This window comes from Gopherus flavomarginatus, chromosome 1 (assembly GCF_025201925.1).
Source record: "Gopherus flavomarginatus isolate rGopFla2 chromosome 1, rGopFla2.mat.asm, whole genome shotgun sequence".
NCBI lineage: Eukaryota > Metazoa > Chordata > Testudines > Testudinidae > Gopherus > Gopherus flavomarginatus.
The window spans coordinates 231,474,382-231,575,586 of NC_066617.1; the positions used below are offsets into that span (position 1 = coordinate 231,474,382).

The window sequence follows — 101,205 nt, forward strand, 5'->3', positions numbered from 1 at the left end:
GCCTAAGAAGGATTGGACCTGCTTTTTGGACCGTGGGACAGGCCACTTTTGGATAGCATTCACCTTGGCCTGTAGGGGGTTTATGGTTTCTCGACCCACCTGGTGCCCCAGGTAAGTTACTTTGTTTTGGCCTATTTGACACTTTTTGGCCTTAACAGTTAGTCCTGCCTGCCTGATGCGCTCAAAGACCTTTTCCAGGTGTAGTAGGTGTTCGGGCCAGGAGTCTGAAAAAATGGCCACATCATCGAGGTAGGCAACTGCAAATTCTCCCAGTCCAGCTAGTAGACCATCTACCAGCCTCTGGAAGGTGGCGGGTGCATTTCGAAGGCCGAAAGGAAGGACATTGAATTTATACACCCCCGCATGGGTGACGAATGCTGACCTCTCCTTGGCAGGTTCATCTAGCGGTACTTGCCAGTACCCCTTGGTTAAGTCTATTGTAGAGATGAACTGGGCACGTCCCAACTTTTTCAATAGCTCATCGGTACGTGGCATTGGATAGTTGTCCGGACGAGTTACAGCATTTAGCTTACGGTAGTTCACGCAAAAGCGTATTTTCCCATCTGGTTTGGGTACCAGAACCACTGGAGATGCCCATGCACTGGTAGATGAGCGGATTATACCCATCTGTAGCATGTTTTGGATCTTCCGTTTTATAGCGGCTTGGGCATGAGGAGACACTCGGTAGGGTGGGGTTCTGATTGGGTGAGCATTACCTGTATTAATGGAGTGGTATGCCCGTTCAGTCCGTCCTGGGGTGGCTGAGAACAATGGGGCGAAGCTAGTGCACAGCTCCTTGATTTGTTGCCGCTGCAGACGTTCCAGGGTGGTTGAGAGGTTCACCTCTTCCACGCCACCGTCTTTTTTTCCGTCGTAGTAGACACCGTCAGGCCACTCAGCATCATCTCCCTGGACTGTAAACTGACAAACCTGTAAATCTCTGGAATAGAAAGGCTTGAGAGAATTAACATGGTACACTTTAGGCTTTAGTGAGGAATTGGGAAATGCTATGAGGTAGTTTACAGCTCCCAGGCGCTTTTGGACCGTGAATGGCCCTTCCCATGATGCTTCCATCTTATGGGCCTGTTGCGCCTTTAAGACCATAACCTGGTCTCCTACCTTGAAGGACCGATTTCTGGCATGTCTGTCATACCAGGCCTTTTGCTCTTTTTGAGCATCCTTTAGGTTCTCTTTAGCAAGGGCTAAAGAGAGTCGGAGGGTGCTTTGTAGGTTGCTTACAAAGTCCAGAATGTTAGTTCCTGGAGAAGGCGTAAACCCCTCCCATTGCTGCTTCACCAACTGTAATGGCCCCTTAACCTCGTGACCATACACAAGTTCAAATGGTGAAAACCCTAAACTGGGATGTGGTACAGCCCTGTAGGCAAACAGCAACTGCTGCAACACTAGGTCCCAATTATTGGAGAATTCGTTGATGAATTTTCGTATCATGGCCCCCAAAGTTCCATTGAACCTTTCCACCAGGCCATTGGTTTGATGGTGGTACGGGGTGGCAACCAAGTGATTCACCCCATGAGTTTCCCACAGTTTTTCCATGGTCCCTGCCAGGAAATTAGACCCTGAATTTGTAAGGATGTCGCAGGGCCAACCTACTCTGGCAAAGATGTCTGTTAGGGCCAGGCACACAGTGTTAGCCCTGGTGTTGCCTAGAGCGACTGCTTCTGGCCATCGGGTAGCAAAGTCCACTAAAGTCAGTACGTACTGCTTTCCTCTGGGCGTCTTTTTTGGGAAAGGGCCCAGAATATCCACAGCTACTCGCTGAAATGGGACCTCAATTATGGGGAGTGGCTGGAGAGGGGCCTTGACCTGGTCTTGAGGCTTACCCACTCTTTGGCATACCTCACAAGACCGGACATACTTGGCAACGTCCTTGCCCATCCCCTCCCAGTGGAAGGACTTCCCCAACCGGTCCTTGGTTCGGTTCACCCCAGCATGGCCACTGGGATGATCATGGGCTAAGCTTAAGAGCTTCCCCCGGTACTTAGTTGGAACCACCAACTGTTTTTTGCGGCTGCCATTCTTCCCGGTGTCCACCAGAAAGAATTTTCTTGTATAAAAGTCCTTGGTCTATAACAAACCGGGAATCGATTAGAAGAGCTGAGAGGCGGTGGGGTGCTCCGTGCCGCCGCCCAAGCTTTCTGAAGGCTGTCATCCGCTTCCTGCTCAGTCTGGAACTGTTCCCTTGAGTCTGGGGTCACCAGTTCTTCCTCAGACTGTGGACTTGGGCTTGGTCCCTCTGGAAGCGATGTAGGTGATGGGGTTGTTTCCGTTGCTGGTGAACCGCTCTCCGCTGGTGCACCTGAGGGTATTTCAGGCTCTGGCTGAGCCTTTTGGGTATGGCTGTCTGTTGCTTTCTGCCAGTTTTGGCTCGCTGGCGCCCTCTGGCGTTGAGTTTGAAGATGTAGTTGCACTTGCTGGTGCTGGTTGCTGTTCCAGTTCCGGGCCTGGGACTGGAGATGCTGTGGCTGTTTCAGTGGTAGGCATGGAATCCGGGTCCACTACCTCTGTCTGGGTCTCTGGTAACACAGACGGGGCCTCTGTGGACGGCTCAGGAACAGGAATGGGTCTGGAAGCTTGCCTGGTTTGGCTACGTGTAACCATTCCCACTCTCTTGGCCCGCCTCACCTGGTTGGCCAAGTCTTCCCCCAGTAGCATGGGGATAGGATAATTGTCATAGACTGCAAAAGTCCACATTCCTGACCAGCCTTTGTACTGGACAGGCAGTTGAGCTGTAGGCAAGTCTACAGCTTGTGACATGAAGGGGTAAATTGTAACTTTGGCCTTTGGGTTGATGAATTTGGGGTCAACGAAGGATTGGTGGATAGCTGACACTTGTGCCCCCGTGTCTCTCCACGCAGTAACCTTGTTTCCGCCCACTCTCAAATTTTCCCTTCGCTCCAAGGGTATTTGAGAGGCATCCGGGCCTGGGGATCTTTGGTGTGATGGTGGTGTAATGAATTGCACTCGCATGGTGTTCTTGGGATACTTGGCCTTGATATGTCCCAGTTCATTACACTTAAAGCATCTTCCATCTGATGGGTCACTGGGCCGAGGTGAGTTACTGGAGACTGGTGAGGTTGAAGGGTAGGGTATCTGTGGCTTTACTTGGGTGGTATGTGGGGTCTTTGGCTGTCCTCGGTTGTAGGGTTTATGGTCTGTGTGCCCCCTGGGGTAATCGTTCCCCTTGACAGTAGCTTTCTTGCTTTCTGCCAGTTCCATCCATTTGGCTCCAATCTCCCCCGCCTCAGCGATATTCTTGGGGTTTCCATCTTGTATGTACCGCGTGATGTCTTCAGGAACACCATCCAAGAACTGCTCCATTTGTATGAGGAGGTTCAGTTCTTCCAAGGTTTGAATGTTGTTTCCTGTTAGCCAGGCCTCATAGTTTTTTGCAATGTAGTAGGCGTGTTTGGGAAATGACACCTCTGGTTTCCACTTTTGGGTTCTGAAGCGCCGACGGGCATGATCTGGGGTTATCCCCATCCTGTATCTGGCCTTGGTTAGAAAAAGTTTATAGTCATTCATTTGGTGCTTAGGCATTTCAGCTGCCACCTCTGCTAAAGGTCCACTGAGCTGTGACCTCAATTCTACCATGTACTGGTCTTCGGGAATGCTGTACCCAAGACAGGCTCTTTCAAAGTTTTCCAAGAAGGCCTCGGTGTCATCACCTGCCTTGTAGGTGGGAAATTTCCTGTGCTGTGGAGCAATATTTGGCGCCGGGTTGTTAGGGTTGGCTGGCACAGGCAGCCCAGCTTTTGCCATCTCCAGTTCATGTTTTCTCTGTTTTTCCTTCTCTTCATTTTCTTTTTGTTGTTTTTCCATTTCTTTTTGTTGTTTTTCCATTTCTTTTTGGTGTTTTTCCATGTCTCGGCGGTGGGCCGCCTCCTCTTCTTCTTGCTTCCTTCTGTGGGCCAACTCATCTTCTGCTTGTTTCCTTCGGTAGGCCACCTCTTCTTCTTCTAGTTTTCTTTTGTGTGCTGCCTCTTTGGCTGCCTCTTTGGCTGCCTGTTCTCTTTGGTAGGCTGCCTCTTTGATCTGTTCTTCTCTTTCTTTCATCTCCATCTGTCGCCTGTGTTCAGCTTCTTTGATTTGTTCTTCGGCGTCAATTTTTGCCTTAGAAGTCATGGTTCCTGTTTTCTTGTGTTGGGGTGCCCTCCGGTGTTTATCTTCTGAACTGCAGGTTCTCTGTTGCCTCCTGAAGTCTGCCTAGCAACAGTGCTTTTTTCCCTTTCTCTCTCTAGCTAATGTTCAATGAAGGGAAACCAGAAAAACCACTTTATTTGCATGCCTATAAGTGCTGGTACTTGCCTCCTAATGGGAGGGCTATTGCATGACAAAAGACCCTTAACATGCAAGCCACAAACTGCGAGAGAGAGCAGAAAAAAAAAATTCTCTCTGGTTCCCTTTTAAAACCATCTGTTTCTCTCTGCTAAAAAGCCCTTAGCAGAGAAGAGAAAAATAAAATATTTCCACTGGCTTCTGGATTCTGTCTATATCCCACCTCTGCCACCATGACATAACCTTAGTCCCAGATTTGGACCTTAGCGTCCAAAATATGGGGGTTAGTATGAAAACCTCCAAGCTTAGTTACCAGCTTGGACCTGGTACCTGCTGCCACCACCCAAAAAATTAGAGTGTTTTGGGGCACTCTGGTCCCCCTGAAAAACCTTCCCTGGGGACCCCAAGACCCAAATCCCTTGAGTCTCACAACAAAGGGAAATAATCCTTTTCCCCTTCCCCCCCTCCAGGTGCTCCTGGAGAGATACACAGACACAAGCTCTGTGAAACTACACAGAGACTCCCCCCTCTCTGTTCCCAATCCTGGAAACAAAAAGTACTTTCCTATTCCCCCAGAGGGAATGCAAAATTAGGCTAGCAATCCAACACACAGATCTCCCCGATTTCTTCCTCCCACCAATTCCCTGGTGAGTACAGACTCAATTTCCCTGAAGTAAAGAAAAACTCCAACAGGTCTTAAAAGAAAGCTTTATATAAAAAGAAAGAAAAATAAGTACAAATGTTCTCTCTGTATTAAGATGATACAACACAGGGTCAATTGCTTAAAAGAATATTGAATAAACAGCCTTATTCAAAAAGAATACAAATCAAAGCACTCCAGCACTTATATTCATGCAAATACCAAAGAAAAGAAACCATATAACTTACTATCTGATCTCTTTGTCCTTACACTTGGAAACAGAAGACTAGAAAAATAGAACTACTTCTCCAAAGCTCAGAGAAAGCAGGCAGCCAGAAAACAAAGACACAGACACTCAATTCCCTCCACCCAAAGTTGAAAAAATCCGGTTTCCTGATTGGTCCTCTGGTCAGGTGCTTCAGGTGGAAGAGACATTAACCCTTAGCTATCTGTTTATGACACCTTTCAATCCCTCTGTCTGGCTGGCTTTCCTCTGGGAAAGAATTTGCCCTCTGTGTTGAGTCAGGAAGACACTGTGTGCATTTTAGTGCATATGGCCAGGACAGAGTTTGTGCCTATATCCTTAGGCAAGAGAACCGATTGGGAAGTTGCATAAGCCTTATAGAGCCATCTGTGAGGACAATTTTTTTCCCCCTTGGAATATGTACAGACCTCAGGGTTTCAGATCCTGGCCCGGTGGCACAGTTCCAGTACTCTGCTTTCCATGGATGCACCAGGGTTGGCGATTAGGACCATACATAACAAGGAACTAGGGTCCTGCTGTTCTTCAACAATGTCACTAGCAGTACTGAAGTTGCAAAAGAGATAAGAGCAATTTTGGTTGGAGCTGCCCATCACATCAGTAGGGGAAAGAAACTTCCTTGTTACCTGTTAGACTTCATGAAGAAGCACTTTCATGGATATTTCTTATTAAGCATCATTGTTTGCTCTATAATTTGAGGGAAAACAATCTTGCATTTATGTGTTCTCTCTCCCATATTGTTATCTGCAAAGGAAGAAGGAGAGATCTGCATCTAGGGCTCTAGGAAACTGTTCGTGGGAATGGATCAGTTTCAACAAATGTCTTGTTTTGAAAAAAATTTTGGGAAAAATTTTTTTTGAAATGATTGAAATTGGACATTGTGACATTTTCAAAATGGAAAAGTCTGGATTTTTTTTGTTCAGAATGACTTTTCATTTAGAAATGTAAGTTAATTATAGTAAACAATGTTGAATAAAAAGGTCAAAATCAAACAACATGTTTCAATTGGCCTGTGCCAAAACATTTTTCAGTTTGCTGATTCACAACCATTTTTCCGATATTTGACTTTTTGTCCCAATTCAGAATGGGATATATTTTGAAATCTTGACATTTTTCTTCTGATGGTAAAACCATTTGCCAGCCATCTTAGTGTCATGTTCATATCTTGAGTGGTAAAAACTCCCACCCATAATATCAGAAAGAATATAAACTTAGAACCTTGGGACAGGAGCACTATGAAGAATAAAAACAAAAAAGCTAGGATTTTTTGGTCAGTTCTTCACTGCAATAATCCTGTTGCTTATGAAGTAAACTGTTTTAAATGCACCAAGTTTACTTAGGGCATGTATCAACCAGTTGTCCCCAGCCCATTAGCTGGGAACAGTCGTTGCTCAGCTTTCTATGAACTGCTCTAATTTGTTTCTAGTATTTTTGTTTAAGAGAAACAGGGGATAAGGGATTTGTGCAGTTTAATTGTTCCAACTTCCAAAACTAACAGTTATGCTAATGAACTAATAACTAATGAACATCATTAGTTAATTAATGATTAAGCGGTTACATACACCTGTTTATTTTAAATGATTGAACTTGGTAGCTTTCAAATAACATGGAACGGTTACAGTGACTGAGTGATTATTAGTGTTACACATGCCTATACATGGTGCAGATATGTTCACTTGTATAAATACATGAAATGCTTTTACACCTTGTGGATGCACATATAAAAATGATAATATTTTTAGTTTCATAATTGAATATTCTGTAGCCATATAAATATATATGCATTTTAGATTAAGGTTCAGTGGCAAGTGAAAATTCACCCTTTTCAATGAGGGCAAAACCTTCCCATAAAGTCAATGACAAACTTCTTGTTGACTTCAGTAGGAACTGGATTTGTCTCAAGAATGAATGAGAGGAAAGTTCAGTTTTTCTGCTCTTTCTCTCTCCTCTCCCTCACAATTGCCTTTTCCTGTTACCTGTTTTATGTGCCATGATAGGTGGGTTTTGTTACCTTGTGCATGACTCCTTGGGGCTGACACTGAAGGTTTACTGTCTCATTTTCTTTACTCTGATTTAATAATAATTAAAAAGAAAAAAAATCCTTTGGAAAGTGAAGATGAAAAATGTTTACCCCTCGCTATTATTTTATGAATTTGTACTAGTACTGTCTGTGCGTTTGGTTTCTGATTGCCACATAGTGCAGTATGTAGGCTCTTATCAGCTATGGACCCACAGGAATTTGGAACGTTGAATTAACATTCTCTATGATATTGTATCTAAATGATATTGCAAACTATGATGTGATGCCCATTAGAAACTGTCCTGAGACCTCTCTCTCCCTCATTATTCCATATTCCCTACCCTAGCCTGTGGTAGCAGTAGAGCAGTTCAGTAGCTAATAATGCGTATGCCTATGTTTCGTGCGTTAAGCAGAAAGACGGAATGAAGAGTGATTGCAGAAATATCGAGCAGATAGCTGGACTGATGCTCTGGTTTGGAGTATGGCCTGGCAGCTACAATGTAAAACCTGGGCCATCATGTCCAATAGATAGCTGCCTGAAATCAGAATCTTATATTTTGTTTGTATGTATCAAACAGCACCTAAATATAAAGTAAAATTCTCTGCCTGATGGCCAGCACAAGTCAAGATACATGGTACAGCTCAGCCAGTGGTGTAAGCACCAAGCCGGCAGGGCTGGCTCCAGGCCACAGCACGCCGGGGGCAGGAGGGGGGGCTCTGCCGGTTGCTAGGAGGCCGGCAGGCGGCTCCGGTGGAGCTGCCACAGGCGTGGCTGCGGAGGGTCCGCTGGTCCCATGGCTCTGGTGGACCTCCCACAGATACACCTGCCGCAGCTCCACCGGAGCCGCGGGACCATCAGACCCTGTGCAGAAAAGTCTGCGGGAGGTCCACCGGAGCCACGGGACTGGAGAGCGGCAGAGCGCCCCCTGCGGCAAGCCGCCATGCTTGGGACGGCGAAATTGCCACAGCCAGCCCTGCAAGCCGGACACTTCCCTAAGAATGGCAACAGCAGCCATACAGCTGATCACAACACGCAGCTACTGAAGGGGCAGTGAGACAAGTCAGACTCTGAGAGAACTAAATAAGGTTTGCAAGGGAGGAGCCAGGAACTGCCATTGATACTGTAGCAGCCCAGGCAGGGAAAGTGAGGGGGGAACTGGCAGATCTGGAAGGGCAAGAGATTTCTGCTGTCATGTGAGGCTTCATCTGTGCATTTCACAACAATTATGATATGTTCACTATGTTCCCCCCTTACCCAGGGCCAGCAAAATCAGCTCTGATTTCTCCATATAATAATACATGTTGTATAGAGAAACTCTTCTCACCCAATGGCTTCTCCTCTTCCTCCCAAATTGCTTGGATGCTGTCTCCTTTGCCATCTCCAGAGCTTGGAACTCTCTAAAGAGGGTGTGGGATCTCAGCAGGGTCTCAGGTATCACACACTCCATGTCCTTATCTCTGTTGTGGCCTCCAAGTTAGTATTCTCTCTCTCCTCTTGCTGTTCTTCACTGGAGCAGGTCAAGCTGTGTTTTTACTCTTGAGCAGCATCCCAAATTAAGTTGAAGAGCAATCACCAAGAAATTTGTCCGATTCACCATAGACATGCTATTATTGTCTCAGGCCATATTATAATAGAATAGTAGAGTTCAAGGCCAGAAAGGACCACCAGATCATTTAGTCTGACCTCCTGTGTATCGCAGGCCATCAACCGCACCTAGCACCCGCACACTAAATTCAACAATGGAAATTAGACTGAAGTATTACAGCCCACTGTAGAATAGACTATTATGTTCCACAAGCAGGAAATGATTACACGAGATACACCCAGATAATGCTGGCAAGTCACTCGCACCCACATGCTGCAGAGGAAGGCAATCTGACTTGAGGGAAAATTCCTTCCTGACCCCACCTATGGTGATCAGTTAGACCATGGGTGGGCAAACTATGGCCCGCAGACCGGATCCGGCCTGTGAGCTGCTTTAAATCGGCCCACAAGCCGCACCACACAGCTCGGCCCTGCTCCGGCACTCCAGCCAGGGCAGGGGCAGCACCAGCGGCTTGACCCCATTCCGACGCTCTGGCCGGGTGGGCACTGGTTTTGGGCTGCACCACGCAGCTCAGTCCCACTCCAGTCGGGGCCGCACCATGCAGCTCCTGGAAGCCACGGCATGACCCCACTCTGGCTCCTATGTGCTCCAATGGAAACTGCAGGGGCGGTGCCTGTGGATGGGGCAGCGAGCAGATGCCTCTGTGTAGGAGCCGGAGAAGAGACATGCCACTGCTTCCAGGAACTGCTTGACGTAAGTGCCGCTCAGAGCCTGCACCCTCTGAGCCTCTCCCCATGCCCCAACCCCCTGCCCCAGCCCTGATCCCCCTCCCGCTCTCCAAACCCCTCGATCCTAACCCAGAGCATCCTCTTGCACCCCAAGCCTCTCATCCCCAGCCCCACCCCAGAGCCCACACCCCCAGCCAAAACCTGCATCCCTTCCTCAGCCCTGATCCCCCTCCCACCCTCCGAACCCCTCGGTCCCAGCCCCAAGCACCCTCCTATACCCCAAACTCCTCATCCCCAGCGCCAGCCCGGAGCCCATACCCCAACCCCAATTTTGTGAGCATTCATGGCCCTCCATACAATTTCTATTCCTCTATGTGGTCCTCAGGCTAAAAAGTTTGCCCACTTCTGAGTTAGATCCTGAGCATGTCAGCAAGAACCACGCAGCCAAACACCTGAGAGAGAGAATGCTTGGTGCCACCTCAGAGCCCTGGCCCACCCTGTCCAGTGTCCCATCTCCAGCCATGACCATCCCTCATGTTTCAGAGCTGGAGAGAAAAAAACTTCTCAGAATACACTGAGGGATCCCTTCCTGACCCCCGCCTTTAACATTTTCCTGCATTACTCACTCAACTGAGTGATGCCTTGGTCAGCAAGGGATTTGGAACCAGGTGACAGATTGGGTGTTCTGAATTACAGATTTCAACTATGACTGGATCTCCTTGTTGTCCCAGATGGTCACCAGTTCCCCCACAACTGCCTCTGGACAGCTGGCAGCACAGCCATAGGAATCCTTCTCCTGAGAATTGCTGGTAAATAACAATGCCGCAGAAGAAGCTGATGCTGAGACAGGCATCTTGGGTGGTCACAATATGGTGGTTGTCAGGCCAAATTTCTCTAATGTAGGCAAAGCTTAACTTTAAACCTCTACTAATTCATATCACAGCAAAGGTTTACCCTCTGTGAAAATACTGTAGAATGTGCAAAGTGGAATTCCTGTCTACATTGCAAATAATAGTCTACGTTATGAAATATTTTCACTGACTGGTGCACTTTTTAGTATCCTATAAAAGGTCAGAAAGTTTGAAAGATTCCATAATGAAGTCATTTTGTGATATAATTCAGAAAAACTCTACCTGATAGATAAGGAGCAAGGTGCAAAATGTATATATAATGTTTTGCATGTGGCATATTACATTGACCCTCAGCTAAAAGAGACTTGATCTGCCTCTTGGTAAGCTACCTTGAAAACCTTAAGATATTATCACTTAGAACATCCCAGGATTATCCATCCTAATTCCGTCACAAATGGCCTTTCTCTAGGCACTGCCCTAACAAATAATAAATAATAAAATAACAACAATGAAATCTTATTCTTTTTCTTCTTTGTTTCTGGTAGTGCCCACACTGTGCTAAGCCCTTCCCAAATAGACAAGAAGGCATTGCAATGCCTACGAGACTTAGGAGCCTAAGTATCATTTTCAAAAGTGACTCAGGCACTTAGAAGCCTAAGTTCCATTGACTTTCTAGGTCCTAAAGGCCAAGTTTTCAAAGATATTTAGGTGCCTAAAGATGCAGATAGGTACTTAGTGGGATTTTCAAAAGCACATGAGCAAGTTAGGTGCTTAACTCCCATTAATTTCAGCAGGAGTTAGGCACCTAAATACCATTGAGGATCTGGGCCTACAGGTATGTCTACACAGCAAAGAAAAACCCATGGCTGGACTGTACCAGCCAACTCAGGCTCATAGGGCTCAGGCTACAGGGCTGTTTCACTGCTGTGTAAATGTCTAGGCTTGGGCTGTAGCCTGAGCTCTGGGACCTTCCCACCCAGCAGGGTCTTCAGCCCAAGCCCGGAATTCTACACAGCAATGAAACAATCCTACAGCCTGAGCCCCGTGAGCCTTCATCAGCTGACATGGGCCAGCTGGGGGGGTTTCTTTGCTCTGTAGACATACCCTAAGATAGGGGTGAGCAAACTTTTTGGCCCGAGGGCCACATTGGGATTGCCAAACCTTATGAAGGGCCGGGTAGGGAAGGCTGTGCCTCCCCAAACAGACTGGCCTCCACTCCCATCCACCGCCTCCCACTACCTGCCCCCTGACTGCCCCCCTCAGAACTCCTGACCCATCCAACTGCCCCTGATCCTTGTCCCCTAATCACCACCCCGCCCGGGACCCCTCACCCCTAACCACCCCCAGGACCTCACCCCCATCCAACTCCTCCTACTCTCAGTCCCCTGACTTCTCTGACCCCTGTCCACACCTCCACTCTTGACAGGCCCCCCTGGACCTCATGCCTATCCACTCCCCCGCATTCCCCATCCCCTGACCTCTATCCACACCCCTGCCCCCTGACAGGCCCCCCCAGGACTCCCACACTTATCCAACCCCTCCGTCCCCGGTCTCCCCTCCAGAACCTCCACCTCATCCAACTGCCCCCTGCTCCCTGTCCCCTGACTGCCCCCTTGGATCCCCCACCCCTTATTCAACCCCCTAGCTCCCTTACCATGCCACTCAGAGCAGCATGTCTGGCAGCTGTGCAGCCCGGCCAGATCCAGATATGCTGCCGCACTCCCTGGTAGGAGCTCGCAGCCCTCCGCCCAAAGCGCTGCCTGCGCAGTGGCATGACTGCGGCAGAGGGGGATTAACGGGGAAGGGATTGGGGGCCAGCCTCCCCAGCCGGGAGCTCAGGGACTGGGCAGGCTGGTCCCGCGGGCCAGATGTGGCCCACAGGCTGTAGTTTGCCCACCTCTGCCCTAAGAGGCCAAGCAGCAACATTACACCAGTCCTTCCCAAGAGATAAGGTCAGGTAGTGTTTCACTGAATTTGCTAACTATTTTTGTAGATTATCATCAATCTGTTAAAAGATTTGCAGATCTTGGACTTCCTCTGACACTGTGAGATTATAGATGATAATCACCTGTGTCATTGACAGCATAGTGGGGAAATATTAACTAAAACTAAAAGCCTTTTATAAGAAGACCATAAAATGCTACTAGTAATTATGTTTCTCCAAAGTTAATCATTAACTTTTGTTTATTTGCCTTTTTAAAGCTATTTTCATTTCTGTCTTTCACTGGATAAAAACGATAAAAGATCCAGCAAATTGAATTCTCCCTTTTCCCCTAGCACACACCTATGTGCAAAGGCTAATGAGACAGCAGCTGATCAGAAAGCTTATTTGAGGGAACCTACCTCAATTAGTGGATCTTGGCTCAGAAGGAAGTATGTTAGTCCATCTATGGCTTCTTTGCTATCTCACGGCTGTTGCTACATCACAAGATACAACACAAGAGGCCAGCAACTTTTTGTCTCAATTCAATGTACGAGCAGAAGATCTGTCTTATGCAAGTTCACTTGCCTCCTGGGACTATAACACCAACATCACAGATGAGAATTCCAGAAAGATGGTGAGTACTCAACACTGTCTAGGAATGTTTGCTATTATATTAGAAATTATATTCTAACGACATGATATTTTACTGTATTGCTGTAGATTGATATATAGGAATTGCTAATGGATAAGGAACTAGGGATGGGTTCAATTTTGGATTTTAGTTCAGAAGTTACTGAAAAATTTCTGATGGTCATTTGGTGGGTTATGTGAAATGAGTTGGTGACCTAAATCTATTTCACAGTGGATGATCGTCTGCCTCAAAACACTGTCACTGTTCTCATAGATTAGCATCCTTAGCAATCACCAGTGGGATAGGTAGAATTGTACTGTGAGGATAATTTAATGAAGACATAGATTTCCAGATTTCCAAGGTCTGATGTTTGGACTAGCAGAAGCTAGTATGTAGCCACAGGAAGGACAGTGACAGTTGTGCTTGCCCTACCTCACAATAAGATTCACTGTCTCTCAGTCTCTAACTATCCAGCCTCTAGCTATCCAGTACAATCACCTGCCCCTCTGGACAGATATCATATGCTGTGACAGCATTCAACCATAATCTGATTGGTCACTGAGGATTCAGTGCTGCAGCCATATTAGAAAGCATCTACTATCCTTGGAATCTTGAAAATCAATGGAAAATATTGTGGTGACTTTTGTAGCTATATTTTAAAGCAAACTCATTTCTAAATAAACATTTCAGCATGTGATGATGCAGTGTAATCTCAACAGACCTGATTTTGAAGAAAGGTATAACCCAGAATCACCACATCCAGTGGAATCTTACTAGTTAATGAAAACATGGTCTAAGTGTAACATTTCTTAATCAAAGTATAGTCTCTGATTGCAGGATGAAATCCTCCTGGTTAATCATAGTTCTGTGACATTCTGAATCACATATAATTGAAAACTCCATTTAGCAGCTTTAAGCAATAGGATAATAAGGTGGCTCAGTGTGATAGCAGTAATGAACACAAGTATGATGGTGCTCAGGGATGGTGCCTCTGGTTGTCCCTCGTGCATGCATTATTGTGATACCAGCAGTGACACTGATATGGCACCTGTCTGCTAAAGGGACAAAGTTAATGAAAGGTGCCCCCAGTGGCTTCCTCAAACCCACTTTTTTCATAGAATGTGGTCACCCCTCCATAATCACACAACCATTTTGCCCACTCCTCAATCAGTTCTCCAAATGGGTGGGGACATCCCATGCACTCAACCAACCTGTCTTGTGGAGAGGTACTGCCTGGCAACCCAACTTGCCCCAGCTGGCTCTTCTCATCGGATAGAAAATGCCCCCTCTCTGCCTAAGCCCCAACCTGCTTAGTCATCCCCACCGGGATCAAATAATGTAAAAAATACATTTGTATACTAATAAATTTGACTCTGGTTGGGTATCAAACATCACGACTGAAGTGTTAGAAAGAAAATGATGCCCATTTTTGCTCATTCCCAAAGAATAAAGAAAAAAAAGACATTGCCAACATATTCATACATAGCTCTGAATGTATGCATGCTGAGTGGTAATTCTTAGCTTCTGATGAGTCATTAGCAAGGAGCTGTGATAACCATAGGTGCAATGTCCCTTAAATGTACTGGAACATATGGAAGGGAGATTAGAAATATCCTAAGATTCCAAACCAAACCTGCATGCCAGGGTCTCATTGTCCATAACAAACAGTGGAAATGAAAGCTGGCTCTTCTAGTGACTGCCGAAATCCAAATAATGTTAGGTGCTAAGGGTTGCACTGCATCTGTGAGCCAGCTTGTCTTGCAGAGTATAGACACACAGAGTAGGTGCAAGCAATTGCTTGCTATGGGTTTATATTCTGCATGTACAGTTTAGGATCCTAAACTGCATTTGAGAGAGTGTGGTTTTCCATGTCCAATCAGTAAGCACTAATTATTGTAACTTTGGGAAGATTAAATATTTGTGTAATCACATGAATTACTAGCAGTGACAAGGCAGTTATGATTTATTACTTCTATTGTGGCAGCACCCAAAGGACTCAGTCAGAATCATGATTCTTGAGCTATGGACTGTTCAAATGTTCATATTTGAGTTCTTCTGAAAGAACTCAAATATGAAGTTGCAGAACTATTAACTAAGGTTTGTAACCTGTCCTTTAAATCGGCTTCGGTACCCAATGACTGGAAGTTAGCTAATGTAACGCCAATATTTAAAAAGGGCTCTAGAGGTGATCCCGGGAATTACAGACCGGTAAGTCTAACATCGATACCGGGCAAATTAGTCGAAACAATAGTTAAGAATAAAATTGTCAGACACATAGAAAAACATAAACTGTTGAGCAATAGTCAACATGGTTTCTGTAAAGGGAAATTGTGTCTTACTAATCTATTAGAGTTCTTTGAAGGGGTCAACAAACATGTGGACAAGGGGGATCCAGTGGACATAGTGTACTTAGATTTCCAGAAAGCCCTTGACAAGGTCCTTCACCAAGGGCTCTTACATAAATTAAACTGTCATGGGATAAAAGGAAAGGTCCTTTCATGGATTGAGAACTGGCTAAAAGACAGGGAACAAAGGGTAGGAATTAATGGTAAATTCTCAGAATGGAGAGGGGTAACTAGTGGTGTTCCCCAGGGGTCAGTCCTAGGACCAATCCTATTCAATTTATTCATAAATGATCTGGAGAAAGAGGTAAACAGTGAGGTGGCAAAGTTTGCAGATGATACTAAACTACTCAAGATAGTTAAGACCAAAGCAGATTGTGAAGAACTTCAAAAAGATTTCACAAAACAAGTGATTGGGCAACAAAATGGCAAATGAAATTTAATAAGGATAAATGTAAAGTAATGCACATTGGAAAAAAATAACCCCAACTATACATACAATATGATGGGGGCTAATTTAGCTACAACGAGTCAGGAAAAAGATCTTGGCATCATCGTGGATAGTTCTCTGAAGATGTCCAGACAGTGTGCAGAGGCAGTCAAAAAAGCAAACAAGATGTTAGGAATCATTAAAAAGGGGATAGAGAATAAGACTGAGAATATATTATTGCCCTTATATAAATACATGGTACGCCCACATCTCGAATACTGTGTACAGATGTGGTCTCCTCACCTCAAAAAAGATATTCTAGTACTAGAAAAGGTTCAGAAAAGGGCAACTAAAATGATTAGAGGTTTGGAGAGAGTCCAATACGAGGAAAGATTAAAGAGGCTAGGCCTCTTCAGCTTGGTAAAGAGGAGACCAAGGGGGGATATGATAGAGGTATATAAAATCATGAGTGATGTTGAGAAAGTGGATAAGGAAAAGTTATTTACTTATTCCCATAATACAAGAACTAGGGGTCACCAAATGAAATTAATAGGTAGCAGGTTTAAAACAAATAAAAGGAAGTTCTTCACACAGTGCACAGTCCACTTGTGGAACTCCTTACCTGAGGAGGTTGTGAAGGCTGGGACTATAACAATGTTTAAAAGGGAACTGGATAAATTCATCGTGGCTAAGTCCGTTCATCAGAGGATGGAGATGGATGGCAGGAGAGAGATCACTTGATCATTGCCTGTTAGGTTCACTCCCTCTGGGGCACCTGGCATTGGCCACTGTTGGTAGACAAATACTGGGCAAGATGGACCTTTGGTCTGACTCGGTATGGCCGTTCTTATGTTCTTATAGGTAGGCGTGCCCTGTACCCCAAAAAGCTTACAGTCTAACTCAGGAGTCGGCAAACTATGGCCCGCAGGCCATATCTGCCCATCGGATCTTTTAATCCGGCCCTCGAGCTCCCACTGGGGAGTGGGGTGGGGAGCGATGCTTTCCCTGCTCTGGTGCTCCAGCCGGGGAGCGGGGTCAAGGGCCTACCTTGCTCCACTCCATGCGTGCAGCAGCTCCGCACGGCTCCTGGAAGCAGGGGCAGGCAGGGGGTTCTGGGAACCACAGCCAATGGGAGCTGCAGGGGAGGTGCCTGTGGACGAGGCAACGCAGTGTGACCCCGTCTCCGCATGGGAGCCGGAGGCAGGCTGGGCCACTGTTTTCATGAGCCACTTCAGGTAAGGGCTGTCTGGATCCTGCACCCCTGAGTCCCCACCCCCTCTGCAGCCCAACCACCTGCCCCAACTCTGATCGCCCTCCAAACTCTTTGATCCCAGCCTGAAGCCCCCTCCTGCACCCTAAACCACTCATCCTCAGCCCCACCCCAGAGTCTGCACCCCCAGCTGGAGCCCTCATCCCTCCAGTGCACCCCAATCCCCTGCCCCAGCCAGCCCTCCATACAATTTCCATACCGAGATGTGGCCCTCAGGCCAAAAAGTTTGCCACCCCTAGGCTAAGTTAAGACAGCATGCAACAAATACAGGAGGGAAGGAGGACAAGGAGAGCAGTAATAAGTATGTATGATTACATAGACCAGCTATATGCACAGCTTGATGGTTCTGAATCCTTTAAAAACTGGTTTGTTTGTTTTGGGAGAGGCTCTTGGCTACTTGGTTACTATTTTTCCAAATACAAATAATTTGAAAAGCTCTACATCTGTGAAGAAACTGAATCCAAAATGTTCCCTAGTTGTTTTCATTGTATAGTAGAATTATTTCCAAAGCTAAGGAGAGAACTAGCAAAATCTACAAAACGAATTCTTCATGCAAGGAATGTTTTCTCCCCTAAAAATTCTTATCTCGCTGGATTTCTTATAAATGAGTAATTCAGACTTTAATGAATCTGTTTTAGAATGAAGCTGGAGCCAAATGGTCTTCATTCTATGATGAAGCATCCAACAATGCCAGCAAGTTTGCAACAGATAAAATTACGGATCCTATTGTCAAACTCCAACTTCAGTTTCTTCAGGACAAAGGAATATCAATCTTATCTGGGGAAAAGTACAGTGAAGTAAGTTGCTAAATGTATGTAGACTGTCCCAAGAGTTGAAATACATTTCAAAATGTCTCTGGCAGTGCTTCCAATATTATTCCTAGTCTTTGTTTATCCCAGCAACATATTAAATCCCAACAGTGTTGTCTTGTTGTGAATCATATATCTTTTATTAGCTAATATTACATATGCGCACATTTAATTTATTGCTAGTTTATATCATGCATTAAATATCTACACGTTTAGAACATTACATAAACTCATTGAATACTCAGATTCTTCAGCATATGTTACATACAATTAAGCAACACTCATGTGTCTGTATAGCATAGTCAATGGCACTGCTCACATAAGAAAAAATATATACACACTTATGTGCTTTGTAGGGTCAGGGTCTAGGGGAATAAGTAGAAACACAAACAAAAAGGCAGTCAATGAAATTCAAAGGTGGCAAATTTACAACTAAGACAAGGAAATAATTGTTCAGCTGTGTAATTACCACAGAAAGTGGTTAAGGCCAAAAATCTAGCAAGGTTCAAAATGGGACTGGGCATTTATATGGATATCAAGAGTATCCAGAGTTATGACTAATGCCTATACACATATCAGAAGGGATATTGAACCTTGTGCTTCTGGGCTTAAGCCAGTCTCTAACTATTGGAGATTAAGAGGAGACCTAATGTGGAGGCAGATTATCCTACATCTGTCTACCACGGAGTTCTTACATCTTCCTCTGAGGCATCCTCTGAGGTCCTTGTCAGAGACAGGATGGAACTTGGGTCTGATTCAGTCTGGCAATTCCTGTGTTCAGACAAGGGGAGATTGTGAGCAATTTGAAATGGTTCAAGCATATATTTTGCATAATTGTACTGTTGTGGTGGCATTGTGGTTGTGAGTGATAAGGCATTTCCATCTTTATCTTCTATTTTTAGGCACCTATAGCTTTCCAGAAGAAAGACTTACTGGGTTGAAATTGTTCATGCTGGTTCTCAGCTCAAAGGCAACTTTCTGTACAGTTTGACAGAACTCCATTTGTGTTTTTTCAGTTTTCTGATTGTGACATCCCTTTCCCCTCCCCACATACACAATTGTTGTTCATGCTTACAGAAATTGCTCAAACATATTCTTTTTCTCTCTTGGATAGCTCAGAATAGCTTTGGTACGAAATATCAAAGTGAGCAGGTTGTGAATTGGGGCTATGTCTGTACAGCTTATGAATTCTGGTTGATATTATGAAGTTGTATTATGGAAAACTGTGATACCATTTGTGCCTGTATGTATGTGGATCCACTATTGCTGACAGGGCCTGTAGCAGACAGAATTAATAGAAGGTGCTTACCAAGGGAGAGCTGCTAGATATGCTCAGTACAGGGAGCAATGAGGAAAATAGATTTCAAAAATATGTTGGAGATTTCAAAGGGGGGAAGTCCTCCAGTTTCTGTGACCTTTAGGCAGTGAAGTTTACAATTGTGTCCAGAGCCATCACTGTTACAAAGAATTGGGCATTATGAAACAGCTAGTGGAGGACTGTTAAGGTTGACACTGGTCATACAGTGTTTACACTCAACCTGTGCTGACCTCAGCAGGTGAACTATGATTTCATGCCATTCGGTAAGGTAGTTTTACTGTGTTGCTGTAGTGGGACACTTACGTTGGCTGGAGACAAATCTGAGACACATACATGTGTTTAGCTGACTCCTCTGATGGGGGTTGTGTTAAAGTAGAAGCAGTGGAAAGTTACCAGGAGCAGAACAAAGGAAATCAGGTGACTGGGGAAAGTTTTTAATAAGAAATCCATGGACTGTTCAAGAGACAGGAAAAGGAAGCATGGGGCATGAAAGAGGAAGGTCACAGAAGCTAGGTAAGGGGCTCCAGGAGAGAGAGGCTACCAGTCATGTGACAGCGCTCAGGAGACAGAAATCACCCTGCCTGCCTTCCTGGAACCAGATGGTCCCTAAGGACTCCCAAGGGAAATATGTTCTAGGAAGGGGTATGCCTTTAGGCTTAACTGTTTTGTGTGATCTGTATTCTCCTCTGCTTTACATAGTTAAGTATAAAAGAGCATTAAGGTGTTAGACTCTGTGCAAAGTTTGTGTGTGGTGTTGACTGCTTCACAACTGCTGTGTTCCCCTGAAAGAGTTAAACTGTAACCAGAAGCTTCACACTTTGGGGTGGAGTTGCGAGAGAGGGTGTGCTTGAGTAACTGGGGTATCTTGAGGGTCAGTGCTGATTCTGGAGGACAAGGGCAGGTGGGATGAGGAGCTGGGGTTCTGAGAAGGGGTAACAGACTGAGCGTTGGTGACCAGGCATTGTGACAAACAGGACAAGGGAGGAAACAGTGCTACAATCTGCTAAGGCTCCAGAAGCTTAACACGCCCTAGGGGATGGAGAGCAGACGAAGCTGTGGAATCCTCATGAGTGAGTGTAAGGGGCATTTGCTAGAACATGTGACAGTTGGTATATAGTCCTCAATGAGAGAATATGCTTTTACTCAACACTGGAAAAGTTGAGGATAGCTGAGAGAGAAAGAAATAAGTTAATGATAGGTAAGTGAAAAGAGAATGCTCTGTAGCACCACTGTTAAGGCTGAGATAGAGCTGAATATTTTGAGATGCATTTGGCCTTCAGCTGAACCAAGACATAAAACTTAACTTCTGTGTAAATCCACCGCAAACAGATTAACGCAATCTACCTTATGTACAGTTAAAAAATACAACCAACAATCAACCTGTCTGATCTGGAAAAAGGACCTTTTCCCCTCCATTAAAACGCATGTACTGTATACTTACCTAGAAACCCTTGGCATGGATGCCATATACATAAAATGTATTGTTCATCTTTATGAGGATGATAATGTATTTGAAGGGTTTTGTGGAATCATTTAATATCCACTCAAAAGATGTTACATTATCTGTCTTGTCCAAGTAGGCTCCAATTTAGCAAAGCATTTAAGTGCATGCTTAAATTCATTTTTACTCAGGTACAGGGCTTAAGCACATGTTAAACTGCCTTGCTGGTAGGGATAGGCTGCTGTACTGAGATTTTAAGGACTAACAGTTATGCAATAGTTATTTTGTATTTATTGTGTTTTCTTTTTTAATGGGCTATTTTGTATTTAAATTGCAGCTGACAACTATTTTAAGTACAATGAGCACCATCTACAGCACTGAGATCGTGTGTAAACCTGATTATCCATTTAACTGCTTGCCGCTGGAGCCAGGTACAATATAAACAATGTCTGTCCTGTGCCTTTTACGTTAACAGGTTTCATGAAGAGTGGAACAAAGCAGAGAGGAGGTTTTTAATTGTGAAAGATCAATTTTTAGGTTTAATAGATCTGCGTTCTCCAAATGCTTTTGTTTTATAAAGTTGGTGGCGGTGTGGTTTTTATCCCCCAGTACAATTTTGCTGTGACTTTTCACACATCGAAATAATTTAGTGAAATAGCATGAGTTGCAGAGTTCATGGTCCTCCATCTGGCTTGCTCAAAATTACCTGCCTCATTTCAAATGATGTAGGTTTGTGTGGCCAAAACTTGGCTGCGGCTTCTAATGTTGCAGAGTAGTCTATGCTAGCTTTACATCACTTGGGGGTTCTGCCATACTGGGGGAGTTTTGTCAAATTCTGTCAAAAGAAATAGAAATTCTATTGGCAGACTTCAAGCCAGATTCTGATTCCATTACGTTGGTGTAAGTCCAGAAAACTGCATTAACTTCAGTGAAATTAATCTAGAGTTACACTTGTTTTAACTGAATCACAAACTGGCCACATATCTCAGGGCAGAAAAGATGAAATAGAAACAAATAAAACATTTCCTTCAATAAACCAAAACTTTCAGCTACAGCATCACTGGTTTTACCCAAAAAGTGCATTTCATTGTTCCTTGTTTTCCTGTTTGTTTTTTTTTTAATGTAGAATGACAAGTACTTAAGTTCATCTGTTATTTATGGCTCTGGTTCTTTTTTTAAAATGATGACAGGTCTAGATGCTATTATGACTAGCAGCACTGATTACTCTGAGAGACTATGGGCATGGCAAGGCTGGAGAGCTGAAGTTGGCAAGAAGATGAGACCCTTATATGAACGTTATGTTGAATTGGAAAATGAGGCTGCAAGACTTAATAGTAAGTTACAATTGCAATTATTTTGTCCTTCAGAAGTACAGAGGGCCTGATTCTCCACAGCCTTTCATACCTTGTGCAGTCATTTGTGTCCAAGCAAAGCCAAGATCTTCCACGCACTGGGGGGTAGCCTTGTGCACACACTTAGCACTCACTTTATACATGTGTAATCTGCAAAGGCCTGGTCTAAACTTAAAAGTTGATTAACATAGATATGTCCTGTCACGGTGTGAAAAATTCACACCTCTGACCAACGTAGCTATGCCAACCCAACTCCCCAGTATAGACACAGCTGTGTCAATGGAAGAACGCTTTGGTTGACATAGTTCCCGTCATTCAGGGTTGTTCTGCCTACCACCAACAGAAAAAACCCTTGTGTCAGTGTAGGCTGTGTCTACACCAGGGAGCCATGCTGGTATAGCTCCAGTGATATACCTATGCTGGTATAGTCTCTGTAGTATACACAGACCTTAAGGTTTGTTATTTCAAACGGGCGCACTTTGAGAAATTACGGGAGCTAGTTAGTGAAGTCAACTGGACAGAAGAGCTCAGGGCAGGCATGGGCAAACTTTTTGACTCAAGGGCCACATCGGAGTTGCAAAACTATATGGAGGGCCAGGTAGGGAAGGCTGTGCCTCCCCAAACAGCTTGGCCACCACCCCCTTCCCTTCCCTTCAACTTCCCGCCCCCTGACTGCCCCCTCAGAACCTCCAACCCGACCTCTATCCACACCCCTGCCCCCGACAGCCCCCCACCCCCCGGACTCCCACGCTTATCCAACCCCTCATTCCCCATCCCCTGACCGCACCCCCCTGAACCTTCACCCCATCCAACCGCCCCCTGCTCCCTGTCCTCTGACTGCCTCCCAGGACCCCCACCCCTAACTGCCCCCCAGGACCCCACCCCCTATCCAACTGCCCGCACTCCCTGTCCCCTGACTGCCCCTGTCCCCCTTGCCTCTTATCCAACCCCAACGCTCCCCGCCTCCTTACCATGCCTCTCAGGAAAGCCTGTGAGGTGGACGGGCACAAGCCATCCGGTCCGGCAGGAGCAGCAAGCCAGAGTGCTCCCCGTGTGGTTGCAGGGGAGGGGGGACAGCAGGGGAGGGGCTAGGGGTGAGCCTCCCTGGCCGGGAGCTCAGGTGCCGGGCAGGATGGTCCCACGGGCTGGATGTGGCCCGTGGGCCACAATTTGCCCACCTCTGGCTCAGGGACTTAAAAGTGGAGGCAGCTTGGAATTTCTTTAAGTCAGAGGTGAAAAAACTGTGTGAAATTTGCATCCCAAGCAAAGAGAAATAACTAGTGACAAAGGGCTGCAGACCTAACGAGTTGAATAGCCACCTCAGAAAGGATATTTGTGGTAATTAGAGAGCCTACAAAGAACGGAAGATGGGATTGATCAGCAAAGAAAGCTGTCTCAGAGGTCAGAAAGTGTAAGGATAAAGAGAGAACTGCCAAAAAGTCATGCTGAGTTAGATCATGCAAAGGAAATTAAAACAATTAATAAAAAATTCTTTAACTGTATAAATAAAAGAACAGGAAAAGAAGTGAGTCCACTATGCTTTGAGGATGGGGTAAAGGCTAAGGATAATCTGCGTGTGGCCCAGCAACTCACAGCTCAGTTTTCCATAAGGATGATAAAATAGAACAACGGTAGGATGGCTAATGAGAATGAGTGTACAAAAATGGAAATTACTACCTCTGAAGCGGTAGCAAAACCCAGAGCTTAATGCTCTCAAATCAGGGAGACTAGAAAATGGAAGTAAACAGAAAAAGGGATAAAATGCAATGTGGGTTTACCAAAGGTAGATCATGTCAGACTAGTTTGGTATTTTTGATAAAATAGCTAGGAACTGGCTAAAGGGAAGACAACAGGTTGTACAGAAAGGAGAGCTACCAGCCTGAAGGACAGTTACTAGTGAGGTTACTTCAGGATCTGTCTTGGGGCTGAGAGCCTATCTCTTGAGGGTTGACTAAAAAAGCTTCATTTGTTTAGGCTGGAAAAACAAAGGCTGAGGGCAGGATTGGATTTCTGTCTGAAAATGCAGCAGGGCAGTAAACACCTGGGAGGGTTGAAAAGCTGTTTAAGTTAAAGGACAAGGTTGGCACAAGAACAAGTAGGTATAAACTGGTTATGAATGAATTTAGGCTGGAAATTAGAAAAAGGTTTCTCACCATCGGAGGAGTGAGGTTCTGGAACAGCCTCCCAGAAGGAGTAGTGGGGGCAAACAACCTAACTAGATTTTAAGATGGATCTTGATAATGTTATGAATGGGATTACATGATAGCATTGCCTGCAGTAGCAGGGACTGGACTCTATGACCCAGAAGGTCCTTTGCAGTCTGACAGCCCATGTTCCTATGTGATTAACTGTACACGGTGCAAGGAAGTGGAGAATCAGGCCAGTGATCAGACCAGGTACATTTCACCACTCTTACACCATAATGACGAGGTCTGTCTTTGTTGGCGTTTTATCTCACTCTCATAACACCACATTATCTTTCACTACCTGAAATTAAAACATTGCCCATCACTGGGCTGCACTGTATTTCACGGCCTCTCAGTCACAGCTGAGTGGATAACTGTGGATGTGGTTATGTCTTTTTGTATCCATTGAGTTGTATCTTGTTGTATCAGATGGGAGAACACGTGTGGTGTTAGATTTTTATATATTATGTTCCATGAATGATCAGATTTTCTAGGGTTATGTTGACAGAGAAGGCAATAGGTGGAGGAGGCAGGCCAATACTTCGCCTAGGTGAGGTGCAAATGCAGCTATTATTTGAGCATTTGAAGGAATTTTTAATTTAAGGCACAAAAGATTATGCAGTGTAATGCTTTTCAGAGATCTTCTTCCCACCAATAAGAAAGGGTCATCCTCTCAAGAAACAGCAGCCTGGATTAGTTGTTTTTATCCTGAGAGCTTCTATGATAGATCATACCATAGCATATAAATAACACCTATCAAGGTGTAGCTACATCATAAGAACATAAGAATAGCCATACTGGGTCAGACCAAAGGACCATCTAGCCCAGTATCCTGTCTTCCAACACTGACCAATGCCAACTGTCCCAGAGGGAATGAACAGAACAGGTAATCATCAAGTGATCCATCCCCTGTCGCTCATTCCCACATTCTGGCAAACAGAGGCAAGGGACACCATCTCTGTCCATTCTGGCTAATAGCCATTGATGGACCTATCTTCCATGAATTTATCTAGTTCTTTTTTGAACCCTGTTATAGTCTTGTCCTTCACAACATCCTCTGGCAAAGAGTTCCAAAGGTTGACTGTGTGTTGTGTGAAGAAACACTTCCTTTTGTTTGTTTTAAACCTGCTGCCAATTAATTTCATTTGGTGCCCCCTAGTTCTTGTGTTATGAGAAGGAGTAAATAACATTTCCTTATTTACTTTCTCCACACTAGTCACAATTTTAGAGACCTCTATCATATCCCATCTTACTCATCTCTTTTCCAAGCTGAAAATCCCAGTCTTATTAATTTCTCTTCATATGGAATCTGTTCCATATCCCTAATCATTTTTGTTGCCCTTTTCTGAAACTTTTCCAATTCCAATCATCTCTCTCCCCACGCAACCATACCTCTGCCTATCTACTTTCCTGTATTTATACTTCCTCAAAAAAATCTAACCAGAGGCAGTGCCAAAGCATGGAAAATGTAAGTCCAAATGATAAAAGTTTGTCAAAGTTACAAGCAATTGAAGAGGGAAGGTTGTAATGAAAAGTGTCAAGGCAACTTTAATTAGAGGCCTTGCTGTCAGCTCCCACAATATTAGAGAGGGCCCAGACAGTGAGCTATAAATATAGACCATCCCCTCCCCATCAAATTTAATGAATTTGAATCCCAGGATCTGAGCTTGCCCCTATAGTTGTACTCTTGAGGTAGATTCAAAACTAGAAAGGGCTTTTTTCCTACATCTAGTCTGGAGGCAGCCTGCCCTGCATATGTTTTATGAGAACGATTTGTGAGATTTCATTGTCGCTGAACCCGAACCCAAGTCTTCATTCTCCATTGACCCCTAATCCAATGAAGAACTCCAGTTTAATCTGTCTCTTCATTCTGCCTCTCTGATTAGTATGAATCACAGACAGACCTACAAACAGTTGTTGCAATTTCTGTTTCTGCTGTCCCTGGAGACCAGGACAATCTAAACTGCAGTGGACCAGAGCTTTTCCATGGAGTGGCTTCCTCCTTCCCATCATCTCAGAGGACACATGCTTTCAGTTCCAATACTAGTAACTTCATCTCTCACCTTATAGGGAGAGAGTGATTAAATTTCAGGCTGGACTCTGGTCTCAGGATGAGCATGCCTTTGTTTTACAGAGTATTCTGACTATGGAGATTATTGGAGAGGAAATTATGAAGTAGATGATTCCACAGAATATGCCTACAGCCGTAATCAGCTGATTGAAGATGTGGAAACAACATTTGAGCAGGTAGTGATTCAGTGTCAAGTTATGGGAGTTCTCTTAACCACTGTTCTATAGTTTCATTTTGTCATTTCTACACTGGTTAGTAATTTGTGAAAGTTTTGTGACTTAAACTGCCGTACTATGGGGAAATAGTACAACTCTGCCTAGCCCACTGGCCTTGGGTAACGTAGGCTCCACAAACCATAATCAGGTGGTTTTGTTCATAACATTTATTGCTGTCACAGTCCTGTCAGTTTCACGTGGAGTTTCACATTCTCGTGAACTTAAAGACTTCAAAGCAAACCTGGGGCAAGCGCAAACAGAACTTGCAGGTTTCATATGAACCTGGACACTTTTCTGGAATTTGCTTCTCCCCATGCTCCAACAGGGCCTGAGTTTGTTACAAAGCCTATATATTTATCTAGTCTTTTAGGGGCAAATTTAGCTTCCTCTGTCACAACCATAGAAGGTCCCCTTTGCAGTGGAACTTCTGCAAAATGTACAGCAGTGTGCAGGAGGGGGGAGAATGAGGGGTGTGACTACATGTTATGCAGCTTCTTCCATCCTTCTCCTATGTGGGGGTTATGTGAATCCCCATAGAGAGCGTTCTGCCATGGAACTGTAGTGACATCCATTGAGTGGCTCCATGGCTTAGGGATAAATATGCCTCCCTCCCTTGCATCTGTGCAGTGCTATTAGGGCTTTACTAAAGGAAAGGTGGATTACAGAAGCATTGTGTCTCCAAGCTCTCATATGCAACTTAATGATGGGAATATGGTTGCCAGAGTCCTGTTAGCCAGCTATTTCCTTTGGGAACACCCCAGTGCCATAATGAGGTCAGGATGGTCTTTGCAAAGGACCCCATAAAGTCACCAAATTCATTCTCGAACTTCATGGCCTGATATCAATATTATGGGACAAGATGACAACTGGATTGCAAATTTCAGAATGTATTCACATGACATTGTGTGCGTACACCTAGGACATTGGACAGGTGCATGATAATACAATAAGCAATATCCAGTTGGTTGAATCTTAGAGGCTCTGCATTTCCAGATGGTGGCTTAGACAAATTAATGGCTCTGTGATCTAGCCCCATTTTTTTTCTTCAGATAAAACCTTTATATCGGGAGCTACATGCTTATGTGAGGTACAGGCTGGAGAATGTTTATGGCTCAGACCGCATCAGTTCAACAGGATGTCTTCCTGCTCATTTACTCGGTATGAAAAAACAACTGTATTATACAAGCTTGATTTCATAGATACTTACTGCTGTGGGAGTAGGACAGCGCCATTTAAGACATAAATATTAAGACATTAAACTGCATGTGAATCCAAATTCTTGATATAATTTTTGGGCCCCATTGCACTAGGTGGTGTACAAACACACAGTGAGAGAGACAGTCTCTGCCCTGCAGAGGTTGCAATCTAGACAGACAAGACAGAGAAAGGGTGGGAGGGGAAATGGAGGCATAGAGAATTGAAACAATCTGCCAAAGCTCATACAGCTGATGAGAGGCAGAGGTAGGGCTAGAACCCAGGTTCCCTATTTTCCAGTCCAGTGCCCTTTCCATTAGACCATATTGCCTCCCAAAAATGGCACTCTATAATGTAGCCAACTTAACATCATTAAAGGAAATTAGGTCAAGATTCTCAGAATTGTGAACCTTAAGCTAAACCACTAAACTCTTACTTAGGAACATAATTTTAGGCACATATTTTTTTTAAAATCTTGACCTTAACTGTGACATTCTTATTTTAACTGTGCCACCTTTATGTTGCATTAATGTAATATATACATTTAGCCATATATGAATAGCAGTTAATGAAAATAATAAATTGTAGCATTATACATAGAAAGGCAGGGAATGGTCAGTTGTTTCAGTTTTGAATGGTCCTGAAGCTATATGGTAAGAGGTAATTTATCTCAGGGAATGATGATTTTTGCTTTTCATTGAAGAAATTAGCACCTTTGAGGTTGAAATAATTTTAGTGTGGCAAATAAAACTATTTTTTAACATATTTTCTAAAATATTCTACTTGTGATGTCATTATATTAAGTATATCCTGTCTATGTCTGCCATCTGTTGTCTCATACTTAGATTTTAAGCTCTTGGAACAGGGACAATTTTGTTCTGTCTTTGTACATCCATGACTGGGCTCCTAGGAGCTAACATAACAATAATAATAATAATAATAATGTGCCTGATGCAAAGCCCATTAATGTTAATGTAAGGACTTCCATTAATTCCAATGGGCTTTGCGTCAGGCCATAGCTTACATGTGTGAAAATCCTTACGCCTATTATGATACAAACCCAACACTCTGATGATGACTTTCAGCATGGCAGATAGTATGCTATTTAATTAATTTGTAACTTTCCCTTCTCTGTTGAAGGTGACATGTGGGGTAGATTTTGGACTAATTTGTATGCCTTGACAGTCCCCTATCCAGACAAACCAAACATTGATGTAACTTCTGAAATGGTTAAAAAGGTAAGACTTCTAATGAGATGTCAAGCAGCAATTGGCTGCCTTGCAAATATGGTTTTGCTGTGATACTCATGGTTCTTTAAATGATGGTTTTTGGTAGTATAGTAAATGGAATACTTGAGCCATCCCCCTGGAAACCAGGGCTGGCCTTAGGTATAGTCATGCTTCAGGCATAGAATTATTTACTACACTCCCTTTATTGTTTCCTTTACTCTTTCCCTGTGTTTATCCATTCCCTTCCCATCTGTTCCCCTCTCCCTCACTATTCCCTTCGCTGTCTCTCTCTCTCTCCATCCTCTTCCACTGTCTAGTCTCAGCTCCAACTCCCTTTCCCTCTTCTGCATCTGTTCCACAAGATATAGTTTGTGTCTAAAAATCCCAGGAAATAAAATCCAACCTAAGAAATCATTGCACTAACAAGACGTTTGCCCTGGTCAATCTACTTGTATGTTGTATCCTTTTCCCCGACTCTGCCAGCCTTGTGTCTTTCGACTGTAAGCTGGAAGGACAGTGTCTGTCTTTTCTGTGTTGTACAGTGCCTAGCACAATAGAGCCCTGAACCTGGCTGGGGCCTCGAGGCGTAATAACAACACCAATAATAATGTTCTGTGATGTTTAGTCAAATGTTTGTAGATTTGCCTGAATTTCATTCATTTTACAAAAACAATCAGGAGAGCTTCATGTTTAACATTTAACTATTTTTCCTAAGCATACCCACTTCCTGGATAGGAAGCTCCACTAATATGGCCCCATTGCCAGAGTACCTGAACCCAATCTTTAATGGATTGATCCTCACAACACCCTGGTGAGGTAGGGAAGTTCTGTTATCCCCATTTTACAGGTGGGGAATTTAGGCACGGGGACACTAGGAGTTTCTCTACACAGTGAAGCCCAGTGTGCAGTAAGTTAGGTGTGGATTTACAACTGCTCACTGACTCTCCAGGTGGACTCTTACTGCACACTGCTAGTGAGGACGCACTCCACTGACACAATGAGCACGGTGTGGACATGCAAGATCGCTTTGCTTAATTTGAAGGCTCGATATCGACTTACATAAATATGTCGACTTAACTTTGTAGTGTAGACATGGCCTGAGAGTGCTCTCAGGTTGCTTAGCTTAGTACACTTGCAAAGTGAGTTAAGCTAATGTACACAAAGGCAGTCTCAGTACGCAGTAAGAGTATCCGCACTGGGAATTAGTGCAGAAGAGCTAGTGCACGCCAGCTCCTGTGAGCTTTCCAACCCCCACTCCCATGTAGACAAGCCCTAAGTGACTTGCCCAATGTCACCCGGATGTCTATAGCAGAGAAAGGAATTCAATCCAGATCATCTGTGTCTCAGGCTAACACCCTCACTGGACTTTCCTACCCCCCTAATTTTAAAGCCTGTGACTTTATGGCTTTACTCAAAGTTAGGCTAATAAAGAGCTCCCCCTACTTAGAATAAATAAAATTGCAGAATGAAATTCAAATGAAGGTTTTTAAACTAATTTTCAAGTACAGTTATGATCAGATAAGGGACTCTAAACTCAAACCCTTTTTTACTCAGCTCTGTTGTCTATTTGTATTGTGAGTTACAGATCCAATTTCCCTTTCACCTGGTTTTACAATACTGCCACTCCACTGCCTTCAACAAGTTACTCCTGACTTACACCACTGAGAGGGGAGAATTGGATCCTATATCTGTGTACATTTCTGACAAAACTAAGTTTTTACTACTTTTCACTCCTATTAATGCTTTTCTGTTCTGGCTCATGCATTGTCAATGGACTAGCTTTGACTGCGGAAACCTGATTATTGATGGTGATCCATGCGCCAGCTTGCCTCAGCTCCCGTAGTGAGTTTTCAGGACTGGCAGTAAGCTACTCACTTACTTGCAAACTGTAAGACTTTGATTTGAAGTCATTGAGATATAATAAGTGTGGGGACTGTGATACTGTTTTTCAAAGTCACTTTTCAGAATAGAATCTGTTCTACTGGACTGTGAGAAATATCTAGCCATATGATTGGCTAATATTATAAGTGAATTCTCATTGTCTGTTTCAGAATTGGGATGCAACAAAAATATTTAAGGCTGCTGAGGATTTTTTCATCTCTGTTGGCCTCTATGCAATGACTGAAGGCTTCTGGAACAATTCTATGATTACAGAGCCTAACGATGGCAGAAAGGTTGTTTGCCATCCTACAGCTTGGGATATGGGAAAAAAGGATTATAGGTACTGTAAAGTTTGTAACTCTTTCCTTTGAGTGCTTATAGAATCTTCACATTTCTCTTCAAAGATGTAAAAGGCTGTTATGAAAAAGGCAGTGATCTCTTGTTCTCCAGGTCTAATAAGGTTAGGACAAACAGTAATTGGCTTAGTTTGTAGCAAGAGAGATCTGGGTTAGATAAGTGGAAAAAACTTCCAACTAGAAGTGTGGTTAAGTACTAGCACATGTTATCAAGGGAGGTTGTGGAATCCTGGTCACTGGAGGTTTTTAAAACGAGATTAGACAAATGCTTGTCAGGGATGATCTACATATACTTGGTCCTGCCTCAGCACAGCAGGCTAGACCAGATGACCTCTTGAGGTCCCTTCCAGCTTTACATTTCTATGATTCTTTGCTATCTAGTCAAGTGCACCAGGGCAAACTGCTATTTTAATTTTATCTTCTCCTTACTTCTCTAATATTTTTGGTAGGGGGCAGATTTAGGATGGTTAGGGGAATCTAAACTGGATTTTGTAATCTTTTTCTGTAAAATCAATGGGCTACTCTCTTCTATTAAACAGAGGATTGTGTTTATATTCATATAAGTTAGTGATAGAACAACTGTGTTGGGTGACATCAACAAAATTATCAAAAAAGTACAGTGCTTAGCCTGGGGCTATGTGGAATTTTTAGTGAAAATTTTAGTGAAAATTTATCCCCATGTGTCTGCTTCATATTCAGTGAGAGTGTGAATTTATATACAATGAGACCCATTGGAGCAGGTTCTATCTTCCCTTGAAATTAATGGTACTGTAGTTACCAATATCCTGCAAGGAGAGAATTGGATCAGTGGTGGGTCACCAGTTATCAGTCATTGATCTAGGGGTGAAAATTTCTAGTCCTGGACCATCTACCAATGTAATTTGGTGGCAGTGAAGGGAAACCATATTTGAGGGAAAAAAGAAAAATTTGTCTGGTGGGGTTTTATGAAATAGCAGTTGTATGAAGGTGCTCAGAGGTGTGAAACATCAAGAGTAGCTTTGGGTGAGATGGATTAATGAGCAGAGTCCAGGGGAGGTGGTCCAAGATGCATGATATATTCAGCTCATCACACGCTTTCATAATTTAGCACACAGATGTCACTATATGTTGTATGTACTTTGCCCTTAAATGCCACTTTATAAACATTACATAGTGAGGCCTCAGTACCCACATGAGGTGAGCAGAAATTATCATCGTCATCTCCATTTCACACATGGGGTAACAAACAGGAGTTAAATGACAGAGTGTGTGGCAGAGAGGAGATTAGAAAGCAGGTCTCTTGCCTGCTACGCCTTATGTCTTATTCACAGATCATAATGGTCCCCAGGCAAATCGTGTCTTAGCTACCCCAACTGTAAAATGTGGCAAATGGTGCTTATCCATCCCTATAAAGTGTTCTGAGATCAAGAGATAGAAAACTGTTGCCATAGGTGAGTACAAAGTACCATCTACAGCAGGAAATAGACACACAGAAAAGGTATTTCATTTGCTTGGAAGGCGCTGTGTTCAAGTGGATTATACAGAGGCTTAGCAGAGAAAGGAAACCTGGGTGTAGAGATTTTGGTTCCAAAACGAACTCTCTGTGACTTGGCCATGTCCTGTAACTTCAGAGATAAGCTACCTTTCTCTAAGGCGCAAAGCCTCCTGGAGCTCCCCCAGTGTTGATGTAACTCTGTGCCACACCTTACTCAGGGCTGTATGCAGTTTGCACAGTCCAGCTAGTCATAAGGGTGCAATAAAGCCTTAAATCTCCATGTAGCAGCAGAAGTGTTAATAATATGTATCCACAAAAAAATGGATGTGTTCAATGTGCATCTCTACATGTCTAAACACTCAGGCTAAAAACAGTTCTATATGTGTAGCCGATTTTTGTTAATTTCTTACTGTATTATCCAGCCAACTATGTAAACTTGGCAACAGAGATTTTCCTTAATAAGCATGGTTAATGTGTCAGCTTTCAGAGTTTAGCCATTTTTTACTTCTCTGCATAGAAAATGCATGGCAATATTCTTTTTACCTCTGCAGAATTTAATAATAGCCAAAAGAATTTTACTTAAAACTTTCCCCAAAAATCGCCTTTAGGAAGGGATCAAACATAGAACAGACCCAAAGGTGAATGTTTTAGAAAACGATGAATGTGAAATACACCAGGGGGTTAGTAAGTGAGTTATTTAAGCTGTTTTGCAGCCACAACCATGGCATCCAGTACCAAACAAATGGTATAACTCTGCCAGTGTCTTTATTTAATTTTAAATGCTTTGCATTGGAATGCAGGATCAAGATGTGCACTAAAGTGAATATGGATGACTTCTTGACGGCACATCATGAGATGGGGCATATAGAGTATGATATGGCATATTCCAACCTCTCTTATCTGCTAAGAAGTGGAGCTAACGAAGGATTTCATGAAGCAGTAGGAGAAATCATGTCACTGTCGGCAGCTACTCCAAAGCATTTGAAATCACTTGACCTTCTAGAATCTACTTTTCAGGAAGACAATGGTAACTAATAAAAATGTATTCATGCCATATTTTGCAGCAGAGTATGAGTAAGTTTGTAAGACGAGTGAGTTACTTAAATGCTTTTGAGAATTCCATCTCAGTTACATATCACAGTATGCTCATTTCCAAAATGACTTCCTGATCCAGGAAGCAGTTATTTATAAGGTGCCACTCATTTAATGCTACTGCAAGAATTTAAATTAGTAGTTCTTCACTACCTTCAGAATTGAATAATTATTGAGGAAATCTTCACAGCACAGTAAGGTTAGTGGTGGTCCTTGTACTTTGTTTACATAAAGCTATGCAAATCTATATCAAAATGTAAACGGCTGCTTTGTCCAACTTCTTCTTCACAGCTGGATTTGTCTGACTTGTCCAGTTGAATATTAGATGATGAAGATGAGCCTAAATCAAATCCCTCAATCCAAAATCCTCCAAAATTTAGATTAGGATTTGGATCCGAACTCTTGAGCCCAGGCCCATCTCAACTAAATAAATACAACCAAATAATGTTGCAACAAAAGCCACAGGGATTATGAATGTTTAGAAAGTAGAACTGGAGCAAAAAGAGAAAAAAATGTACAAATTTCCATAACAATATCTTCCTGGGTTTCTTTGGTTTTTTTTTGTGTTTCACTAAAATTTTCTAAGCAGATGTACTCATTAGCTACGTATGGTGAAGGAAGCAACATTAGTAGCCTGGTCATGTATTCATCATCACCTTAACAGTTACATTGTGCTCTTTTTTCAGAAACGGATGTCAACTTCCTACTCAAACAAGCCCTCACTATTGTTGGAACAATGCCTTTTACTTATATGCTAGAGAAGTGGCGATGGATGGTATTTAGAGGTGACATTCCAAAAGATGAGTGGATGAAGAAGTGGTGGGAGATGAAGTAAGTGTGGGGAAACAGGAAGAAGAACTTTTGGGAAAGAGGGTTTAAGGGTTTGTTCAGTTTTCATTTTCAGGAGTACAAGAGATATCAGGGAAGTAGAGGGGAGTGCCAAATTATTTAGCAAAGTAAACAGATCTGTCACAGTGGCACTGAAATGCTATCCACTGGTAGATGATGATCTTGGTCTTCATACACCTGTGTGGACTAAATGTCTGCAGTTTCAGAGATTAGGTATGCTGAAATAGGTCTGTCTCCATGGTACAGTTTGGGAAATTAGCTCTTCAGGAGTCAAAAAAGGAGCTATATTTCATCTCCACTCCAAAGGCACAGCAGAAAAGAGACCTACTTTCTAATCCCATCTCTGTCACAGACCTTTTAACTTCTCAGTGTTTCACAGTTACCCCATGTGTGAAATGGAGATAATAATAGTATTCACCTATCTAATAGGATCTTGCTCAACATCACTAATGCACTTTCTGGGACCTGCTCCCAAGTCCATTCAATGTAATGGGTTTCTGTCACAGGGTTCACAACTCACCGCTGTGGAACATGTAGCTCATGACCAGTCTGATGCTCTCTTGTTTGGTGTCTCATCCCGTGGTATCACTCACACTCTCTTTCTGGAGTCAGGTTACCTCCTTTTCACCAGTCCAGGTGCTCCCTCTTCATAGCTTGGCCCTTTGGCCAGGTCACTATAGTCCTCCTCTTCTGGGGTATCAAAGTCCCATTGAATGGCTGTCCTAGGCCGTCTTCTGGTCCACTGCCCTGTCTGTGCCACTTCCTCAGTGACTAGGAGGGAACCTAGGCCTGCCCATTAGCCCGGGTACCAGGCAGGGATCCTATAACCAGTGGCCAAGGTCGGCACTGTCCAAAACCTTGCTGTTCTTTCCTTGGACTGCTTCCCACTTTGCTTCTGTCAGGCTCCTTTTCCACCCTTCTTTGGGTATGCCCACCTCCTTCTGTTTTGCACCGCATGGTCTCTCTCTCTCTCTCTCTCTCTCTCTCTCTCTCTCTCTCTCTTTCATCAGATTACTCCCTCTTTATCACCCAGGGTATTCCTTTTTCATGGCTTGGCCCTGTGGTCAGGTCACTATAATCCTCTCCTTCTGGGAGATCAATGTCTCATTGGATGACTATCCTAGGCAGTCTTCTGCTCCATTGCTCACCCTGTGCTACTTCCCCAGTGGCTGGTAGGGGAACCCAGGCCTGCCCATTATGCCGGGTTCCAGCTCAGGGACCCTACAACCAGCAGCCAAATTCTGCACTATCCAAAACCTTGCTGCTTTTTCCCTGGGCTGCTTCCTGCTTCATCCCTATCAGGCTCCTTTTCAGCCCTCCTCTGGATATGCCCTTCCTTCAGGGCCTGAATCCCAGGGCTTCAGTTCATCCCCAGTTTCTTCCTTTTCCCCCTCTAAGCCCAGAAAGTGACTAACAGCCTTCCTTCCCTACTGCAGCCCACCTCTTACTTTCTCCTTCCTGGTTTTATAGCAGTTTAGCCTGGGCTTCATCATCAATTAGAGCTTTTCAACCTTGACTGGTGCATCTTGTCACAAGGCTAATTGGCCCTTCTCTCTATTCAGGTCTTGCATGGGGTAGACACCTCATCATGGTGTCTTTGGTTCAATGGGCTATGCATCAGACCCATGATGAGTGGTGTGTGAAGCCAATTGATTGTGGAATATTTTACAACAATGATTTTACCTTTCCTACCCCATCCTAGCATAAATCCTTTGGTTTTTAATCCTTTGGTTTTTAATCTTTTATGTCAAAGGGCCATATCCTGCTATTCATTTTGAAGCAGTGCCACCACTGACATCACTGTGAGTTCTGTGGTATTGATCTCAAAGGTGAAAAAAGTTAGCCATGTTATAAACTCTTTCACAGTCCAACATTAAAACATAGATACTTAGGTTTGGAGTTTGGAGTTTTTTTCTACAGAAGCCTTGGTTTTACTCAGTTCCTTAGCAAACACCCAAAAGCATTCATTCTAAAGTTGAAACACATGGAAGAAGAATAAATTAAAACAAGTACTTATACTGAAAATAACATTGAGTGATATGCAAATTTAACTTAACCCTTTAAAGTTTCACTCCATTTGGAGGCAAACTATCAGAGTCTTCTATTTGTAGAACAAACTTTCTTTGATGAAAAGAAAAGGGTTAATTTCACTTTCAGTCATGTTGGGTAAAATGCATCCTGTTTCTAACAAACACACAGACACAAGGTAGAGGAGAGATGGGACAGAGAATGTGAGGGAAATATGGCTTTTGTTGATGGCTTTGGAACACTGGAAGGCTGGTGAGTCACGAATGGATGCTTTGGCTGGCAGGCCAATCAGAGTACCTGTTGCTTGGACCGTGGTTCACATTCCGGTCCGGGACATAATCTGGTTGAGTCTTTTCTCCTTAAACAGGACAGGATTGTGGTCATCTCATCCCACTATGCTGATGCAATGCAGTTGATTTCAGGATTTGATGAAAAAATGAAGACTAAGAGATAGGATAGGAGGAAGGAGGAGAGGGTGAAAACAACACAAGAGGAATGGAACAGAACAGGATCTTATGTGCCTTTGCAATTCTGGCAATTAAGTATCCCCACTGATGGGCTGAGGCCTGGATGTCATGATATGATTTCCAGGATTCACAAGTGAAAAACAAAGTTCTTTGAATGCTAGCAAGGCTAGTGGCCTTCCTCTCAGAAAGAAAATCTGGTCAGCTCCTTCTATCATGACGTCAGAGAAGATGAGAGCAGACGAGACCAACTGAGATACAAGGTGGAAAACGAAATGAATTTTTTTCAAAGCCTTTTTTTAAGAAACCCCCCAAGGAAAAAAGTGAGCAGCATAGTTCATCCCCTTTTATTTTGTCCACCAATTAGGCCAAATATCCGCCACACCAATTTTAGCTCATTAATTTCAGACTACACCTCTTCTGTTTTTACAAAGCATCATTTCAATAGTTCTTGAGTGATATCAGTCGCCTCTTTTTGTTTGGACTAGTCTAGTTGCTCTGCCTGGTTTTCTTGCATTTATTCATAACATTTATCATAAAAAACCTGTTTACCATTGTTAATTTTCAAACTGGCAAAAAGTTACAGATTACTGTGACATTTTCACTCACTTCTTACATTTGAGTTTCCAGTCAGGGTTAAATGTTTAGGTCCAATAATCCCATGCACAGTAGTTCCATGCACAGATCAATAGTAGTTTACGAGCCTAGTTTATTTAGCTTTGTTATGTCTGTATTTGGAAGGTAAGGGAGATGCCAACAGTGATGACTGCTACAAACAGCAGCTGTTATGTGGAAAGGTCAGTATATTTCTTCTCAAGAACTAGTAATGGAAATGCCTCTATTTTTTTCTCCCCCTGTCCACAGGCGAGCAATAGTGGGTGTGGTTGAACCACTGCCTCATGATGAAACGTACTGTGACCCTGCTGCTCTATTCCACGTGGCCAATGATTACTCTTTCATAAGGTATCCTTATCATCATCACTTAACTCCTAGATGACAAGCAGCAGTGTGCTAAATGCTTCATTTAGAGTGTTAAGGCCAAATCTTCTTTTGGTTAGGCCCTGGCCTAAAGCCTCCTGAAGTCAATGGGAATCTTTCCACTGACTTCAATGGGCTTTGGATCAGGCCCGCAGACTAGTTACATTTGTGGGGCCGGATTCTCACACGATGCAATGTGACTGGAGATGCCCAGTAGCAATTCCTTGCTGTGCAGAGGAACTTTCTACACAGCAGTGTAATGTTGGTGGAGATGGCTCTGTTGTTTCCTATGCCAGCTGCCTCTCTGACCCTCCCCATAAGGGGAAGGAGGGAGCACCTTGGAAGTCCTTCACTGGAGTCAGGTTCCTAAAGAACCAGTGGAACAGGCCCTTGAAGGATCAGTAGCTAGTGCCAGTGACATACATTAGGGATGCCCCTGTACAGCCCTGACTCAGAGAGCTGCAGCTGGCTCCCTGGGGGTCCTCCATCCAATCAGTACCAGCTGTGCTCAGCTGGAGTGGAGAATCAGAGTCTCTGCAACCCCACTTACTCCAGCTAGGGCCCATTGTAACGGAGAACAAATCTTGGATCTTATGCTGTGTTTGTTTTTGGCGTTTGAACATTATCAGGGTGCTAGGCCCAGCCCGTCATTAGTGTTTTGTCTTTCTCTCCAAAGTGCCCAGTGTCACTAGCAGAAGGGGTGATCTAAATTGCTGCTCATTCCAAAGGGCAGGGCTATTTGCTGCTCCAGTGTGAGCTGGGTAACAAAGTATGGTTTTTTTTCTTTTCTTTTAGATATTACACAAGGACCATTTATCAGTTCCAGTTTCAGGAGGCACTTTGCAAGGCTGCTAACCATACAGGTCCTCTTTACACATGTGACATTACTAATTCCACGGCAGCTGGTCACAAACTGCGGTAACAAAGCACACAATTTGTTATATAAAAGGAGATTGAATATAACAGAGCCAAATTCATCCTGGCTGTAAAGCCACTTAAGTTACTGAAACCAATGGGGTTACACCAGGGATAAACTTGGCTCTACATTAAAGTCTGTTTCCTCATCTAATTCCACTGGAGTTATGCAGATATATACCAGCTGAGGATCTGACTCATAGGGGTTTAGTCTCCTATCAATGAGAAGGGAATTTATTTGCATTAATATGCATGCGTACATATAATCTGTGCACAGATGGAACCTAGCAATAATTTTTGATCCTTCCACATCTAGGGACATGCTTGTCTTAGGGAGATCACAGCCCTGGACCCAGGCACTAGAAAGTATAACAGGAGAAAAGAAGATGAATGCAACACCCTTGCTCCACTACTTTGAACCCTTGCACCAGTGGCTGATAAAGAACAATAGTGGCAGATCTGTTGGTTGGAACACATTCTGGACTCCATGTGTGTAATGGTTTTATATGCAATTCAGAATGCCTGACAATACAACTTCTCCTCAACCTATGCCCCCTTTCTCTTTCTGCAGTTGTTGAATCTGGCAGTTGGGAGAGGCAACAGGCAAATTCTACTTCCCCAGGACCCAGCAGTAAGAGTTGCTCATGCAAAAGTGCATTGACTTCATCACTCCCAAAGCTGGAGAGTCAGCATACTCAGAGACCACGGTGGCCATCAACCACCTGTCACAGCTTTACCTGATTCCCAGAAACTGAGCGCTTGACCCTGATAATGAATTATTGACAAAGGGCACTTTAAAAAGCTTTTTTACACCAGCAGTGCTAAAAACTCAGGATGGATAAACAGAATGAAGGGAGAATAGTGGTTTGGGTTTGTAGGTATGATCAGTATCAGTTCTTCAGTTATAACCCTTGCTTGAGACTACTGAGCATGCTTCACATCTGCCAGGCTGGTGAGAACTCATCTAGGCTTTCGGTTATCAGAGCTGGAACAGCAATCAGGCTAGGGTGACCAGATATCCCTATTTTATAGGGACAGTCCCAATATTTGGGACATTGTCTTATACAGGCACCTATTACCCCATGTCCCAATTTTTCACACTTGCTGTCTGATCACCCTGGATCAGGCTCAAGGTGGGCAAATCAGTTTGGAATGTTAAATGTCATCTCTCCCTGGCTCTCCATTGCTGGCCATATCAAAAAGGGTGCCCAAGAAGTGGGAGGAGGAATAAAATGCCTTATTCAACCCAGCATCACTACATCAAATGCTGAAGCACACGTGCCACACACCTGTAGCCACAATCAGGGTGGGAGAATGCAGCATATCCTAGTGGCTGAGAAAAGTATTGTGTCTGATACCCTTATTAGCCCAGGGAAGGTAAAAACTATCAGTAAAACAAAATCAGTAAAACAAAATCACCTCATCATCTCCAGGGTGGGTGCAAGGATGTTTCGCACCCTAGGCAAAACTTCTACCTTATGCCTCCGCCCTGAGCCCTGTGGCAGCTCTCTGCACCCCCTGCCACCCTGAGGTGCCCCCCCTCAGTGGCAGCTCCCACACTCCGCCCTGAGGCGCCCCCCTATGGCAGCTCCCCCCAGCCCGGGGAGCCGTGCTGCAGCTCCCTCCCAGCTCACCTCTGCTCCACCTCCTCCCCGAGCACGCTGTCACCTCTCCACTTCTCCCACCTCCCAGCCTTGCAGCGCCAATCAGCTGTTTGGTGCCGCAAGCCTGGGAGGGAGAGAAGCAGAGTGGGGCGACGTGCTCAGGGAAGGAGGCAGATCAGAGGTGAGCTGGGGTGGGGAGTGGTTCCGCTGTGTGCCGTGCCCCCCCTTACTTGCTGCAGGCGGCCCTCCCTGAGCCCCCCTGTCCCAGGTCCCTCCACCTAAATGCCGACGATGACTGGGGCAGCCGAAGATCCGGACACCGCAGTCACCGCCGAAGGACCCAAAATGTCACCCCCCCAAATGCTAGTGCCCTAGGCGACCGCCTAGGTCGCCTAATAGGTTGCACCGGCCCTGATCGTCTCACTTGCTACACAGTAGTTTTATGGAAAAGACTTTGCAGTTCTGACACAATGCTTCTTTTCTTTTTAAATCAGATTCTAGCAATGCAATCAAAGTGAGGATCAGTCTGAAATCAGCACTTGGGAACAATGCAGTGAGTAAATCCAGATCAGTGTATTCGTTCTGTTACTATTTTGTGTTTTGTTTAACAAATCATAAATCACCGTGGAAATATCTAGCTGAATTCTATACGAGAGGTATTGGATGCTCTCCGTTACAAACAATATGATTGCTCTTTCTAGCAATTTATTTGCATATTTGATGTCATTTTTCCAGGCCTTGATAAACCTTGCAAACCTCCTCACACCCTCCTCCCTGTCTATGCTCCAGCTCAGATGCCCAAATGTCCTTCCTATTATGTTTCTGGAGTGCAGTAGCTAGTAGGCAAAGATGGTACTTCCCTCAACATCATGCTGGAGGACTGGCTCACTGCTAACTCAGCCAATCTGCCAAAGTTGGACATTTGGCTGTGGATTTGCTCTTTATTCTAGATTTCCTTCTTCGTATTACTCACAGTGGAACAATGCACGGATGCCTCCTTCCTGTGAAAGGTTGTCATTGCCGTGAAAGCATGAGCATTTTTCCAAGTAAAATTGGGTCATCAGGCAGGTGCTTATTGCTTATGTATCCAAACACTCAAATTTGAAATTCAGATGAAATTCAGGAACCTATTGGTCTAGGAAGATTACACAAATGTGTTTTTATTTCTCACACAAACCCACACTCTTTCAGTTCTGTAACTCTCTTGCATGCAAGCCCAGTAAACTTTTTTTTGCTTCCTGTCCCCCTGAGTTGAATTAGATGTCATTCAGTGGTGATAGAAACACCACTGAAAAGCATCCATATTGCAACACTTTTATTAGCCATTATAGTTAATGTTTAACTTAACGCCATTTTATGCCTGGTTTTTGTCATCATGTTCTTGTGTTGTGCAACTGAGTGGCTGTAAAACAATCTCATTTACAGTGCTTAATTTGAATGACTGTAAGATATGTTCCCCATCTGCAAAACAAACACATAAACATTGTCCACTAAATACATTTCTGTGCTGACACTCCTTCTGCACAAGTAAATGATTCTGCAACCTTGTAGTTCAGCAAGGGATCTTGGTAACATGTGCTAACTAGTGTGTAGGCATGTTGGGAAGATTCCTACATAGGACTTGCTGCAGCTCACAATGGGACACATTCAACAATACAATTCAGCTGCTTTGTACTGCCCAAACATTGCAAAGCAGCCCAAATTCCAGTTTAACTGGTTGGCTATGCTGGGTTTACCACTGTTTTGCATCACCAGAGCAGCACAAAATAGCTAGAGAGTGTGCAAGTGAATCTGGCCTAATAAGTGCTAATTTGCAGCAGTCAAGAACATTAGGCTAATATGGAGATACACTGCTACCTTGATATAATGCTGTCCTTGGGTGCCAAAAAATCTTACTGTGTTATATTGAACTTGCTTTGATCCACTGGAGCGTGCAGCCCCCAGAGCACTCCTTTACCATGTTATATCCAAATTTGTGTTATATCAGGTCATGTATATGTATCTTATAGAACTGGAAGGGACCTTGCAAGGTTATTGAGTTCAGTCCCCTGCCTTCACAGCAGGGCCAAGTACTGTCCCTGACAGATTTTTGCCCCAGATCCCTAAGTAGCCCTCTCAAGAATTGAACTCACAACCCTGGGTTTAGCAGGCCAATGCTCAAACCACTGAGCTGTCCCTCTCCCTGTTAGGGGAGGGGGCCCCTCTGATTCAAACATGAAGTAATGTACATTTTTCCTGAATGAAGGAACAACTTCACAGTATCTTACTGGTGCTTAGAAGTGGGGCTAAGCACACATCAAACTGCCTGTATTAGAGCATCTCATGGTCACAGCTGTCAGAGAAGGAGTTCTGTATCAAGTCTGGGACTGACTGTGCAATGGAGATAGTGTAATGTGAGCCTGGGAGTGACTATGGGCCTAATCCTGTGCCCATCAAAGTCAGTGACATCGCTGCTTTATGTCACTGAGCACAGCTTCAGGCATCATGCTAATGCCTGGGTTAAGCCTCTAGCCATCTCCCTTGTGTGCTACATGGTCCAATCCCGCAGCCAGTGTAATTTAGTGTAGCTCGGCTGAAGTCAGTGGAGCTACTCTGACTTACACTAGCCGAGGGTCTGGCTCAATAGTTCTAGGAGCCTGAACAGCCTTAGCCAGCTGTTGTACAGTGTAAAAGCTCTGCTTCTTCTCACCTGCCAAGCCTGACTTCTGAATCCTTTCTAAATATGGCAGCAGCTATATTGTATTATACTTGACACACTGGTGCTGTTACAAGTCCAGGAAAGATTGAGGCATTCCCATTCAGTTACGGAAATACTACAAAGTTAACTGAGGCACAGTGGATTTTGTGAAAAAAGTAAATAGAGAACCAAGTATCAGAGGGGTAGCCATGTTAGTTTGGATCTGTAAAAGCAGCAAAGAGTCCTGTGGCATCTTATAGACTAACAGACATATTGGCGCATGAGCTTTTGTGAGTGAATACTCACTTCGTTGGATGCACCCACAAAAGCTCATGCTCCAATACGTCTGTTAGTCTACAAGGTGCCACAGGACTCTTTGCTGCTTTTATAAATTGAGAATGAACTTCATTATCTGTTTACTACAGCTTATGTCAAAGAAGCAGCTTGTTTGGAACAGCACATATAACTTAAATCTATTGCACCTAAGCATCTGTTTAGAATGTACTGATGTCTTAGGCGACATTGATCAGGTAGAGACACTTGCAGCTTTGCTCTAGCTGTGACCTTACTAGAGTGTCTGAGAGAGAAAAAAATATATTTAAAAGACTGCCAGGACCAGTCCTTTTGAACTCAATTAATTTCTGCCAACTTCAGACAGAATATTTCATAACCCATTTAATATGAGGATCTGTCTCTTTTTTAAAAATCGACTCCTTTTTAAATGTTAACCTGAACCACTCTGTCAGCATCTTCTGTGCGATCACACCATAAAAAGCTGAAACACAAACTGCAAGGTCAGCAGCCTGTAGACAACTAAATGTATTTTAAAATGGAAATTTCTTCTAAAATTAGAGACCAAACTTACATTTTCTCTTACATAGCACATGAGATCTTTGTTTGAATACTTTTCTGAATGAAAACATCATAAAATAGATTTTATAGAAACAAGCCAGATAATTAAAAAGCTAAAGAAACTACTAAATAGAACTGGTCAGGAAACAGATTTTTCCACGCTGTGAAAATTTTTCAGATTTCCTAAACATTCATCCTGAAAACCAAAATTTTGAAATTTTTTGCAAAACAAAATTTGAAAAATAATTTATTTTCAGTCAATCAAAATGTTTTGTTTGGATAAATCTGAAATGTGGTGGTTTTGATTCTGACCCTTTTAAAAATTTTTATATAAATAAAGTACATTTCAAAACAAGGTCATTTTGAATTACAAATTAAACCTTTTTGTTCTGAAAATGTCAAAACAGGACATTTTGCCATTTTCATTTTTTTTTAATTTCTAAATGAAATGTTGAAATTGATACAATTTCATGAAAATAAATCAGTTTAGTTGAAACAGCATTTTGCAATGGAAAACCATTTCAACAAAAATTTTCCAACCAGCTCTACTGCCAAATATGAAAAGTGGTGGTTGTGGAATCAAACTCTATTAATACACTGGGTTCTTTTAGGGGGTGGAAAATAGATATTGTAGAGTATAAAGGGGCAAAGGATGAAAGGAAAATTAGAAAAAAGCAAACTCAATGACATGATGGATCGGGGCGGCTTTAGCTTTTTTGTATCAGAGGGGTAGCTGTGTTAGTCTGGATCTGTAAAAGCAGCAAAGAATCCTGTGTCACCTTATAGACTAACAGACGTTTAGCTTTTTTGCCACCCCAAGCGTGGCAGGCAGGCTGCCTTCAGCGGCACACCTGCAGGGGGTCCCCAGTCCTGCGGATTCAGTGGTTTGCCTGCAGGAGGTCCGCCTGTCCTGCGGCTTCGGTGTACCCGCCACTGAATTGCTGCCGAATTCACAAGACCTGCAGGGCACCGCACGCCCCCAGCTTGCTGCCCCAGGCATGCGCTTGGAATGCTGGTGCCTGGAGCCGCCGCTGTGCTGGATTGTGGTGGTAGCTACAGGAGAAAACAATGCTAACTCCTATGAATGCTTAAGTGAAGGCACTGATGTGTGTAGTATCAGCAAAATAATGAATGTACAATATACCAGAGCAGAGATAGCCCATACAGCTGTATCTTTCATTAATACTAAGAGCCAGATCCTGGAGTACTACCTTTGCATGCTCAATACACCTCAGAAAGAGGTGTTTGTGGGCAATAGTGGCTTTAAGCCACCTTTATTGTCCCGTAAGGCCTGATCTGTAACTCACTGAAGTCAGTGCAAAGACTTCATTGGCTTCAACGGACTTTGAATCAGAACATTGTCCCTCTGAACTGAGCACTAAGCTTGTTCCTGGAAGTAATGTAGATTCAAGTCAATGGAGCTGTGCTACACTATACTTGCTGAGGAATTGGTCTACTGACTGTGTCTGAGTTTAGAAGCAGCATTTCCTTCTGTTCTAGCTGAATCCACCATTCACTTCCATGGAGCTAGGTTGATATATACCAGCTGAAGATATGGCCCAATGTGTCCTCCTTTTATGAAATTCACTGCAGCGGGAGATCAGAGAGTTAAAAAATGTAGCTGTATTTTTTAAATTGCTATTATATAAGGGGTATCTAGAGTTTTATACCATGCCCATGAGCCTCATATCAGGGCTGAATAATATTACCAATAATAACATTTATGGGCATGCATGCTAAGATATGTGTAATCAAAGCTCTAGCTTCAGGTTATAAACTGATTGCTAAAGGTCAAAAATGAACTTTCCTTCCACGTACACCATTGCACAATTGCATAGGATACATTCTCAGTTTTGCTGGGTTTTTCCACCTGCACAGGCAGAGGCACCTGCCAGAGGTGAGCTATTTAACGTGATGCACCACTCTCTGTTTCTGTGTTCCACTGGAGTTAATATCTAACTTATTGTGTAGTTTGCTATGAAATACCACGTACGCCGTGCCGTTTTTGAATCACTTGTCTGGTTTGGGGCACAAAAATCAATACATACCTTATGCAGAAACATCAGTACAAAGAATTCTTAACAAGAAAAATACAAAGACAAAAACAACTCAGTTTCCTACTAAATGACTTGTTTATGTAGGAAACTATAGAATAGAAACCAGTGTCTAAATCAGAAAGTCCTTTCCCAGACAAAAGTCCCAATAACTCCAGTGGAAATACTCCTGGGTAAAGAATCCACAAGAGCTAGGATTTGGCCTCTCATTATTTTAAGCAAAAAAAACTTTTCAGCTATTATGAACCCTTGTGTTGAAATGGGACAGACGTTCCTCGTGCTATTTGTGGCATTCAGTCAGGACACAAAATAGCCTTAGGTGATAAATAACCTAAAATGACAGAACTTCAGATAGATGACAACACATTAAAAGATGGTCAGGTTCAAAGGAACAGCATCAGCTGTGGACTAGATATGGGACTGGAATCCAGAAACCTCTGCATTCTGGGCTTGGCTCAGCAATTGACTCACTCAGAGTATGTGTATACTGAGATAAAAAACCCGTGGCACTCCCTTTCAGACCTGGGTCAGCTGACTCAGACTTGCGGGGCTCAGGTTGCCGGGCTAAAAGTTGCAATGTAAACATTCAGGCTTGGGCTGGAGTCTCGAGTCTGATACACTCCCCTGTCCCAGGGTCCCTGGGCCCTGAATCCAACCCAAATCTGAACGTCTTCATTGCAGTTTTATAGCCCCACAGTTTGAACCCTGCGAGCTCGAGTCAGCTAACCTGGCTCAGCTGCGGCCATGCCACATGGCTTTTGTTGCAGTGTAGATGTACCCTCTGTGAGCTTCTTCATGACACTCCATAGGTATCATTTTCCCCATTTGTAAAATGGGGAAATCAATCACTTATCTATCTCGAAGGGAGTTATTAAGATTAATCAGATATTTGTAAGTCACTTTGGGCATGTAAAGTACTTTTGTACATAAGTAAGTGGTGAGCCAAGACTTCCATTGTTCTGCTCGTTTTGTTACCTCATTCTCCCGCAATGTTTGTCCACCTCTCATGTTCTGCCTGTCTAGGAGATCTATGGGGTAAGGAATGTCTTCTTTGTTTCCTTCTGTACTGCTCCTAGCTCAATGGAGCCCTGAGCCATGACTGGGGCGTGATCCAAGTCAACACATTTTGAAAAGAAAAGTTGTTTTGAAATATTAAAATAAAAGATTTTTTTTGTTTGTTTGTTTTTTTTGGCAGGGGTATGTTTGGTTTCCAACTAAAACAATTCGGCAGATTCAGCACCAAGTTACAAAATGTTTTGGTCAATCTGAAGCTGCATTTTCTGGCACAAAAAAAAAAAGTGGCTAGCTGTAATTATAATTACTACTACTGAAGCAGTATTTTCAAAGTAATTGCTTAATGCGCAGTAATTTTCAGCATAATTATAATCTCTATTGAAGGTCTGTTTTTTATATCGTAGTACAAATGGGATGGAAATGAATTATATTTGTTCCAGTCATCGATTGCCTATGCCATGAGGAAGTATTTCTCAGAGGTCAAGAACCAGACTGTCCCATTCCAGTGAGTCATTTTGTTTGGCTATGCATGCTGTGAGCATACAGTACTGCTTTTGGTTCCGCAGGGATATGTATTGATGGAATTGATTGTGATTTCTGTGTAATGTAGCTGGAGGAGGTCTGGTGGTTTCATACTAAAGGACATGAGGGCATTGGCTGGTCATAAAAAGGGAGCCACTTGCTTTGCCTCATGCTGTTTAATCTTCAGAGAAAGTAAAATATCACCTGTGCAATAGTTAGATTATATTTTATTTTTGGATGCGGTAGATCACTGTAGTTTACCACTTACTAATGGTGAGATTTTATCATGAGAACAGCTACCCAAATGCTAACATGGGAATATGGCTATGATAGCCGAAGAACAGAGCAATAGAGATACCTTCTCTAGAGGAGAGAGATTCCATTAAAAATAAAAACTGAAATTATATAAAATACGAGGCAACAATACATGATGCTGAATAGCCAAGGGATTTTGGACCCACAAAATGTGAGTCAATTGATCTGAATGAATTGAAAAGTCCCCCACAATAAATAAATGCTACCCTCATCTAATTTCATTTAAAAATATACAGTCCTTTACTAACATAGGCTGTGAAATAGAAATAGAAACTTTTACAAAAAAAACATTGTTCTTGCTAAGTCTCTTTGAATGATTTTTAGATAGCCTCAGAAAATCATCCAAAGAGGCCTATCTGCCTAATATATTTGATCACATTTATAGCACCTCAATCACCATTATGTCTAAGCTAAATTCTCAGCAGGGTCTAGGTGCAATCAAATGCTAGTTTTTATTCTCTAGTTCAAAGTGCAAGAAGCTGAGCTGAATTTTGCCCCAAACATGTGAGGGTAACCCTTCTGTTCTGTGCTTGGCCAGGTGCTTTAAGGCAGGGGTTCTCAACCATTTTCTTTCTGAGGCCCCCCCAACATGCTATAAAAACTCAACGGCCCACCTGTGCCACAACAGGCTGTTTTTCTGCATATAAAAGCCAAGGCTGACATTAGAGGATAGCAAACAGGGCAGTTGCCTGGGGCCACAAACCACAGGGCGTCCCGCATAGCTAAGCTGCTCAGGCTTCACCTTCAGGCAGGGCTGGTGCAAGGATATTTTGTGCCCTCCGCAAAACTTCCACCTTGCGCCGCCCCAACCCCCTGTGACATCGGTTCATTGACGGGCAAATCGCAATGAGCCTTTATACCCCAGGGGCCAGCCTACCCAGGGGTTGCTCCCTAGACCAGGTTCCCCCCTCCCCACCACCTGAACTCCCCTGGAGGGTGCACAGCCCCCCTGTGAGCCCTCCCCACCCCACCCAGGTGGCCCCCACCCCGAGTCCACTCACTGGCTTTGCCAGGCTTGGGCCGCTGCAGCAGCTCGGCAGGGAGGAGCCGCCTTCTGGAGGCACCGGAGAGCCAGAGCGACCCAGTTGTGGTGGCAGAGAGCCCCAGCCATGGAGGAGCTGGCACGGCACAGGGGAGCAGCAGTCCTGCAAAGGCTGTGGTGCCACTAGCAGGGAGCAGCCGCGCCCCTGCCCCTCCAGCCCAGGCTGCAGCCCGGCAACACCCCTTCTGGGGGCTCCAGCAGCAGATGCAAGCGGGCAGAGGCCCCTGTGCACCCCACTGGCTCCCCTCTCACCATGCTTGGACTCTGCAGCTCTCGGCAGTGTGAGCTGCCGCCACTGCTGCCCCTCCCAGAGCAAGCTCAGGGCCCTGGAACCCGGCAGCGGCTCACATGCCTGGGAGCCGCAGAGCCCAAGAGTGGCGAGTGGGGAACTGGAGAGTGCTTGGGGGCTGGTGCCCGCATGCATCGGCTGCAGGAGCCCCCAGGAGGAGGGGCGCCAGACTGCAGCCTGAGCTGGAGGGGCAGGGACGCAGATACTCCCTGATAGTGGCACTGCTGCCTACTGCCTCCCTGCACCGCGCCTGCTCCTCCATGGCTGGGGCTCGCCGCCACCGCAAGTGGATCGCTCTGGCTCTTTGGTGCCTCTGGAAGGCGGCTTCTTCCTGACAAGCCAGGGTACCGCTTTTTGGCACCCCCAGGGCTGTCCTTAGGATTTATGGGGTCCTATGCAGTATTTTTAAACTGGTTCCCCAATGCCCCACAGCAGCCTGAGCTTGCAGCCCGGAGGGGGTGGGGGCAGAGGGACAAGGCAGAAAGAATAACAAGACGCCCGGCCCGCCTCGCGGTGGCAGAGAATCACAGTTCCCTGCAGAGACCCCTGTACCCTATCTCTCACGCAGAATGGGCGTGCAGAAGGTACCTAATTAAAAGCACTCAACTTGAGAATAAAAAATGTCGGCCACAGGTCTTTGATATGCCTTGAAGTCTGTCAGACATTTATTTGCAAAAACTTTGTAGGAAGGGCGAGTCTGCTGTCTTGCTAAATACAAATATTAAATATTATGGAATGCATGATGCAGCTCTTCTCTGTTTTACATTTTCTTAATCAGATTACTACATATTTAACTCACTAAACAGACATTTAAAATAATCAGTCACTGTGGTTTAGTGTGATCATAACAATGTTCATTGCTTTTAGAAAAAGGGAACACTAATTTATTGTGTGTGATCTCCGTAACAATACACATTTATGAAATTCTACCAACTTTAAAAAATATGTTTCCAAAGATTTTAGGCATAACAAATGATTGTATATCTTACTAAGGTACTGATTTTGCTAGAGGATTCTCTTAAAACTAGTTCATCAGATAGTCAGAAGTAAAGAAGGGGAAAGTCTTTGTCCAGCTTTCTGGAAGCAAAGGGCTGTTGTCCCTTTAAGGGCTCTCTTCAAGGGGGTGGAGGGGCATGAAGGGAGAAATGGATGGACAGAAAGGACAGGAAGACTTTGGAAGTAAGTTTTTTTACTGTGGTAATTAAAATATGTATTTTAGGTAAGGGTGGTCTTTTGAAGAATTTATTTCAAAAACCATATGTCTGAATATCCAAGCATTTAAGGCTAAAGATGATTGTGCATCTAAAAATCTATGCAAGGATTTTTTTAGAGATGTGATTTTATAATCTTCACCAACTCACTAATGAAATATTTTTAAAGCAAATTTTAAACTAAGGTCCTGTAGAGTAACATGTTCTGAGTAAATATTACAGTCATGCACAACTGTGTGTCAGTACATTCAGAAACTGACTGTACACTTGGGGGTTGGCAAATGCCTGTTAAATGGCTTCATTACCCTTTGAATGGCTCTTTAACAGTTTCATTGTTGTGCTAATAGGTCTGGCAGGCTGCCCCAAATTTTCAGGTGTCCTACCCAGCTGCCTATGCCTAAGGACAGCCCTGGGTGCCCCCAACCACTTGGCGACCTAGGCAACGGCCTAGTTTACCTAGTGGTTGCACCGCTAGGCCTTCAGGCTTGGGTGGCAGGGCTGGACTTTGGCTTTTTGCCCTGATCCTCAGTGAGTCTAATGCCAGCCCTGTTAGTGGATCCCCTGAAAGCTACTCGTGGCCCCCTCAGGGGGCCTTGGACCCTTGGTCGAGAACTGCTGCTTTAAGGGATTACGCCAGTGGGTGCCTCAATCCTGGGGCAATGCATCTGTATCTAGAATTACTTAATAACACAAAACTGAAAGCTCAAGTGTTGACAAAAATCTCTCTTTCAAGCAATGGATCCTTAAATTATGCTGCTAGGTGTTGTTTGTAGGTATAGTAGATGCAAGATTTTCATTCATGTGATTTTTATTTGGGGGTCGCTCTTTAATTATGAAACATTTTTAAAAAATATATATTTCCCATCAGGAGCACAGATATCCATGTAGAGGCTGAAACAAAAAGAATCTCCTTCTATTTTACTGTCAAAATGCCTGGTAATACCTCTGACATCGTTCCCAAAACTGAGGTGGAAACAGCCATCAGGTGAAATTTTGCTCTTAGAGGAAATAACATGAAAGAGGGTTGGAGCCATATAAATACTCAAATGACTGAGGGAGGTGTTATAAGAAAGTGTGACTCAAAACTAAAATAAGGAAAAATTAGGATGAGAGAAATTGTCATATGAAAAAAGATAAATAGCCTGTCTAATCTGATGTTGTTTTCAAAGCAGCCAATATAAGGCGACACAGAAAAGTTGTGAAATTCCTAGAATACATTGAGTTGCACTGTACTGTGCCGTGGAGAAGGTACATTTCTCCAACCGAAGCTGGTGACTAGCTTATGCCCTGAACTTGAAGATAGATGACCAATGTAATTTTAACCTAACTAGTGTAAGTTCAGGTGCTATTTTTTAGCAGGACCTTCAGGATGATATGTTAGAAAGAAAGCCAGGTATGGGAGACTGTACAGAAAAGATCAAGGATGGAGAAGTAAATTTGTGATACTACCACAGAGACAATAAATTAAGCTGTGTGAACAATAAGGTTGTGGATGATAGATAGAGAAAAGAAGAGCAGACAAAGGACAAATCCCCGAGGGACTGGCTGGGGAGAATTAAAAACCAAAGGGGAGGTGCTGATGAGTGGTCAGAGAGGTTGCAAAACTAGGAGAGAATATGGCCAAAGAAGTTATGGTTTCTTGCAAACTTTGTCAAAAGCAACTGAAAGATCAAGGAAGATCAAGATGCAGAAAAGTACCTTAGACATGGCAGGAAAAGGCCCCTGGAGACTTTGGTGAGAGCATTTTTGATGGGGTGAAGAAGGCAAATTGCAAGGGATCCAAGAGGGAAACAGAGAAGGGGAAGTCAAGGCTGTGGTTGCATGCTGGGCATCTGTAGATGGGCAGACTCACCCCTGCGGCACCTCCTGCTGGTCACTTCTGGGAATTAGCTCATTTCCAGCCAGGAGCGCCCTCTGCAGGCCGGTGATCCACCTGTCCTTTTGGCCCCCATGTCCCTTCCTGGACCCCGATGCCCTTTTAATTGGGGTGCTGACCCTGGCAGTACCCCACCACTCTGGGTCTCCCCTCCCTGGGGAACCTCCAACCCAGTACCCCCACTTTGCCTCTGTTTAGCTACTGCCCAGTCTCCATCTAGCCCCACTCATTGGGACAGACTGCAGTATCAGCCACTCATCATAGGTAAAGGGTTTTGGACCTGCTGCCTTTGCCTACCCGTGGGCTGCCCCCTGCAACCCCATGTACCTCTTGGCCTTATGCTAGGCCGCAGCCTGGGGCTTTCCAGGCAGGAGCTCCCAAGCTCCTCTGCCTTTCCCCACCCTGCTGCACTCTAGGTACCTTGTTTCTAGCTTCTAAGCAGCCAGGCCCTTCTCCCTCTACAGGCAGAGGGAGAGTGTCTGGGCTTCTGGCTCACAGCCTTTTATATGGGCCAGCTGTGGCCCGATTGAGGTGTGGCCCAGCTGCGGCCACTTCCCCAATCAGACCAGCTTTTAGAGCTACAGCTCTCAAGCCCTGCCAGGCTGCTTTTTAAACCCTTCAGGGCTGGAGCGGGTAACCAACCCGCTACAGCATCCAAGGCGGGCGTGTACTTGGCGCGGTTTACCCCTGTCCCGGACACCTGCCCCTTCTGCGGCGTGAGGGAGACCCTGGCGCACGTTTACTTAGAGTGCGCCCGGTTGCAGCCCCTACACCGGCTCCTCATTAACATCCTTTTACGTTTCTGGCTGCACTTTTCCCCTCACCTCCTTCTCTACGCACTCCCTATCCGTGGCCCCACGAAGTCCCGGGACCTCCTGGTCAACTTCCTCCTTGCCCTGGCAAAAAAGGCCATCCACGCGACCAGAGAGAGGAGGTTGGCCGATGGAGACCCCGGCGACTGTGGGGCCTGTTTCCGATCCATGGTCCGTTCACGCATCCGGGCGGAGTTCCTCTGGGCGGCGTCCACTGGCTCCCTTGACGCCTTCGAGGAGCAGTGGGCGCTGTCCGGGGTTCTCTGCTCGGTGTCCCCGTCAGGCTCCCTTCTTCTGACCCTTTGACCTCACTCCTGTCCCTGTTCTTTTATTAGTTGTCCCCCGAACTCAGTGGGTTCTGTGGTCCTGTGGGTCCTCCCTTTAGGCTGAGGGGGGATCTTTAGCAGTGGGCGGGCTTTGCCCGCCCACTTCCCAGACACCCAATAGGTACAGCATCCAAGGCGGGCGTGTACTTGGCGCGGTTTACCCCTGTCCCGGACACCTGCCCCTTCTGCGGCGTGAGGGAGACCCTGGCGCATGTTTACTTAGAGTGCGCCAGGTTGCAGCCCCTACACCGGCTCCTCATTGCCATCCTCTTATGTTTCTGGTTGCACTTTTCCCCTCACCTCCTTCTCTACGCACTCCCTATCCGTGGCCCCACGAAGTCCCGGGACCTCCTGGTCAACCTCCTCCTCGCCCTGGCAAAAAAGGCCATCCACGCGACCAGGGAGGGGAGGTTGGCCGATGGAGACTCCGGTGACTGTGGGGCTTGCTTCCGCTCCATGGTCCGATCACGCATCCGGGCGGAGTTCCTCTGGGCGGCGTCCACTGGCTCCCTTGACGCCTTTGAGGAGCAGTGGGCGCTGTCCGGGGTTCTCTGCTCGGTGTCCCCGTTGGGTTCCCTCCTTCTGACCCTTTGACCTCACTCCTGTCCCTGTTCTTTTATTAGTTGTCCCCGGCACTCAGTGGGTTCTGTGGTCCTGTGGGTCCTCCCTTTAGGCTGAGGGGGGATCCTTTAGCAGTGGGCGGGCTTCGCCCGCCCACTTCCCAGACACCCAATAGGTACAGCATCCAAGGCGGGCGTGTACTTGGCGCGGTTTACCCCTGTCCCGGACACCTGCCCCTTCTGCGGCGTGAGGGAGACCCTGGCGCATGTTTACTTAGAGTGCGCCAGGTTGCAGCCCCTACACCGGCTCCTCATTGCCATCCTCTTATGTTTCTGGTTGCACTTTTCCCCTCACCTCCTTCTCTACGCACTCCCTATCCGTGGCCCCACGAAGTCCCGGGACCTCCTGGTCAACCTCCTCCTCACCCTGGCAAAAAAGGCCATCCACGCGACCAGGGAGGGGAGGTTGGCCGATGGAGACTCCGGTGACTGTGGGGCTTGCTTCCGCTCCATGGTCCGATCACGCATCCGGGCGGAGTTCCTCTGGGCGGCGTCCACTGGCTCCCTTGACGCCTTTGAGGAGCAGTGGGCGCTGTCCGGGGTTCTCTGCTCGGTGTCCCCGTTGGGTTCCCTCCTTCTGACCCTTTGACCTCACTCCTGTCCCTGTTCTTTTATTAGTTGTCCCCGGCACTCAGTGGGTTCTGTGGTCCTGTGGGTCCTCCCTTTAGGCTGAGGGGGGATCCTTTAGCAGTGGGCGGGCTTCGCCCGCCCACTTCCCAGACACCCAATAGGTACAGCATCCAAGGCGGGCGTGTACTGGGCGCGGTTTACCCCATCCCAGACACCTGCCCTTTCTGTGGCATGAGAGAGACCCTGGCGCACATTTACTTAGAGTGCGCCAGGTTGCAGCCCCTACACCGGATCCTCATTAACATCCTATTACGTTTCTGGCTGCACTTTTCCCCTCACCTCCTTCTGTACGCACTCCCTATCCGTGGCCCCACAAAGTCCCGGGACCTCCTGGTCAACCTCCTCCTCTCCCTGGCTAAAAAGGCCATCCACGCAACCAGGGAGAGGAGGTTGGCTGATGGAGACTCCGGTGACTGTGGGGCTTGTTTCCGGTCCTTGGTCCTTTCACGTATCCGGGCGGAGTTCCTCTGGGCGGCTTCCACTGGCTCCCTTGACGCCTTCAAGGAGCAGTGGGCGCTGTCTGGGGTTCTCTGCTCGGTGTCCCTGTCAGGCTCCCTTCTTATGACCCTTTGACCTCACTCCTGTCCCTGTTCTTTTATTAGTTGTCCCCTAGAATCAGTGGGGTTCTGAAGTCCTGTGGATCCTCCCCTTAGGCTGTGGGGGGAATCCTTTAGCAGTGGGCCTGCCCACTTCCCGGAAACCCAATAGGTGCAGCATCCAAGGAACTTAGGGGTAAAGGGAAGGAGAGAGAGAGAGAGAAAGGATGCAAGTAGACAGTGCGGTCAAAGGGTTTCTTGTTTTGGTTTGGCTATTAGGATTGGGGATACTATTGTGTACGGTAACAAATCTGAATATGTCAGTTCTGGTTACTACAGAAATTCAGGTGTTCAGTTACTGTCTTTGGAGCAGGAGCAAATCTGGCATGTCTTGCTGCTGTATGCCTGCAGTATCATGCCAGAAAGTATCACTCTAGTACTGAAGCAGCATCTTCAAGCAGAGTTCAACAGAAGTTTAGAATACCTAGATGATTATATGGAATCCAAAAATCTTTGATATGTTTGTGTTTAATTTATTCATCTATTTAATTGTGCTCTGGATGGCAGAATGTCTCGGGGACGAATTAATGAGGCTTTCAAACTGGATGACAATACTCTGGAGTTTGAGGGTATTCTTCCAACACTGGCACCACCTTATGAACCACCTGTCACTGTCTGGCTAATACTGTTTGGGGTCGTCATGGGTGTGGCTGTGATTGGAGTCATTGTCTTGATCATCACTGGGCAGAGAGACCGAAGAAAGTAAGTAATATTTTTAATAATATATACCAGCAGCGGAAGGCCTGGCAACTCAACATTATTGAAGCTAGTCCTGAAGATGGGTTTTCAGCAAGCCTAAATTGTTTATTTGGGTTCCAAGTCACCCTAATGCACTGGAGGAGATGACCTACAATATGCTTTGCATGTCTTTTTTTTCCATAAGAATTATTTGAACCATAATTTTGATCTGAAACCAATACAACAAAGATTGGTTCATTGATTTACAACTTATTTGTTCAATGGTACTTCTACCATATGATGCCATATGACGTACCGCCTCGTGTTCCCATTAAAGTCAATAGACCCAGTGTAATTCGTTTTTGCAAAACGAGTCACATGAAATACAGTATTTTTTTACAATAGTCTCTTATTAGAATCCAGAAGTACTTGATCAAAGCAGAGGCTCAGCTTCCTGTATATTAACAGTTTCTTTTTGCTTATAGGAGAAGGAAAGCAGGCACAGATGAGTTAGTACAAACCAACCCCATCAACCCTGAACCTGAGGATGGAGAAGTCAATCCAGCTTTTATACAAGATGAAGATCACCAAACATCATTTTAGAAAATAATGCAAATTCTCCATTTAAGTTTTTGTTTTCATTTTAGCTTTAACAACAGTGCATTGGAAAGACCAAAATAATTCAGATGTCATTAAACATTATGTAAAAGCAGCAAAGAATCCTGTGGCACCTTATAGACTAACAGACGTTTTGGAGCATGAGCTTTCATGGGTGAATACCCACTTCGTCAGATGCATGTTCGACTACGTGCATCTGACGAAGTGAGTATTCACCCACAAAAGCTCATGCTCCAAAACGTCTGTTAGTCTATAAGGTGCCACAGGATTCTTTGCTGCTTTTACAGATCCAAACTAACACAGCTACCCCTCTGATATTAAACATTATGGATTCTGATATATTCAAGCAGTTGCCCATGTGCAGCCTAAGGCAAGTAAATGACTTGTTTGCCATCTCTGTGTTCAATCAGTGATGTACAAATACACAAGAGGTACATTGTGTGTAGCCCTTTCTTGAAATATATTTATCATATCACACTGCCACTTATGCTGCTATCCGTCAACCAACTATTTGCAATTTCTCTGTGTTTGTTCTATACCCTATTGCCAAAGGTTTTTAAATTAGCTATTTCTAGACTATGAGCAGATATATAAGAAGAACTGAAAAAGAAAGTGCTTCCTCCAGATGACGATGAAGCTGTCCAATAAGAAGAAAAATCAGAATTTATTAGGAGAGTCAGCTGAAAAAAGACCTCTTAGTCAATGGACACACACTGGGAAGCTGAGGAACCTCAGCTTTGGGGGATGCAGTTTGAAATTACATGAGTTTTTGCACCTTCAAAGTACCTGACTTCATACTAAATCCAAAACAAAAACTGAAAGAAGACAAACAGAAACTTGAACTTTGTTTAAATGTTGTGGCGTATGTAATTTGCCAAGTTGGTTGGCCTGGTAAGTATGGTGTTGAGGCCAAACAGCAAATGTTCCCCGAATGGGTTATGCTTCCAGCTGAAAAGGAAACCTATTGTATAACTTGCGACAAAGAGTCCTGTGGCACCTTATAGACTAACAGAAGTATTGGAGCATGAGCTGTCGTGGGTGAATACCCACTTCGTCAGAGGCATGCATCTGACGAAGTGGGTATTCACCCATGAAAGCTTATGCTCCAATACTTCTGTTAGTCTGAAAGGTGCCACAGGAGTTGTTGTCACTTTTTATAGATCCAGACTAACACGGCTACCCCTCTGATATTGTATAACTATGTTTTGGAATAAACTCCTCTAATATCAAATGATTAGAACTTGAATTATAATTTAAAATATTTCAGCATTTGGTTCCATTATTGAACACCTCACTAGTGGTAGCAGTTAGGTCATCATAATCTCATAAGCAGCTTTTATTTGCATGTATGGAAGTTGCTGTACATAGTCTGGTTTCTGACTTACCTTATTTGTTTTATTTAATAGTTCATAGACATTAAGATCAAATGATCCATCCTGCCCATTGTGTCCATCCTGATCATCTAGTCTGACCTCCTGCCCATTGCATGGCACAGAACCTCACCAACCCACTCCTGTAATAGACCCTTAGCCTCTGGTTGAGTTACTAAAATCTTTGAATCATGGTAAAAGACTTAGTTGTTGGATTTGTCAAATAATATTTCTGACGTTAGTATAGAACAGGATAAAATTGAGATCCCAGGAACTCTCTGACTTATGGTTGTGAGGAAGGTGAACTGGGAACATCGTGGTGATTTAATTTTTGTATGAGGCAAGAGAATCAGACTGTTCTTCAGATTATTAATGTTTCCCATTGAACCATTCCAGATCTCCAGATTGTACAGAAAATAGAACATGCTTTCTCCACTGCCACTAGTGGTTTAATTCTCACCTAAAATGGGCTATTCATCTATTTCTGTGGTTTTCAATCTTTTTTTCATTTGTGGACCCCTAAAATGTTTTGAATGGAGGTGCAGACCTCTTTGGAAATCTTAGGGCAGTGGTTTTTAACCTATTTCATATACAAATAAATCTGTAATAATCATTAACTCACTGAAAAACCCATATAAAACTTAGGGCTATCAAGCAATTAAAAAAATTAATCACCATTAATCGTGTGATTAAAAAAATTAATCATGATTAATCACACTGTTAAACAATAATAGAAAACCATTTATTTAAATATATTTGGATGTTTTCTACATTTTCCAATATTTTTATTTCAATTATAACACAGAATAGAAAGTGTACAGTGCTCACTTTATATTTATTTTTACTATAAATATTTGCATTGTAAAAAACAAAACAAATAGTATTTTTCAATTAATCTAACACAAGTACTGTAGTGCAATGTCTTTGCCATGAAAGTTGAACTTTAAAATGTAGAATTAGGTACAAAAAATAACTGATTTCAAATATAAAACAATGTAAAACTTTAGAGCCTAGAAAGTCCACTCAGTCCTACTTCTTGTACAGCCAATCACTCAGACAAACAAGTTTGTTTACATCTGCAGGAGATAATGCTGCCTGCTTCTTGTCATCTGAAAGTGAGAATAGGCCTTTGTATGGTACTATTATAGCCGGAGTCACAAGATATTTATGTGCCAGATATGCTAAAAATTCATATGTTCCTTCATGCTTCAACCATCATTCCAGAGGACATTCATTCATGCTGATGATGGGTTCTGCTAGATAATGATCCAAAGCAGTGCAGACCAATGCATATTCATTTTCATTATCTAAGTCAGATGCCACCAGCAGAAGGTTGATTTTCCTTTTTGGTGGTTCGGGTTCTGTAGTTTCTGCATCAGAGTGCTGTGCTTTTATGACTTCTGAAAGTATGCTCCACACTTTGTCCCTCTCAATTTTTGGAAGGCACTTCAGATTCTTAAACCTTGGGTCGAGTGCTGTAGCTATCTTTACAAATCTCGCATTGGCACCTTCTTTGCATTTTGTCAAATATGCAATGAGAGTGTTCTTAAAACAAACAACATGTGCTGAGTCATCATCCAAGACTGCTATAACATGAAATATATGGCAGAATGCATGTAAAACAGCAGGAAACATACAATTCTCCCCCAAGGAATTCAGTCATATATTTAATTAATGCATTATTTTTTTTAAGGAGCATCATCAGCATATCCTCTGGAATGGTGGCTGGAACATGAGGAGGAATACGAATGTTTAGCATATCTGGCATGTAAATACCTTGCAATGTCAGATACAAAAATGCCATGTAAATGCCTGTTCTCACTTTCTGGTAACATTGTAAATAAGAAGCGAGCAACATTATCTCCCATGAATGTAAATAAATGTATTTCTCTTAGCAATTGGTTGAACAAAAAGTAGAACTGAGTGGACCTAAAGGCTTTAAATTTTTACATTGTTTTGTTTTTTAATGCAGTTATGTAACAAAAAAATCTACATTTGTAAGTTGAACTTTCACGATAAAGAGATTTCACTTCAGTGCTTGTATGATGTGAATTGAAAAATACTATTTCTTTTGTTTATCATTTTTACAGTGCAAATATTTGTAATAAAAAGTAAATATAAAGTGAGTATTCTGTGGTGTAACTGAAATCAATATATTTGAAAATATAGAAAAACATCCAAAACTATTTAATAAATTTCAATTGCTATTCTATTTTTTAATAGTGGAATTAAAACTGTGATTAATCGCACTTAATTTTTTTGAGTTAATTGCATGAGTTAATGGCGATTAATTGTCAGCCCTAATACAAATACATTAATTTTTTTCCTAATACACTTCTACCCTGATATAACTCAGTCCTTGAGAGACAAAAAAAATCTCACTGTGTTACAGGTGAGACCGCATTATATCAAACTTGCTTTGTGCCTCCTTGTTCCCTGACCGCCCCCCCCCAGAGACCCCCGTCCCTAATCACCCCCAGGACCCCACCCCTTACCCAACCTCCCTGTCCCCTGACTACTCCGACCCTGTCATAAACAGATAGTTAAGGGTTAATGCCTCATTTAGCTGTAAAGGGTTAAGAGGATCAGTGAACCTGGCTGACACCTGACTAGAGGACCAATAAGGGGACAAGATACTTTCAAATCTTGGTGGAGGGAAGTCTTTGTTTGTGCTCTTTGTTTTGGGTGTTGTTCGCTCTTGGGACTAAGAGGGACCAGATGTCAGTCCAGACTCTCCAAATCTTTCTGAATCAGTCTCTCATGTTTCAAAAATTGTAAGTAACAGCCAGGCAAGGTGGAGTGGTTTTATTTTTGTTTTCTCAACGTGTAAATGTCCCTTTTTTGCTGAGAGGATTTTACCTTTGTTTGCTGTAACTTTGAACCTTAGGCTAGAGGGGGTTCCTCTGGGCTATACAAATTTGATTACCCTGTAAAGTATTTTCCATCCTGATTTACAGAGATGATTTTTACCTTTCTTCTTTAATTAAAAGCTTTCTTTTTAAGAACCTGATTGATTTTTCCTTGTTTTAAGATCCAAGGGGATTGGATCTGGACTCACCAGGGATTGGTAGGGGAAAAGAGGGGGGATGGTTAATTTCTCCTTGTTTTAAGATCCAAGGGGTTTGGATCTGTGTTCACCAGGGAATTGGTGAAGCCTCTCAAGGCTACCCAGGGAGGGGAAGGTTTTGTGGGGGACAAGAAGTTCTCCTGACACTGAAATTTCTGGATGGTGGCAGAGTTACCAGATCTAAGCTAATAATTAAGCTTAGAAGTGTCCATGCAGGTCCCCCCATTTGTACCCTAAAGTTCAGAGTGGGGAAGGAACTTTGACAGACCCCATCCACCCCACCCCCACCCCTTGACAGGCACTCACTGGCAGTGGCAGGAAGCTGAGCAGCTTGGCCCCAGTCCTCCAGCTCCCAGCCATGGCGCTCCGCTTCCCACCGTCAGTGAATGGGGGGAGGTTGGGGAAAGGATGCCCTCCCTCCACACTCAGCTGTGGTGGGAAGCTGAGCGACACAGCCCCAGCCCGCTCCGCTTTCCTTGCCCCAGCCCCAACCGTGTTGCTGGGGGGCAGCTGTGGAAAGGTTCTGCACTCACCTGTGGCAGGAGGCGGAGCCTGAGGCTGGGAGCTGGCGGAGTGGAGTGGGCTGGGGCTGGGCTGCTCTGCTTCCGCCACTGCTGGGGAGATCCCTTCTCCCAACCCCCCTCCCCTGAGTGACATGGCTGGGGCTGGGGCAAGGGGATCAGACCAGGCTGCTCCCAGTCCCCCACTAATCCCTCAGGGCACTCTGGGAGTGCAGGGCCCCCAAAAATGCCATCCCAGAGCTCCTGTCCCCCAGACCCTGGGGGGGAGCCCCTGACTGCCCCCGAGTCCCTCTGCCCCTTGTCGAACCTCTCGGCCCCAGCCTGGCCCAGCACCCTTAACACGCTGCTCAGAGCAGCCTGTCAGAGCTTTACCGCATTGTATGTGAGCCCGCTTTATATCGGGTCGCCTTATATCGGGGTAGAGGTGTACCTTTATTTTTCTATGTAAGCCATGGCTGTAGTTTCCATAGTGATGATGTGACCATAAATAGGAGGGGCGTTGGGCCATGTGACTATGAATGAGAGGAAAGATGTTTCATGAGACACCGTTTCTATTATGCTTATCAATGAGACGATTCATGTCCTTAAATTTAAGGATTTGCTCAAATTAGCAGGACTGAGACCTTACAGTTTATCTAGAAACTTCAGCTTAACCATATCTTCTTAACCAGCCTGCCTTAGCACCCCTGTTGCAATGCTGAGTGGGAGCCACCCGAGGTAAGCCTGTGCCCGAGCCCAGAGAAAGTGAGTGAGGGCGGAGGGGGACTGGAGTGGGGGGGTGGAGCCTCAGGGAAGGGGCGGGGTAGGGGCAGGGCAAGAGTGTTCGGTTTTGTGCAATTAGAAAGTTGGCAACCCTATGTCCTACCAGAATATTAAATGGCTGATGGTGTGATATTTTTTTTACAGCTCTGTGAGAATATCAAGCCAAATTTAGGAGAGTGCAGAGATGTGCTTGAAGTAGCTGTTTCCTGCCTCAGTTCCATATAAATTAATGGGAATTTTCCATTGATGTGGGACCAGGATTTGGTCTGTAATCTAGTACAGGGGTTCGTAACCTTTTTCTTTCTGAGCACATCCCCCCCGCCCTCCCAACATGCTATTAAAAACGTCATGGCTCACCTGTGCCACAAAACTGTTTGTCTGCATATGAAAGCCAGGGCTGGCATTAGGAGGTAGCACGTCGGGTAATTGCCTGGGGCCCCACACCACAGGAGGCACCGCAAAGCTAAGTTGCTCAGGCTTCAGCTTCACTCCAGGGTTGCCGGGTGCAGGTCCCTGGTTAAGTTCCCTCTAAGTTGCGTGGCCGCATAGCTGCTTATTAAGCCCCATGCAGGGGCTTGGGGCTTAGGGCTGTGGCAGGGGGAGACACCTCTCCCCGCCTACCTCAGCGTGGACCTGCCGCCATGGGGAGAGATGACCCTCCCCTGGCACCCGCCCCAGTGTGGAGCTGCCGTGGCTGGGAGAGAGGCGCCCCACTCCTCACACTGGCCCCAGTGCGGAGGTGCTTGCCCCTGACTTGCTGCAGCCGGGGAAGAAGAACCCCTCCCTTGGCCCAGCCCCACTGGAGCTGTGTAGCCAGGGAGATGCGTCTCTCCTCCAGCCCTGAGCTGCTAAGGTGACGGAGCCTGGGCTGAGGGGAGTCCTCTCTCCCCACTGTAGGCCCTGGGCAGCCCGCACCCCAGACACCTCATCCCTGGCCCAACCCCAGAACCTGCACCCCAACACTCTGCCCCAGCTCTGAACCCCAAACTCCTCATCCCCACCCCAGAGCCTTCACCTCTAGCCAGAGCCCTCCTCCCACACCCAACTGCCTGCCCAGCCTTGAGCCCCCTCCTGCACCCTGAACTCATCCCCAGACCCACCCCAGAGCCCGTCCCCAGAATCTCATTCCCTCCCCCATCAGTGATCCTCTTCCCCAGCCCTGAGCCCCTCCCCACTTCAAACCCCTTGGCCCCACCTCCACCACATGAATTTTGTTATGTGCACCAATATGAAGGTAATGTGTCACATATCACTTTCATATTGGTATATATAAGAAAATTCATTCTGCACATGGATGTAAAAAACTAGAGGGAACACTGGTCCCCGGGCTTCAGCCCTGCGTGAGAGGGCTTCGGCTTTCTGCCTTAGGCCCCAGTGAGTCTAATGCCAGTCCTGCTTGGTGACCCTCCTGAAACCTGCTTGTGGCCCCCCAGGGCTCCCCAGACACCTAGTTGACAACTGCTGTTCTAGCAGACTTTGACTTGTTCTAATAATGAAATCATAGAACACCAAGTATTTTTTCTATTTTATGAATGTTTCAGTGCAACAGCGTACACAACTCCGTTAAAATGTTGCCTCAAGTTAGATGTCATTAATGCAGCTGACAGTATCTTGCTACTAGAACAAAACTGTGCACGCATATGCTCGCATATACCCACTAGTAATTAATTTCATATAACTTGTGCATCTTTCACAATATTTAATAGTAGACTCCATCATCTACTTTTGTTAGGATCTGAATTCTTTTGACAACTGTGTGTCCTGTGTAACTTGTTTTATTTTTCACTTGGACCAACAAACAACTTTTATGCAAACAGGAAAACAACTAAGCTTGCCGTGTTCCCTTCATGCTGTAATGTCACAAAATGCCATGTAATAATCCAATCGACAATGCTAAATAAGAGATGTGGGCTAAAAATAACACAGTCTCAGCATCCGTTCATAACTTGCAGCTAAGACAAATGTATTCACTTTAGAGTTAAAGTTCCAAATGTCTCATCTAGATGCAGGAAGAAGTCTCATAAATTCTGGTAACCTTGTGCATTGAGATGAGTGATGTTTGCATTTAGCTGTGAATTTACAACATACAGGATTCTGATACAGACATGAGCCAAATCAGCTTTGCAGCACTCCACTTTGGTTTGTCAGACTCAAACAAACAATGCTGCCTCACACAGGTTTGGAGCTTCAGCCAAAGCACTAATTAAAGCCTCGTCTGAAAATGATCAAGTTCAGAGAGAAGCGGCTACCCTGTTTATATCCATAAAACTTGACGCTAACGAGAGAAAACGAAAGAAAGACCAACATCAAACATAGGCCAAGGCCAAGGACATATGGAAAACAGTTCACAACTGGCTCTTACATGTACTAGGCTTCAACACTAATCAAGCAATTTTATAAAGGAATCTAAATGTAACTGAAAACAAGGGAAAGGCCTATAACGAAGGATCAGTTAAAAGCATCTATTTTCATCCGTCTTAAGCAACATTTCCCTTACACTTCCCGTTCTGTATTGGGCATTATGGAGAAAAGGGGGAAAAACCTGTTAGAAATGCTATGCAGACATTACTGGCCAGTTCCTAATAGTCAGACAGGAATTTTTGTAAATGAACATAATTCCCTCTAATGTGCCTGTTTACCACTGTACTCCAGGTGCCAAAGCATCCTCTGCATTAATATTTCAGCCTGACTTTTAAAAATAAACAGTTCTGCTATACATGTTCTTTCTACTCCTTTAAAAATACCAGAAACATGGCAAGACAAACACTGGAGCAGTCAAATACATAAAGTTCAATGTACTCTTCCCCCCTGTAGAGCCAAAACAATTACTGTTACCATTACTATGAATCAAACACTATTCACAATTTTTCAACATGTACTTAGAAGAAAATAAGCCAAAATTTGCAAACCTGGGTGCCTAAGGTTAGGCTCCTAAATCTATATTTAAGCGCTTACATAGAAGTAAGTTCAGAGGTGCTAAGCAGTGCCAGCTGCCATTGCAGTCAGAGGGAGCTACAGTTGATGAGCACCTTTGAAAATTAAAGGCCTTCTAGTTAAGTGTCCAAATATGGATTTAGGAGTCAATTTTCAAGCACTAAAGTGTGAAATTTTTGGTCATGCTGTTATATTAATAACATTTCAAATGCTGATGTCTTCTTCCGGTATCTGGTCTTGCTGCTCCCATACTGATGTTTCAATAGACCAGCCTGTTTAAGGCTCATGGAATTCTAGACAAGGATAGTTGTGCATTATCAGGGATTAAATAGGGAATAAGAAGGTATCACTGCCACCAGTAGCCCCATAATTGTATTTCAAATGCCACACAGATCTAGTTTCGAATGAACAATGAATTAAATCTATGTCATTAGGGCCCAATCCAATATGCACTAGTCAATGGAAAGACTCCCCTTGACCTCAGGGAAACTGGATCAGGCCCTAGTGACCAAATTGATATGTTGTTTACTGGCAATAACATCCACATCCTGTTGTGATCTGAAATAAACCCACCATAACAAACCTTGAAAGAGTTTACATTATTACTGCATATTTCTCTGCTTGTGAAGTACTGGGGGTGGGGATCATACTAACAGCATCAGTAATATACTTCTACACTCTTCTTTCAGACAACACCAAGTCACCACAACTTCACAAGACTTTTCTTCTTTACTCTGTGTTGTTAAAGCACTGCAAATTAAAAGACAATGAAAAACCAGTGTAATACTGCTGGAGTCAGCCAAATCCGGAGTCAGCCAGATTTCAGAATTCACACAAGATTATTAGCTCCCGAAAACAGACTGGTGATATGTCAACCAATATTCAAAGCCACATGATAAGGACTTGTCTTCAAGACTTGTCATCTTCTCTGAGTGGTTCAATAATTGATAGGAGTTGCTGAAATGTGGGGCGCTTTTCTGGCAGCTATATGAAAACAAAGAACAACTTATGTAGTTACTTAACAGTGAAAATATAACATAGTTACTGTAACACATTCATTTTTCTTAGCTCAAACATGCAGAATTATGTAGCGGTAACTGCATTTATGTGGCAAAGCAATTTATGATTCCAAGCACTGTATGCTTTAAATCTTTCTTCTATTGCTATTGCTTTCTTTTTTCTTTCTCTTTAAAATTTTTGTTCTAGTAGAACTTATTTTTGTCATGTTTGGTGTGAGTCATATAAAAACTAACAATCACCATTTTATAGTAGCACCAATAATGTGCCAGACAGTTTCTAGACACTCAAGAAGGGACATATCACAGGTTAAAGACAGGTAAACGGAGGTGGGAAGAAGAACAATAAATTGGGAATTTTTTTGTACTGGAGAGTCACTGTAGCCAGCATGGCAGCATTGATCTTTAAGAGAAACTTAAATATGGATACAGAATGATCAATGTTTGACCTACAAACCTTGACAGTGCTCTTATGTTTAGAAATTCAGGCACAGAGACATTATGATGAATCACAAACTCTAAATCTGTCATCTACTTTGCGGCTTATTTTAAAGCTATCTTCATAAATGAATGGTACACCTTCCTCAAAAGGAAAAATCTTGCTTAATTTTCCACACTTGTCCTCTTGTTAATTATGGGCCCTTTCTCTAGATTACTGTTGTAGAGGGCTTTAGGGAAGCTAGTTTTTCTCTACAATTGATGTTATTTAACAGAAATAGTTTCCTGTATTGCTTTTTTTCAACTGCCCATCATGAAGCTCATCAATTGTTTAAGATAACATCTCCAGTGCATATGGACCAAGGTACATACCTCATGCCAGCAGCTGTACATTAACTGGTAGACGGTCTCTGAGGCCAGTTGTGGTCGGTAAAGCCGATATCCCTCAGAAACCTTCTCAATCACTTGTATGTTATCATACAGCTCATAGGGTTGCTTTCCCAAAGTGAACACCTCCCACATTAAGATCCCTGCAGAAATTTCCAGGGTTGAAAGACAAGAAATTTAATGAAAAAACCATTCCAGATCAAGACACTTAAGCAATACTCATCTAACAGAATGGTAATAACAGATGAGACTTCTAGCACAAAATGTTTTTCTAGCAAATGTATGGGGCTGATTTGTAACCAGGGTATGATGAACGGTATTAGTGTTAGTGACGCTGTACTCAATTGCAAACAACATACTGTTGCAGTGGAAGGTGATGCTGAATGATACAAATGTTTGATGGTGTTATTCAGTGATAATGCCCAAGACATGGCAATTTAAGATTTGTCCTATGTCAACTTTACAAAATATAGAATAAGTACTAAGGGCATTTTGTAGATGATTTTCTCATGTGATTTTACAGATGTTTTTAAGGGACTGGGACATTTAGTCCTTTAGTGTTAGAAGACTTAAATAAGATTCCCAAAGGACTTACAGTGCTTATATATAAGGTTGCGAGTCTGTCACAGAGATTACAGACGTCATGGATTCCGTAACTTTCTGTGACTTCTGCAGCTGCTGGGCTGGCAGACCCCTGGGCTGCCCGAGTAGCTGACCCCAGAGCCAGCTGCTGGGGCAGCCCTGGGGCCAGCCGTACTGGCTACTGCTGGAGGAGCCCCGGGGCCTTGGAGCAGCTGTGGTCACGGAGGAGCAGCAGTCCCAGAGGCTGCCCCAGGGACTGTCAGAGCAGCAGTCCCCAGTGGCCTTGGAGCAGTGCGGGGCAGTCAGTGCCACCAGAGCAGGGGCCAGCCATTGACCCCCACACACCCTCCCAGAGCATCAGTGTCCCGGGGTCCCCCAGAGCAGTGGCACCCTGGTCCCCAGGAGCTGTTAAGTTTTAGTCACTCAGGAGTATTTATAGTAAAAAAGTCATGGACAGGTCACAGGCGGTGATTTTTTGTTTATTGCCCATGACCTGTCCATGACTTTTACTAAAAATATCTGTACTAAATCTTAGCCTTAATTATATACCTTTCATACCTGTCAATAAAAACTGCAAGCTCTAGACATCAGTTAATGTAACTGTCATTAGTACCTGATGTTTTGTGACAATTTTGCAGTAAACACTCTTTCAGGCTAATTAAACCTACATGAAACTCATGTCAATTCCAAATTGAAAAAAAAGTATTTCATTGTTTCTTAATTACGTATAGAACTGTACACAAAGAGTTTTTTCAAAAGTATTTTTTTATGATTAGTTTTTACATCAGAATTAGCAGGCCTTGACTACTTTGTAGCTGCTTGAGGACTCTTCTGAAGACTGGCAAAATGCAGTGGGACAGAAAGAGCATAACAGAATGAAATCTGTATTCCAGCTTTCCCTGGAGTTCTCCTAGAATACCTAAAAATCAACAAACTTCTGTTCAGGATTCAGCTATTGGAATATGACTATTGCTCCTGTTCTTTAGCCCTCCAAAGAGTCATCAGGCAAATACAGGGCAATCAAGAAATGATGGGCCTGATTCTTCTCTTGCTTACACTTGGGCAATGGATCACTGTAAAACTGCTATGAAAGACAAGACAATCAGGCCCTGTATTTCTAGGGTGAAATACTGTCCCCCCCGAAGTCAAAATTGTCACAAGGCTTCAGTGGAGCCAGGATTTTGCCCACAATGTAAAAGCAAACAGGAAAAGCTATCATTTATAAAAAGAAATTATGATGCCCTCTGTATACTGTATATCATAGTAGTATAGGGCACAAGCAAAACATTTTCAGCATTGCAGACTTTCTTTTAATGGGATAGGGTGACTAGCTGGAGACAAAGCTGAGAGGAAGAAGAATTTGGAAAACCTTTCTTCTGCCTTGTTCCCCACAGCTCAGTGCCAGGCTGCCATGAGAAGATCAGCTGTTTGAGCTCTCCTGGCTGGAAACAGGTTTGCATCATGTTCTAAGTTCTGGCAAGAAGCTAGCGTGGCACATGCATCCCATGATTACACAGTATCGCGTGCTCGCCCATGCTAGAGATTAGGCTTGAGATTTATGAATCTGCTACAACCTTTGAACTAACTGAACAGGTCTTTTAGCTCAGGCACTAGAGGTTGGTGCTTTTAGAGCTAGAGGGCTCCGGTTCGGTCTCTGCTCCAGCGACCCACCCTGGGCATTGCACTACACACATATTGCACAACTTATGGGTAGTGGGCCAAATTCTAGTCTGTGCACCCACAAAGATGCCATTAAGATTACAGCAGCTTGGTCTATTGTTATTGCATGGCAATATTAAGCAGAATATACCTGCTATAAGTAGTAAATACCTCTCTTCGACTTTTGCACAGTAGTTGTTAAAGTCTGTCAGTCATTCTTTTGGCTTTTCAAACATGCAGTCAAGTTTGCATTTTTTTTGAGCTTATTAAGCACCTCCAACATGAAAGGTCAAATCCCATACGTACCAAAGGCCCATACATCCGACTTGCTGCTAAACTTGGTATAATGAAAAACTTCTGGTGCCGACCACTTCACTGGAAACTTAGTTCCTAATGAACTTATATACAGGTCATCCAAAACATACCTGCAAGGGAAGAGCCAGTCTTCAGGCTATGACAAATAGCTAGTGAAACATTGCTTACTGCTTCTGCCTGGAATGCCCCGCAAGAACTCTCCAACAAGCCTGTGAGCAAAGCCTGGCCAGAAACCCAGGTCTCCAGAGGTGACCTGATAGAAACTCTAACCTCAAGCTACGAGGTATGTTGCTGCAATCAAGTTATCAAGTGACTCTTTATCATGTCATTGCTAGAGGGATCAGAAACCCAAAATCATGTGAATCTCTCACAAAGGGAATATTGCACACAGAGAATATTGTTGAGATTTCTTTCACAAGCATGAAACGGTGATGTGCATACATTTGCCCTCTAACCTTTAACGATGACAGGAGTCTGCACCTTCTATTTTTGATTTCATTGAAAGCCCCAGAATGGGTTACAATCATTAACTCAGTTGGACTAAAGAGAACTAGATAGTCCCTGTGGTTTAACTTTACTAATAACCAGTTCATTCACTGTTGGTTTCATGGCAGCGCTGGCTGGCTAACACCAATAAAGCATTCAGGATTGATATTATTGCACTACAGTGGTTGAAGAGTCAGTCTGTAGCTTACCTAGCCATCCCGAAGTCAGACACCTTCACAGTAAGATCACTATCAACCAAGCAGTTTCTAGCAGCCTTTAGTGGGAAAACAAGAAAACAGAGTGAGTTACCAAAATCCAAGTGAAATAAGAGTTTGGTTATTTTTAAGTAATATTTCTATCCTTCAGAATTCCTTCATAAGGGTCCTTGGGCTAGAACCTGGGTCTGTAGAGCCTGAGACAGCTACAGTCGGGGGGACTGTGGAGAGTAAGCACTGCAGGAAGTACCACCCAAGTACTTGCTTCCCTCTGATTTGCCAAGTGCCCCTACTTAGCCTCAGGGGTTTCCCCAGGAAGTTGTCTGGACAACCACATGGACTTTGCCTTGTCTCCTGATCTCTTATCCCAGCCTGACTCTGACCCTGATTCCTGCTTCCTGATTCCAGCCTGGTGCTATCTCTGACTTCCGCTCTCTGACCCTGGTCTGACTCTGATCCCAACGCTTGCTTCCTGAACCAGGCTCTTGTGATTCATGCAACTCCGGCTCAGCGACCACTGTTCCTCACATGCAGACCATGGTCTAAATGTGACTACTAGGTCACACTGCCTATGCCCTGATCACTTATATTCATGAAGTTTTTTGATTAAAAAATGATGCAATATATTTTTAATTTGTAACAATAATAATACCGAGCTCTTCAATAGCACTTGCCATCCATAGATATCAAAGTGCTTTACAAAGGAAATCAGTATCATTATCCTCATTCTACTGATGGGGAAACTGAGGCACAGGGCAGCACAGTCACCCAGCAAACCAATGGCAGAGCCAAGAATTGAACGTAAGTCTTCTGGGTCCCAGACCAGTGTTCTAGCCACTAGGTAACACCACATCAAAAGTTGCTAGTACATTAAAAACAAGAACATATGTATGATAGGAGAATGCTGACTTAGTTATTTACTATGCATTATAAGGAGAATGGATTATTGAGAGATAATTTAAGCAGTATGGTCAATGAATAGGCCAGTGAGTCCCGATCTGCACAGACTTATTTATTTGAGCATTTACCTAAGGCTATCATCTCTGCCCTGAGGGCTGTTAACAGGGCCGGCTCCAGGCACCAGCTTAGCAAGCAGGTGCTTGGGGCGGCCACTCCGGAGAGGGGTGGCTCATCCAGCTATTCGGCGGCAGTTCGGCAGAGGGTCCCTCACTCCCACTCCGAGCAAAGGACCTCTCACTGAATTGCAGCAGATCGTGGCTGGTTTTTTTTGGGCTGCTTGGGGCAGCAAAACCCCTGGAGCCGACCCTGGCTGTCAATCCCAGGGATATGGTTCACCTCCTAAAGCCAAGTTCAGTTTTTATTCTTGGCTCTGTATGGTTTGTAACAGTCAGTAGCAAATTTTCAGACATTGCCTTTATATTTATAACTTGAATTTTGTACAGATAAACTGCTCGGCATCCTGGATTTCTGATTTGAATGTGCAAACCGGTTAGTTACATGTCCAGTTACTCAATTCGTGTACACAAATAAATAACTGCAAACACTACAATGAATATTTAAAATGATGGTTGAAGCTGCAGATGTTGGGCTGAAGCCCCTTTGAAAATGTAGCTCTCCATAGTGTAGAGTCTCCTGCATTTTCCAATGGCTACAGTTAGAACACAGAGTGTCAAGACTGAGCCTGGAACATGAGTCTCCAGGAGCTAGGGATAGTTCTCTTTCAGTGATATCACACAATAACAAATCTGCTCCAACCCAAACCTGTCTGCCAGTGTTCTTGAACACACGTTCCTGCCTGGATACCAAGGTCCTGATTCTGCTCTCAGTTATACTGGTGTAAAGTAGAGCTAGATCACTATAAAACCGGGGTGCGTAATAGAAGGAACAAGACCCAACTAGGTAAAATACTGGCTGATTACAACAAAACCTGAAAGGTTCAAGTTCTTGACACAGCAGCTCTTCTTATAATGGTAACAAAACACCACTAAACAAAATGTTCTATTCCAGTGGCCTACATGTCCACATCGTTACCCTTGTTTTATGCCAGTGTGAGTTACACTGGTATAAAATAGGAGTAACAGAACATAGAATCAGTCCTAACTCTCCTCTTCCTACCTATCCTATGTGGCTAGAGCTTACCAAGTCTCGATGAATGAACTGCTGACTCTCTAAGAAAGTCATAGCTTCACAAATGTCATAACATATTTCCAGCAGCTGAGAGGGTTGCAGTTCCTTTCCGTGACTCCTCAAGTAGTTAAGCAAGCAGCCATTAGCCATATATTCTGCCACTATATAGATGGGATATGTCTCTGTGCAAACTCCATAGAGCTTAACAAGTTTGGGATGATTAAGTTTCCTGAAACAAAATATTAAGACATAAATATGTTGCTCTATTTTGTGAGCTTTTATTCCTTATCATCACCTTGACATTTGTAAAGGAACTTTTGGAACCATGCAAACAAATAATAATAAGAGTTCTAGCCTAGTTTGTAAATCCTATCACAAGTTTGGGTTTGATCAATGAAATCTCAGACTTAAAAATCTCCCTTTCAAGCAAAGGTTAATTTCTTTCTCCATGCTAGCATGAAACAATTGCACAAATAATCACAAATGGTGAAACTGACTTTTTTAGGTTTCAGTAGTGCAGACTTCTGAGACCCACCAGCACACATGAAGAAAGCTGCATTAGTGTATTGGCACCTGAGATTTAAGGATTTTAGGTCACAGAATGGACTGGGCCCAACCCACCTGCGCCTTAATAGCCTCTCAAAATGGGCCAGATAAAGGGCAGCTGATCTCTGTAAAGAGCTGGAGGAAGGCAGGAAACAAGAAGGGAAAGCTGTGGCAGAGAGTGAGAAAGGTTCCTGCAGCGAAGATCATGCAATCAGGGAAGTTGATCCAGCATGGAAGGGCTGGGAGCGGCCTGCTGAAGCAGGGAAAATCTTGAGACACTAGGGGATTTTTGAGACAGTACCTCAGGGAGGATGGGTTGTCCCTAGCTTAAGTCTAGGGAAGCCTCATTTTGAACTTTTTGCTATTAAAACCAGACTTTAAGGAAGGGTAACATTGAACAAAGAGAAGCCTTTTTTGAATTCTTGAGGAGTCCAAGAGGGGAAACAGAGGCAGGGCAAGACAGAGCCACCTTAGGCCATGAGAAAGCATTCAAGATAAGAGGTGGCTACATTCCTACTAAGAGAATGTAGCAAAGTAGAATCAGCTATTATAACCATTTCAGCTAGTCCACTGACAGGAACACAGCTCATTTCCTTATGTCGTGACATACCTAAAATGGCCCTGAATAAAACTACTTGCAAACTGGTATCTCACTGTGGGTGGTTACCTCCCCTTTGCCAAGGTGAAATATACTGCAGATGCATTCATTGGTCTAATACGTTCCATCTACTCATGAGTATGTCACTCCTACCTGCTTCTGATGACAGAAATAGATAATTCCATTAATGCCTGTTGAAGGAGGCCTTTCAATAATAAAGTGCATGTTTAAATCACACATGCAGAAGCTCAGCAGTCAGTGAAGCTGAAGAGCTGTATAATACTAGTTACTGGTAACCCCAGCAATCTCTCTACTATTCTGCTGATGCCTCTTTAAATGTGATGCCGTAGGTGGCCACATACTCAGCCCATGCCTAAAGCTGCCTGTGGTACTCATTTTGAAGAGGAACTTCTTTTTTCAGTGACTATTCTATATTAGTGAGATGACTTGTGGAAGAGCCTTATTTACAATGTTACTTCATTAAGCAAAGTGCAGCTTACATCATGGTGTGAGCTTCCTCTATGAATTCATCTTCTGACATTGATCCTTCTTTAATCATCTTAATGGCCACATCGTACTTTCCCTTCCATTTTCCCAGCTGTACCACTCCAAATTGGCCACTTCCTAATTCCTTTTGCAGGATGATTTCCTCTCTTTTCAGCTCCCAGATCCCTAGACAGACAGAAGCAATCCCTTTTAGCTACCAGCCTGACATATTCAGTCCCAGGGTCCTAAAGATGTCCATCCATTTTCTTTTGCAGTGCATGAAAGTGTGCCACATGAAGCCTATGGATTTTGTATGCGAATGACATCAGAAATGTAGCACAACCCCAGAGTGTCATTTGATACCACAGCTGAGGTATGTTAGTTCGCAAAACCAGACAAAGTTTGTGTGACTTATGAAGGACTTTTGGGTCAAACAATCGAAATATCACCAGGCTGTTTTTCAGTTGGCTTTGCAAACAAATGCAATCCCACCACATAATGTTCCAGAACAGAATAAGAAAGGGCCAGACTGAGATGGCTGTGGCATGGGCGTGCAGATGGAGGGAGTGCACAAGGAGCCAATCACTTGACCCCAGAGGGAGTTGGGGAATGTGGTTCCCGTGGCCTTCCAACATCCACACACACACAGCAGCCTTGGGAATAGGCTGCGTGCACTGGTGGGTGGTGACTAAACAAGCTTTAAGAATAATGCTCCTGTGCACTCCCCATATAAGGGAGCTAGGGGAGGGACTGATCACCAAAGAACAATCCCTCTCTAAACTCTATGTGTGGCAGAGTGGTTCTGCATTACCTCTGACACAGAAATAAATGTAGGTGGCTGCCAACCAGAGAGTGTAAAGCTTCTGCAGCCTTCTATAAGGTCAAGATTGGAAGTAAGGAAAATCCTAATGGTTTATTTTTACTGATAAATTATACCTTGTCGGTGTGACGATGCGTGGGATCCATCTATACAACCTAAGGAATTCTGAGTGAGATTATGAACTCCCTTCATGCGTCTTTATCAAACTCTATTTGGAACGTGCAGCCTTTTGTCTTCTCTGTTGTCCTTTTACCTCATCTTGGACAGAAGTTCCATGGGGAGTGACACAGGACTGGCAATAGAGGGTTGTGAAATCTAGGTGGTCCTCTATTCAAATACAAGTGCCTTAGGCAATAGGCAGGTTCCCACCCAGAAAATCTAGTCTGTCAGGGGAGAAATAACCTGGCCACAAAGTCATCTGGTACGGGTCTGGGATCATCTGTGGAGCCTGATCCAGGAGTCACAGGACAGCAGGAATGGAAGGTTACAAAAGGGCAGGAGCAGTTCTCCTGGGGGTCTTCTGCCATTTTCACCAGCTCACACAGAGGGATGCTGCTGCAGGAGCCTGATGGGGAATTGGGGACCCCTGGCCATCTGAATTCTGATGGACCCCAAAGGAGAAGTGAGTTAGTGGGGCATTGCATTCAGGATGTTCAGTGTTTTCTAAATGATCTATACCCTCTTGTCCTTTCTCTCAGAAGTAAAGAGAAGTAGTGGTTTAGAATCTTGTGTAAAATCTGTCTGTGTGAGTTATGCACGACACCTACCACGTGTCCCTGAGGGGTTAACCTGTTTACCTAGGGTGCTCACAAGGCTGGAGTTCTGAGAAGCGCAGTGCATAGGCTTTGGTGGGGAATTGTTAGAGTCACTCCTGGTTGCAGAGGCTAGGCAGTTGGACCACAAGGTCTCAGCTCTCAGAAGCGAGTGCTAAACAGAGGATCTTCATCTCAAGAGTGTTCCTAGAGCCCCCAAGCCATATATATATATATATATAAATAGGCCCTGAGCATGTCACATGGGCCACAGCTGTATGCTGTTTGGGCTGCAAGCAGCCTGTGGGTTTAGTACGACCACTCTACAGAAGTGGTCTCCAAGTGGGCTGCACACACCCCAGGGGGTGCACAAGAGGATCCTTGGGGGTGCTTTTTTTTCCACTTTGGCAAAAATGGTAGAGCTGGCGTGGCAGGGGGTGCATTCACAAATGTTTTTACTGAGAGAAGTGAGTGATCAAAAATTTTTGGAGACCACTGCTGTAGAGGCTTAGAGGATTTGAGGATTCAGCATTGGGATCCCCTCAAAGCTGTCTGGTGAGTGTCCAGCACGGGGAGCTCAACCAGTGCTGTGACAGGTGGCAAACAGTGACAATAGTTTTAAAAGGGAAAATCATCTCCATACCATTTCCTAAGGATGCTGTCGATGGGACCTTATTTGCTTTCGTAGTCACAGCATGCCGAAGCCTTGTAATCATACCTACAAAGAAAGCCAGTTAATGATCACAGTACATGCAGCTCTCTTAAATAATAATAAAAATCCTAGGCAACTAACCCCACCACCATGAACAAATTCTCAAGATCGACACCTAAAAGAGGGATAAATCTATTCTTAGTATTTAGACTATTCAGTATGGCAAGAGATTCACCATAAATACTAGAAACCCAACAACCTGAATCTCTCTAAATCTATCTATGATAGGAGAAAAGCACATTCAGGGTCAGCAGAAGGGGAAGAAGAGACAGAAGTGGTTTACCTGCTGAGTTATGCTGATGATAGTGAATAAGCTGGGGAACTGAATCAAAACAGTAATTTTCAGCCAGATAATATTTGTTTTCGTAGTTTGTGTGCACGTGGTAATGTTTGACAGTTCCTTTTTTATCTCTGAAAAATAGCACAAGGTATTCTTTATGTAAGATCCTTGGCAAATAGACTCAATAAAGTCCAAGCCTTATTTAGTTAATTAGATATGTAGTCACCAAACTCATAATGCATCAATTACAACTTTAATTATATTTTTTCTTTGCTGCTATCAGCTGTCATTTAGTTAAGGGGACTCTTTGCTTAATAAGTGGTATCTAAATACTTACTGTAGTAAAGTGGTCATGATAAAGTTAATTGGGCCACCCAGAATATTATGGGCCTGAGTGATGCTCCAGCCCTCCTTTACTTTCTGTTCTGTGTGTTCCCACTCTACTGTGGTGCAGATGAATAAAGCAGCAAGTTCCCCAGCTTGCAGTCCTGTGAGTGAAGTGTTACGTCTGTTGCATGGAGCAGTCCCTTTACAAAATTACTTGTTACAAATTTTCCATATTTCCGTAGTTTCCAATATGTAGCATTCAAAATGCTGGTCATATTTATAAGGGATATCGGCTGTCCCACTGCAGGACACTTAACTGCCTGGGGATATGAAAAAACTTCCCCCATGAAAATCATAGAATTATAGGGCTTAGGGTCATCTCATAGACTCATAGACTTTAAGGTCAGAAGGGACAATTATGATCATCTAGTTTGACCTCCTGCACAATGCAGGCCACAGAATCTCACCCACCCACTCCTGAAACAAACCTCTAGCCACCCCCCACCCCCCGCCAAGATGCAGGATTTATTGTGTCTAAATGTTATTTAATGCAAACAATGGTGGTGGGGAATCAGGGTATTATATCTTCCTCTGATGCATCTGGTATTGGACACCTCTGATTAAAGGACATTTGACTAGAAGGACCAGTGGTTTGATTCACTAAGGCAATTTTTCTGAATGTTTGCAGTTCCATTTCTAACCACTCCTTGCTTTTTCCTGCCTCTCCCAAGCTTGGTTTCTTCTCCCCTCCCCATTTCTCTCTCTCTTCAGTTTCCCTCTCCTTCCAGACATTACATTAATCTCCCATACAGCCTGTCCTTGGAGATGCTCCCTGTTCAGCTGGCAATGAAACAATATATCTATGAGCTCTCCCCTACTCTCTCTCTCCCCTGCAATGAGCACACCTCTTTGTGGTGCCTTCTGTCACGATAGCACTGGACTCAGCAAAAGGGATCAGAAAAAGGGACCAAAGAGAAGGTTAAGGCACGGATGGATTTAGAGGGATAATACTGTTTAGAAGCCTGTTTTCAAACTTGCCCAAAGTTCAGTCCAGATCTGGTGAGGTAACCTTGGTATTGAATGACTCCCCCAGGAACAAACCCATGGAGTGGATAATGGAAACACAGGCAATCCTTTGAATACTCACTCAAGAGCCTTGCTGAATACGGACACGGTGTACTTGCCCATTCGGCTTGAATTTCGAACCATAAAAGCACCTTCTTTCTCCTAATAATAATAAACAAAAAAGGAAGGAAAACATCACAAGAAACTCCCACTATTTGAGAAATATTTTGTAACTTTGCCTCGATGCATTTCCAGAATGTCTTAAACTCACAGCAGTCTTCCACTGCCTCAGTATATCTGGGTGACTAAACAGCTAGAGAGATTTTCAGTACATATTCATTTTCAGGCTATTTCTGAGTGAGAGTGGCAGCTAAATCCTACTTTTTCCCTCTTCCCCATCCCCCAACTTTGCACTACAGGTTTCTGCTTTTGAGGGTGGTTTCCCAGGTAGGTGCTGAGATTCTGGTTTCCATTAGGACTTTCCTAGCAGTACATGTAGGAGCAACATTAGTCTTGTGCTGGAATTTGGTTGCTGTGTGGCTGGAACAAGACACTTACAAGTCCAGCTGTGGTCTAAGATTCAATGTTGCAAGATGCTGCGCAATCTCATGTCCCATTCAGATCAATAGGATTTGGGACTGTTCAGCCCCTGATAGAGCCATAGGTGACTAATCCTTCAACTGCCCCACCACCCCCTGGTCTTCCTAGAAATACACAGTGATTTGCCAGGATTATACTTCCTTTCTGAACCTCGGGTGCAGGCAGCTGGGAAGGAAAATTGGGCCATGGATCCGTGGAGCATGGTATGAACTGCAAGTGGCTGAGCACCAATGGGACAGGCAATACTCAAGGAGTGAGTGTCACAGGAGCTAGGAGGTGTAATAGGTAAGAGTACTAGCTGCTGACATGTCATGTCTCCGATGGAAAGGAATATGACAATGCCATTGTCCAGTCGTCTCCATTTGTGCATGTCATAGAATCCCCCCACAGTATTCTCTGACTGGCAGTCTGTGCTCCAAAAAGACCAACATTTGAAATAGCAATTTAGAGTATTATATGTCAGGAGTGAGAGCCATTGGCAAAGCTTTGGGGGGAGGGCTCTGCCTGCCCTTTGTCTAGTTTAGATTAGTGCCATTACTTAGTCACCTCTAGGGCCCTCACATTCACCCACAACCTAATTACTCCTATATCTTCATACTAAATTAATACCTACTGGTATTTCAGTTTCTACCGCTCTCACCGTAATACTAAAGTTATTTGAAAGGCATCAGCACCCTCTACAGGTGAGGAGCAGCAACAATAACAATAGATTTAAGAGAGAGGTTTAAAAGTACTTAATAAAGATATTCCCAGTACCTTCTGTCGTAGCAGTTGCTCTGCCTGGGCCCTGGAGATATCACCAGCATACCAACTGCAGCAAGAAATATTGTTTACAGCACGATTTCTGAATAACGGTTTGGCAAAGTAGACCAATGAAAAACTCTTACAAGATGCCTCATTTTCAAATTTGCTTTTAAAAAGGAAAAGTATCTATCTTACATAGCCCCTGCTAGTAGTAGTAGTACCTGAGCACCTCGCAGTCTTTAATGCGTTTATCCTCGCAACACCCCTGTGAGGCAGAGCAGTGCTATTATCCCCATTCTTCAGATGGGAAACTGAGGCACAGAGAGACTAAATGACTTGCCCAAAGTCACACGAGTGTCCTAGGCTAGTTCCCTAATCACTGAACCATCCTTCCTCCCTGATATACATTTGCGAGTTATATGTGATATCTAAGGTAATAAGTGTGATCTTAAGATAGCTGGAAGTAGACAAAGATAACCTAAAAATAAATAAATATCTTCTGAATTAGCCTCCTAGACACTGAGATTCCCAGATGTTTATTCCTCATAGACAATACCTATAAAATTACATTATTAACAACAGATCACAGGACTCTGAGGGCCACATTTCAAGAGAATGAAGTAACTGCCCACCCCTAAGTGTTTAGATGTCTAAATACCCATTTAGATGCATTATTGTGGGTAAAGTGTGAGCAAACTGTGCCTGCCAGGGGGCCTCCTTCTATCCATGAAGATTTGTCTCTTGAGACGCCACTAGCATGTTAAGAATTGTCCATTTTCAAACACAAAGTTCCTGACCACTGTTTTTAATAAAATCTTGTATCATTAAAATTAAGCATCTGGAGTGGCCGCTGCCTCTCCATGTTCCCTGTGCAGGGGCTTCAGGTCACTGAATCCATGTAAATACCCTACTCCTCTGGCCCTCTTCACCCTGGCCTATTTGGGGTCAGCAGGGCACCCTGCCATGCAGCCTTCAGAGAGTGAGGATACTTTCTTTTTTGACAACTGTGCCATGGAGAGCCCTGCATGTACCCCCACCCTGGGGGGATTTTCAGTTGAAAAGCATCAACTGTGTGTAACTCCTTCAACATTCAAACCTCTTTGTGCTAGTCAGGCTTTACCTCACATAATATGCTAATGAGCTGCATGCTCCCAAAAGAAGGAGACAGCTACTTCATACACGTTTTCAAGAGAGACTTCCCTCAGCCTTATCACAGGTGTCAGTCTTTTGTGAGCACACCCTTTTATCGGAGTATCAGACAGGCTTTTCTACAAGCGTCCCCATCTGTGGCTTTGTTGGGTGAAACCAGACTCATTCCACTGGAAGCCTATGGAAGAGTATTAATAATAAGGATGATTTGTATCACAGGAAGGTTGAGAGGAGGATAAGGGCTCTACTGTGCTAGGCACTCTGCAGACAGCTAATGGAAAGACGGTTCTTGTCCCAAAGAGCTTAAGATTTACAGATGAAACCACTCCACATACTCACTCATGCTTAGTGATGCTCTCCTCGTCTTCTGATGAATGGTCACTTCCACTGGAGTTTCCCCTACAAAGACGAAACTCCCCATTGAAATCATGTGAATATGCAGATCTTCCTCAAGTAAAAAGCCATATTAAATATAGTCACACTGAACTAATGCTAGGCTTGGCCCAAAGTGGATTTTCCCCCCCTTTAGACAAATCTGAGGATATATTTCATTTTCTTTCCATTTCTATTTTGGTTTGGTGAGGGTGAAAAAAAATACACACTTTCCCATGGTACAATAGTCTAACCTCAGTTTTAGAGCTGCACCTGAATGTTGCAAATGAACATTTGCGGGTAGAAAGTCCTTTACAAGTAGTGATGCTTTGGCTAGCTGTGCAAGGACATTTTAACTTGAGTTTTAAAAATTATCAATTGAAAAATCAGGAGCCTGCTCAGAGGGCATTCACTAGGACTTCTGAGGACAGCCTAACGTGGCTCCTCTCCCTTTGTGATAATACCTAGTGAGCTTGAAGAGTTAAACACTCTCTCTGCCTGTCCTGCTAAGCAGAGGGGCTGAACCTCTCTGCTGCAGTTATTATGAGGAGATTGTAATTGCCTCATTAAAACTTACACAGAAATCCTCCAAAACCACAAAAGCTCAAAATCCTCCAATAAATGTTCTTAACATCAGGGACAGAATTAAAAGAGCACATGCCAAAACAAGTTACAACAAAACAAATACCTACCCCCCTCCACTTCCTAACCTCAACAACAAACCAACAATTTAGGATTCTGATTTTTACTGCATTCTACAGCATTCAGGAAATTATAGGAAATTATACGATTACATTTAAAAAAAAAAGTTGTAGGCCTGATCCAGCACTGCTTACTCAAGACAAATCTCTTTACAGTCTATGGGATTACTTAAATGCTTCCTGCAAATACTCAGGCAAGTGCTTAATTTTATGCACAACATAAGTGTTTGCAAGATTAGGGCCAAAGATACTTAAAAGAAAAGGGGTCTGATCTGGCAGGCTTCACTTAAAATCATGTTACTTTCTATGGGACTACTCACATGCACAATGTTACTCACATATGTAAATGTTTGCAAGGTTGGGGCCTTAATAGTGAAGTAAGGATACTTAGGGTGAAATCCTGGCCCTGTTGAAGTCAATGGCAAAACTTCCACTGATGTCAGTGGGGCTGGTATTTCACTCATAACTTTTTTTGCATAAAATACATGTACAACAAGGAGATGAAGATCTAGTCTATCCGATATCTTTCATGACATTTTATGCCAGGTACTCAGAAAGCCATAGAATAGATCATAAACCAGTGAAACATTCTGGACATGTGGCCTGGTCTTTTCTAAAATGGTGGGGTGAAAATTTAAGCACTGAGTGGCCGGATGTTGATTTACCCAGGTTCATCATCATCTGGGGAGATCTCTTTCAGATAGGGACTTGGTGCGAAGCCTTCATTCCTGCAAATTAAACATTTCACAATTCAGTTATCTTGTATAAGTCTATCTTAAATTTGATCTTTTCAAATAGGAAATGGGATTAAACAAACTCACTCACTAACTTTTTATAGTGACAGAGAGATTTTCATGTTTAAAATATTTTAAAATAGTCCTAGTGTTTATATGCCACATAGAGGAGTGGATGGAGAATTTTGTTGTTGTAGGAAATTACTTTTTAATACATTAAAACCTGTCACAGCCATTGAAATAACTTCCATTGTAGAGATCGGCTTTCTCAGTAGCAGGAGTGGAGCAGGTAGTTTGTAGGTAGGGCTGCTCAGTAATGTCTTGATGTACTAATGGCTGCCAGCAGAGGGTTCTCTGATCCAAAACCAATTCCAGACCTCAAAAAGTCAATGGCTGTACCAAGCACTCTCTTTCAGGGTCAACTCAGTCAAGCACTTTTATGGAGTAAAGCAGCTAGGGCTGTGAGGAGGCCACCTGAGGCACTAGACAGCATGGCAGGGCATAGCTAAACTGACTGAGGGGCTTTTCTGATTGGAAACACAGGGCAACCGTATCAGTTGCAAGCTGTGACTGTTGGAGGGACAGGAAGACAGGACAGTAGCAGTGAATGTGACCGTAACTAAAGCAGAGAGACTGGGCTTCTTGAGCAGAGAACTCAATGGAGTGGTAGATTGCTGAGTAAGGGAACTGCCTGCTTTCTGTTTCTGCTGTGTTAACAGAAAGAGGACAATGTGGGTCCTTTGTTTGTTTGTTTCTGTAAATAAAAGATTACACCAAAAATATACCTGACTCATACTTTCAATTTCTCATCCTAATAGCTACGGCCCTCCAACGCCCTGACTCCGATTAGCCACAAAGGTCAAAGGGAAACACTATAAATAATTCTCTTTCTTGCTCTCTGCTCCTTCCCTTCAGCTCAGGATGCTGTGTTTGAGCTGTGAGAGCCGGAGCTGGTTGCATCAGGTGTATACATACACCACTTAGGGCTTGGCTACACTGGCGCTTTACAGCGCTGCAACTTTCGCGCTCAGGGGTGTGAAAAAATACCCCCCTGAGCCAGGACCGGCGCTAGGGGTTTGAGCGCCCTAGGCGCACGGCAATTTCTCCACCCCGCGCGCTGGTCCCGCGGCTCCGGTGGAGCTGCCGCAGTCATGCCTGCGGGCGGTCCACCGAAGCCGCGCGAGCAGCCGACCGTCCGCAGGCACGACTGCGGCAGCTCCACCGGAGCCGCCTGCCACCCACTCCGGCAAAACGGCACCCACTAATTATTCTGGCGCCCTAGGCGATTGCCTAGGCTGCCTAAATAGTAGCGCTGGCCCTGCCCTGAGTGCTGCAAGATACAGCGCTGTAAAGCCTCAGTGTAATCAGTGCTGCAGTGCTGGGAGCGTGGCTCCCAGCGCTGCAAGCTACATCTGTAGAGGATGTGGTTTATGTGCAGTGCTGGGAGAGCTCTCTCCCAGCGCTGGCGCTGCGACCGCACTCACACTTCAAAGCGCTGCCCCTGCAGCGCTTTGAAGTTTCAAGTGTAGCCATACCCTTAGCCATCAACCAGGCAGTCAAGCACTCTGCACTCTCTCCATTAAACTGAGTAGTCCCTCACACATACTACTGGCCTTCTACTTTCTCTGATTCCATGGGAATCATGTTGCTGGCCTTCTACTTTCTCTGATTCCATGGGACTTTGTACAGTGTGACTGAATATCAAGCTGGCGACTGCGTGTTAGAAGCTGTTTCTTTCTTTGTTTCTTTCTTGATTTACAAATTGTACTGAATCAATGAGTTATTAGTGGACCAGCCAACTCCACTCAGTCCAAACTCTCTTCAGTCTGTCTGGGACCTCTCTCTCAGAGGAACACAGGTACTGCTCCCAGCTGGAGATTAATGAGAAAATATCTTCCTTTAATTTGCTGAAGGAGATTCCTCCCTTTGTGGACCACAAGGGAAATAACCAAGAAAATCTATAGATGGAGGTGCCCAGTCATTGCAGTAAAACACTAAGGGCTTGTCTACATGGGGATTTTAATCCAGATCAAATCAAGTTAATCTGGTTTGAAAACACTTGTGTACGCATGGTGCAATCAATCACTGTGTATTAATTCCTCATCTATCTGGAGTTCTGGAGTTATCCTGCCCAGTGGACTAGGTTCACTTCAAATTGTATTAGTTTGGTCTTTTGTTTGTGTGCATGCAATTGCTGCACACCACTTTTTGCATGCTTCCATTGGCAATCCCATAGTGCTTTGCAGGTTGACCATTACTGACCTGTCTGTTTACTTGTGTGCACTCCCTGCAAGTTTACAGGATGTTCCTTCTTCCTTTGAAAAGCTGGTACAGAGCCAGATTTTGCTGCTTGCTCCTGGATCCCAGTGTACCATTCTGGTGATACCACTGTGATAGTGCTCCAGAAACCCACACCATGCCTCATGCAGCCCCTTGGATCTCAGCTAAGACCCTAGATTTCATCACCATCTGGGGGAGAAGTGTTGGTTCAGGAAGCTCTTTGTGGCCAGCTAGAGGAATAAGGAGTTTTTTGTAGACACTGCAAAGCAGATGTCTGTGAGGAGGTGTGAGTGGGTTGCCAACCAGTGCTGGATAGAGCAAGCAGCTCAGGAGAAAATACATTGAAATAAGGGATAAAAAGAGACAATCTGGCAGTGGACATGTGACCTGTCCATTTTTTTTAATCAACTGGGCAGATTCTACATGATTATAATATGACCTTTCCCAGGCACTATTTGGAGCCTGCTGCCTGTGCGCTGCATTCCATCGAGGATGACCGGCTCAATCAGTTGGAGAATGAGCAGGAGGATGCCAGAGGGGAGCTGCCCTGGAAAGCCAGGATCTTTTAGGGACTCAGGATGCTGACGATGGCCAGCTGGAAAGCCAGCCCCAATCCTGACGTGCTACAATGGACCCTGACTCCTGCCTTGTATTGCCGGAGCCAGAGTCCCGGCCAGAAACCCAGGCTGGGACCGAAGAATCAGATGGATCCCTTGAAGGGAACTTCAGCATGTTAGTACCTGTCCTTACAATTTATTAGTATTGTTGGTAGACGTGAGTTAGGACCCTCCCCTCAACCTCCTTTTGCTGTTTCAAAATGGCGCATATTCCGACCCCCTGTGCCCCTTCCCATGGCGGAGTTGAATACCGAAAGCATTCATTTGTGCAAAATACCACCATTTGTTGAGACAATGGTTACAGGAAAATAACTGGAATTAGTTTTCCTGGTTCATGTTAGGTAGGAGTGCAAATTGCATGGGTGGACCAGGCTGAGGTACAAATATCCTGTAACAAGCAGCTTAGTGAACAATCATAGCAGGGCCTTTCTGGTTTTGTCTGCGCTGTCTCCATGTCTGCAGGGGAGGTATAGCAGAATATAAGACTGAGAAATTGCTGAATTTTGTTGAGCATGTTATACAGAATAGTCACATGCCCAGCCCCCTCCCGCCAGCATAGCTTGCAAGCCCCTTCCACTCCTGCAGCACTTCTGGGGGGTCCATCCTGATGAATAACTTCACAGTGTATCTCGTTGGTCTGCCTTTTGCCTTTTTGAATACTGATCTTCTGTGCCTCCTGGTCACGCTCTTCAGCATAAATCACTGAAAGTCAGGGCAGTCTAACAGGGATGTAGAGAGGATTACAATCTAGCTTGCCCCCTGATGCTCCCCATAGCCTTCCCTTTGCATGTCAGACACCATAGAAACCCCTTCAGCACACAAACAAAGCTGCTAAAGCAAACCTGGAACATAGCTCCGATCACTCCTCCCCTATCAACAGCCTGAAAGCAGATACAGGACACTGAAATCCAAATGCAGCCAGCACCTTCTCTCCATGCAAACCACTGCCTATCTCTCCAGTTCCCCCAAGGATGGGAAGAGTCTCAAGGAGGAAAAGTCACATATACAAAGAAGCTATCATGACTTGTCTGGGATATAAACAGTACACAGCTGATTTTTTCCCCCTACTCCCACGACACCTGCAACAGCCAGACCATCAAGGCCTCTATATATTGCTGAGAGGCTGGTCAATCTGAAGGAGAGAAAAAGGAAGACCCGCAATGAGACATTAGCAGAACTCATGGCTGAGTCACAAAGGAAAACCAGACTGGCTGAGAGGTGGAGGCAGTACATGAGGGCTGAGTGGAAGAAAGAAATGCAGCTCTCCCAGGAGGTAGTGACAGTGGCCAAGAACAGAGACCAGAGAAAGCATGTCTGTGGCTAAGATCAACATCGCCATGGCCAAGGAGCACATGGAAAAACACAGAGAGATGCAGAGGCAGCTCATGGATGCTATCCTGAACCAGAATGCCATCTGCAAAACATGCTCCTGCTAGGCCAGGCCCATAATTTGGGACCCTGGAAAAGGCTGGATACTGGGACCAACAGCAATGCCTAACCTCCAGATCCCCACAGCAGGGCTGATAGCAGCTCCCATTCACTTCTCAGATCCAACCTCTGGGCACAGAGAAACTGACTTCTGGGAGCTCTGCGACACCTCTGACAACTTTGAGCCATGGCACTGAACCCCAGAAGCCAGAGGCAAGGTGTATTCTCGCACTGTTGCATTAATTAAAGGTTTGTGTACAGTTGGTTAGCTAGTAGATTGGTTAGTTAAATACAAATACATTATTTTTCCATTGGTTTCATTAAAACCTTATTATTTGTTTTTGTTGTTGTTTCGTAATAAAAACAGTTCACAATGCATCCGTTATGAGCCATCATTGCATTTAACACAGAAAATCCTTTAAATAAAGCTGAAATAATTCATAGGATTTTACATAAGTATACAGGGAACGCTACACTTCAACCACCTACACACAATCCCCCAATGCTTGCAATGTCTGTGTCCCAGCACAACCCCCACAGGCTGCCATGTTCAGGCACAAGACTCAAAATATGAAAACAGGCATCCCTGGCAGCATTCTCCCGGCTGTTAGTGTTTTCTACAGGATGCCCTACTGGTTGCTCGAACCTTCAAGCAAGTCTCTCTTAACATCAGCCTCCCACCCATCAGCAAGGTTCCCCCACCCTTGCTTTCACAAATATTGCACAGAAGCATGATGTGTAGTTAGAATGCTTGGAAAAAAAGTTTCTGCAGCTTCCAACCTATTCCATAAATGGCACCATCTGCCTTTCAAATGACCAAATGTACACTCGACTCCCATTCTGCAATTACTGAGGCAATAGTTACCTCCTTCTGTCGCAGCAACCAGTGTATGGCTTCATTAGCCAGGGCATCGGGGGTAAATCAGGTCTCCCAGAATAACCAGCCCAGCGTCCATGCTATTAATGTCCACATTGCTTCTGAGGGGGAACAGGCTTTTCTCCATTAATCTAAATAGAACTGAGTTCCAGAAGATGCTAGCATTGTGGATGCTTCCAGAGCACCCCACATTTATTTCTGTCATCCTGCCATGGGAGTCAACTTGTCCTTGGTGCAGCATGGAGAAATACCCTCTTCTGTTTATAAATTCTGCAGCCTGGCAGGGGAGGGGGCAAAAGATAGGCACATGGGTCCCATCACTTGCCCCTATACAGTTTGGGAACCGCATGCATGCAAAGCCATCAATAATCTCCTGAGCATTATCCAGCTTCATGAGCTGGTTAGACAGCACCTTATCAATGGCCTAGCACAGAATGTTCCCAATGGTTGACCTCCTTGCACTGAATTGGCTGGCTACAGACCAGTAACAGTCTGGGGTGGCCAATTTCCAGATGGCAACGATGACCTGCTTCTCCACCAGTGGGGCATAGCATGCTGGCACACTGTTGCTGTAGCTTTAGGGTCAGGTCCACGCAGATCTCAAAAAAGGTTCCCTATCCAGAAGTTCTATGGCCACTGCTGGTCACCTTGGCTCTGCAGAACGATCCTCTCCCACCAATACACACAGGTTTCCTGAGCCCAGAAGTGGCACTGAATGCTGTGTAGGTGATCCAGGAACTCACTTTCTTGTTCTAATGACATCCTCCTGTTCTTCTACCTTGTCCTGCTGCCACAGCTGTAGAGTATCCCCTTGTTGCTCAAGGAGTTGTTGCTGATGCCATAGGATATTCTCCAGCTCCCACGTCATTCGCTTGGGTGGTGCAACGGGTGTTTGTCCTGCTCTGAGTGCTGTAATGTAGCCCAAGCAGCCTGTGCATACTCATGCTTATCACCATGGCAGTGTGGAGCATTGTGGGGTCCGTGCTGGACAACAGTATTTGAGAGATGTTGCGAGCCCATCCAGAAAGGAAGTGTGGGGCAGAGACAGTGAAAACGTCATTCTTTTAAATAAAATTGAACTTGCCTGGCTTTCCACAAATCATAGCAAAAACAATCCCAGGATTCATGCTGCTCAGCAGTGAAGCACAGACATACCCCTTGGAAATATATTCCATGGGACACCTCTGGAGAATGATATGCCCTCATTTCACTGCAAACTGCTGCCACGTGTTCACATGATGTGAACTGAAAATGGAACAGTCGTTCCATATGCACACTGTTGGTGCAACTCACATCCTGCAAGTTACCTGATGTGCAACAAAAAGCTTTGGGTTACCCCTTCCCAACTCCCCAGCCCCATGTGGATACCCCAAAGGCAAAAAGTGCTTCTTTCCTAATAGTCTCCATTGACTCTAAAGCTGCCATTGCTATTGCAGGTACATACCAAAATAAAAACCACTAGAGACTGTTCAGATAATAGGCTGCTCAGTGATTATTGTCACTCTTGCCTGATCTGGTAACTAAAATTCTAGTTATTTCACAGAGAGGAGTGGAAGTAGGTGAGATGAAAGGAAAGATGGGGCAGGACAGATTTTTGAACAGCCTTAAGGAAAGCAACCCTCCTTCTTTGTACATATTGTTATACGGTTTGCAAGTAGTGGACTTTTTGTGAGTCTTTGAAATGAAAATGATAAATCTCGAGGTAGCTTTACGTTCCTCTAAATTCCATACCAACATGTTAAATACACATGCATCAGACAGACACTCTAAATGTCAACTATATAAGACTGTGCCAAGAGTCAGAGAGGAGCTAGGACTGGAGCAAGGTAAGAGGAGAAAAGTATGGAGAAGTGTAGAGAAAATTAAGGCTCACGAGATCAGCTGGAGCAAATTTAAAAAGCCACCAGGGTAGTTCTTAATTGGATCCTGGAATGCACCAGTGCCAGCAGGGTTGTTTAAGGATGGGGTGTGATGTGGAATGAGGGTCATAACTGAACAAATATTCTCTATTGAGTGTGCAAAGTAAACTTACCCTTCCATGTCTCTTACTTGCCACCAGTCAGGATCCTCTTCTTTCAGAACATAGTACTTGCTGTTCCTGACAAGCTGGATATCAGCATTTCCTTTGGCTTCATAGTCATACTCTGCCACAGTGATCTTCAGCGAGGATTTACCAGATGCTAGAACTGGAGGCAGACTGTCATGCTTCAGCTTTTGAAGGCAGAGGAAATAAAACTACAATGAAGTGCATCTCAGTAGAAAATCATTTTTAGCATTTATATTGCAGTTTGCATCTTCAATGAGCTCTGTGACTGCAAAGGAATTAATGCAAGCTAACTAGAAATGCATGGTGTGCTGAAGTATTTTTCTCCTTCATCCATTTTGTAATACATTCCAACAGCTGTAGTCCAATATAAATAATGAAATACAAACCAAACTCTGTTACAATAATATTCAAGGCTTGGTCCTGCTCTAATATATGTGGAGTTGCGTGTTTTGTGAAATTAGCAACAGCACAGACCGTATGTTACAAGAGCCAGAGAGTATGGTTTTGTACTATAGCTGAGAACAGGAGTCAGCCCAGTGGGTTAAAATTACACCAGAAGAGGTAAGGGCATTCTCAACAGAAGCTAACAATTTGTGAGCTCACAATGAGCTCAGACTGAAAAGGTTACATGTTGCAGGTGGCTCAACAAGAGGATGAATTTACATAAAAGGGAAAGGTAATAGGATTAACTGATATTTATACCAGGGGTACATCTGCACTGCAAAAATAGGTGTGTTCCTAACTCAGGTTAGCTGACTTGGGTTAAAATAGCAATGAAGACATAGGAATTTGGCATTTAACTTGGGTTAGCAGCTCAAGTTCAAGCCTATAGATTACCCTGGGGCTGAACTCAAGGTACTAAAGCAAGTTAAAAACACACCTTTTTTTGCAATGTAGACATACTTGTAGTGTGATTGTGAGTAATGAAGTGTAAGTACCTTCCACCGTATGTAAATGTGCTGATAGCAGACCGTACCAAAAGACTCTGCTGTAATATTATACAATAGCACGTTGCATTTTTTAAAAATGTGCCCTAGATCAATAAGAAGTATAATAGTCATCATTAAAAATGAAATCAGTATTAGCCAACTATTACTGCAAGGCGGTGTCTGTTATTTCCTTTTCTGAACACAGTATAGAAGATGTAGATATTTCAGATAACCAAGGCTGATTATTTTTCATGGAATAAAATGGGAGGAGTCAGGGCTTTGTCATAGCAGGAAATGCAAATATTGGATTAAAAGAGGAAAGTCATGGCACACACTTATTTTGCTTAATATTAACTCGTCTGTCATATGGAATTATGAAAAAGTCAAATAATTCTTTAAAACTAGGCAATAACAAGCAGCTTAAAAGAATTAAAAACTTTTAGTCAAATGCAGTGGGCATGTATAGATCTAAGCTTGTAAAAATTCCCAGAGGAGTCCTGGCTTAGTGGTAGGCTGGCTGAGATTATAAAAGTTCTGAATTGTTGTTTAAAAATATCCTGTAAGTCGCAGTTCCAGTCTTGGAAGGCTTGGCCACCACAAACATATAGATTTGCAGGTAATATACCACCCCGAGCCCTAGTCGCCTTTCAGTGACGTCAGTAAGAGTTTTTCTGTTGACTTTAATAGCAGTAGGAATGAGGCCTAAAGATAACATTTTCAGAATGCTCAAGTCATTTAGGAGCCTAAGTCCCATTGACTTTCAATGAGACTTAGGCACCTATATGCCTGCCACTTTTGGTTACCAGCTTGGATTTGATGTGGAGAGCAGCACTGTGGATAAGTTCAATTTTCCCCAGAGGGATCATGTGTGTGTGTGTGTGTGTGAGAGAGAGAGAGAGAGAGAGGCAGGCTAGAATCCTCACACTAAGGCCACAGAGTAATTAATAATGAAACTCCTCAATGGCTACGGCAGCAACATCAGGGATGCAGGAAGAGGGTAAGGGGAATGACTGGAGTAAGGGCTAGGACTGGCCCGTGGATCTGTCCCTGCCCACCAGCTAGGAGGTGTGAGGGGGCAGGAGAGAAACAGCAAAGGATACAAATAGGGTGCAGGGGACTAACAGACATGAAAAGCTGCCTCTCATGGCAGGAAATAACTGCTGTTCCCAAAGAGTCAGGAAACTGTCTGGCGGCTCCTGTGAAGACACATTCATGCCCATTAATCCGTCTGATGGTCCCCAACTCCCATATTTGCTCCTGGAGTAGCCTCTTCTTTCAGGCCCCAGCATAAGAGGGCAGAGAAATGATGTTGGTCTGAGGAAAAGGGACTCCAGAGACCCAGGGAGATGGGAAGAAGGACTGCACCAAGAACAACCTGGACAGGGAAAAGGGAGACAGAGTCGCCAGAGATTTGGAGGGAGGGTGACGGGAAGGACATGATCCAACAGAGACTTGGAAGGAGGGTTAGGAGATTATGATGTTGGGTATGTTGATCAATTTGAATGGGTGCTAAACGGGGCAAAGGCAAAAAGAAGAAAGTTATTCAAAGTTGTGTTGGGGGCTTGCACTAGTAGTTGCTGGACTAAGTAGATGCTGCTCCCTGTCATCTGATAACTTCTGTAGTCCTGACCTGTGCCTTGTGACTGGGGCCAGGAAATAAAGTTGCTTTGTCTCTGACAAGCCCTCCCTGCTTTTTAAATTTCCCTTTCAAAACAGCTCCTTGATAATCAGCTGGGAAGTCCTAATATGAGTCAGTGTGTTCAGTGGCTGATTTGCCTGACTGATAATCTCTTTAGATAAACAAAATTCTTTGACAGGCATCAGGGAGGATGGCCCACAGCATTTGAAACTTGTCTCACTATCCTCAAACTTCATTATCAAAACCAGTGTCAAAAGCCCACTTGCTCAGTTATAAATGCTTTCCAAGTCCCTACTCACAGAAACATACCTAACCCAGTGTTGCCAATTCTATGATTTTTATCATGAGCCTTGTGATATTTGGTATGTTTCTTAAATCCCCTGCTGCTGGAGTCAAGTTATTATGTGAGAATCTCAGCTTTCATTTTAAAAAAAGTTTCTAGCACTTGCGGTTGCAGAGAAAAGCTGGAAACTGTGACCTGAGTGTATCCTGGAGATTAAAAAGCCAGAAGGTAAATAAAAAGAACCCCAAAAGTATTTTTTGAAAAATCTCATTATTTTAAAGCCGTTGTTGTGATTTTTTTAATTTGGGGGGGAAGGGGGAGCTGAAAGAAGAATTTTGAATCCCTGACATTGGCAGTACTGTGAGCCATCTCTTAGATGTATGACATATAATTGAGCTCTTAGCCCCAAGCCCTCTCCCTAGTTCCAAGCCTGAGTGACTTGTCTGGACACAGAAGCATTCAGTGGAGATAACCCCAATCCCCGGCCATGGAACAACAGTGAAGCGGCACTGCATTCACTACCTGGGCCTAAGTTCTGGAGTGGCCTCCATGGATCTTGTGCTCTACAGGGAGGAAAGGACCAGAAAATCAGTGAAGCAGCAGATCCTCCATCCCCATCATGATTCTTGTCTCTGACAACCACCTCCTTCCCTCTGACATGCCTCTGTACATGACTATAACAGAAGCCTCCATGGAGGTGGACTGTGTGGCTGGCAGAGATTGCACAATTCCTATATAGACACATGTAATCCTGCCCTATCCCCAATACAGGGGAACTGCAGCATTTCCACTCTGTAGGAGGCCCTCTGCACCTGCTGGAATGGGAAGGATTTGGACTCTAGATAAACAATTTTGGGCCCAGGCCTGCTCTCACTGAAGCCTGTGGGGTAAAATTCCCATTGACTTTAATGGAAACAGACACATAAAAGCAAATCTGTTCAAATAACTTCACAAGAAGCAGAGGTTTGCTATGGCCCAAACTGACATCTACACACTGCAATGCATTGAAACTATCTGAGACTTTCCCAGCTTTGCAGGCACTCCTGCGCGACAGCCCAGAGGTGAGTGTGGGCAGGGTGAGGAATGAGTGGAGAAAGGGTGGAACTGGAAGACTAATAAGCATACCCTCCTGTCCTTCCCCGGGCTGTGCTGGTGGCCGCTAAGGATATTGATGCTACTCAGTGATTAGATTGGAGTAACTTCCATTGAACAGTTGGCTGGGGGAGAAGGTTCCCCAATCCTTCTCCAGTGGATCTCTCCATCATTTATTTGGGCTGGATGCTAGGGAGTAGATTTGCCCCCATAAGCAGAGATCATTGTAGGCAGATACTAAAAGTTTGTCACCTACCAGTTTCCCAGGGACAGGAGGCAGTGGTTTCATAGAGCTGGTTCTGCTAGGTAGACTCATATCTATAACTGGGGGAAAGAAAAAATATCACAAGGAATTTACTGCATGACTCCAAGGCCGTGCGTGCAATAGGTTTTTCCACTTATGTAGCTCCACTAGTGGCAGCAGTGGTGGGATTACTAGAGGAGACACAGCCCTGGTGATCACCAATGTTTTACCTCCACATTGGGTTAACATGCTTTAGGTAATGTGATAGTTACTATGTTGGAGGCTGCCTGGGATTGTCCCTCCTCTAGCCCTCTCACGCTGTTGCTATCACTAGTGCAGCTGCATCATCAACAATAGATGTTTTTCTGAAGCAAATTTAGAGTAGACACAACACCCTCTTGCATTCTGTAGTATTTCAGACAGAAACAAAGTATTTGATACATGGTGACCCTATTTTTTGGAAGGTTTTCTTTTTCTATCTACTACTGTGTGTAGAAGTCCAGTGACAACCAAACAGTTACTTGCGGCAGTGTGTGGGTTTTATAGCATTATTTGCATATATCATATTTGGTTTGGAAGTTACATAAGGCCATTCAAATGACAAAAAAAACAACTGGCAACTCTTTAAAATAGTAGGGTATTGTTTAGTGTTCCTCCACTGTGTCCATACATAGGACACTGATGTTACTACTAAATAGTGCAGCTACATTTTCAAAAGGGGCCTCTATATTTTCACTTGGAATCTCACATATATAAATTGGATTCTTAGGTGTTTGGGCTTCCATTTTCAAATGTGTCCCTTAATTATGGGTTGCCTGTCATTTTGAAACATTAACCGTCTTGAACAACTGGGGCCTGATTATCAGAGGGGCTGAGCACTCTCAATGTCAATGGGAACTGTAAGAGTTCAGCACCTTTGAAAAATCAGGCTTTTGATATCCCAAGTGAGGCTCCCAAACCGGAAGCACCCCACACAAGTGTCCACTTTCAAAAAAATGTAAGCCTCAACTATCCAATGTGCATGCAATAATGTGGGGTGGGGGAGTGGAACAGGGGGATGGGCAAGATGCTTACTAATACGTAGATCCTGGCATGCATCCATTTTGAAAATTAACTCCTCAGGTTCTTTATGGTGACTAATAAATGAGCTAAGTAGTTGTGTTTAATTTCCCATCCAGTATTTTAAAAATGTATATTTAAACCAAAAAACATTAAGTATATAAAATACTCCTTCATTCAGTAAATACATTGTTCCAACATACTGCGGGAGTTTGCTACTTGGATATACCATGTTTGTTTTTAAATGATGCACAGGAAAGAAATGCACAAATGCTCTATGAGGTTCTGGAATGTGCATTATTTGAAACAACTGCTCCCTAGAACCATTTTGTGGAGTAATTTGACTGGCAATTTTCCCTAACTAAACTTGCTCCTCAGCACAGTACATTTTATAAAATTAAAATGATTTTTCAGCTAGTCTTTTGATTCCCCTATTCTTATTGTAATCCTATTTCTTATAAATGCACATTCCACTAGGGTGATCAGACAGCAAGTATGAAAAATTGGGAGAGAGTGTGGGGGGTAATAGGTGCCCATATAAGAAAAAGCCCCGAATATCAGGACTGTCCCTATAAAATTGGGACATCTGGTCACCCTACATTCCACAGAGTAACAAAAACAGACTTGTGGGGGAGAATATACCATTGTTTAGAAAAGTAGCCACTATAAATATGAATATAATGAAAAAATCAGTTTTATTTTGGATTAATTATGAAGTTAAATTCTTTATAACTGACACACAAATGTTGCTAGAGATTATTTGGCTGTTTGGATGCAGCCATAAAGACAAGTTCTGATATTTTTTTCTCCCACTCCCATAACAACAGCAACAACAACTCAGCATACTAAGTCAAAGGAGTAAGGAGAACGGATTTCTATTTGGTGCATTTCGGAGGTCCAGTAAAAAATTATTTGATTTCAGCATGGGTATTTCACATACTATATTATTTTCACCTAGCCATATTATCAAACTACATAGTACAATTGCAATGCTGTTAAAATAAGTTAAGAACAAACAACAAGAGGAATAATTGACCAGATTTTTATATTTACCACCATTGACTACAATTATCCTTGTAGATTTACCAATATCATGAAAAGCACCATTAAGACTAACATATCAAAAAGCAAATACAAACAAAATGGCTCATTACATTTCTCCCAGATGGTACATCCAGGGGCTGCTTTACATGCCTGGTTGCAGCACAGAAACTTCCCATTGGTAAAGAATTCTTTGTGATACTTGTTTAGTAAATCAGGATTGTCTTTAATCTCTGGAGAGCACAGGCGGGGAAGAAGAAAAAAAAGAACTTTAAAAGGTTTGCTGGTAGCATGTTTTCAGTAAGTAATATACACTGATACAATAAAAGAAGTCAGTAAATGTGAATCAAGATCATGGAGGAGATGTGCATTTTATAAAGACTTAAAGACTTTGCTAGACTATCCTAAAGCCCATTTAACTGTGTTCAAAAATCTAATAAAATATTTTATATATCAAAAATATGAAGAGTGATTTATTTCTAATTCATATTATAGAAATAAACTAGACAAACTATAGGTGTTCAGTACACCAAATGGCAAATTTCAGTACAAAACTGACCTGTTAAAGGAATGTCCAGTTAAAATGCAACACTTCCTATTTCTCAAACCTCTTAAATAAACATTTGTTACTTGTATATAAAAAAAAATCCAGTATTCTTTAGAAATGTCCCAAAACGGTATAACTGGCAATAGTGACACTGTAGTTTTTTGAATTAGAGTTGTAGTATTTGTTTTAAAAGATAATGAAACTAATAATTTTAAAAGTGTAGGGCGAGTTTATAAATGATTGCTTGAAGTTAGGCTCCTAAATCCCTGATTCGGCACTTCAATTTACAGCCTGGTTTTCAAAAATGTTGCGCACCCAGAAGCATGGGAGCTGATGCATGATTGTTCAAAATCTTGGCCACAGAATTTTGTTCCTTGTTTTTACAGCTAAACCTTATTTTAAAAGTTCCTTATAAAATTTAGTAATCACTTTGCTATAATGCACATCACAAGATTTAGGCAATATTTCCCTGAACAAGTGGTATTCCTCACATACTCTTTTTAAAAAACATATCTTGTTTGAATAGCACTTTTATCAATATGTTCAGCTGAGAATATTGGACCAAATCCTGAGGTCCTAAGGTCAGATCTTTCTCCCATCAGGAAAAAGACAATTTAGGGGACAATAAGCCCCATGAAGAGACAAATCCTGGAGTTTCCATCACATAATTCTGTTGGGTGAATGGAATGAGCAGAGGATTCAGCTGCCAAAAACTCAATCTGCCAGAGGTCAGGGCCATAAATGGGGACATCTTTATGCCTCCAAACTGTCTACTGGTTTCTTGTGGTTCTTCCTTATTCCCTTGCCAGTCTGCATCCCTGCTGGGTTTCAAAACCAAATTTTTCTTCAGAAGAATTATTCAAAAGAATATGTCCCTGGTTTCTAGAAGAAAAAATGTACATAGCCTATTGGAGCCTCTCACTGCTGCCCAGATCATCCAGGGACAATGTTGCAACAGTAGTTAATATATCTTCACTTCCATGTAGGGAAGGAGAGAGCCACACACTCAAAGTCACCTCCATCCATGGGCCCACAAGGGACAACTGGGGGGATAAACAGGGCCTGACCCAAAGTCCATTAAAGTAAATGGAAAGGCTCCTGTTGACTTTAATGGGTGCTACTGCAATGCGTAGTATGTGGACGGACTCCCCCTCCCCATAGGAGTCCTATTGATTTCACTGTGGTTTACGGGGCCCAGCACTCTGCCTACACACCACTTATTGCATGGACGGAGCCTTGCTCAGTTAAAGACCATGGAAAGAATCACAATAAACTAAGTAAAGACTAGAGCTGGTGGGGAAATGCCGGCAGGGAAATGCTGTGAATTTTTTCCTCCCACCGTTTTTCACTGAAATTTTTGTAATGTTCTCATCCACTCCAGTCCTCTTGCATGGAGGAGTGAGACTGAGGCTGAAAATGGCTGACAAAACCATTGCATTAAAATGAGAAACTAGATTCATCTACTCCCCTTATTCAGATGATTTCTCTGAAAATCCAATCTTTCCCCCGCATGTTAAAAAAATGTTGCTTCACAAGATGGCAAAAGCAAATGTTACCTTTATGTAAAGCTTTCAGCCACTGGTTTCGGCTCTTTTCATTTGCTGCAAAGACATAGAGAAGACCATCCTTGTATACAATCTAAAGAGGCGAGGAAACAATTCATTTTAGTTATCTTGTTCTCAAAGTTCATTAGCATTTTTTTTTAAATAAAGACCTAGAGTAACAAAGAAACAAAGAAGTAAAGGACTTAGGAACCCAAATATCAAGCACTGCAGGCCTGTTCACGCCAAAATGCACGCAGCCCAGGCACGGTTGCCAATGTTAGTTCGATGTATTCCTGGAAATTTCATCACATGACATAATTTTTAATTAAAGATTAATCTTTAATTCCTGGAGACTCCAGGCGAATCCTGGATGGTTGATCACCCTAAGCCCAGGACAGTGATGAGCCAGAACAGAGTTAAATAGTTATACTCCCATTTCACATGAAAGTGAGCTTGCATTGTGGGCCTGAACCAATCCTGCTTCCAGTGGCAAAACTCCCTTTGGCATTAGTAGGAGAACAATAAAACCCTAAATTCAGTAACTTGCACATTCTCATTGGAACTGGGAAGTACAGTATGTACCTTTAATTCCTTCCCCACCCTCTCTCCTCCATATTTGAGTGTATTAGGTGCTCATGAGAGTAACAAACTAATTTAATATAAAAATACTATTTAATGAGGGTTGGGGGTATTCAATCTGAGGTAAGTCAGACAGTGATAACACCGCTGCCATCTCTTGGGGTTAACCCTAGGGGTAACAATTGTTGGGTGGCAGTTAATTAATGAATTCCTCTGCTGCCCAGATCACGTACCCTTTCCAAGGCACCGTTGCCTATTTTAGATTATAGCACCCTACCCTCGGCAGAAAGGGAAGTTGCAGCTGCTTTGCACTATTGTATATTCTTCTCCTCATGGACTCTCTGCCTCCAGAACTCTCTGCTCTGGCATAGGCTTTGGAATGATAATTAACACATACAGTACAAATAACAGCAAAGTCAAAATTATGGCTTCTGCAGTATATATGACTTCGCTTCCATGCACATATGTAGTATTCGTATTACTGTATATGTTGATAAAGATAAGGTTTAATAGAGATGTGCAATTTGGATGAGGTACAATTGCTGAGGGAACCGTAACTTTGAATTTCTGGACTCTTGTGCATTTAAGTGGTCAACCTATAGTTTCAATATCAAAAGGCCAAATTCTGCACGTTTTTTTTGCTACTAAAGAGAAAGGAGGTCAGGTGGGGAAGGTTAAAAAGAGAAAATGAATTGTGATTAGTAATGCACAACAAAATAAACATATTTAATATTCAGATAAATGCATCATTATTGTATGTGTATATGATCACACCAAAATAAATAAACTATTATACACACATGAATGCACAGACAGATCCTGATCCAAATTCCGCTGTAGTCAATGAAAGGACTCTCGTTGATTTTGATGGTCTTTGGGTCAGGTTTATAGTAATAAGGATTCATTTCCAACCTGCTGTAAGTTTTTCTAACAGTCAGCAGTGACACAAGCCCTTATTTGTCCTAAAAATAATGGTTTACCACACTAAAGATCAGTTTTGTATTTCGTGATCTTACCTGAAATGGATATTGTCTCTCCAAAGGTGCGTGTTCCTCCTGATTCACTGTCTCAACACATCGAATTTTCTTAATGTCAATTGATCCTTTTTTGCTTCCTTTTTTCTAAGAATAAAAGCCAAAGCAAGAGTACTCATCATTCTAAACACAAGACTATTGTCCTCAAATCAAAAATACTTTATGGTCACAACAAGTCTTATAAAACCACACTTAATCTAAGCTGTGTGCAATTGCACACTTCAGATTGGTTAAGGTAGAGTTTCACTTTTGTTAAACTGTTTGGAAAAGACATTGAAAACCCTCCATCGTATCTTATCCTGCAAACCATACACTGACAAAACTCCCTGTGAAGTGAAGGTTCAAAAGACAACAGGATGGGCCCTATGTCTGATACATTAACTTCGGTATTACAATGCAAAAGCAGAGATGGAGGATATAAAATGCAAAAGTCTCTAATGGGAAATGGGAGTCTGATTTTGTATTATATTATTTTGTTAAGATACCGGCACCGATCCTGCCACCCTTATTCAGACAAGGAGTTGTAACTCACAGGAGTTATCCAAATGTGCTCTCAGGAGTGCAGATGGTAATAATGTATTTTAGTCGCTTCAGAGTTATATCTGAATGCACAAAAGAGGCCACTGTGCTGAAAGTACTGATCATTTTTTGATATACAATCACTTTTTAAAATACAATCATGCTTTAGGCTTTTAGTTTATATCAGTTATGGTCCAAATTCTGCTCTGAGCTATCTCCTGTATAAATGACTTCCAAGCCAATGCCAGATATATAACTCACCACAGAGACCCTGATTCAGGAAAACATCCCTATTCCAGGCATGTGCTTAACTTTAGGCATGTGCCTAAGTCCCATTGACATTGACGAGATTTAAGCATATGCCTAAGATTAAGCATGATTAAGTTCTGTCCTGAATAGGGGTGGACTTAAACACAGTCTTAAGTGCTATCCTGAATCAAGGCCAGATTTTGGTCCCGTACCATTTTTAAATCCCACTTGGAACAAAATATATCACTACCCCTACTATATGATATCTAATCAAAGCACAGTGAGGAAGAAGATCCAGAGGCATAAACTTACTTTAGAAAAATATGTACCTCTGTAGTGAAGAAAATGATTTCTCACCTCTTTGTCATATTCATAGTAAGAGAGGTTTGTTTTTGTGAGAACAAACAGTCGTTCTTTGTAATTAATTGGTGAAATTTTTTTCTTCTGTTGTGACTTCTTTAAAAGAAGCTCCTCTAGAATTGATTCCTGCTCCATTTTATTGCCCTAAAAATTGGAAATAGTCATTTTAACAATAATAGTTGTTAAAAGATTAACAAAGGCAGCTATGTCCTTTACTAATGGATTGTCAAGCATGTTATAAAATGAATTTAAGACATATTTATTGCATGTTCTAACAAGCTGTTACGAAGAGTGTATTTTATATTTTATAAACAGCTGTGAGTGGTTAGTTTTTCTACTCAGACAAAAATAAACATGTTATAGGAATTTAAAATTTAAGGTAAAACTGTAGCTCCAACTAAGACATTTTCAGTTCTTTTGTTGCCTGGGAATTTCTCCCTTTAAAGTCTTGCACGGTCTGGCAAGGAATTGAAGCTATATTAAGCACAAATGTATCATATCAGAGACATAGGAAGAAAGTAATTATAGCAACAAATACACAATCCTTCATATCACAGAAGAGAAAAAGCATAACTGATCACA

At 43.7% G+C, this 101,205-nt stretch overlaps 2 protein-coding genes across 2 annotated transcripts; one reads left to right on the forward strand and one right to left on the reverse strand.

Annotated features, from left to right (window-relative positions):
* Positions 1-12,719: 12,719 nt before the first annotated feature.
* On the forward strand, positions 12,720-56,647 carry ACE2 (angiotensin converting enzyme 2). The gene is made up of 18 exons (XM_050963607.1): positions 12,720-12,902; positions 17,580-17,738; positions 20,847-20,940; positions 21,700-21,843; positions 26,182-26,294; positions 27,383-27,491; positions 28,668-28,765; positions 30,808-30,977; positions 33,268-33,494; positions 34,246-34,390; positions 37,765-37,863; positions 38,674-38,796; positions 39,110-39,282; positions 40,892-40,950; positions 47,399-47,499; positions 51,242-51,358; positions 55,741-55,935; positions 56,397-56,647. The coding sequence occupies exons 1-18, from the start codon at positions 12,720-12,722 to the stop codon at positions 56,512-56,514; spliced, it is 2,427 nt and encodes an 808-aa protein (XP_050819564.1). The 3' UTR covers positions 56,515-56,647.
* A 9,445-nt stretch (positions 56,648-66,092) lies between these two features.
* Positions 66,093-100,758, reverse strand: BMX (BMX non-receptor tyrosine kinase). The gene is made up of 17 exons (XM_050937344.1): positions 100,621-100,758; positions 99,478-99,582; positions 97,895-97,976; positions 95,837-96,024; positions 89,490-89,668; positions 82,187-82,249; positions 80,788-80,847; positions 79,312-79,366; positions 78,038-78,117; positions 76,567-76,694; positions 76,215-76,289; positions 74,014-74,185; positions 72,382-72,598; positions 70,276-70,340; positions 69,572-69,690; positions 67,010-67,167; positions 66,093-66,167 (listed from the first exon to the last, which is right to left on the reverse strand). Exons 1-17 carry the CDS (start codon positions 100,756-100,758, stop codon positions 66,093-66,095), a joined length of 1,959 nt encoding a protein of 652 aa, XP_050793301.1.
* Between the last annotated feature and the right edge of the window lie 447 nt (positions 100,759-101,205).

Bases quoted from the DNA above. Each gene is read 5' to 3' on its own strand.
- BMX (XM_050937344.1), bottom strand. From the start codon at position 100,758: ATGGAGCAGGAATCAATTCTAGAGGAGCTTCTTTTAAAGAAGTCACAA. The intron at 99,583-100,620 runs GTGAGAAATCAT...TTTTATTCTTAG, and splicing joins ACTATGAATATGACAAAGAG to AAAAAAGGAAGCAAAAAAGG. The intron at 97,977-99,477 runs GTAAGATCACGA...TCGCCTCTTTAG, and splicing joins AGAGACAATATCCATTTCAG to ATTGTATACAAGGATGGTCT.
- ACE2 (XM_050963607.1), top strand. From the start codon at position 12,720: ATGTTAGTCCATCTATGGCTTCTTTGCTATCTCACGGCTGTTGCTACA. The intron at 28,766-30,807 runs GTAAGACTTCTA...TGTCTGTTTCAG, and splicing joins CTTCTGAAATGGTTAAAAAG to AATTGGGATGCAACAAAAAT. The intron at 51,359-55,740 runs GTGAAATTTTGC...TCTGGATGGCAG, and splicing joins GAGGTGGAAACAGCCATCAG to AATGTCTCGGGGACGAATTA.